At 35.5% G+C, this 144,179-nt stretch overlaps 1 pseudogene; it reads left to right on the top strand.

The window, feature by feature from the left end:
* The first annotated feature begins 61,455 nt into the window (after positions 1-61,455).
* On the top strand, positions 61,456-64,503 carry LOC141507025 (ELAV-like protein 2 pseudogene; annotated as a pseudogene).
* Positions 64,504-144,179: the final 79,676 nt, after the last annotated feature.

The following is a 144,179-nucleotide window of genomic DNA, read 5'->3' as shown; positions in this document are numbered from 1 at the left end:
TCGTTTTTAACCTGGAGATTTAAAATAGTGTTCTGAAGTTTTATGCCAATATTATAAACTTAGTCCTGGGGGAATAAAGTTTTTAGATTTAAATAAATATGTATTTAAATAAATTTAAATAAAAAGCAACATTGTTTGGACCAAAGGATCAAAACTTTAAAATTGAAAATCATCCAGAAAGGCACCTGTTACAACTTTCTTTTACTAATATTGGATCTAAGGTCTCCAGACTTGAAGTTACCTGCCAAAGTTCAGTTGATAGTGAGTAAAAATGGTGGGATTCAAAATCATGTCCTATTACAGTTGACTATGATGAATTCATTATTTTTCTTCTTTAAAAGTTTTCATTTTTTCCATTTAATTTTTATTTTTCCCAGTTACATAGAACTAATCTTTTATTTTTTTAATTTTTCATACAGAATTTTTCTCTTGCTCCTTCCTCCTTCAAAATATAAGTGATTTGATATAGATTATGCCTAGATAGTCATTCAAAACATTTTGATATTAATAATGTCACAAAAGAAAACTCAAACAACAAAGAAAGTGTAATAAAGAACCTAAAAAGTATGCTTCAACCTTCATTCAGATTGCATAGTTCCTTATCTGGAGGAGGATAGCATTTTCCATCATTAGTCCTTCTGAATTGTCTTGGACCATTGTATTGCTGAGGATAGTTAAACAGTTGTTCATCATACTATATTGCAATTGCTGTATATAATATTTTCCTGGTTCTGCTTACTCCACCTTATAGCCTTTCATGTAAGTTTTCTGTGTATTTTCTGAAAACCTACTGCTCATCATTTCTACTCATCATGCATACTGCACAATACTATTCTATTAAAATTACATGCTTTAACTCAGTCAGTTATTATCCAGCTGATAGGCATGTGCTCAGTTTCCAATAATCTGTCACAATAAAAGAAGGTGCTGTGAACAGGCAGTTTTCAGATATAGAAATTAAAGTTATTTATAGTCATATAAAATTGTACTAAACCATTATTGATTATAGGAAATAAAATTTAAAAATTGAGATACCACTTCATAACTATCAGACAGGCCTATGTGAGGAAAGAAAATCATCAGTGTTGGAGAAGATGTAGGAACATTGGGACACATACATTGCTGGTGGAGCTGTGAATTGATCCAACCCTTCTGGAGAGCAATTTATAGCCATGCCATAAATTCCATAAAACTGTGCATTTTCTTTGATCCAACAATGCCACTATTATCCCAAAGAGAAGACAAAAAAGAGGAAAAGACTGACATGTACAAAAATATTCATAGCAGCTCTTTTTGTAATGACAAAGAATTGGAAATTCAAGGGTTGCTCATAAATTGGAGAATACTTTAACAAATTGTGCTATGTGAATGTGACAGAGTATTATTATTCTGTATGAAATCATGAATAGACTGACACTCTCCTCAGCAGGACAATGATCAAAGACAATTCTAAAGAATTTGTCATGGAAAATATCATACACATCCAGAAAAAGAATTATCTGGTCTGAATGCAGACCAAAGCATACTATATTCCATTTTAAATTTTTTTTATGCTTTATATTTTTCAGTCTCATTTTCCTTTGGTTCTGATTCTTCTTTCACAGCATAACTAATATGGAAATATGTTTAATATAGATATACATATATAACCTATAGCAGATTACTAGCTGTAAAAGAAAGGGAGGGAGAGAGGAAAATGAAATTGGCTTTGCATGTAATTGGAAAGATATAAAGTTTCAACACCCTAAGTAAATCTGTAAGACTGTATTAGGGTCCTGACAGACATGTGTAAGTAGAAGCACTTTAATCACTTCAAGTGCTCTATATGAATGAAATTTCATCTAGATTTGTGTATGTACATTTTAAGTCTATTGGGTTTTTTTCATTTCCTTTTTTATGTTGAAACATTCTTAAATTGTTTGTATAAATCCAAAACAGCCACTCATGAATCATGTTAATACTATTAGATCCTCTTTATTAATATTTTTCTCTATATTTTTGCATAAATATATATCAATTATAATGGTTATTGTCATCTATTTTGTATTCCCTTGGTCAGGTAACTGAATTTCATTTATCTCAAAGAAGTTTGCTAAGTATTCCTCTTTTCATTTTCAAATACTTAAGTAGGGTTTGGTTTAATTACTCCTTAAAGGTTTGGTAGAATTTATTACTAAATCTAAATAGGAGCTTCCCCTTCCACTCCCATTTTTTGTGTTAATTTATTGCTTGTTCAGTTTCTCTTTCTGAGACTTTCTTTTTTGTTCTGCTGATCTGAGTTATTTATATATTATGTTTATTTGTTAATTTATAGTCTCTTTTACAGTTTAGTTTTGTTGGCATAAAATTAAGAATTTTCATTTCTTCTCCATTTATTGTGAATTTCTTTCTCCTAATTATTTAACAATCTGATTTATCTGTTTTGCTCTTTCTGTCATCCGCTGTTTCTTGCTGGAAGTATTCTATCTCTGTGTCTGTTTCAGTCTTTCTTCATCTCTCTCTCTCTCTCTCACACACACACACACACAACACACAACACACACACACACACACACACACACACACACACACACACACACACACACAGAAACACACATATTTTCTCCTAAAAATGGATTTTGTGCCCTATATAAAAATAAGGTCAAAATGGGTACAGGATTTAGATATAAAGAGCAATACCATAGATTACTTGATAGAAAGGGGATACATTTATGACTAAACAAGAATTAGAGCAGATTATAAACTGCAAAATGAATGGTTTTTGACTATTAAATTTAAAAGTTTTTGCACTAATAAACTCAATGCTGCCAAAATTAGAAGAAAAACAGAAAATTAGGAAACAATCTTCCCAACAAGGACTTCTGATAAAGGTTTCATTTCTAAAATATATAGAGAATTGCATCAAATTTATAAGGCCACAAGTCATTCCCCAATTGATAAATGGTCAACTGATATGAACAGACAATTTTCAAATGAAGAAATTAAAACTATATACAAGCATATGGAAAAAAACTCTAAATCACTACTGGTTAGAGAAATGCAAATGCAACAATGAGGCATCATCTCACACCTATTAGATTAGCCCAGATGAGAAAAAGGAAAGACAATTAATGTTGGAGAGGTTGTGGGTGGATTAGGACATTGATGCATTGCTGGTGGTGTTGTCAATAGATCCAACCTTTCTGGAGAGCAATATGAAACTGTGCTCAAAGAACATGAAACATGTTCATTCCCTTCAACCTAGCAATTCCAATTCTACGACTATATCCAGAAGAAATTGTAAAAAAATGAGAAAATTCCTACATGATTCAAAATAGTCATAGCAGCCCTTTTTCTAGTGGCAAAGAATTGGAAATTGAGGGGATACCCAGGGATGTCCATCAATTGGGGAATGGCTAAACAAGTTATGGTACATGAATATTATGAAATACTGTTGTTCAATAAGAAACAATACATGGTAAGACTCTAGAGAAGCATGGAATAACTTACGGGATCTGATGCTGAGCAAAGGGAGTAGAGCCAAGAAAAAAATTTACATATCAGCATTATGAGATGAACCACCTGGATGGAAGCAACGCCTCTCAGCAGTTCAGAGAAGTAGGACAACGGTATTTGACAGAATACGGACTATATTATCCCAATCCAGTGGAAGAAACACAAAACAAACCAAAACACAGAAGAAAATCACCCCTGACTGAATCTTATGAAAACTTTATAAAAATTATCTTATTTGTCTTAATCCTAATCCTTCAGACCAAAAATGACTAATTTGTAAATATGCTTAACAAAATATGTATGCAGAATACTAACAAGACTGTTCCCAACTGAGGGGAGAGGGAGGTGGGAATGGAAGATAGAGGGAAACTTTGTAACTTGGAAATATGCATGTACAAATGGATAAAAATGAATGAATGAATTAATGAATAAACAAATGAACAAACAAACAAATGAATGAATAAAAAAATAAATGGATTTTGTGAAAACCACTGAATTACCAGGGATGATTCACAATGTACCTACATCTGGGTTAAAATATGTCATTCTGACACCGATGCCTATGACTTTTCTTCTCTGACTGTTTCTCATTTCTCAAATGGAGACATTTACCGCAAAGTGATCCAGCTTCCCTTTTTAAATGGTTGGTTTATTCTTGTCCTTCTTTATTGAAGCTGACCAAAATAACATCACTACTTTTCAAACAAATTACAGTGTCCAACTGGGGCTCATGAGACCACAGCTCAGATGCTCTACCGCAGTTTGGGTACAATAGTCCAAGTGATTATTGCAGCCCCCTCTCTGATGAGGGCAAGTCAATCTGGGCAGTCCTGTGCCAGTGCTTCCCAAGCTGTACAATCAATTTTCAAGTTCTTCAATGAGGACTTCTGGGTGATCCAGTATCACTTATTCTGCCCCCCTTTTGAGCACTTGCCATGTGGGCGTTCTCTTTAGTCTTTTTGGCAAGCATATGTCTGGCACTCTAACAACGTATCCAGCCCAGAGTAGTTGCACTCTCTGGTAATGTTGGAATACTAGGCAGTTTAGCTTAAGAAAGTACCTCAGTGTCTGGGATCTTCTCCTGTCAGGTGGTCTTCAGAATCTTCCTAAGACAATTTAAATGGAAGCGATTCAGTTTCCTGACATGGCGCTGGTAGACATCCAGGTTTCACAGACATAGAGCAGTGAGGTCAGCACAATGAGTCTGTAGAGCTTCAGTTTGGTGGTAGTCTCTCTTCTCTCCAATACTTTCTTTTGTAGCATCCCAAATACTGATCTAGCTCTGACAATGCAAGTGTCAACTTCACTGACAATGTGTACTTTTGTTAGAAAGGACACTGCCAAGGTAAAAGAATTTGTCCATAGTGCTGTAATCAATGGTTTTCCATATAGATAGTATGGTTCTGGCTAATGGAGCACCTGGGTTTTCTTGGTGTTAATTGTTAGACCAAAATGATCACAAGAGAATTGAACCATACTTTGTTGCATCTCAACTTCAGAGACTGCATTGAGGGCACAGTCATCTGCAAACAGAATATCATGTATCAACACCCACCCCCCACTTTGGTTTTGGCTTATAGCCTTTTCAAATTGAAGGATTTGCCAACAGTGTAGTAACTGAACCTGGAGGTCAGATTCATCTTCACAGTAGATGTTTGATAACATGGATGAAAACATCATGCCAAAAACCAGGAGTAAGGACACATCTTTGTTTCACCTCATTTGTGACTAGGAAATCTAGAGAGCATCCTCTATTTATCCAGAACCCAGGCTGGCACACCATCATGACACTGATGTACAGTACTGATGAACTTCTCCAAATAACCAAAATTTTGACATAATTTTCCATAAACCTTCATGACTGACAGTATGAAAGACCTTGGTGAGATCTACATATGGTCTTTGTTCTGAACCTGGTATTTTTCCTGGAGTCGTTGGTCAGCAAATACCATATTGACTGTTTCTTGAACCTTTCTGAAATCACATTGGCTCTCGGAGAGGTCCTTCTAGGTTAAATATTAGCTTATGGAGAAGGACTTATCAGCAATGACCAAAGAAATACACCCCTGAGCAATGGACCCACCATTCTATAGTTCTTAGCTGGAATAGAATCAGTACCAGATGCTTTGCCACTTAGATAGACCTTATTGGCATTTGAAATCTCTTCAGTTAGAACTTCAGCTAATTTAAGATAAACAGTCAATGGCTTCTTCATTGATTGATGATAATCTGTTAAGAATTTCATGAAAGTATTCAACCCATCTCTCTAGGATCAAGTCAATCAATGTGACTATCAATCCTGAGTAGTTGAGGTGTACCAGAGTTCTTTGCTATATTAATAAGCTTCAGGGCATAATAAAAGCACTTTGAATTGTTACTATCTGTATACAACTGAATTTCACCTGACTTCTTAGGGAACCAAGAGTCCTGAATCTCTATAATCTTCCCTTGTACTTTATTTTGATGGAATTAAAGGTTCTCTTTGAAATAAATGAACTATCCTGCTGGTAAATCCTGTGGAGTTCTCTTTTTTCATTTAGAAGTTTCTGTATTCCCCCATCATTTTCATCAAACCACCAGATCTCTGAAATCTGTCCAGGTTTTTAATGTTCTAGTGTTGCCAACTATGTGTTTTCTCTGTTTTCCCTCCAAGTTACCAACAAATTGTTCCTGCTCAAACAGACAATCGCTCTTGACATTAATTCTTCTAGTAGTCATTTTGCCTTGGGGTCACCTCTTTACTTGAATATGAATATTTAGCTTGGAAAGGATAAATTGGTGATCAGTCCAGTACTCTGCACCACAGATTGACTTTATTACTCTCACATTCTGCCAGTCTCTTCTTACAGTCACATAGTCTTTTAGAATCGAATGTTCGCTATGATGGTGCATCCAGGAAGTTTTATTGCAATTAGGTAAATAGAAAACAGTGTCTGTGATGAGAAGGTAATGAGATGCATGAGTCTTTAGCAGTAAGTGACCATTGCTGCTGCTATTTCCAATTGCATTCCTCCCAAGGACTCCCTGCCAAGTCTGGTAAACTGAGCCTATTCTAACAGGAAAGTCAAACAGAATTTTAAGCTTAAACTCTTTTTGGCACATTGATGATAAGGGTCTCCACGTCTTGTTTTTGTTTTTGCAAGGCAATGGGGTTAAGTGACTTGCCCAAGGTCACGCAGCTAGGTAATTATTAAGTGTCTGAGGCCAACAGGTCTTCCTGACTCCAGGGCTGGTGCTCTATCCACTGCAGCATCTAGCTGCCCCAGTCTCCAGGTCTTGATAAAATTTTTCTTTGACTTTATTGTCATGATAGGAGCGTAGGCACTGATGATAGTGTCATGGCACTTTCCTGGAAGTGGAAATAGTATTGACATGAGCCTGTTGCTCATTCCTTTTGGTTGGCATTCAAAATTTTGATCAGAATTTTTTTTGATTGTGAAAGCTAGCCCAGCTTCATGGTATTCCCCTTCACTGAGACCATCTGCAAAAAATCCACATATCCAGATCCGACTTCAGTAAGCTGGCCACTGAGGACTGCTATTTTGCTGTGATAACTGCTAAGTTCTCTTGCAACAAGAGCTATTCATCTTTCAAATCTATTGGATCTTGCATTGTCTATGAGTGTGTGCATATTCTATTCTCCAGTGGTGAGCAGAATCTTTTCTGAAGAAGTTTTTGTAGATTTTTTGTTTTGTTTTGTGCCTCAATCAAACTTGGAATCCCTGACTTCCAAGGTAATCGGACCAGGGCTGAGGAAGCAGACAATTTTAGAGTTCCTTTTTTACTCACCTTCCTTGCACCAGGAGGTGAGTAGTGTGATACGTAAAAGGGGGCTGCTGAACCCCACTGCTTTTTCCAGTGCTGAAATGACCCAATGGTCTGGGCTGCCTGTGTACAGGGTTGTGACTACAGCTCCCAATTTATCTGTATTTGCTGCTTTGTAACTTTCCTGTTGCCACAAGATTTTAGGAATGGCAAGGTAGTATGTGGGAAATCTTTTGATTCTTGCATAAACTTGGATCTAAGTGAGCCAGAGTTCCATGAAGTTCTTGGAATCACCCTCTCATCTGAAGTCACCATTGTCCAGTGGCAAGACAGACAGGTGATGGCTGTAGTTTCAGTGGATAACTTTGATATCTTCAATGTCTAACCAAGCTCTAAGCATTCTATAGAACCAGCTTCAGTGGTTTTCATGACCAATGGAATGAAGTGAAATAGACAGTCCCTCCCCCAACTCACTGATGAGTTCTAGATTCCTGGTTACCTTCATCCTGGTTTAGACCATCTACTGAAATGGTTTACTGGGGTATGGTCACTGAACATGCTATAACTTCCTGGAGGCACAGGTGAGAGTCAGGTGGCTCTGGTAAATGATAGAGATGGAAAGCAGCTCTGAAAAGGGCATGACAGCTCTCACACCAGACGTTCTAGCCTTCCTTGTACACTTCTTATGCCTTCTTTTCAAATGAGACTCATTTGTGATTTGAACAGAGAATGAGCCAATTACTGCCAACATTGCCCTCCATTTAATTTTAGATTCTTTAAGATTTCTCAGCTCCCTAAATCTATGAATTCCTGTTTTCTGCAAAGGACTTTCAACTGATGTTTTGCCCAGAAGACTGAATAATTGGGCTCATTAGATACCAAATGGAAAATATTTGTAAATGTATCCTGGCAGAGCAGCACTAGTCCAGTGGATTTATGTCTTCCCATACTTTATGCATTGTTATTCCAATATTAGCCTATATCAGTGTTTTTTAATAGGTTGGCCTGTGCTACTCAATAATACCCACTTAGAAAAATAGAAAGGATTAAATATAATTGCTCTAACCAGAAATGTAATTAAAGTGAACACATATTAATCCAGAGGAGCTGAAGGAAAGGACAATGATTTATGAGCAATATTGCTGGCATTTTCAAAAGGCATGAAGCCATTAAAAATGAATATTTAAAAACTATTAGTTAGGAAGGCAGCCATAATTGGATAAGCAATCCACTTTTTTCTTTAGTTTTCCTGATCCTTGGAAAGTCTCATAGGAGCCTTCATGGAAAATAGATCTAAATAAATAACCATAAACATGTATGTATAAATATAGATGTAGGTATGCTGTATGTATACATACATGTATTCCTGAAATATTGGGCAAAATATGCTTTTATAAATAAAAATGAAAATTCATATACAATTTTTCTAGAATTTGAAAAAATGAACAGCTGATGGAAAAGATTTAAAGCTTTTGTCTTAATTCAAATTGCATTCATCAATTGATGGAAAAAATACTGCTGGCAAACAATTGCTCCTCTAGTTGCCCAATGCTTGTCCAGTAAAAGATAGTGAATTTGAACTCTGACTCACCTTTGCTTCATTCATTCATGCATAGATTCATTTATGCATTCATGTATTCATTCATTTATCCATTTATTTATTTATTTTTCCCCAGCAAAAGACCATTGCACCATCTGGAGATGAAAGGGACTTCAAAGGTCATGTCATCTAATTCTCAGATCAATACATAAGGAAATTCAGGCACAGGGAAAGCAATTTGACCAATGCAAAAAAAAAAAAGTAGTGTGTATCAAAGGGAAGATTGAAACTCAGTCCCTTTCTCCCTCTGTGCTTTTTCAATATCAACTAAAGCTTGATTTTATTGAATATTTTTTGGAAAATACATTTGTTCCAATTACTTGTAAAGATAACTTTCAATACTCATTTTAATAAGATTATGAATTCCAAGTTTTTCACCCCATTCCTTCCCTTCTCTCTTCACAAGACAGCAAGTAATCTGATATAGGTTATACATGTTTGATCACAGAAATATATTTCTACATTAGTCATATTATGAAAGGAGAAAGAAAAAAGGGAAAAGCAGAAAATAACATAAAAGGGAAAATATGTTTAGATCCTTATTTAAACTCCATAGAACTTTCTCTGGATGTAAATAGCATTTTCCTTTAGGAACCTTTTGGAACTGTCATGGATCATTGCATTGCTGAGTAGAACTAAGTCAGACTGCTGAGTGAGATGAGCAAAACCTTAGCAACAGCATGGGATGATGTTCAACCTTGATGGATTTTCTCACTCCATCAGTGCAAAGATCAGAAATAATTTTAGGGGATCTGTGATAGAGAATAGCATATGTATACAGAGTAAGAAGTATGAAGTTTAAAGGAAAATCAAAGTTCTCATCTTCAATTTTTAAAAAGTTGTTTATGTATTACATAATTTTGCTATCTCTAATACTTGCTTCCTTAAGTATATGGTTTTTTTTCCTTTCAACACATTCAGTGTTGATCTATGCACAATACAGAAAAAAATGTAAAGACTATGGCAGATTGCCTTCTGTTGGGGAAAGGTGGTAGGAAAGGGGAAAATTGTAAAATTCAAAACTTTGCAAAGTGATTGGTTGAAAAAAAACAACAAAAAAAAAACAAAAAAGATTGGTTGAAACTACTATTGTATATAATTGGAAAACAAATAAAATACTTTTATAATTTAAGTAAAATAAAAAAGAACAAAGTCAGTCATAGTTGATCATCATACAGTTCCTGTTACTATGTACAATTATCTCCTGGTTTTGCTCATTTCACTCATTATCAATTCATGAAAGTCTAGTTTGTTTTTTCTGAAATTCAGCACCTCATCATTGATAATAGCACAATAGTATTCCATTACTTTTCTATTCCATAACTTGTTTAGTCATTTTCCAAACTTTGCCACTTCAATAAAAGCTGCTAATGTAAATATTTATTTTTTTTATTTTTTCCTTAAATATTTTTGCCACTTGTACAGCAAAATATAAAAGAGAATTCATAATATAAGTCTATACATTTCCACATTTTCTTCAAAATTGTCCAACTTTTCTTCCTATAGGATTTTTCCTGTGTCTTTTTATCCCTTCCCCATGGCTACAGTTAAGCATGGATATTTATACACACATATTCCTATACACACACATACTCACAAACACAAACATTCACATATGGAGATATTTGTGTATGTTTAGATCTGACTTTATTTGATTTGTAATTGTGTTCATATGGTTTCTGGGTTTGTTTTGGGAGGTAGATTCCCAATATTTTGTATTTTTGACAGATTTAGTAAATGAAATTTCTTTTTCTATCTCTTGCTTGTGGAATTTATGCTCATATAGAGAAATGCTGATGCCTTTTGTGTGTTTATTTTATATCCTGCTACTTTGCTCAAATTTTTAATTTTTTCAGGTTAATTGTTTCAAATCAATTGTTTAATTTTCTAGAGTTCTCTAAATATAGCATCATATTGCTGTAAAGAGTGAAGGTTTTGTTTCCTTATTGCCTATTTTAATGCCTTCAATTTCTTTTTCTCCTCTTATTGCTAAAGCTAACATTCCTAATACAAAATTTAATAGTAATTGTCATCATTGTTTCACCTCTGATTTTATTGAAAATACTGCTAGTTTATTCTCATTATATATGGTGATATATATGTGTATGTATATATATATATATAATTCATCATTTATATGATGTTTGCTTATGTTTTTTGATAACCCTGATTATCATTTTAAGAAAAACTATTATTCATTTGTGCTCTAGCATTTTTAATAGAAATGGATGCTGTATTTTGTCAAAGGCTTTTTCAAAATTGAGAAAATCATGTAATTTCTGTTAATGTCATTATTTATATGGTCAATTATGCTGATTGTTTTCATAATGTTGACCCATCCCTGCCAACCTCATATAAATCTTATCTGACCATTGTTTATTATCCATGTCATAACTTGTTTTAATTTCTGCTAAAATTTTATTTAATATTTCTGCATAAATATATTTTAGGAATATTGATTTATAATTTTCTTTGTCTGTTTGGACTCTTCCTGGTTTAAGTATCAGCACCATTCTGGTGTTATAAAAACAATTCAGCAGAAATGCTTTGTCTATTTTTAAAATAGGTTTTCGAGAACTGAAATTAATCGCTCCTTAAATGTCTGATAGAATTCATTATAAATCCATCTGCCATTGGAGGATTTTTTCCCCCTTTAGTAATTTATTGATGATTTCTTCAAAAATTGATTTTGGAAATGGGGTTGAGTATTTTATTTCTTTTTAAGTTAACCTGGGTTCTTTATATTTTTTTTGTATATATTCACCCATTTCACCTAGATTGTCAAATTTGTTGGCAAACAATTGGACAAAATAACTCCAAATGGTTACTTTAATTTCCTCCTTATTGGTGGCAAGTTCACCATGTTGATGGTGAGTTTTGATATTTTTATCTTGATATTTGCATATTGGTATATTTGTATATTGGTAATTTGGTTTTCTTCCCTTTTTAAATTAGATTAAAGATTTATTTATTTTCATGCTTTTTTATAAAACCAATTCAGTTTTATGTATTAGTTTTGTCTTTATTTTACTTTCAATTTTATTAATTTCTCCTTTGATTTTCAGAATTTCAAATTGGGTATATATAATTAGGAATTTTTTCATTTGTTCTTTTATCTAGCTTTCTTAGTTGCATGTCCAATTCATTGATCTTTTCTTTCTCTATTTACTTATATAAACATTTAGAGATATAAAATTTCCTCTAAAAACACTGCTTTTACTATATCCCACAAGTTTTGGTATGTTGTCTTATTATCAACATTATCTTGGATATAAGTGTTAATTATTTCTATGATTTGTTGTTTGATTCTTTAAATCTTTCAAATTGATTATTTAGTTTCCAATTAAATTTTTAGGCTATCATTCCATGATCTTTAATTACCTGTGATTTTTATTTCATCATGATATGTAAAGGATAATTTTAATATTTCTGACTTTCTTTATTTGATTGAGAGGTTTGTTTTTATGTTCAAAAATATGATCAATTTTTGTAGAAGTGCCAAGTACTGCAGAGAAAAAGGTATATTCCTTCCTATCCTCATTTCAATTTTCTCCAGAGGTCTATCATATCTTTTTTTCCTAAAATTCTATTCATCTTAACTTCCTTCTTGTGGTTATATTTATCTAATTCTGGAAGAAGGAAGTTGAGGTTTCCCATTATTACACTTTTTCTGTCTGTATCTCCCTATAATTCATTTAGCTTCTCCTCTAAGAATTTGGATGCTATAACACATGGTGCAAATATGTTTAAAAATTATGTAATTTCATTGCATATAGTACCTTTAAGGAAGATGTAATTTCCTTCCTGATCACTTTTAATTAGATCTATTATTACTTTTGCTTTGTCTGAGATCAGTATAGCTACCTCTGCTTGTTTTTTTAACTTCTACTAAAGTATTCTATACCTGCTTCAGGCTTTCATCTTCATCCCGTGTGCATCTCAAGAGCATAAACATCATCAAATTATAATTAAATTTTACCACCCCTTTTCCCCAATACCTCTATAGAAATACATTCTTCTTGAGCTAAAGCAGGACTGTTCAAACTGTGGTCCATGAGCTGCATGTGACCTACAAGGATAATTTTATGCACCCGCCTGTGGGTTTACTAAATGCTTTAGTAATTGAAGACAAGCTACCACAGAGCTTTCACTAAAATGGCAAATCAAAATATATTGTATATTGTTTCAATTAAAAACTCTTAATAGTAAGGTTGAAGGACAGCAAGGTGGTACAGAAGATAGAACACTGATCCTGGAGACAGGAGAACCTGAGTTCAAGTGTGACCTCAGACACTTAATGATTATCTAGCTGTACGTTCTTGGGTAAGTCACTTAACTTAAAAAAGTAAAAACAAAAAATTAAGGTTGGATAGCCTTGAGCTAAAGTATCATATAAATCTAAATCACTTCATGATCCATTTACCATCCCACCAAATACACTCCTAATTGTAGATTACAGTACCAAGTAACGCAAGAGCCTTTCATGTTCTATTTATGTCCAGCCCTTCTAAGTAGACTCCCTTTCACTGGCCCAGTAGAAATACAACCTTCATATAAATCAAGATCATTTCCTGATTCACTTATTCCCTCACTCTCTTAAGTATACCCCCCTCCAATTATATTTCACCCTCATGGGCTAAGGTATCAATTAAGGCATCATCATTTTCATGGTGAATCTATATTCATATCTTCTCTATAAGTATAACTGTCCTAAGAGAAAAAAACAATTTTCAAGAATTTTAAGTATTTTCTTCCCATGTTGGGAAGTTTTATGTTATTAACATGTTCTCACTTTTCATTTACCTTTTTACAAATCTCTTGAGTCTTATATTTGAAGGTTGAATTTTCTGTTCAGTTCTGTTTTTTTCTAGAAAATTGCTTCTTTTTGGCACTTTGCAGTATTTTTTCCTTAGCTAAAAATTCTGTAATTTGGCTATAATATTCCTTGGAGTTTTTATTTTGGAATCTGTTTCTTGGAGGTGATTGATGGATTCTATCAAGGACTTTTTTTCTTCTTTTCCTAAGATATTAGGGCAGTTTTCCATGATAATTTCCAGAGAGATATTTCCCAGGTTCTTTTTTTGATCAAGGCTTTCACATGGATCAGTATTTCATAAATTTTATCTCCTGCATCTATATTCCAAAAGAGGTAATTTACATTTTCTTCAATTTTTTCAGTGTTTTAGTTTTGTGTGAAATTCTTGTTGTCTCATAGAACCATTAGTTTCAATTGTTCAATTCTAATTTCTAGAATTGAATTTTCATGTTAGATTTTGTATTTCCTTTTCCAGTTGGTTAATTTAACTTGAAATGAGTTGCTTTTCTTTTTCAGTTGGTTAATCATTTTGGGGGGAGTGATTTTCTGTTACAATCTATTTTTTCCAGTTAGATATTGTTACTTTAAAAGAAATTGCTTTCTTCAATTAATTTTTCATAATTCTCCTGCAGTGATCTAATTTCTTTTCTCCATTTTTATTCTTTACCTCTTCTTTGGTTTTTAAAATCTTTTTAGTGCTCTTCTAAAAAATATTTTTGGATTTGAGGTCAGTTCACAAACTTTTCTGGGGCTTCACATATACACATTTTGTTACTGCTTTCCTCTTCTGAGAGGTTATTTTTATTTCCTATCAGAGGAGTAGGCTTCTCTGGTTCTTTTTCTCATTTTGACAGTTGAGTTGTGCTCCCATGATACAGGATATGTAGTCCCAAGCATTTTATGATGTGATCCCTGCTCCTCTCACTTTCCAAGGGATTGTCTATGGAGAGGTTTGTTCCCTTCTTTATGTCAGGGTGTTGCCTATGCAATGGGTTGGTTCCCAATCCTTTCCCATCTGTTTCCTAGTGCTCCCAGTGTACCAATTTTACTTTGAATCAAAGGTTGGGACCATCACTGCTGACCTCCTTCCATACTAGCCTGCTTAACTTTGATCTGAGTTGGGTTCTTCCTCAGAGTCTTTCCTGCTATCTGACTCATGCTACTCTATATTTCCCTTTTATTCCAAAGAGAAAGACTTTTATTCAAGCTCTTCTATGATATGTTGAGTTGAGAACTTACTTGACCCTTTTTTGCTGAGATCTGTAGCTTTTATATCTGTGTAGAGACTTCATTTAAACCTATTTTTCAGAAATGTTCTGGGAGCTTCCAAACTTCTCACTGCCATCTTCACTCCAGTCTTTCCTAAGGTGCTACTTTATTTTGTTTATGGAGGGAATCTGAAGAACTTAGAATTTTCTGAACTACTCACCATCTTCCCAGAATCATCTACAATAAATACTTTTTTCCAGTAGCTCCTTTACCCATTTTCATAGTCACTTTGGGATACAGACCTAGTAATAGTATCACTATATATCAAAGGGTATTTACAACTTTATTACTTTTTGGTCATAGTTCCAAATGGCACTCCAGAATAGCTGATCAGTTCACAATTCTACCAACAATGCATTAGTGTTCCAATTTTCTCAGATCTCCAACATTTATCCTTTGCCTTTCCTATCATATTATTCAATGTGATAGGCATGATGTGGTACCTCAGAGTTGTTTTAATTAACATTTCCCTAATCAATAGCACTTTATAGTATTTTTCCTATGAGCATAGATAGTTTTAATATCTTCAATTGTGTCTTGGTTTATATCCTGGACATAAGATAATTTAGGGCTTTTCATGATTACTCTTTCACAGATTATGATTTAAAGCTAAAGTAGATCTTAAATATTATTCACATGAGTCCCGCTAGCCAGTTGACTGTTTCAACTTTTCCTTTGAAATGATATTATATTTTATTATGTTGTATCCATTCATTTTTATTCTCTTCATATATATGAAATATGTAAATGTATGTTCTTATTAATGCCTTTATTGGACTACAAAATCCCTGAGAGTAGAGATTGTTCCATTTATTATCTTTGTAAACCATCTAATATAGTAGTTGGCAAGTAAATTATTTTTTTGGCTAGGCAAAAGGGGTTAAGTGACTTGCCCAAGGTCACACAGCTAGGTAATTATTGTCTGAGGCCGGCCGGATTTGAACTCAGGTACTCCTGACTCCAGGGCCAGTCCTCTATCCACTACACCACCTAGCCACCTCCACCCTGCAAGTAAATTTTTAATAAATGCATTTTACTTGATTTGTTAATTTGAAAGTTTGGCCTGACATTCTCTCCTTTATCAAATGAAAAAAAAAAAGGTGGTATTTGAACCATGGTTCTCTAGAATGAAGGTAAAAAGGCAAAAAGTAAGAAGGTAAAAAAATCACTCTCTCTCTAGTAAAACAGATATTTTACCATATCATCTTTCATAGCCATAGGGAAACCAGTTACCCTCCATGTCATTCCAGAAAATAAGGCTTTTGTCTTGCATTTCTTCTGCTCTGACATGAAATATATTATTTAGCATTTGTGCAATCCTGATTACTATGACAGAGACAGCTGTAGGCTCACCTAGGGGACAGAAAACATAAATAAGACAGACATTTCAATATAAGCAAAAAGCCCAAGAGTTTCAAAATTAAAGCATCCAGTTACAGTTAAAGCATCCAGTTACAAAGCCTCCTCTGGTATATATTAATATATTAAGGACCCAAGAAAATAAAGTTGCCTTGTTGTCTATACTGCACTGGGATTGGTCTGTTAACTGTTAAGGAACTTTTGTAATTGAGTTGACTATTTCATTTTGTCCATGAAACGTTGCTATTATAGAATACATATTTATCTCCCTCCCTTATTCCCCATTTTCTCCTTTCTTTCCTTCTTCATTCCCTCCTTCCTTCCTGTTTTGTTCTTTGTTTTATTCTTCCCCACTTTTGTCCCTCGCTCCTTTAAGAGATCATTCAAAAGGATGAACATTAAATCAAGAGTCAGATAACTGCTAGGAACTTAAATTCTCCCTGACAACCACCACCACCACCACCACCACCACCACCACCACTACCATCACCAAACAACAAAAAGATGTTCACCTTTTGCCTTATACAAAACAATCATAACCATCAGTGTTCTAATAACCAGGCAAAGTCTAGCTTTTATGCTAATCACTTTATACTGACCCATAAGGAAGAGTTGAGGAACCAATACACTACCGATCAGTTGAGTCAATGAATCAAACAAGGTTTGATTAAATGCTAGCACTGTGAGAAGTACCAACAGTACAAAGAAAAGCTAAGAAAAAATTATACTTCTTCTAATCATGAAGCACACATTCTTAATGGGAAAGAAGACCTGCAATTGATTCAATATAGACTTGCAAATACCTTGTATATTCTTGTATGAATATATGCATAACCATATGAATACATATATAAAATATAGAAAACCTAAAAGCAGATAGTAGTTGCTGAAAGTGAGAGAAAGGTGAGAAAGATCTCTTGAAGATATTGTGATTTGTATGAAATAATGAAAGAAGTCAGCAAAATGAAGAGGTAGAGATGAGAGGTCAGAGGATACCAGTCATGGAGCCCAAAGAACCACAAAATCTTTTAATTACATGCTTTCCTGAAACTTGTTCTACCCATGAGAATTGGAGTTAGGAAAGTGGTATAAAGAAGGGGCTACTTTATGGATATCCAAACTTTCTGGGTCAGATCACCCAATAAAAAAGACAAATATAGAAATTAATATTTAATTATGACTATAATGCAACTCATATTACTAATGGATACTGGTATTAATGGGTACCAAGATCCATGAATGGACTTCATGTGCCCTGACAGTCATGGATTAGACACTCATGTAGAAGGATATGAAAGTTCTGCCAAATTAAGCTTGAAACATATCAAGGAAGATAAAAAAAATTGCTTGATGATAAATGCATTTAAAAATACTAAGAAAAGACTTGAGTGAATTCTGACATCTAGATTATAATCTGCATCATATAATAATGACAAGATTGAAAAGGACACCAAAGCATGACTATGTCTAAAAATACCATGAGCTTGAAATTTGGACATCTCGAGTCATCTAGCAGTATTTGGCACAAGAGCTCTTGGTTGGAGACAGACAAAATTTATGTAAGTTATGTGATTATAATTTCATAAACAAACAGATATACACACATGCATGCAGACATATACATATGTATGACTATGTCTGTATACACTTACGACACTAATGTGATACATGTTAGTTGTGCATATTCTAAAAAGGTCACTGAAAACAAAAAAGAATCCAAATCTTTAAAAATAGTTGCAGTAGTATTTTTGTGGTAGCAAAGAGCTGGAACAAAATAAACATCTATGTATTGAGAAATGGTTAAATAAATTGTGGTACATGAAATGTAGTAGAATTTTATTAAACCATATATATATATATATAAAATGACATGATGAATACAGAATCATGGAAAGACATTTGATTTGAAGGAAAATGAAATACTCAGCCAAGTAAGTAATTTGCACAAGAAAGTAATTTGCACAATTTAATTCTTTCATTTCTAAGATTATTTTTGATTATAAAAGGTCTTACAAGGTAAGAATACAAGATGAAAATTAGATCATGCAATTTCCATATTAATCATATTGTGAAAGAAGAATCAAAGCAAAAAGAAAAAAACAGAAAGAAAAATGAAACAAAATTTTTAAAGTAAAACTACTATGCTCTGTTCTCTATTCAGACTTCATAGTTTGCTTGTTTTTTCTCTACATGTGGATAGCTTTTTCCATCACAAGTGTTTTAGAATTGTCTTTGGTCTGGGCATTGAACTGCTGAAAGGAGCTCAGTCTATCATGGATGATCATTATGTGATCTTGCTGTTAATGTGTATAATGTTCTCCTGGTTCTGTTCAATTCCCTCATCATCAGTGCATGTAAATCTTTCTGGGATTTTCTGAAATGTATTGTACATGACTTCTTACAGAAAAATAACATTTCATCTCATTCATAGTTTGTTCAATCATTTCCCAATTGATGATCATTCCTTTCATTTTCAATTCTTTGTCACTATAAAAAGAGCTGCTATAGATATTTTTGGAAATGAGGATCTTTTTTTCCTTTTTATGATCTATTTGGGAAACAGATCTAGTAGTGGTATCAATTAATCCAAGGATATACAGTTTTCTAGCCCTTTAGGCATGGCTCTGAATTGTTCGCCAGATGGTTGCATGGGTTGACAAGTCCATCAGCAGTGGATTAGTGTCCCAGTTTTCCCACAATCCCCTCCAACATTATTTTCCTTGTTTTGTCATATTAGCTAATATCATAGGTGTGAGGTGGAACTTCGGAGTTGTTTTAATTTGCATTTCTCTGATCAATAAATACATTTTTTCATATGACTAGAGATAGATTTAATTTCTTCATCTGAAAATTGCCTATTCATATACTTTGACCATTTATCAACCAGGGAATGAATTGTATCCTTAAACATTTTGAGAAATGAGAACTGTTTTCAGACATGCTAGTGGTATAATTTTTTCCCAAAGTTCCTTCTAATTTGACTGCAGTGGTTTTATTTCTGCAAATTTTTTTGATTCAATGTAATTAAAATTATCCATTTTTCCATTTGTAATATTCTCTATCTTGTTTGGTTATAAACTTTTCCTATCTCCATAGATCATACAGAAAAAAAAAAAACCTTTTCCTTGTTCTACTGACTGGTTTATGTATCTCCCTTTCTGTCAAAACAAAGGACCCATTTCAACCTCACCTTGGAATATGGTGTATGCTGCCAGAAAAATATTTTTATCTTGACTTTTTCTTAGTTTTGATTATAATTGGTAATACAGAAAACTTACAAGATGTAATGTATTAGTTAATGCAGTGGATAAAGCACCATTTCTAGAGGGAGGAGAACCTGAGCTTAAATCTGACCTCAGACACTTAATATTACTTATTTGTGTGACCTTGGGCAAGTTACTTTAATCCCATTGCCATGCAAATATTAAAAAAAAGAAAAAAGAGATAGTAAACTCACATTTATGTTCAGTGAATTAGCATTATCAATAACATGAACCTTATTTGCATTATAAGTGTAAGTCTGGGATTTCATGGTAGTAAAACATGTCACTAAATTGCACTGTTATTGTTAATTATTATGTCAAAAATGAGAGGGGAAAGAAGAGAAAAGGATGCACAATAAATCCTTTACCTTCATATTATCTTTTCTCAGCTCATTTGTTTAAATGGAAAACAAGGCAGCAACACTAGTAGCAATCTATAATTCCATACCATCTAGAATTTTATATAGAAAAATTGTAATAGAAAATTTGAAATAGTTTTTTTTTCAATTTTATATATTTATCCCTGGAAATTATTTAACTTCAAAGCATTATATTTAATAAGTTTTGTACAAGAGTCAAGTTCAAAACACCTCGAGCATGTGGATACACAGACTTGATTGGAAAACTGCAAGCACAGGGAGTACTCAGGCTCTTGAATCACCCATTCTGCTATCAGATACTATTCATTTGTTTGCTTTTTTATATATCACCTCTTAATTTATTTCTTGATTTCTTTGAATCTTATACCAACTGCTCCTAATCCTTTTCTTTTGGCTAAGTAAAACAAGAGAGATAAAGTGGTGTAATTGGAAAGCATGATATTAGGAGATGGGGATGAGATTTAAGGGAAATCATCAGGTAAGTCGTCTGAACTGCGGTTGTACAATTCTTATTAGGAAAATAGAGGTATAGTACTAAATGAAATCTGAGTATCCTTCCAGTTATAAATCGATGATCCTAAGTTTAATATATTCTCTCTATTAGTGTTTCCTGGACCCAACTTACCTTTCCAGTTTTCTCTCTCCCTCTGTTGGACATTGAAGCATGCTTTTTGCATCCTTTATCTTTGAATATGGGTTGGACATTTCTTGGAATTCTCCCCAAACATCTACCAACCTTCCAACCTGTCAATTACCTTTTGATTCTCATTTCTATTTCAAGTTTTTTCTCATATGTACAAATACAAAGGGCAACAAGGTAGTGCAGTGGATAGAGTATTGGAGTCAGGAAGACAGGAATTCGAACCCAGCCTCAGACATTTATTTGCTACTTACTACCTGTGAGACACCTGGACAAGTCGCTTAACCCTGATTGTCTGGAATTCCGAATATCCCCAATTGTCTTGATTCATATCTGGCCAATGGACCCAGATGACTCACCCAATTCATTTGCTTGCCATGGTATCACCTCCCTGATATCATGGTCTTCTTTGGGAATGAAGGACAAACAGCATCACTAAGCTAAATATAGGATAAATAGGAAGCAAACAAGGATAGGTATTACAACTAAGAAGTGTTGAGAAAGGCCAAATGTCGATGGACTGAAGAGTATTGGGCAGGGAGTAAGACGTAAGCAGACTGGAAAGGTAGCATGGACTGCGGTTTTATAGGGGTTTAAATGCCAAACAAAACATTTTTCATTTGATTCTGGAGGGAATAGGGGGTCACTGGAGTTTATTAAAAGGGGGAAGCGAATGGCACAGTCAGACCTGTGTTTTAGGAACAGCATTTTGGTGGTTCAATGGAAGATGGACTGGAGTGGGGAGAGATTTGAAGCAACTATAACATTCCAGCAGTTATTGTCATAATTCATATGAGAGGGAATCAGTGCTGGCAACAGATTTGGGCATTGTCAGAGGCATTTGGAGCTGAAGACTCAATAATAACCAGGGCTTTTTTTTGTTTGTTTGTTCTTGGGTAGTTGTTTTTTAAATCAATTGTGGCCTCAGAAATAGCGAGAATCTATTTTACACACATCATTTTCCTCTCTGCAGTTGGAAAGATCAATGAGTCTCTCCTCTCTCTCTCTCTCTCTCTCTCTCTCTCTCTCTCTCTCTCTGTGTGTGTGTGTGTGTGTGTGTTGTGTGTGTGTGTGTGTGTGTGTGTGTGTGTGTGTGTGTGTTTTAAGTGTCAACCATTCTCAAAATGAAAATCAGGAAGGAAGGAGCAAAAGAAAAGTTGGTCCTCAGGCTTTTCCCTGTGATATTTGAGGTTGCCACACAGCCAATTAGACTGCTGTTTCATCTCAACCCTTGAGACTTAGGAAGAAGGCTCTAGACTGCCTTACCAATCTTTGGGTCAGCAATTAATGGAGGGAGCACAGGTAACCAAGAAGTCTGGAAAGTTCCTTTAGCTGGTCTTCACCTAAGCATACTGATTCCAACTTGTGTAAGATTGCAAGCGTCTACATACACATATCCCAAAGTCATGATTCCTAGAGGTTCTAAAGCAAGATACTTGTGCCTGCCTGGCTTGGTTGGTGCTGAGTTTCTAAGATATCCAAAGGGAAATCTGGATGCTGTCCCAGAATAAATGGCATTCCAAGCTTTCTCATTTGTGACTGGCAGAAAAACAAACTGACTTCAAGGAGACAATAAATGAACCAACACTGGGTGGTCAACCATGGTGTTTGCACAGTTTCTTTCAAAAGCTACCAAATGATGTTGGACAAACTCCAAACTACAGCAGAGGATTCTTTCTGATCACTTATCGTCCAGGAAATATATTTTCATGGTCTCTTGTCTTTCATTCTTGCCCCAGTCTTCCCCCATTCCATCCCCCACAGCTGACACATGGATGTCTTTGATCACATCAATCCCTTGCTAAGAAATTTTTAATGACTTCCTAGTGTCTCTGGAATCAAATATGAAACTCTCTATTTAGACATTCAGAGTCCTTCCCAATCTTGTTCTGAGCTTTCTCTCTAGGATGGTGGCATATTACCTAATAGTAACTCTGCATCTAATGCTTACTCTGGTCAAGCTGACCAGCTTGGAGTCCTATTAACTAGTCATTCCATCTTCTACTTGCATGCCTTTGGACTTGTGGCTGATAGCATAGCAGAAAAGATAAGAAAGGAGACTGAGGAAGAAATAGACTTACAAAAGACCTCAGACATTTAATAGCCGGATCTCCTCTCTCCCCTCTCTCCCCATGACTCTGATAGCCTTACTACTGAGCTGATTGCCATTTGCCTCTCAAGATCTATTTTCTGACTCGGAACCATTTCTCCAGCAGTCAGCCTTATGCTTGGAGTGCTCTCCTTCCTCATATCCTTCCCCAATGGGGTAGCTAAGTGGCATAGGGGATGGAGCACCAGCCAGGGATTCAGGAGGACTGAGTTCACATCGGGCCTCAGGCACTTAATAAATTGCTTAGTCATGTGACCTTGGGCAAATCACAACCCCATTGTTTTGCAGTGACCAAAAATTGAAGAAGCCTTTTCTAATCTCACTTAAAACAAGTGCCTGTCCTTTGTTAATCACCTCCGGCTTATCCTGTGTATATGTGTGTTTATAGTTGTTTACATGCTGTGTCCTAATTAGACTTTAAGTTTCTCAAGGGCCGAGACTTTTGCCTTTCTTTGTAAGTTCATCACATCACAGTGTCTATACATGGTGGACAATCAGAGTTAACTGTCACTGCTGGGAACACACCTCTTCCAAAAACACATAAGAACCTTGAATCCATAGCCATAATTAACTTTAATTTAAGAGAGAATAAATGACTACCCTTTAATTAAAATATTGGCATTATTAAACAAAATAATTAACTAACCCAGAAATTGTATCTCTCAAACATTTAAACTCCATAGGACTGGGTGACCTTGACTAAATTATATAACCACTCTGTGCCTCAGTTTCCTCATTTGTAAATAGCAGTATTAAAGTTGGTGATGTCTATGGTCCCTGCTGATTCAAGCTGTATTATCCTGTTTCCTCTTATTTGACCATGGTAACATCACATTAATGTTCTCAACTCTACTTCCCTGATTTGTAAAATGAGGAAAATAGCACCATTTAAAATAATGTTTCAGTGTTGTCAAGAAACATCTTCCACAACACCTACAAAGTGTTTCGCAATCTTTAAGGTACTATATGTTCTTATTTTTACCATTGGTTATTGCTGTAGTGATCCCAAGGAGGGAAGAGAAATGGCCTCTTTCAGTTGGGATAAACAAAACTTGATAAGTTCATAAATTCTAGGATGCGACAGTTAAACTGTATGTACTAGGCAAGGAGAGCTATTTGAAAAACAATTTAATTAGACACAAATTTATCAATTTTCTTCTTAGCCCTCTGTTGAACTCTTAGCATTCCCAGGTCTTATATTCACTGGTTGTGTAACCCCTGGCAAATCACTTAACCTAGGCAAGCCATTGAAGATATGAATTGAAAATGAGGTGCTGATCTGTCTTGGTGGAGGGAATTAATTTATCTAGGAGTTCCCTAAACCAGGGAAATCACAGATTCAATTGCTATGTACCATAAAGGTATCATATAGAAAAAGTAGTAACTATCAGATATGAGGAATATAGAATGTCAGACAATATTATAAATTCAAACATAGGACTCGAAGAAATAAAATAAATTAGAAAAGGCTGTAAGTTTGAGGGATGGGCAAGAATGTAATTTAAAGTGCATTTATTAAGCTCCTATTATGTTAAATTGGGTGGGCATCTATGTGGCGTAGAAAGCATCTTTCTGATACTTTCTTTTTTTGTTTGTTTTTTATATTTTTGCAAGGCAAATGGGGTTAAGGGGCTTGCCCAAGGCAACACAGCTAGGTCATTATTTAAGTGTCTGAGACCGGATTTGAATCCAGGTACTCCTGACTCCAAGGCCGGTGCTTTATCCACTAAGCCACCTAGCCGCCCCCTGATACTTTCTTGAGCTCAGATTTCAGATATCCAGTAGCTATGTGACCTTGAGCAAGTCACTTCACCTCAGTTTCCTCTCCTGCAAAACGAACTGGACAAGGAAATGGCAAACCATTCCAACTTCTTCATCTATGAAATGAATTGGAGAAGGAAATGATGAATTATTCCAGCATCTTTGCCAAAAAAACTCCAAACACATTCACCAAAAGTAAGAAATGACTGACAAATGCCAAAACACAGCAATGTTAAATGACAGTGCTAGTTACTGCAGGTATCAAGATAAAACTGAAAACAGTGATCTATCTTTAAGTATCTTGTTTTCAATTTGAGTTATTCATTGATAGAATTAAGTTATTTTGTTGGTTTTTTAATAATAAAAATAAATTAAATCAAAATTAGAAAGTGAGGTCTTTGTTTCCCAAATGTGGAGGTTCATAATGAATGAGTGTTAGTTGATTGACTAATAAAAAGAGAAATGATAGATACATGGACCAGTGTAAATCTCTTTAAAATTTGCAGTTAAGTTGCATTAGCTCATTTTAGCATTTCAACAAATGTTTAAAGAAGATACTACGTGTTATGTCCACTTTGCGAATGGCCCATGGGAAAAATATAAATATTGTTCTAAGGGAGAATCCATAGTTTCCATAAATATGGTGGTCTAACTTAGCCTTGAGGATTTTTAACCCTTGAGACTCCATCTAATAACAGTGTTCTAGATTTCTTTGATTGAGAATTAATTACATCACCATACAAGTCTAGAGAATTCCATCCACAAGTATCTGCACTTCAAAAAAACAGTAACTGAAGAGAATAGACATTAGTTTACTTACATACATAATAGAAAAAATGTTTCACAGAATAAAAATGACTTGCTTGAATTTCTGAATGCTATAAAATGCTATAAAAACCAATGAAAAATGTTTTCTTTCATGTGTTTAAAATAGACAGATGTACAAATATGAACCAAAGAAGAGGAACAAAATATTAAAAAATGTACTTGGAGCTTAAATAAGATTTATATTGAGTTTTAAAATATAGCTGGTGACAGGTAATATTAAATAATCTTCAAACTACAAGGATTTCACTGATTTGTAAATTTCTGGCATGATAATTGTCTTCAATGATGCAACTTTATAGCAAAAGAGCAGGTCTGACTATGTTACTTCATCCCCTCCCCCCACCTACACACACACACACACACACACACACACACACACACACACACACACACACACACACACACACACACACACACACACACACACACACAGACATAAACACAGACATTGTTAATTCTTCTGTCACCTCCAGGATCAATTATAAAAACTATGTAGTTATCATTAAAAGCCCTTCAAATCCTTCCCCCCACCCCCAATCCACTCCATTTCTAATCTTCTAACCTCTCCACAACTCTGTGATATAATGACACTGCTTCCTTGCTATTCCTCAAACAAGAAATTCCATTTCCCAATGTTGGGTCTTTTCCCTGACTCTCTGCCAAAGGTGGAATGTTCTCCTTCCTCATCCCCATCTCCTAGTTTATTCATCTTCCTTCAAAGCCCAGTTAAAATCCCATTTTCTAGAAAAGGAGATTTTCCTTTCCTAATCTCATTTATTTACAGGGTCCCCCCTTTGTTGGTTATTTCCACTGTATCCAGACTATAACTTGGTTATGCAATGTTGTTTGCATATTGTCTCCCTATCTTTTTTCTTTGGACGAGAATCTCCTTGAGAGTAAGAGACTGCCTTTTATTTTTCTTTGTATCCTCGGTACAGAATACCATACCTTACCCATGGTAACTATTTATTTATTTATTCATTCATTCATTTATTCATTCATTCATTCATTCATTTATCTATTTATTTGTTTGTTTGTTTGTTTGTTTACAACCATATGGTACATTATTTTTAATTAACTCTAATTGCTCAGTATACTGAAAAGCTAAGTGATCCCCCTGGCTTCAATGAGTAGTTGTAAGAACTGGAAATTAGCCCAGGCCTTATAGATTCATACACTTAGAGCTAGAAGAAACTTGAGAAGTGATTTAAAGTAACTTCCCCATTGCTTCATTTTATATAGATGAGAAAACTGAGGCCTACAATGTTAAATGATTTACCTAAAGTCCCACCAGAAGCAGGATTAGTCTGAGCTCTTTCTTTCCAGAGCAAGGGCTCTCTCCCCCTCTTCCATAGGGTATACTATTTAATAATCTTGATACTACAAGTATTTCCTTGTTTTGAGAACTCAGAAACTATTTCCTTCAACACAGGTTAGTCACTATTCTTCAGTTTTGAAAAAGGAATGCATGGTCTCCTGGATGTATAGAAGGTGACTCCAGCCTCCCTGGGTCCATGAATCTACACCATTAGGGAATTCAAAATTCATCATGCAAGGGGAAGAGGGACTCAATCATTGGCCACTTGTTTAGAGCAGATTCAAAGAATTAGACTTGTCTCACTCAGCAGTGATAGGAATGAAGGAATCATATGCCAACCAACACTGAGACGAACCAAGTCCAGATCAGTAGCAGGGAGAAGTACCCTATGTTGAGTTTAATACTTAGTGCTCTATGACCATTTCTGGATAGAAGGGTGGTATAGCTGAGTTATTGTTTCTAAGCTCCACAGCTGTTCATCTGGGCATTGTAAATGACATTATTTGTGTTAGATATAAATCATTGTCCTATCAGAAACACTAAGAGGTCACAGATTGATAGCAAAGGGAACATAATCATCTACTTCCTGGGATCATTTCACTTAAGAATAAATAAGCTAAGAGTTCAGAGTAGTCCTACACAGAAATACTGCACAAATGGTTCATGGAATAACTTCATGTCTCTCATGTTTCCAAGTAGCAGTTATCAAAACCTTTGGTTTCAGGACCCTTATATGCTCATACATAAATAAAGATCCTGTTTATCTTCTTAAAATTATTGAGGACACAGAAGAGCTTTTCTTATGTGAATTAAACTCCTTACAACTTACTGCATTAGACATGAAAGATGAAAACATTTTAAATATTAATTTATTTTAAAACATTTTAATGAGCCCATCATGTGCTAATAAAAATAACTCATTTTCATGCAAACTATTATATTTTATAAAACAAATGATGTGGAATGGAATTTGTTTGCATATCTTTTCTTGGACATCTCTATAATGTCTTAATAGAAGTCCTCTTGATTCTCATAGTTGCTTTTGTGTTTAGTTGATTGCAATGTTTTTTTGGTTGAAGTATATAAAGAAAATTTGACCATACATGAACAACTTATGAGGAAAAAAGAAGGGGATTTTAATGAGCAAATAACATTTTATTATAATCATTAACGTACTTTTGACATTATGAACCCATTGAAAGGCTCACAGGGAACCCCAGAGATCTAGAAAACAGTTGTGGAGTACAAAAAGTACTCTGAATCACTATTGATTGGAGAAATGCAAATTAAAACAACTCTGAGTTACCATTTCACACCTATCCAATTTATTAATATGACAGAAGAGGAAACTTATGAATGTGGGAAAATTGACTTCCCAAAGCACTATTGTTAGAGTTGTAAACTGTTCCAAACATTCTGTTTATTTTTTTTTTTTCTGTTTTGTTTTGGCAAGGCAATGAAGTGACTTGTCCAATATCATAGCTAGGTAAGTATTAATTGCTCAAGGTCAAATTTGAACTCAGATCTTCCTGACTCCAGGGCTGGTGCTTTATCTATTGCACCGCCGAGCTGACCCTTGATCCAAACATTCTGAAGGACAATTTATAACTAAGCTTAAAAGTCAATAAAACTGTGTATATTCCTTGACATTTATTAAAATTACTAGGTCTTCACCACAAAAAGATAAAAAAAGATGGGGCAGGATCTATAAATGCCAAATATTTATAGTAGCTCTTCTTTTGTGGTGGCAAAGAAATGGAAATAATTTGGTTATGGCTGAAAAAGTTGGAGTATGTGAATTTGTGATGGAATATTATTGGGCTTTAAGAAATGATGAACAGGTGAAATTCAGAAAAACCTGGAAACACATGAATTGATGCTGAGTAAAGTCAACAGAACCAAGAGAACATTGTACACAATAACAGTAACATTACATGATGAGCAATTATGACTGACTTAGTTCTTAACTCAAAAATTGTAATAGAAATAAAAAATACCAATCACATCTAATAAAAATATTATTCTTTTATAAGAAAATATGAATAGGGTACTTTCAGAAAAACCTGGACTTTCATGAATTGATGAAAAATGAAATGAACAGTCAAGAAAATGGTGTACAAATAGCAATACTGTGTGATGACCAATTATAAATGACTTAACTAATCTCAGGAATGCAATGACCCCAGGCAATGCCAAAGGATTTACTAGGAAAAATACTATCCATCACCAGAAAAAGAAGAACTGAAGGGGTTCAAATGTAGATGAAAGCATACTATGTCCCCCTTTTCCATTTCTTTTTGGTCTATTTTCTTCGATAACAGGACTAATATACAAAAATGTTTTGCATAAATGCATATGTATAATTCATGTCAAAATGGAGAAGCCATATTCTTGGACAGAGAAAAGATTTTTAAAATATTAAAGCTGTGAAATATATACAAATATATAAATATATGTGTATGGACATGCATATAATATTGATATGGAAAGAATGATACCATAGCTTCTGTCGTAGTGGTTAGTTTGTTTTCATAATTATAAGACCAAGAAGATGCTCCCAAAGTTAGCATCATAGTATTTTAGATATGGAAGTAGAGGTAGCGACCATCCAATGCAATTCATACCTTATAGAAATCCCTACAACTATATACCAGTCCCAGCTTGAATTCCTATAAATCCCATCATTTATTCCTCTTAAATATTTAATAATATTGGAAAGTTCCCCCTCCTTAAATATCAAGCCTATATTTTTCTTTCAACTTCCCTTCTCTGTTCCCTCCTCTGTTCTGGGGCCAAGCAGAACCATTTTAGTCCCTATTGGACATGACATGCCTTCAAATATTTGAACACATCTGTTATGTCTCCTCCCCAGTTCTGAATCATTTCTTCTTCAGGCCAAGTGCTGGTGTCAAGAGGTTTCAGATGGCATTAAACAGACACAAGCCAAACTCATTAGCTATGGCCCATCATTGTGAAAATATTATTGGGGAAGACACAGCAGGATTTCGTATGCTTAATGTATTTGAGCACAATCTCAAAGAGGTTAAAATGAAAAAAGAAGCAAAAAGGGATTGGATTGTTATTTTTAAATATGTCTCTTCCATATTTGCCTATTTGGGCAATATTTTAGTACATTTAAGAGCTCATAATTTTGAACAATGTAAACATCTTCCCAATGTAAACATCTTTTCAAGTGTTATTCTTGCTCATTCTCTAATGGTTTTCTGTATAATGTACTTTAGATTTCCTGACTTTAAAGAAAATACATTGCCCTCTGCTTTTCAAGCCTAAGGAACATGGAACTTTTCCATCTGATGTGTAGTTGAAAAGTTCCTTAATGCTTGTATCTCTGTTTAGAATGCAAACTCCTTGAAAACAGTGACAGTCTCGGTATCTCTTGTTGTATTTAGTATAATGTTTTCTATAGAATAAATATTTAATAATGTAATTCATTCATTCTGTGAATATTAATGGAACATGGCAACTGGGATGACCCATTGATCATTCCTTGAGCTCACTAAATAGCCAATCACTCTAATTACTTGGACATTAATTTCCTCCACCATTCCACCATTGAAACAACTGGAGATTCTGTTTGGGAAGACAACATGATGAACATATATCATACAGGATATTTATGTCATCACCAAGTCTATACAGAGGATCTGATAGTGCAATTCTTGTAACCCTAAGTCTAGGGAGAGAAGGGGCCCCAGATACCATCTGGTCTAACCTCTTCATTTTGATTGGTTGGTTTTATGAAGAAAACCAAAAAAGACATCATTAGGTTAGAAACAAGTTACAGAGTATCTGACTATAGTTGATCAATCCATTAGAATCTTGGAATATTCTACCAAAGGCCAGGCACAAATAATAACCTGGCATGGTTACTCTAAACATATGCATCTCATGGTTCCTTTGTGCTGCTTCAATATGGCCTTGCTCATGGAGCATAGCACCCTCTCTGATGAGAACATACCAGGCTTGGCAGGCCTGTGCCAGTTTCTCCCATACTGATCATTCAATTCCAAGGTTCTTAAGAGAGACTTTCAGAGGGTACCTCTATTCCTTCTTCTAATACCCCTATGAGCACTGGACCTGTGTGAGTTCTCCATAAAAGATTTTTTTGGTAAACATGTTTAGAATTCTAACAACATTTGCAAACCATCATATTTGTGTTCTCCGTAGTAACATTAACAAGCTTAGCAGTTTAGCTCAAGAAAAAACCTCAGGGTCTGGTATCTTCTTCTGCCAAATGATCTTCAGAATCTTCCTAAGACAATTGAAAGTGAAGTAATTCAGTTTCCTTGCAAGGTATTGGAAGATTGTCCATGTTTCTCAGATATCCAAAACTGAGTTCAGCACAATGGCTCTGTACACCTTCAATTTGAACTTTTCTCTCTCAAATGCTGAGCTAGTGTGTGTCAATAGCATTATCATTGTATATCTCCATGGAAAGTACAATGCCAAGGTCAGACAACATATCTACATTATTCAAAATTTCTCCCTTTGCTGTAATCAATGTTTCCACTTATGGATGGTGTGTGGCACTGGCTGATAGAGCACCTGGGTTTTCTTGGTGTTAATAGGCCAAAATCAGCACAAAAAAAGAAAATTGATCCAGATTCAGGGGCTGTAATGTTTACACAGTCATCTTTGAACAGAACATAATGTCCCAACCCTCCCTCCACTTTGGTCTTGGCTTGTAGTCTTTTCAAGTTGAAGAATTTCCCATCAGAGAGGTAGCTGACCTTGGGACCACATTCATCTCAGTGAAGACATTTGATAACATGGCTGAGAACAACATGCTAAAAGCAGTGGGAGCAAGGACACAGTCTTGTTTCACTCTATTAGTGACCAGGAAGCCAGACAAGCACATTGTCATGAAATTAAACAAGAATGATGAACTTCTCCAGGCAACCACATTTTGTTAGAATTTTCCATAAGCCCTCCCAAAGGATGGGATCAAAGGCCTTGATCAGATCCACATCTCATCATTTTACAAACAAGTGAACTGAGGCCTGGGAAGATTATACTTCATCTAAGTTTAAAAAACTGGCAAGCATCAGAGGCAAGAATCTAATCAAATTCCTCTCTCTTCAGAACAGGGCCTTTTTTCACTGTGCCTCATTTCCTCATTTGGAGGAAGGCCTATACAAATAAAATGGTCTTAGAGATCAGCTGTAAGAACAGCTGGAGCACTTTCAATTACAACTGAAGGAGCAGGCTTTTATCTGTTGGCTGAGCCATCAACCCACTCAAATCAATAAGAATCCAAGCTTTCAAGTTTTCACTTTGTTTTTTTTTTCCTCACTGTGAATCTAAGTATTTCTTCTGTTTCTCTTTCTGTTAAATTAAAAACAAAAAAGTGTTCTGAACGCGGAGTGAGATTTACAGGAGGGAAAGAAGAGGTCAGAGGAATCTATTGAAAGCTTCATTCTTGGACTTTTCTTGTTGCAACCAAAAGTGTCCTTGAGGGAACTGCAGGCATTATTTTCCTTCCCAACTGGGCAAAAGGCAGTGAGCCTACTGTAGGTACCCTGTGATCCAGTCATAGGCCTGGGGTTAGATAGAGCTCTATCCATGGCAAAGTGATTAACTTCGGGCAAGTCGTCTTTATCTCTTTGGACCTCAGTTTATTTCTGTAAAATCAAATGGGAGCGTTAATGAACTCTATGGCCCTTTCCTAATCTGCCTATATTTCCCTCAAAATGAACCACACTGCCCACATTTAGCCTTGAGCAAATGAAGCGGCATAATCACAAACTGGATTTTGAGAAAGAACAGTAGATAGGGCCTTTTCAATGGGAGCTGTCCTTCAAATTAATAATATTGGGAAAGAGCCTGAATTAACAGATTATAATGTCCATCAGAAAGAAGAATGATCTAAAATCATGGCCTTGACATTCCTCAAAAAGAACTCATGTCATTTTCTCGAAGAATCTCTCCTCTTCTGCATTTCTCCCTTACCATCTGGGTTAACATATTGTTTCCAGTTGTTCAGGTTCAGTACTTCACTATTATGTCCATTCTAAATCCATAGAATGCTTCTCATCCATGTCTTCTATCGACTCACAGAGCTCATATAGCTCTTACCTCTTTCCTGAGCTATCACATAGCACACAACTGATCTCTTTGCCTCAAGGACCATTCCAATGCAAACCATGCCTTGCTGTTCTTCATCCTTAATTTATGAAGAAGGCCAAAAGTGATGTCTTCATTTGTATGTGAGTTGGATTTCAGTGAAGAAGTCATCAGCCTCATTCTCTCTTCAAGAATCTTGAAGTTCAATGGAAAGATAAAAATCAACACACCTCTTAAGCAGATAAGCCTGGCACCTCCTATCTCTAACCAAGCTCTAAGAAGCTGCTTTAGTTGCCTTCTTGGTTGTTTGAAGAAATAATCAACCATACCTTCCTCCAGAAGTTCCCAAGCTTGGAATAGTCATCTCTGTAACTCATCAATTGGTTCGGGGTAGGTCAGTAGCCCTCCCCCTGTTTCAGGTCATCTGCTGATGTCAGATGTCAGATATCTCTGCTGAGACAGGTGGCCAAGTTGTGGTTGCTTTACATTGCACAATTATGTCAAGTTCCAGGTGAGAGTTGGGTAACAGACACCAAAGGTGATTGAGCAACCCATGAAAGAGCTTGGCAAGCCTTCTCACTGGAGGTGCTGTCTGTGGGCAATTTATCCTTTAGGCCAGAGATATCAGGCATGGCTCACATGAGATCTAGTTCTCTCAAGTGTGGTCCAAATAAGGTTAAAATGAAATGGAAAAATAGTAAAGAAAATCAATAAAAAGTGCCATAGAGATAATGAGATAAGGTTGCCTTGTTGCTTCCTAAATTGATATACTCCCAACAGGAATCCTTAGGCGAGAGTTAGTAGGCCACCACTATCTACAGAGCTACTAAGATGACATTCATAAAGTACATTTGCTCATATCATTTGTCTCCTTAGTAAGCTCTAATGGTGTTGGCATTATCCCGAGCACAAAATGCTACCATTGTAACCCCTCTGTTGAGGCTTCTATATTTTTATTGACTTTTCTATATGTATTACATATTATTGTCCATAATGGATGGAAACAACCATACTTTCATAATAATACTTTCAGATGCAATCAGCTTACAAACACAAGAAAATTTTGAATTTAACCTTCTTTAGATATGAATATAACCTAGTTACATGGTTTATATTATATCCCCACATGCATGTATACACACATTTACTTATGTGTATGGAAATACTTGTGCACATAGCTAAACATGCATAAACACCTTAACCACAATTAGTACAGTGTTTCCAAAGAGTAAGGAACCCAATTCAATTCACATGTATACATTGATTGCCTTCTTGAAGGCATGATATTAGGTTCTGGAGATACAAAGACCTTGCCTTTGGCAACTTGTATTCTTTTATATGGAGGGGCATATACACATATATACAAGTTTGTTTTAAAGTTCCATTATGTCCATCTTCCTGTGGTCCCATTCGGGGATTTCTTGGCAAAGATGTTGGAGTGGTTTTCAATTCCCTTCTTCCTGTTCATTTGACAGATGAGAAAACAGAGGCACACAGCATTCAATGACTTGCCCAGGCTCACATGGCTGCTCAAGTGTCTGAGTCTCCCTGTTTCCAGGTCTGAATCTTCCAGTCTTTATATAGCCTATCACCAAACTCTCCCCTTTTATAAAACAATGATAGGAGTATTTATAGAATACAAAATGTTTTACAAATATTATGCCTTTTTATCTTCATGTTACCTGTTTCTTGAGCCAGCAGTCCGTTTGTGTGTGTGTGTGTGTGTGTGTGTGATGCTAACTGCCAACCCTCCCTTAGCATTTGTATGATTGTGCCTTTGCATGAGCCAAAACTACTTACCTCTAGTCCCTGTTTGACTTCTGAAAGAAGGTAGTTGAATCCAACTGTCCAGGCAAGATTTTAGGCTGTTTGTAGAATTAACATTAAAGTGGAAAGTCAGTTGTTGCAGATTTTGTCATCGTTGTTGTTGCTAACAACATGTCAGAGTAAAAGTGATATTTAGACTCTCTTTCCTCTCTCTCATATGGCAATTACGAGCAAGGACATTTGTTGTCACTAGCCTTATTTAAGTGTTTAGAACCTCATGGAGGAGGGGAATTTAAGACACATTAGGTTTTTGAAGCTGCTTCAGGATTTATCTCTTTGGAGGAAAGACAACACTTCACATAATTGGTTCCCCTCACTCTATCTCAGAGCTCTGATTTTCTAATGCATCTTGTTTTAACAAAACTCTAAGACCAAAAAAAATGGACATTTTTTTTTGTCTGAGATATCTCTCCCTGAAATCTACGTTTTATGTTTTTGCAGTATGAATAAATAGAGTTCTGGTGATTGAACATGGTGTGGTATGGTGAGTGTGTATGTGTGTGTGTGTGTGTGTGTGCTTGTGGGGGGGTAGGTAAGAGTTAAAAAGGGGAAGACTTGTGGGAGAAAAGGAGAAAAGGATTGATCCACTGTATTTCAAAGATGGAAACTGCACACATGGAAAGATCAGTTCTTTGAGGCGATAGAATGGTCACAAAGCCAAATCTTGGAGTTTGAAGCGACCTGTGGGCAATCTGGTCTAAACTTGACTTGAAAGACAGCTACTCTATCAGTAGGATGCTATAATTATGCCCATTTCAAAGATGCGAAAACTGATGAATAGATGCTTTGTTTTAAATTGGGAATAGTTCCTACCAACTGTTTTGACTTCTGGGGAATAAGCCCAACTAAATCTAAGGTTTCCTGTCCTCTTTGTAGGCTTCTCACACCACCTAGAGGATGCAAAAGTAACCTCACAAACAAATGGGCAATTCTAATGTGCTCTAGTCATAACAATGATTAGTTATTTTTATATGAAGGCAGTTCTCCCTATCATACTCAAAGTAGTCGCCAGTACTCACTGATTCCAAAGACCCATTTCTAATGGAATCTCACTAGGATCAACAAGTGTACATGAAATCAATCAGTTTAAGCACCTACCATGTGGGAAACACTTTTCTGGGCCCCAAAGAAATGAGACAAAATGATATCTCTCCTGGTCTCAAGGAACTTCCATTTCTTCAGAAAACAATGGATAAGAGCTCATCTCTTTTACATCAGCTACATGGCACCAGAAGGCTCAGAGAAGTGGGCAAAATCCGAGTTTAAATCTGAGCTCAAGAACTTCCTAGTTCTGTGACCATGAGAAAGTCACTTAACTTCCATTTGCCTCAGTTTCCTCATTGACAATATGGAGATGATGTGACAACAACTTCCTCTAAAGGTTATTCTGAAGCTCAAAGGAGGAAATATTTGCAATGCACCCAACTTAACCAATAGAAGGCACTTCATACATATTATTTCCTTCCTTCCCACAGTATGAAATTGCATTAATTTTTGACTGCCATGTTGATGTCTAATACGTCTAATATTTTAGCTTCTAAATGGACATAAAGCAATGTTTGGCTTTTTTGTTCATTTCCTAAATGCTTCTGAATGTTTTTAATCACTTTTCCATTTGCATTCCTACACTAATCTACATCATCATCAGTTTATTGTTGGATTATTAAAATTGCTTCCTAACTGATGTTTCTATCTCTCCGCATTGAAATATAATCCTGTGTTTCTCCTGATAAATCATAGCTGCTTTTTGTATAGTTAGAGTAGACAATCATTTAAAAGGCAATTAGTCTAAAGGATTTGGGGGACCTCTTGGTTTTGCATGTGGTGATAGTTTTTTGGGTGATTTACCACAGGGACTGCAAGGCCTTTCTTCTTGGACTCACTTGTACTGTTTCTTTCAAGTAAATATTGCTTTGCACCACTCTTTCACCCCAGCTGAATTCTTTAGTAAATTCAGGCTTATTTTGGTAGAGAAATGGATTTCATTTTTGATTGTTAGTGCTGCAGCAGATTCCTTAAGACTCAGTATATGACATTTTGTTGGATTCAATTTAGCTGTCCTGTCCCTTTCACAATAATGTTCTTCCCCTCAGTAGCTAATAAAAGGCATAAAAGTATGAAGTCCTTTAGACACCAGAAAAGCAAAGAACATTATCTTAGGAGCCTTGGCAACAGAGTTTTCTCTCTACATTTTTTGTGAAAAATAATAATCAATACTAACTTTTCCTTACAACCAACGTTCAAACAGTCAGGGTAAGATCCATCTTCTTTTCAATGAATCTAATTCCCAAATTCATTGAAAGTAAGTTTAATAGTATCTCTGAACTTCAAGGGATTTTAGGAGTCATATAGTCCAATTTATTAACCTGGTCATGAATCTCCTTTCTGATATCATTGAGAAGTCATCTGACATAAATGTTTGGGAATCTCCAGTGAACTCACTATAGCAAAAGACTGACTACTCAATATATTTTGAAATGGCTCAGATAGATTAGCAACTTTTCCTTCTAGTCCTACCTTCCTCTAATTTCTACTCATTGATCTAAATTCTACAAATACATTAAATATTTCTGCTATTCCAATGAATAAATTATAAAAAGGTACATTTTTAGAGATGGTAGAAAATTCAGTAGCCATCTAGTGTTATCCAATTTGGAAAAGCAATGTATATTTCAATATATTTAACATATGTCCTTGTAGTCTTTACTCAAAGATGACCAAAGAGAAAAAAATCCTTCACTTCTGGAGGCATCACATTTTTCAGCAGATCTGATCTTTAAATGTTGTTTGTTCTGTTTTTGTTGTCTTTGTTTATAATGTTTTCTTTTCCTTCTTATATCAAGCTTAAATTTGATCCTTTGAACATCCCAATGATTACCAATAGGTTTGCCCATTAAGGTTCAATTGAAAAAGTCTAATTCGGGGCGGCTAGGTGGTGCAGTGAATAAAGCACAGGCCCTGGAGTCAAGAGTACCTGGGTTCAAATATGATTTCAGACACTTAATAATTACCTAGCTGTGTGGCCTTGGGCAAGCCACTTAACCCCATTTGCCTTGCAAAAAACCTTAAAAAATGTCTAATTCCTTGATCATGTGAAAATATTGAGAAACAGCCATCATATCTATGAACTAATTATCTCCCCTTCTGTCAACTGAAACTGATATGGCCTGGACCTATGGTCTTTCAAGGCACCTCTAATTCCTCCCTCTTTAACATAATTTCTTTCCAAATCTTTGAAGATTGCTTTAATATCTTTCTCCATTCTTCTTTTCTCCAGTTATTACAATAGCAATTTTAAATTACATGAATTTAGGGTATTAAAGTTTGTTCTTATCTTCACCATCTTATTTGACATTTGACAAACCCCAATATGAGTAGATACTCAACAGAAGCTTGGAACTCACATCTACATTCCACAACATAATTTCCCACCCCCAGCTGGGCTATCTAGGTATATTTATTTGTGACTATGACCTGATTTTTTGGAGATGGACTTGAAGGACTAAGTTTGTGGCCTTTGTGCTGATGAGCTCCATTTGAGCTTACGATGGTGAGCTCCCATTCTAGTATTGGTATCATATTTCGAGAATTTGCATTCTCCCTCCTATCATTATCTTTGCACATGCATGTGTGCTTGTATTTGCCTATGATTATGCTCAGGGTTTCTATTTATGCTTTTGGGTAGATTGTTTTTGTTCTGTCTATCCAACTCTGAAACCATAAGCTAGAACTCACAACCCTGGTGCTATCAATAAGACGAAGAAACTTGAAGAAGAAATCCAAAGTAAATGAAAAAAATTATAAAGGTCAAGTGGATCTCAAATCAAAAAAATACATGAGGAGACAACCTAGTCTATTCTTATGAGAAGGTGGAATGTCCACATGTGTTATGTACTGCACATGGGCTCAAAACTTTTCAATGTATTGATCAGTTGTGCTCACTTTACTTTCCTCTATTAAAAAAATATCATTTATCATTTGAGATGACTCTCATGGAAAGGAAGTGACTCATGAGAAACACTGATGATACAAAAATCAGAAAATATTAACAAAAACAGAAAAGAAACAAGAAATTGATAGGAGGCAAAGACACATTTTATATGTGGTGTTGCATTTTTAAAGGGTAAATTATTATGAATTCTATTTTGAATATGCTGACTTTCAAGCGCCAGAGGGACATCCAGATGGAAATGTTTAATGGACAGTTGGATCTCAGGAGAGGTATAAATTGAGAAAATATTTAAATGAGATTCATCTGCATAAAGATTATAGTCATAGAACAATGTGCTTATAGAATTAGAAAAGGGGCCTAGGAGGTCATCTATTCCAACCCCATTATTTTATTTAGGAGGGACTGGGGACCAAAGACAAGGAGTGATTTGACAAAGGGTGCATAACGGTTAAATCACAGAGGTAGTATGTTGAACCATGTCCTCTTTCTATAAATTCATGACACTTTCCCATAAAGCCATGTTTCCTCCCAATGTGAAGGAAGTTAATGAGGTCAGTGACAGAGAGAAAAGAAGAGATAGAGACATAGACAGAGAAAAAGAGACAAAGAGTGAAAGAGAAGAGAAGCCAATAGGAGACAGACAGACACACACATACACACACACAGAGAGAGAGAGAGAGAGAGAGAGAGAGAGAGAGAGAGAGAGAGAGAAAGAAGTAAATGGAAAAATTTTAGAAGCATTTAAATATAAAGTACAGAATGATCATGAGGGGAAAGTTCAAGTGGTAACAGGACCATGAGGATTATGAGTGATAACTAAAGAATGTGTGAGATGTAGTAGACTATCTCCCAACTAGAGGCATTTTCCTTGACTTTACTCCTTACCTTGGTACCCTCCTCCTCTTTATATCTGCCTCCTGGCTTCCTTCCTCCAACTATCAACTCAAGTATCAGCTTTGGTAAGAAGCCTTTGCTGGTTCTCCTTAACATTAATGTCTTCCCTCTGAGACTATTTCCAATTTATCTTATTTATCCCATGCATGCACATAATTGTTTCAATGTTGTTCTCTTCCATTAACTGTGAACTACTTGGGAACGGGGATTCTTTTTTTTTTCCCCTCCTTTCTTTGTAATCTCATAATATAGCATAGCCTTCTGATATATGGTACTCCTTTTATATATATTTGCTGACTTAACTTGACTTTGCTTTACCAAGTAATTTGAGAATCTCACAGCTGGAAGAGAATTCAAAGGTTAATCCCCTAAAGTTTGATGGATCTTGACCCTGTGGCTAATATATCTTCCTTTTCATTGTTCTCAATACAATTAATTTCCATTCTTAGGAAACTATTGCTTATCAAGCCAGTGAAATAAACTCTGAATTAATTTAGCTAAAATATACTGATGAATGCATAGAGATATGAAAAGCAAAGAAACATTTCTTGGATTTGAACAATTTCTTTTCACTTTTAAATTGTATATAACCTGAGTTTTTTTATTTTATCTCTTTTGGTTCTTGATCTGTTTATAGAATGATTTAAATCATACTTAAAATGACTGCTTGTTACCTTGGCAATCATGTTTCATTCAAGAAATGAATGTTTTTGTTGTCAACAGATAAGGTTATTTTTGGCTAATCATCTTGGATGCTAGTCAGTGGTGTGCTTCATCTTCCCAAACTTAATTTAATCCTATTTAAAATGGGGAAAATTTCCTTTAAAATTAAATGGAAACTACACACAGAATGCACAGTTATTAGGGTAATGGGTTTAGCAGTGATTATCACAATCATAATCTGTGAAGTACTGTTCTTTTTAGGATACTTGACAATGGTTCCATTTTCTATAATATCAATGAAATCAAAGAGATAACTGAACTTGTTGAGTGGGAGATTCCCATGAAAGTGACTTTATCTTTAAGGAAATTATTCATCTCAGATTACTTAGGGAGAATGGAATAGACTTCCATGGTCATTAGGCAAAACAAAACTATGAAACTAAAGATGATTTTTAACTTCTCTATTTTTAAAAACTTTTATTTTTGTTTGTCTGCTTTTAATTTAATTGGAAAAGAATGAGGGAAAAAAGAGGATCCTTCCAGTGTTAGACATGGGGAAAGCAAAGCATGATTGGGATTGGGAAAGGTCATGAGTATATTTATATAGAGAAGTTTTTGAAGGGACCATGAATATTTAGCCAGAAGATAGAAAGATTCAGTATAACAATGGGAGTGGCTTTTGGGGAAGAATGATAACTTTTTTCAAATACTTAAAAGACTTAATAGAATATTATTCATGGTCTTAGAGGTTGGGGCTATAAGCATGAATGGAAGTTGAAGAGACAAAACTTTAGTTTTAATTTCAGGAGATAAAAAATTATTTTTAGTGAATCCCAAAGTGGAAAGATTTGCCTCATCTGTGAAATGAGAACTGGCCTAGATGGATTAGAAAACTCTTTTCAGGACCACTAGGTGGCACAGGGGATAGAGCCCCAGACCTGGAGTCAGGAGTACCTGAGTTCAAATCCGACCTCAGCTGCTTAATAATTACCTAGCTGTGTGGCCTTGGGCAAGCCACTTAACCCCATTGCCTTGCAAAAAAAAAGCCCCTAAAAATTTTTTTTAAAAGAAAATTAAAAAAAAAAAACTCTTTTGTATTGCAGGCAAAGACCATAGGATCACTTGACTATTACTTTGTACAACATAATTTTAAATTTCTGTGATTCTTTTTTTTCGTAAATGGAGTGCCACAAAATTTTTACTATAAACATCTCCTCAAAATTCAATCTGTCCAATGTAGTATGAGTTGCCTCCAAAGTCTGTGACCTCCCTCCCCTTACACCTTCTTCAAGTAGAACATGAAAAAAAATGTGTCTGTTATAGTGGAAAACCCTTTAAAAATAGCCTATGAACTATAACTTAGGAGTTCTTAAACCTATGGTCTGTCAACCACCAAGGGGCCTGTGGGTATTATTCCAATGAGTACATGAAACTGGATGGCAAAAAATTATGTATTTATTTCCACATTCATTGGTTTCCTTGTAATTCTATTTATTTTATTCAATGTATTTAAAAACCATCAATCTGACAAAGATCAATAGGTTTCAACAGACAGTAAATGTCCATATCCATATATGTGTGTTTATACACACACATTTATACATGTTTTTAGATGATGAGTTTCTTTTTATTCTCAATTTTTTTGTTTCTGTTAAAAACCTCAAAGTTGTTCATTAATTGGCCCCCACAGGACTCTTGGTAGTTTTATGCTTAAGATACTGCGTTTGTGATTCCCTAAATTATCTCATTATCTTTCTCCGGTGGCCAGGTAGGGACAAGATTCTATTAAGTAATTTTTAAAAAGTTGAAATGTCAGTATCGAAAAGAAAAGAAAGAATGAACTAAAGACAAAATCCCTAAGAGAGCCAGACACAGTTTTCTCATTTTCTTTGCTGATCAGAGAATATTGGTACCTGGAAGTGGGCTGAAGTACAATGAAACTTCCAATTTGTTCAGTTCCATCCATGGTTGGTGGCAGTTATTGGATAAGCATGAGGTGTGTTGGCAGATCCTAGCCAAATGGTGGCTTAATCATTTCCTGGGGTTCAGGATATGGAGCCCCAGTTTTTACGGCCAATCATTTCAGCTCCATCAAGAGAGCCCTAACCTTCTTTCAAAACATACTTGGAAGAACAGCTGCCTCTTTAGCAGCTCCTGCAGCTGGGGTCCTACTTTCTTTGCTCATTCGGTAGGCTCTTTATTACTCCATTTGGGGGGGAATAATTATGTGAGACTCTACTTTCTCCTTCTAGTTTATCTTGTCTTTAACTCATTTTCCTTTTTTTTATTTCTGAGCAAATCAAATTCTTCATCAATGACCTCAAACCATACCACCCCAAGGGCTCCAAATGGCTGATTTGGAGTCCACAATTTTTTCTATTAGGAGGCAATAGGCATGGCTTTCCATAGATTTTGATGATTTATTGCCATGGAGATAAGTGTATCACCATGGCAACCAGTACCATGCCTGTGTGTGGCAAATATTGAGGGAAGGGGGAAGGAAGGTGGCAGTGAGATGCTATCTTTCCTTTTACATCAACCAGTAGACCAGATTCTTTAGAAGAAAGACTAAAGATCATTCGTTAACATGATGACAATTAATTCAATAAACAAATGAATAAAATCAGATTGCCCACAATGGCAAATCCCTAGCACATACAACACATGCCTCCCTGACTTACAGGGATGAAATGTCTCAGTTTTCAGAGACTTTTCTGTGGTTATGCTTTTGTCTCTATGAAATTATAATGATTCCTATCCCTTGTACTCACAGCAGAGCAATGCTTCCATTGTTGGAATTGGAGATGCACCTTTGGGGCAATCTGATTATATTAATTTGCCAATTGAACTAATCAGCAAAATGTTGATATACCAATTCATCTATGTGTGTATTATATTGAAAAAATTAGTGCCCTGGGGCAGCTAGGTGGCACAGCGGATAGAGCACTGGCCTTGGAGTCAGGAGGACCTGAGTTCAAATCCAATCTCAGACACTTAATAATTACCTAGCCGTGTGACCTTGGGCAAATCACTTAACCCCATTGCCTTGCAAAAAAAAAAATCATTGTCCTTTAAAGATTTATATACTTATATGCATGTTTGTTGTGTGTATATTTATATACACATATAACTATGTATATCTATGTACAGAGTTGTATTAATTTAATAAATGTAGCTATGCAGATCCATCACATTTATATATAGATATCTGTATAATTCCATAAAATAAATGGAGTACCTTCTACAAGTAGAGGCTGGAGTGCCTTACACTATATATCCCAGTTCAGAAATATTACTCACTTCCTATTTTCATAAATATTTTCAAATTTTCTATTGTCCAATATGGTAAGAAATATTAAAACTTGAACCTCTTAGAACCCTTTCTCCCTTGTGGTGTTAAGGCTAAAGCCAACTATTTAGTTAGGAATGATGACAAGGACCACAAAGGAAGTCATGCATTTCTCTCTCCTTGACCTTATTGTTAATTGGTTTTTTGGCCATTGTCTCAGCAACACTGGCAAGTTTAATGATGCGATATTGTGAATATTCAAAAACAAACAACTTTATTTTGCTTGCATGTCACTATTTTCTTGACCAATATAAGATATAAAAGAATGGTATTTTTTCTCTTCGTTAATAGTTGAGATAATTTAAAGCCTACATTTCTGAATTTTTTTTCTAAATTTTTATATTAAATGTACTAGAAAAAAATAAATGGTAACCACTGGTATACATACATTCCAGAAAAGAAACTCCCTTTTCATCAAGTCATTTTTGTTCCTGCCTTCTGCTACCTCTTCATCTTCCAAAAAGCATATTGAAAGACCATTCTTGGGAGGAACTAAGCCATTCCTTCTGGCACTCCCTGAGACCAGATATTCTTTCTTCATAGAGACAGTCAAATTGCTGTGATTCCCACCCAGCCCCATTTTCTGTCACTTTCTCTAAAAACTGGAATCAATGTACCTCTACCTTTACCTCTAGAAATGCCTGGTCAATAAACTATCCTATAGCACCAGGCTTCATTTCTATTTCCCAAATCATAACTCCATTTCCTTTAGTCTATGTGTTACCCCTCCCATTAGAATGAAAGTCCCTTAAGAAAAAAGACTCTTAAACTTATTCTCATTATATCCCTTGAGTAGGGTGTTGGGCACATTAAATAATGCTACTCACTCACTCACTCACTCACTCACTCACTCACTCACTCATTCATTCATTCATTCATTTGTTTTTTTTATACTAATAAAGAACAGAGCTTTCTCTGCATTTAGAGTTTTAAGGAGACATAAAGGGACTTGTTCAAAACCACATAAACAACCATATGGCAAAGACAAAATTTAAATCCAATTCTTCTGTCTACTAACCTGGCTCTCTAGCTATCTCACTGAGCTCACTCTGCTCAGGAATTATAGTTTAAAATAAACATAGAACACAGAGTCACTGCATCTCTTGTATAAAGGAAGGTCAACTTCATAAAAGAAAATTACAGTTTTTGAGGAGCTTACAATGTATTCCAGAAAGAGATAATGGGTTCTACAAATTGCCATCAATTTACATCCTATGTTCTTACTTCTACCTCCTATTTCCTACAAAACTCTGCTCATGAACTATGTTCCCCTTGAAATATGTCCTGATCTCCAGATGTTAGTTCCTCCTCCCACCTCCACTGAAATATTTTTTATTTATTTTCTACAAGCTAGGGCTCATAGTACTAAAGCTAAAGGAGCTGAGAGACCATTCTAGTATAACCCCCTCACTCATTTTACAGATAGTTTAATTCCAGACTTCCTATTGCCCTCATGATTAAATATAAAACCTTCTGCTTGGCTTTCCAGGTAGTTCATAACCTTCTCCCTGAGCCTTCCATATCCACTATACTTATTCCCTTCCATGCATGGTGGAGGGAGCGATTCAGTGATGCTATCTCCTTGATCTTGAAACCCATGCTCCATCCATCAGCTCTGAGCATTTTCAAAGGCTAGAAGCAATGTCTAGAAAGTTCTCCCTCCTTATCTTTACTTCACTTTCCTGACTTCCTTCAAGTTTCAACTAAAGTCACACTTTGTACAAGGTTTGTACCATCCTCCTTAATCTGAGGATCTTCCTTCTGAGAGTATTCACAATATCTTATTTGAGAATAACTGTTTTCAAGTTGCCTCCCTTATTAGATCATGAGATTGTTTAGAGAAGGGGCCAAATTTTGTCTTTCTTTATATCCCCCAGATGTAGTAAAATGCTTAGAACACAGTAGGACCTTAATAAATATTTGTCAATAAGTTCATTTGTTTATCCCCCCCCCCCAACATACAGGGTATAACCCCTTTGTGTTTCATTTTATTAATTATTGGGATATCCTCCATGGTACCCCCAGCTTTCCTAAAATTCATGTGACAGACATGAAGCTTATCAGCAGACCCATTAGATATAACCATCTCAGCAGAATTCATCCCATTTTCTTCTTTTCTTCTTTTTTTTCAAGGCAATAGGGTTAATTGTCTAAGGTCAAATTTGAACTCAAGTCCTCCTGACTCTAGGGTCAGCGCTCTATCCATCACCTAGCTGCCCCCAGGGTTCACCAAAGCTTAAATTGGTATAGACTTTTAACAGTCACTAATTGCTATTCACCCTTCATTTTGGGGGAGGACCAGTCACATCCCAGGGTGATTGTAAGTGAATTGGGATTAAATGAGATATTGTTGCTCACAGTCATCAGTCTCACTCTTTCAGACTAATTCAAGTCCAATGGCAAAATAAAAGTAAAGACAACTACTAAAGGCCCTCAATATGGTGGATGACCTTGATGTCTTCAATGTCAAACTCCAATCACTCCAGAGTGCCTGCTTTACCACTTTCCTGGCCATTGGAACAAATTGTCCAGTCCTCTGGGGAAGTCTTCACATTGCTGGGGTACATTCCTCTGACTCACTGGTAGCCTTTGGCCTGGTTTAACCCAGTGGCCGAGGAGGTTTATCTGTGTTTTGGCTACTGCCTACTCTACTTTTGGAACCGCATATGAGAATTATCTGCAGATTGATCCTGAAGATGGATGAGCCACCTTGAAAAGGTCTTGGCATACCTTCATTAGAGAGGAGCGTTAGTCTTTCATGAACAATCCATATAGCCCAACAGTCACTAGTTTGAAGCATCACAAAAATGGTTTTTGTCTTCATTATCTGGAATGGGTGATATTTCTCATCCCTTCTAGGTTATTAAGAGTTAGTTACTGTATTTTCCAGGTACTAGAAATAATAAAAAAAGAAATTATGCCCACCATTGAAGTGCTTACAGTCTTTTTAAAAAGATAATGTGTATTCAGATAACTATATACAAAATAAATATAAATGGGATGGGGTTTAGAGAGGTGGAAAAATATTAGCAGCTGATTGCTTGGAGAAAGACCTCAAGTAAACAGTAATCCTCAAACTGAACTTTGAAGAAAATTAAAGATTATACTAATGTAAATGTTGTATAAACCCAAAAGGACATCTGTTCAATTAAAGGGTTACCTGACTTAACATCCTAAAACGTTACATTCCTCATATCTCTCTCAGTGATTGACTCTGGAGTCAGGAGATTTGAGGTGAAATCTCATCTGTGTCAAACACCTGGGTAACTTTGAACAATGTATTCCCCGGGCTATAGATTCTTTATTTACAAAATGAAGGATTTGATCTGGTGACCTTTACCCTCTGGTCTCAAAGCAGCTAGGTGTTGACAGGACTGGAGTCAGAAAGATCTCAGTTCAAATCCAAGCTCAGGTGTGTGAACCTGCCATGTAAAATGACCTGGAGAAGGAAATGGCAAAACACTCCAATATCTTTGCCAAGAACACTCCAAATGAGGTCACAAAGAGTTCTACATGACTCTAAAGTTTAAATGATCTCATAAACCAATGTTTTGATTTAACATTTTACAAAGACTGGGAAGTCTAAGCTTCTTCTATTCCAGGGTGCATACCCTTTGTTCAAACCTCTCTCTCACCAACTCCCAACAAAAAACCACTCACAATCTCCTAAACAATTAATTATTGTATTTCCTCATCTCAGCAACTTCGTCAAGCTGTTCATAAATCCTATCCATCCTACACTTTCTCTTTAAATTCTCATAATATTTTCAGGTCCCTTTATCACTGCGGTGTAACTTGTCCGATATGATATGATCACCATAACAATAGTTCTTTTTATTAGTATATCTACTACCTTCCAAAGAAAGTTCGAGGAGGGCAGGGACATGGCCTGGATTTCTTTACATCCCTAAAGACTATCTTGGCATTTAGTAGATTCTCATTAAATATGAATTTATTTCTCTAAAAAGTTTTACTGCTTAGCAAATACTTAGACAGATTTAGATTTGAGGCTGAATTTCATGGTTCAGCATGTATTACCATCAGTGTGTTTTCCTTTGGGTTCTTCAGCAAGGACTGTGGCTTTTTGGATAAGACAATGACAAACAGGAATGTATCAGGAGGGTCAACCAGGAGGGGAAGGAGAGTGGAAAGCATGCCATTGTCATTTCATTGGACAAGCTTGGAGATGTTCAGCTGAAAAGACTTAGGGGCATTAGAATTCTACCACCTGAGGCCAAACAACAGAGGCCAACAACAGGTGCAATGGAGGGAGATGTAGAATGAGTCAGATTTCAATGAAACAAAAGTAAAAATTTCCAAACCTAAGACAGATGATTAAGATCACAGCCAGACTGAAGCCATAGGGATGTGGACTTATATCAACCCCAGGCTTTTTTCCTAATCATGGTTCAGCTCTGGGAATGGCTGTGCTATAATGGCCCTTCTTCACAACTAATTGGCTTACCCACTGCACTCTAAAAGTTTGGAGAAAGTTGGTAAGTTGATAAAAGTGATTGAAATGCAAGGGATTTCTCAGAAATGTTAAAAAAACATATATGATATAAAACACAGTTCCTTTGAGCCAAAGGCACTGATATGGCACTGTGGGAAGAAAACTGCGAGTTGGGGGAGTCTTTTCTTCATGAGTTCAAACTCAGCCCAGACACTTATTAGCTACGTGACCCTGTTTAAATCGCTGAAAACTGTTTGTCTCAGTGTCTTCATCTGTAAAATAAGCTGCAGAATGAAATAGCAAACTTCTCCAGTATTTGGGGGTCAAACACGACCGAAAACAAATGAACAACATACAAACACAATCATTCTGAGACAAGGTATTTATTTTTACTTGCCATCTACAAGCTATGTGACCTTGGGCAAGTCACTTACCTCTGATTTCCTCCCATCCAGGATCATCTCCAGTCATCCTGATTCATATCTAGCCACTGGATCCAGATGATTCTGGAGGAGAAGGTGAGGCTGGTGACTTAGCACAGCTCCACCCAGCCCCACCTCCACTCAAATCCAATTTCACATGCTTATCATGGCATCACCTCCCTTGATGTCATGATCTCCTTTGAGAATGAAGGACAAGACATCAACATCAATCAATTTATTTCTACAAAGAAATGGGTTTATAAGATAAATTTCCATTTAAAAAAGCAGAAAACTTAAAAATAATTAGGTACATTATATTTAGAAAAGAATTAAGAATAGCCTACTGATTATGCACTCTTTTGAAAGTCTGTTCCTTAATCCTCATCAAGACATGACACAGTTTGACATTTCTGCTAAAATTCACCTCTGCATTGGGCATTTTCCTGTAAACAAGCCAACTTTGACCTTTTGGGTGACTTCTCTCAGTGGTGGTGGTGGTTGAACATGCTGAAGGCAGAAAGGAAAAAGCATTTTATGGAACTTATACCCCAGACTTGTGCTAAACACATTTTATAATATTATCTCATCTGATCCTCACCCTAATCTTGAGAGGGAGGGGCAATTATCTTCATTTTACATTTGAAGAAACTGAGACAAACAGAGCTTAAATTATTTGCCTAGGGCCACACCTACTCAGATGTCTGTGCCTGGATTTGAGTGTCTTAGGTCTTTCCTGATTATAGACTCAGTGTGTTTCCCCTGAGTCACTAATTTCCTTAGGCAATAAGAGGGGTGCCACTGCCACAACTTCACTGATAGATATCTTTGATACTATTCCTTCTGTTCTTTTATAATTCACAAGATCAATGCTAAAGGAAAAAAAAAAACAGATGGAGGCAAAAGTAGCCAGGAACCAAAGTAAAAACTAGACCAATTGACCTACCTTCCCATCACCACCATGTGGGGAGTAGCAAACGGTCATCTTTGACCATTCACTGAGATTGTATCTGGTCTACTGAACGACAGCATCCAGAGCAGATGACTTTCCAGAAGCCCCTTCTTCTTCTACTAGTGATCCCTTTCCAGGTCAGTACAGTTAAGAGATTTTTAAGTAGAGACACATAGTTAGAAGACGATCTCCCAGATTCCCTTCAGATTGGCAGGGGTAGTGGCAGTACCTATTGAGGGGTAGGATTAGAGAAGAAAAGAATAAGAGCAGGAAACAATACAGTCTTAAAATTGTTTAAAAGTATACAGAACTGTATGGACTCTGGCCTTTGCCAAAAGACTTCTTCAGGAGGAAACTTGGATGCCCTGTTGTCAGGAATTTTTACTTTTTGTTTGGGAATAACCGAAAGGTCCTTAGAGTTTCTTCCTCCCTCCCTCCTTCCCTTCCTTCCTCCTTCCTTCCTTCCTTCCTTCCTTCCTTCCTTCCTTCCTTCCTTCCTTCCTTCCTCCCTCCCTCCATTCCTTCCTCCCTTCCTCCCTCCCTTCCTCCTTCCTCCCTCCCTTTCCTCCCTCCTTCCTTCCTCCCTTCCTTCCTCCCTCCCTTCCCTCCCTCCTCCCTCCCTTCCTTCTTTTCTTCCTTCTTTCCTTCCTTCCTTCTTCCCAGAACAAAATGCAAACATCAATCAGTCAGAAGGAAAAGTCAGTTTTCTCTATTGTGTTTTCCCCCAGAATGTAACTTCATATTAACGGATTACATATTAGCCTGCAGATAGCCAAAGCAGCACTATTCCTAGGCAAGTTTCAGCCCAGGGCTCCCTCAGGTAAATGTTGTGTTCCCCAAGAATTACTTTTATCTATTTTGTATATTCTGCATCTCCATATAGATATGTTACCTTCCCCTTCTAGAAAAGGAGTTTCTTGGATCCGAGATGCTTTCGTTTTTCTCTTTGTAGCTCCAGCACCTAACACAATGTTGGTAGGTATATATATATATAAATTATTTAATAAATAACTATTTCTGTGGATTTCTCAAGGGACTACTAGGTTTTTCCCCCCCTTTCTCCTTGAACAAGAGATAAGAACCCCAAAGAACTGGGGCATCTAGATGATATATTCAGAATAAGTGTTGGGTCTGGAGTCAGGAATATCCGAGTTCAAATTTGTCTCAAACACTAAGTAGCTTTGTGACCCTTGGAAAGTCACTTTACCTAAGTTTGACTCATCTTCCTCATAATAAAATGGTGATAATAACACTGTTCTTCCAGGGTTGTTGAGAGGATTAAGTGAGACCATTGCAAAATGTTCAGCACAGTGTCGGGCAAATAATAAACGCTCTGTAAATGTTATTTGTTTTCATTGTTAACTGTTAATTGAAAATGAGGAAGGCAGCATAATGGACAGGTATTTGATGCAGTTGAGTCCACCTTATGAATGAGGAATTATGGAACAAAGGATATTTCATCAAGGGGACAAATGAGTGTAAAAGAAGGAATCTTCCTTTGCAGAGGATGAAGGATGTGAGGAGAAACTGATGCCAGTTTTCATCTCTCTGAGGACAAACTCGTGGGACAATAGGGGCAAGAGTTTAATGGGCTAGTCAGGTGGAGGGAATGGCTTTTGGGTCTTTGGAGGGAATGTCCAAATTAAGGATTTACAGTCTTGAATCACCATAAGAAGACTTACAACCTGAACCGAATTAATACCAAAGGGGTCACGCTTCGTGTTGATTTGTAGAAGTTCCCCTCACTTGGACTTGGCGCTAGTTTTCTGACCATTCTTTTTCGCTTCTCTTCTGCTGGGATGGGTTGCTATTGAAAAGAAAAGTTGCTGCTCAATCTATTTTTATGTATGGTCTGCAAATCTTGAATGACATTTTAAAATATCAATAAGATGCAGGCTTGAGGCAAAATTAATTTTGAGCCACACTTCGGTAATGGTGGGTTTTTTTAAACATTAATCCATGACTTTTATTTTATTTTCTTTTAAATCGATATGAGAGAATAGCCATCAGCCAGCAAATATCAAATGGCACATTCACTAAGCCATCAGAAAGGTTTAGCTCTTTCGTTTTTAGTGGTTTACATTCCCCCCCCCTTAAACATGTTTTCTCCCTACATTTTTAAATATTTTAATGTCATAAAAAGAGTGTAGTCTTTTTTGTGTGTTTGTTTAACAAAATAGGAGACACAGAGACAATTTTCTATGTTCTGTCCCTATTTATGTCTCAGGACTTCTCAACTATGTAATTGTACAATCTTGCGATATCTATGATGGAGAATGCCATCTGTATCCTGAGAAAGAATTGTGGAGGTGGAACAAAGATGAAAGACTGTTACCTTTAATTGAAAAAAATGTTATCTTGTTATGTAAGTCTGCTATATCATATACTATGTGTTTCTTCCTTAAGGATATGATTTCTTTCTCATCACATTCAACGTAGATCAATCCATAGTATGGGAATGATGTAAAGACTAGCAAACTGCCTACTCTGGGGGATGGGGAGAGAGGGAAGCAAGATTAGGGGAAAAATGGTAAAACTCAGAATAAAACATTTCTAAAATTTAAAAAAAAGCATTTTAACATCTCCAAGAGAAAAAGTTCTATTTTATTATCCAATGAATTCATATATTTAAAATTTTTTTAATTTGCCCAAGAGTCAAGGATTATAAATGAAAAAATAACAGTCTTTGATTTTCAGAATTTTATGATATAATGAGGAGATAAACAGAGCACAAATGACAGAACCTAATTTGGAAGTGAGTATGTAATCAGAATAAAGCAAAGATCAAGGGATTAGACAAATATTTATTAAAAATGACTGTTTCAAGCACATTGATGATGATAGAGATAACCAGACTAAAGCAAAACATTCTTTCCCTGAAAGAGTTTGTATTCTATTGAATAGGAAATATTTGAATATATATAAAATATCAAAATATTTTATATTAAATATTAATATTTAAGTTAAATAGAAACATTGTATTTATATATTGATAAAATAAATATGAATAAATTTAAATATGAATATTAAAATATATAAAATTGTTTGTTTTAATATGCATATATAAATGTATACATGGACAAGAAGATATAAATATGTGCAAATGTTCTCATATTAATTGTAGTTCCATGTGAATATCTATACATTTCCATATATATATATATATATATATGCTTATACAGATGGATGTATGAACATTTCTCTTTGTGCTTATAAACTTTACACATCTAGATATACATCTATACTCATGCACACACACATACACAAACATACATGAAGATACATTCCTCTACAATTGTCTATTCTTTAAAGTTCCCTCAGGACTGGGTCCTTTTTAACTCTCCTATATGCAACTAGACGTGAGACCTTCAGTGGATAGAGCACTGGCCTTGACTTCAGGAGGATGGGAGTTTGAATCTGGCCTCAGAACCTTGCCACTTACTAGTTATGTGACCTTGGACAAGTCACTTAACCCTGAGTGCCTTGCATCCATCTCCAGTCATCCTGATTCAGATTTAGCCAGATGGATCTAGAGGAGGAAGTGAGACTGGTGACTTAGCACACCATCCTTCTCACGTAAATCCAATTTATGTATTTGTCATGGCATCACCTCCCTGATGTCCCAGTCTTCTTTGAAAACAAAGAACTAACATTATCATAGATTCCTCTCTAAGGCACATCCCATCCTGGGCATTGGAGGAGAGACTTTATGTTATGGAGAAACTCAGACCAGCATTCATTTTTGCCCCCCACCCTGGGCTTGATCTTGATTTTTGGCCTTAAAAACTATGTTTCTAACACTTTCTAATCCTCTTTGTATCTACCTCTTCTCTCCTCAAACATTACTACCACTCTGGAACCTCTTCATCTCTTTCCTAGATTATTGCATTAAGTTGATGATAAGTCTGCCTGCTCCAAGTATCTTCTTTTTTCAGGCCATCCTCCATTCAGCTGAAAAAATAATATTCCTAAATTACTGGTCTGACCATATGAGCCTCCCACTCCAGAAGCTAGATGGCAGAAAAATGGGATAATATGTTATTATTGTTGTGGTGGGCTTTTTTTCCCCACACACAAAACAATCATTCAGAATGCATGGTCCAGTGGGAATCTGACTTATTAAAATGGCAAATTGTCAACAAATAAATGTGAAAATGGAAGCATGAGAAAAAATGATCCTAATATGAATTTTTAAAAATCAATCACATTGATTTATTGTCATAACTCTTATATTTAACAATATATGGTTATTCAAAATTTGGAACAACATCACAGAAATGGTGAAATTATAGCTTCTTGATTCCCATTATAGCTTGGAAAAACACACAAGGAAAAGCATGACATGTCATGGAATCTTATCATCTCAGAGGTGGGAGGACCTTGGGGTACCTGTGACTTAAACAAGAATATTTTCCTGAAGCTACCTAAGAGAAAGTCTTTCAATTTTTGATGGTGGCCTCCACATCCCTCCAAGCATATATATGGTACCTTCTATCTGCTAAGCAGGAAGGCTGGAAAGACAAAATAAAGGTGGTGATATTTTCAAGTCTCTAATATTTAACAGACTGGACATTTCTATAAATGGGTAAAAACAATTTTTCAAGTCATTAGAAGAGGAGAAGCAAACACCTAAATTTAAAATGAAATTCTGGGTTAAGGGGCAATGAAGATAGACCTTGACTGGAAAGTGGCATGAGAGTTGATCCTTGAAGAACACTAAGGATTACAAGAGGGAAATTATTTCAGGGACTGGGGAATACACATGCAAAACCATAGAAGTGAAAGAAGGAATATCATCCAAAGTCATGGTACACTAAGCATTCATTGAGTTCCTATGATGTACTAGATATTAGACCAGATTCTGGGAATATGAAAGTAGAAATAAAGGGTTCCTCCCTCAAAGATGATTGCAATCTATGAGGAAAGTATGTGAAGGAGCAAGTAAACCACTATGGCTAAAAATTAGAGTATGTAAAGGAAAAGTATATGAAATATTTGAAAAGCTAGGTTAGAACCAGGTTGGAAAGGTTTTAGATGTCACTTCAATTTTAGTGTTCATCATGCAGGAAAAAGGGAGCTATAGAGATTTCCTGAACATAGGGTTCTAGGAGTTTGTGTTAGGATAATTAGTTTGAGAGGTTAGATCAGAAATATAACAGTTAAAAACCAAGGACATCAATGAGTCAACTTTTATAATAGTCCAAGAAAGAGATGATGAGGACCTGGATGATGACTGTGTCTATGTGGAGTGAAAGAAAACCATGGATGAGAAAAAGTTATGAGGTCAGAACCTCTGAGTTCTTAAGGAACCCTAAGGAGTAAGGGAGCTGAAGGTGATGTCCATGTTTGACATACATGTAGCACTGAAGTAAGTGTCATTTTGAATCCCATTTTATAGATGAAGAAACTGAAGTTAAGGGATTTTCCCAGGGTCACACAATTCATGAATGTCTGAAGAAGGCTTCAATTTTCTGTCTTTTGGACTGCATTCATCTATAGAGTTGCCTCTAAGCTTTCTTTTGAAGGCTGTAAATTTGGAAAGCATCAAGATGGTGATGCTCTCCACAGAACTCAAATTTAGGAGTTCAGTGGAAAGATGGTTTGGATTGGCCGGATTGCGTATGCATACAATTAATTGTCTCAAATTAGGTTATTTCCAAATTTCCACATCCTCATCTGTCTCTTAAGTCCCAGCTCATCAACTGCCTCTTGGGCCTCTCAACCTGGAAAACTCATAAGAATCCCATATTGATGTGATCATAGAGAGGTGGGGGAGAAGAGAGTCCAAGACAGAGCCTTGGGGAACACCCATACTGTGTGGGTGAGGGGTGATGATCTTGCCAAGTAAACAGAGAACAGTGTAGATAGGTAGGAAGGGAATTAGGAAAAAGTAATGTCAGAAATACCACACATCCTTTGGATAGCTTTAATTGCTAATGGATTTCCCTTATATCAGGACAAAATCTGAATCTCTGATCTTCCAACATTCTTCCTAGTAATTTGTTCATTATACAAATTCTTAAGCAGAGAAAGTTCTTGGTAAAAGCAAAGTATTCTCAGGTCAACTACTCTGTATCTCTCTTGAAAAGTCTTTTAAACCATGTGAGGTGTCTCATGAGGCAGAAGGAAGAATTCTGGAATTGGAGCCAGAGGCTTCAAAGTCCCAAACCAAACTTTATTCCATGACACTTCTGTGACTTTGAGTTAATCACTTCCCCAGAGCCACGAGTTCTCTAAAAACAAGGACACATGAAGGTAGAAGGTAAACTCAATAATCCATAAAGGCCCTCCAAGTGTATATTCCATGATCATACGATACGTTTTGGGAAACAGGCTGTTGCCTAAATGATTGACAGCATTTCTAATTAAATCTAAACAGAGCATTAGAGAGAGCAAAAAACAAGATCTGAAAGCCAGCTCAAATATGCTATCACTTCTTCATCATTGTCACCCTCATGGTACCAGTCACATCAGTATCACGGAGGCCATGGCTAGACATATCCCATAGACCATGCAATGGTTTTTGAGGTAGAAGACTGGCTTTGACTTCCTTCGAATCTAGTGCTTCCCACCAAAAGCATCATCTATGTATTGACATTTTATAATCTCTGCATATGCCTATCATGCTGTCTCTATAGATAGAATGTCAGGGTTTTAAGGACAAGGAAAGGTGACTTTGCAAGTGCATTTCTGGCTTAAGAGTCAGCACAGACTAGGAACTTATCTTTGGTTAATTGATTTACTGTAGTGTACTTACAATTGTATTTATTTGGGGTCCCCTTAGAATGAAATCTCTGAGATAAGTGGAAAAAAATATGTGTATATGCAGCTCTATTTGGACCTATCCATCTATCTGTATATGTTTAGACCAGCTGGCATATGGGTGGTGCTCATATATCTCCATCTTATCTAGAGTGTTCTATGTGTGTTGTATCTACATGCATGTGTAAATGTGTAATTGATGTCCTCTTAGTAAAAGGAAATCTCTTTGAGAACAGAGAAAAAATGATGTGTATATAGGCATTATGTATATGAAGATGTATTTCTGCCCATGCACGTGTGTGTTCATATATGTGCATATTTGTGTTGCATGCATATGAACATCATACTTGTATATGTGTGTCTTTTTATATATTTTTATTTTTTAGAAAGATTTTATTTATTTTGAGTTTTACAATTGTTACCCTGATCTTGCTTCCCTCCCCCACCCACCACAGAAGGCAGTCTGTTAGTTTTTATTTTGATTACATGGTATGCATTGATCTCAGTTGAATGTGATGAGAGAGAAATCATATCCTGAAGGAACAAAAATAAAATATAAGAGATTGCAAAATTACATAATAATGGCTTTTTTTCTAAATAGAAAATAATAATCTTTGTTCCTTGTTCAAACTCCACAATTCTTTCTCTGGATACAGATGGTCTTCTCCATTGCAGATACCCCAAAATTGTCCCTAGTTGTTGGACTGATGGAATGAGCAAGTCCATCAAGGTTGATCCTCACCCCCATGTTGCTTTTAGGGTAAATAATGTTTTTTCTGGTTTTGCTCATCTCAGTCAATATCAGTTCATGCAAATCCTCCCAGGCTGCCTTGAATTCCCATCCCTCCTGGTTTCTAATAGAACAATAGTATTCCATGACATACATAGATGACAATTTATTCAGCCATTCCCCAGTGGAAGGGCATTTACTTGATTTTCATTTCTTTGCCACCACAAACAGGAAAGCTATCAATATTTTTGTACCAGTGATGTTTTTACCCTTTTCAGCATCTCTTCAGGGTATAGACCCAGTAGTGGTATTGCTGGATCAAAGGGTATAAACATTTTTGTTGCACTTTGGGTGTAATTCCAAATTGCATCCCAGAAAGGTTGGATGAGTTCACAGCTCCACCCACAATGTATTAGTGTACCAGTTTTCCCACATTCCTTCCAACACTGATCTTTGTCCTTTCTTGTCATTGTATATATATATATATATATATATATATATATATATATAAAGAGAGAGAGAGAGAGAGAGTCTTTTTCTTTCCAGTATTAAGCACAGTAGATGGAAGGTGGTCACATATTTAATTAATTTTTATTCATCCAAGTGTTGACAATCAAAATGGTGTATGTCTGTGCCCAGGCAGTTATACATTTTAGATCATAACTATTATTTCAATGACTAGGGAAATTCCTAGTCTGGAAACTGCCTCTCCAAATGGACACAGTCACTAGCATCTTTTCAATATTGAGATTCATAAATTCAATAATATCTTTGATTCCTCATTCTTACTCATCCCACATACCCAATCGGCTATGAATTATTATTGTTTCTGGAAGGACTTTTCACCTCTCACCTGTACTAGTGTCATGGCCTCCTAATTGATCTTTCTGCTTTGATTCCCTTTGTATTTTAATCTAACCTCTGCACATTTGCCCAAAGTGATTTCCCTTAGCCACTTGGTGTCAGGGACAATTTTACTATTTTTCTCGAAGTCTCTGCAGCCACCACTGAGAGTAGGTCTCCATAAATGTTTGGTTATTGATTTATTGTTCTGCAATGATATTGTACTAGGAAAGTGCCCTTGTGGTAGAGAGAGACTGACCAGTTAGCTCTTGTGTGATCCCTAGGAGTAGATGTACTACGACTTAACTTTTATCCAGCCAGAGAAGAGCCTGCTTCCAGAAATTAATGAATGCATGATAAAAGGACTCTGATTCAGAAGCTATATAAGTATCCAGCCTCTTCTCACTACAGAGTGACAGAAAACCTTTTGAATTGGCTACTGATTTATAATTAAGTGTACATACAAAAAGCTCATACAGTCAAATCTGTGTTCTCTCCCTCATGGTACTTAAATGAAGAAAAAGAAGAAGAAATGTTATGACCATGTGGGTGTGAAACACCAAGCAGTATGAGCCAGGAGGTTAGCTATCTCATCTCTGCATCCTGTGACCTTGAATCTATAAGTGTCCCTTCTTTCTTGACTTGAACTCTCCTTGACTCTTTATTCAGACCTTGTTGTGATCATATTTTCCCAATTGAGGGAACTGAACATCAGAGATAAAATGCAACAGTTGATGATATGGAAGCTTCTAACCATGACAAAAGCCCACAAAAGCTCAACTACAGAACTCAATAGCAGTCAAGTCAAGGAGGAACCAGTCCTGAATAAGGGCTAATTATTATAGCAAGACTCAATCACATACCAAGTAACACACCAAAATGGTATTGCATCAGAGAGAAATTAAGGTACTTGCCTACAGAGGCACTCCCACCTTGTATCACAAGAACATCAATTTATGTATCTTTTATGAACATAAATGGGCAGCTAGGTGGTTCAGTGGATAGAGCACCAGTCCTGGAGTCAGGAGGATCTTACTCAAATCTGGTCTCAGACACTTAATAATTTCCTAGTTGCGTGACCTTGGGCAAGTCACTTAACCCTATTGCCATACAAAAGTAAAAAACAAATAAAAAAGAACATCATCACATGCTCTCTAAATGTTAGGATTTATTGATTATTTTAAGCCAATAGATCATTTTCCTCATTTGGTCTTTGTGCTCCTATACCCAGCTACCTCTTCCATTCTGCCTCTATTTCATTCATAATTCCTGATCCCTCCATAGACATTGTTCTCGGGTTAGGGAGGAAAATAAATTACCCATAAACTCCAAATATTTTATAATTATCTTGGGAAAAATTAGCTTGATCATGTCCAAATTATTACAACTTCTTCAAGGAACATCATCATCTTCTTCCTCCTCCTCATGATTGAATAACAACATGATAGAATGAGTAAAGTCAGAAAGTCATGGTTCAAACCTTCTCTGTGCCATTCAGAAACAATATGCCTTTGGACAAAAAATATGGCATGCCCAAGCCTATTTGGTAAAAATGACTGAGAAAGGGGGCATGATCTGCACTAGTAGGAGGTTTTCAACACTGAGGAACTCCCAGGTCCAAATGTGCCACTGTTTGATGTCACAGAAACAGACCTTAAAATTGTCAATGTACTTAACATATGTGGAACATCTATCTATAAGGATGAGTGGGATTCGAGGACACATTAAATGTCTCCTAGTCCTTTGTTTTCCCAAATTCTTGGAGAATCTAGAAGCCACTTCAAATACAAGGCAGTATTGACTGAGGAGAATGAACAATGTCTTCCTGGATATTATACAACTGTGGCCATTATTAATCAAATAAATGTTTGTGGGAAAAAATCCTTTCCTTTCAGAATAAATGTCTTAGAAGACTTATAGCAAAAGATGTGTCAGTAACAATATATTTCAGAGCCTTGGTTCTCAGTTTTTACTTTCAAAAAATATGAGAAGTAATTTGTGCTCTTTGATAAGTTGTATGTGTGTTCTTAATAGGATCTGTGCGACATTTTTAGTGGAGAGGTGGACAATATGGCCTTCTCATGCAACCCCTGATGATGTTGCCTTCTAGGCCAATTAGGAGATGGGGAGGGTCACAAAGGTTGATCCCATGATTCTATTTTTGTTCTTTTTCCTAAACCCACAGATCATTCAATCTATTATTATCCTTTCAAAGAAAAGCATTGTATAATTGAATGATGATAAATGCCCACAAATACATATGCAAAATCATGTACAAAAAGTGACTATGTCACATCCAACAATTTTAGTTGACTTAATAGTGAAAATGGAAAGCGATGACATGGTCAAGGATGAATGGGGAAGCAGTGGTGGTAGTGATGATGAGGATAGCGATGGTGATGATGATGATATGATGATGATGATGATGATGATAATGATGAAGATGACAGTTCATTCAAGAGTTAATAGCTTTTTAATGATCAGGTTTAAGGTTATGAAAGGATTAGGGTTAAGAATCATCTAGGTGGCATACTGTATAGAGTACTAGATTTAGAGTTTGGAAAACCTCTATAAACTTCAGTTTCCTCAATTGTACAATGGGGTTAATAGCATTTATTTGATAGGTCTATAAGCACAATATACATACTTTCACAAAGATATTTTATATGTATTCAAAAATGTACAAACAGGAGTGGCTGGGTGGTGCAGTGGATAGAGCACTGGCCCTGGAGTCAGGAGGACCTGAGTTGAAATCTGGCCTCAGACACTTAATAATTACCTAGTTGTGTGGCCTTTGGCAAGTCACTTAACCTCATTGCCTTGTGAAAACCTAAAAACATGTACAAGCAAACCTATGGAGACATAGTGTTCAAAAAGACTAACACCTCCAGCAGGAAGACTTGATGAACCTATTTCAGAGCTGTTCATCCACTTTTGCATCCACCTGCTATTCAGCTCTTACCTGAAGCTACACACAACAACCACAGTCTGGTAAATTGTCTTGGTAGATGAGCTAACCCAGGTTCAGGGTATGTAAAAGTGCACAAACCAATCAATGAGTTGAAGGGAATGAGAAGACTCCCCCCTCTCAGAATGAGTGGATGAGAGCAAATTTGTTCCATTGGTCATGGAGGTGGCTGAAGCAGGGCCTATGCAGTATTCAGTGCTTGGTGAAGCACTGAAGGCACCATAGTCATCCTCTGCATCCTGGGCCATCACCAGTCATCTTGACTTTTGTTCTGCCACTAGACTGTGATGATAATGGAAGAGTGAGGCTAATGACTCTGTGCAAGTCTGAAAACCAATTCATACATAAGTAAATATATCACCAATATTGTCATTCCTCCTTTTCAAAAACAAAGGCAGAAAACAACAAAATAAATACATCTATACACCTTTTATTGTGTTTGTTGTTCAGTTGTTTCAATCATGTACTATTTCATAACCTCATTTGAAATTTTCTTGGTGAAGAAAGCCTTTTTTCTTCAGTTCATTTTAAAGATGAGGAAACTAAGTAAAAGTTAAGTGACTTGTTCAGGATCTCACAGTTCATACATATCTGTGGCTAGATTTGAATTCATACTTTACTGACTTCAGGTCCAGCACTCTATCTAGTGCCACAATACATTTTTTTTAATATTGACAACACTAACTACTAGCTTTTATTATTACAGCATTCTTTTCTGGTCCCTTCTACACATAAGATTTAGAAAGCAGAAAAAGTCCATATCTGACATTCCTTTATCCTCTATAGCAATGGTGTCCAATTGAAGTAGAATAAGGACCACTAGGATTCCTGCAGGCATTATAATGACTTAAAATACTACCCATGTTAATATATTTCTTCTCTCATTAAAAAATCAACATATTAAAGTCTGAGGGCAATGCCATTTCATCTGGTTTATGCTTCACTCAGCAGCGTTATGACGACCATGCAGTTTGAGGATCTTACTCTTGATACCTGTTCTATGATGATGATCATTCTCAAAGACATCAAGAGGGAGGTAATGCCATGACAAGCACATGAATTACCTTTGATTGAAGGGGAGCTGTACTAAGCCTCACTTTCTCCTCCAGAGCCAACTGGATCCAGGGACCAGGTATCAATCAGGATGACTGGAGATTGTCCTGACTATGAGGCAGTCAGGGTTAAGTGACATGCCCATGGTCACACAGTGAACGTCAAATGTCCGAAACAGAATTTGAACTCGGTTCCTGCTGACTTCAGGGTCAGTGTTCTATCCACTTGCTATCTAAGTGCCTTGTTCTATATCTTCTGCACAGTGGCTACCATGTCTAAGTAAGTGTCAGGACAAAGGGTCAGCACTAGACCTGGACTCAGGACAACTCAACTTCAGACACATCCAAGATGTATTGCAGAATTCGTCTACTACTATCATGTACATCTGGGTGTAACTCCTACTTCCCATTCACTTTAGCTATGGAAGTGACGTGGCCTAAAGATGCAAATATGACTACTTGCCTCCTATCACAAGCTGAAACCATGGCAAGAGGTTGCACAGGGAAATGTGCCAGCCCTCTCACAACAAAGTTGTCGATCTGCCAGACAAGGGGCAACACACACACACATGTGCCTCGATTCCCCTTAGTAATTAGTCATCTCCCTAGATTTGGAACGTAATGTTGATATAATATAAATCCATGCCCCCTTTCTACTTTAAACTATCAGAATTAAATTTATGTTCAACAAGTTTGTCTTTCTACAGTTGAACTTAGCCTTATTTTGATTGCAAATACTTCTTATGTAATAATAAACTCATTTTGCTACATCTTTCCTCAGTCTGATTCTTTTAGAGTGAGGCCCTTATGAACAATTTTTAAAGTAACTGTGTGGCCTTGTACAATTTACTTCACCATTATGTGCCTCAGTTTCCTCATCTGGAATAATCGATTCCTAGTGAAAATAATAATAATGCCTCTCTTCCCGGATGCCGTGACAATAAAAAGGTCCAATATTTGCAAGGCACTACAGAAACCTTGAAACTCTACATACAAGACAGCCAGGCATCATTATATTCAGACTCAAGAAAGAAAGGACATTTTTATGCATCTATAGATTTAAAAACGTTATTCTGATGTCTGACATTTATGTGATACATAAAAACCAAAAACAATGGGAATGTTTAGCCTAGGGAACAGACATGGAGAGGCAGTTAATGGAATTCTTGAAGTAATTGAAGGACTCTCCTATGGTAGTGGAGTTAGATTTGTTCTGTTTTGCCCCAGAGAGAATAATAACACTAATGGGCACAAGTTGCAAAAAAGGAAAACTCAGGATAAATGTCAGCAAATCCGAATGTGGAAAGGGTTTTCTGGAAGTCAGACTTGGAAGATAATGCCTACTCTTCTATTTGTGACCTATGGCCTTCGAGAAGATGATGTCCATGTATTTGTTTTAATTTCTATAAAATGAAGGAATTGGACAAAACACCACTTGAGATCCTTTCCAAGTCTAATTTCTTAAAAAAAAAAACAATAAGGAATTCATTAATAGGTTACTATCAATCCATCAGCAAGCATTTATTAAATATGTTCTTTATGTCAGAAATTTGCCCAGGACCTGGGGGAAAGGATTCACTCCCTCTTCTGTAAAAAAGTAAAAGTCAGTTTTATTGAATTTAGAAGATTGTCTATTGTCATCTTTGTGACTAGGGTCTTCCAATCACTGATTTAGAGCTAGACCAGAAATGGGTTATCCATTCCAAAGCCTCCATTTGACAGAAAAGGACTCTAAGAAACACTGATATTAAGAGATGTGGTTTGAGCCTAGCTCCTGATTCCAAATGCAGTGTTCTTTCTACTGAAATATGGTTACAGATTGAAGATCTGAGGAGAAAGATCAGATCAAGGAGACAGAAAAATGGAATATTGTTCAGAAAAGTCAAACTTGGGGCAATATAGCAAAACAGAAAGTCCTGAAAAGGGGGGGAAGAGGTTTAGAGTCAGGTAATGATGATGTGAGATCCTACTTTTGATATTTATTCTCTATGTCATCCTAGAAAAGTTACTTAACATCTCTGTAAATTGAAGATTTGGAAACACAGAAGAAAGAAAGACTAGTTTAATAGTCAACTATTCTCCTCAGAACATAATGGATGAAAAGTTGAAAAGTTCCTATGGAGTATTGGAGAAATAGAGTCTTTTAAGTTCATAAGAATAGAAACAAAAACAGAGCAGTTCTTGGAGTGTCATTCTATGAAGCATATGGACCCTGAAGTTCCCAGAAAAAGCTTTCAACATGCTGAATAGCTTGAGACCTCAAACCAAAGCAATAAATGCTTCCTATATTTTCCTGACTTCGACTTTGATCAGAGATGTATGTATATTTATATGTTAGTGGACTTCCAAAAACAATGACCAAGAAACAATCAAAATAGTTTTCTTCTCAATATGGGAAAATTATTACTTCCCATATTCTAGTTCACCAAGTCATTGGAATATCAAAGGGTGGAGAGTTTATTTGATTTGATTATTGGATCAAGACAAAAGAAATGATCGAAGGTCAAAATGGCCAGAAACCCCCTAGTACCAAAAAAGTCAATCACTGTCATGTCTGCTAATAATTGAAGTCAAAAAACCAATTGGGTCATCCTCACTCAGCTGTATCCATCTCCCAAAGAAAGTATCCAGCACCACTAGCTCAGTAGGCTCAATATTTTAGTAGTTTTATAAAATGAATATAGATGGAATGATTAATTTGGCTGAAATTAGTATCTCAGGACATACAGGATTAGGGTGATGTTATATTGTGTTCAACTCGCCACTGTGTGCAGAGGAGAGCATCCCGTGGCATCTTGTCAGCCTCTTGGAGCTGTCATCAACATGAAGGTAATTCATAACTTTAACTTAGTAAATGCAAAGGTTTTGGATTTGTGACCATGACTAACTATAAGTCCATCAAAGTCATGGCTAGCCTAAATGGATACCAACTGAGAAACAGGGTATTGTAGACATCCCTTAAAACAAACAAAATATAAAAAACCTGATGAGTTGATTGTCCTCAGTCCAGTTATATATGAAAACTATACAACATAAGCAAGTTAAGAGAACTTTATATATTGGTAAATGTTTAAAACTATATCTGTTGTGCATTCTTGATTGAGGTGGGGGAAGAGGTATTACATTATAAATGCTTTTTGTAAGAATTCTACAGAACTTTTCATGAAGCAGTATCTTACCAAAGAGATGAATTTCTTTGATATGGTATTTTGAAAAGCATCTATTTTTATACAAAAATAAATGTTAAAGAAATTTTTGATGGTCCTAGAATAAATATTTTGACTTGAATGCTTTGAGAAATCTCTTCCTATAACACATAGTGAGTTTTTAAAACTTACCAGAATATTTACAATAGTTGGAAAATCTAGAAAGATTGATGAGGTAGAAAAATACTTCAGAGAGCTTTGCATTAAAGAAGTAGAATCAATAAGAATAGTTTTGCTTTAATTTTTGTAATCATCATTGGAAGATCCATTCATCCTGGTTATTATCTGACAAATTACTCAGTGACTTTTGATTTTGAAAAAAAATTTACAAAAAAGAATATATAAAAGCTGGCAAGAAATTTATATTATCAACAGATGGCATGGTGAAATATGTTCTTTCCTACAGAATTCCTTTCAGATACAGCTCACGGTGTTTATTAATGCATTTGCCGTATTGTCTGAAGAATTGTTTTGTCTTAAAAAGAAAAAATTCATTGCACATGATTTGTTCTTTGGTAAAACATCAGAAGTGATCTGGACTGGAGATCTTTGAAGGAGTTTTGAAAGTTATGCTCAAGGATAACACCTGAGCTTTGTGTAATGGAAATAAGACCTGGTCCTTATGAACCTTTCTGCTAATTTTTTGTGGTTATTTTCTTCCTTTGATGCTAAGTGAGGTTCAGGTTATGAATGTTTTATTTTAATCCTTTCCTTTCTTCTGTAAATAGCATCAACAAGAATTCTTGCTGATTAATTTCTATCATCCTGGGGTCTTCGAATTGTTGCTGGATTTTACCTGTCGAAAATCCAATATCGCTGTTTGTGGTAATGCTCCACTTTTGTTTATAAATATATTTGTGATTAAGAAAAAAGTATTACCATGGGTTTTGAACAAATTTCCTTACATTATTTTCATTCAAAATCATACTCATTCTATTGAATTTTAACTTTCTAAGATATTCAAGAAACTATATGAGGAAACAATAGAATAAGACTTTGCCACATGGAAGAAATGTTTAAAATACAAAATATTTTCGGATTAGCATCTTGTTTATAATAAGTGTTCAAAGAATCTAAGGGAAAATTGCCATGTCCAGGATGGACAAACAACTCTATAGTTATGTCTTACTTTCTATATAAACTGCGATGCTTCCCCTTAGAACAAGGAATGTGCTGGCTTATTTTTAACACAGTTGTACCTTAATGTGGTTGCACTGAGTTTTTATATTTTATTATTTAAATTATAGTAATACAATTTTCATTATGACACAGCAAATATATACTGTGAAGTATGGGCTCAAGTGAATAAGTAGCTTTTCGTGTGGATCCACTCAATGTTATTCAGAAATCAATTTCCTTAGCACTCTCAAATCCTGAGCTAAATGTGGGTGATCAAGGTAAACTTCTGCATTAAAAGGGAAAAAAAAACTTTTCAAAGTCACATGCATAGACTTAAAACAATAAGATTTCCCATATGGGAAAACAGTAGCTACATTCTTCTTTCCTAAACTATTGGAGCTAGCCAAGGTATAGATGAGAAAGAATGTAAATTGTTCATTCTACAGTGTTTCTCAGATCATTTAAAAAAATGTAACACTGGCATTGCTTTGAAGTAGGACCATAAGACTTAATTCACATCTACTGGAATAGAAAATATATTCTAGTGATATTTAAGAGTCTGTACGTGTTTTCTTTTGTGTTTGAATGCTTTGTACGTTTGGGGTTCAGTATATCAAAAACCAAAGTCGAAATTAAAAAGAAAAAAGAAAATATGGCCATTTTAGGAGAATTTTTTTTAAAAAGGGGAAATTGAGAAGGGGATAGAGAATATGTTTTGGTATTTAAAGATTTTCCCAAACTTAGAATCATGTGTGTCTGTGTGTGTTTCTCTGTGTGGGGGGATGGGGGGATGGAAGTGGGATAGCTAGATAGTACAGTGGATAGAGCTCAGTATAAATTTAGCCTCAGACACTTACTAGATCTGTGACCCTGGGCAAGTCATTTAACTCTTATTGCCTTGCATCCAAGGTCATCTCCAGCTGTCCTGATTCCTAGCTGGACACTGGACCCAAATGCCTCTGATGGAGAAGATAAGACTGATGATTTAGCACAGTCCCCCTCCTCACTCTAATCCAATTCATGTGCTTGTAATGGCATCACCGTCCTGATGTCACGGTCTTCTTCGGGAACAAATGAAAAACATCATATAAATATATTTCCTGATATTTGTGCAGACATCATATATGCATGTGTATGTGTGTATGAGGCATGTATACATGCCAATGAATATACGTGTGTGTGTGTGTGTGATGATAGTAGTGTGGTTCAGGTACTATATTAAAAGTTTTACCAATTATTATCACATTCAGTCCTAACAACAACCCTGGAAAGTCGATTCTATGGTTGTTATCATTTTACTGATGAAGAGATCAGGGCAAACAGAGGTTAATATCCGAAAGTAACACAGCTAGTAAATATCTGAACTCAAGTCTTCCTGCCTCCAGATACACCTGTTGTTCTTGCTGTTCAGGATTTCATTTGTGTCTGGCTACATTTCCCTCTGAAATTTTTCCATGGGATCATCTTGGTAAAGTAACTGGAATAGCTTGTCATTTCCTTCACCAGTGTGTACCCATTTTACAAAAGAGAAACTAAGGCAAAAAAGGTGTTAAGTGATTTGCCAGGGTCACAGTTAGTGTGTATCTGAGACCAGATTTAAACTAAGATCATCCTAACTCCAAGTCCAGTGCTCTATGTACTATATCATCAAATTTTTATATTAAAAGGTATAGATGCATTATTGGATATATTTGTATGTGGTCAGGGCAGCTATATAGCTCAGAGGATAGAACACTGGCTTTGGAGTCATGAGGACAGGAGTTCCAATCGAACCTCAGACATTTACTAGCTGTGTGACCTTGGGCAAGTCACTTAACCCTGATTGCTTCACATCCAGGGCCATCTCCAGTCATCCTGATTCAAATGTGTTCACTGGATCCAGATGGCTCTAGAGGAGAAAGTGAGGTTGGGGACTCAGCACAGCCGCCCCCTTAAATTCTATTCATGTGCTTGTCATGGCCTCATCTCCCTGATGGCATGGTCTTCTTCATGAATGAAGGACAAAAACATTGCCACATTACCTCAGTATGTGTCCACGATATCTCAGCTATAAGTCATTTGATTTCTCAGTTAATTAGACAATTTCCTAAAGCCAAAAGTCAAAGAACAGTGACTGATTGATATAGGTAGAGAGAGGCTTTTAATAGCATGAGCTCCTACTCCAGAGAAATCATGGGGGGAAAAAAGATAGGAAATGTGCTGAAAAATAGGAAAGCTCTGTCAACTATTGCTCTTGTGATTCTAATTTTAAGCCTTCTTGGCTTCAGTTTTATAAATTATCAAATGAAAGGATTAGATTAAATGTCCTTTCAGGTATTTTCCAGTTCTAGATCAATAATCCTACCAGCAGACCATAAGGTAACACAAAGTAGTAGTCAATATGCCTCCTAACTCTCTGCTCACATAGACATGGAACTTTTTGGTGTTGTTAGACCCTTCCTTTCTCACCATGTTCTCCACTCTACCTCACTGACAATTATTTTACTCGTGATCTAAATTAAAGAAAATTATGACTTCCAATGGGGGAATGAACAGGCATCAACTCAATCTCAAATTCACATCTCTCATGTGAGAACAGATATCAGAAGAACAACCACTCCTCTGCTGACTTCTTTTCATGTAACCTCTATTCTATGATCGATAATTTGAAGACATTAAATAATTAGCATCATATAGTTTGAATTTAAATCGAAACCATTTTGGAAAGTGTTTTATGCTTTACAGCTCATAGCTACATACATTATTTTTAATGCGGTCATTTTATTTGTGGCAAGGACAGAAAAAAGAATGTCGAGCCATTTCTAGGGACCTGAGAGATAACTTTCCCTTAGAGAGCAATGATGAGAATACCTGGTTGAAAACAATTCCAAAATAAATCCAAATTATTGAGCTAATTATGAATTCTAACATTGTGAATCCTTATTTGGACTTTTGAAAGACAATTAAGATAATATAAAGTGCTATTTGTGGATTATGTGACATGCATAAAAACTGTTGGTGGTAATAATGGGTAGAAAGGTGGATGTTTGTTTCAATTTCTTATCATAGGGTAACAAGGAATCAGTAAATAAAGGGAAATTGTTTTGAGGCAGAAAAGTCAGTCAGAGGTTGAATATAGTATACATGAGGAGAATAAAAGAGAAGTGCTTTATATCTCTAAGCATAGAGCAGGTTGTCTAAAGATTGTCCAAAGAGGAAACTTGATATTCTTGTCAGAAGCTGAGTCAAGATGGTAGAGTAGAGAAAGCACTCAATGAACACTCACAACATTCCCCTTTGAACAAATGCATAATGATGCCTCAAATCAACATCTGTAATGACAGATCCAACAAAAGGTCACAGTGATACATTCTGTCAGTACAAGACAATTTAGGAGTTTAGAAGGAGCTATATATCAAAGAAGAGTGGAGACTGTTCTTAATTCCACATGGATGAAATACAAGGACTGGAACTAGTGATAGAGTCATAAGTAGTAGTTTTGAGACCTCCCAAGTCAAAGGTAAAAAGGGGACCTGAAAACTGCACATAAAAAGATCATTGAGGACATCGGTGCATTACCAAAGGCTGTTTGGCAATTCCATCACCTTTACTCTCTATCAGGCCATACTTCAATGTCAAGAAGCAACACTAGCTATCTAAAGTAAGACAAAGCATTCTTCATTAATGGAGCCTTCTCCATTAAGACCAGAGGTGAAACAGAGTATTAACACCAAATTCATTCCAGGATTGTAAAGAAATTCTAGTGATAGCAATAAGACAAGGAAAAGATATTGAATTCAAGTTGGCAATGAAAGAATAAATTATCACTCTTTGAATATGATAAGTTGGTATTCTTAGAAAACCCTAAAGAATCAACTAAATTAATCGAAATTATTAAAAACTTCAAAAAAGTTGCAGGATATAAAATAAATTCACATAAATCATCAGAATTTCTAAATAATCCCTACAAAATCTGGTATAAATATATAGAAAGAGAAATTTCATATAAAATAACTTCAAATTAATGTAAAACAATTGAGAGTCTATGTGGCAAGGCAATCAAGGAATAAATTATCACAATTGCAAAACATTTCTCATTTGAAAAAATAGATATAAATAATTGGAAAAATATTAATGCTCATGGGGTAGACTGAACCAATCAATTATCACATGAAAAAATGCAGTAAATCACTCCTGATCACAGAAATGCAAATTTAAAATAGCTCTAAGACACCACCTGATTTCTATCAGATTGATTAACGTGATACAAGAGGAAAATGACAAAAGTTGGAGTGGGTGTGGAAAAATTGGACATTAATTCACTAATTCTGGAGAGCAATTTGGATCTATGTCCAAAGAGCTATAAAATCCCATACCCATTGAAATAGTAATACCACTATCAATTCTATGTCCCAAAGAAATGAATGGGGGGAAGACTTATTTTTACCAAAAATTATATAGCATCTCTTTTTTCTGGTGGCAGATAATTGGAAACAGACAATGCCTATCAGTTGGGAAAAAGGTTGAAATAAGTATGGTATATGATTGTGATCTAAGAGCTTCAGAATTCTTAGTATCTTTGTGTCCATGGCTATCTCAAGCTGATATATTTCCTCTCTTTGAAAGAAGTTTTCCAGAGACTTTCTTTTAAAAAGTAACTATAATAATGAAAATGAAAATAATGATTAAAAGCCATTGTTCTCTCTAAATTAGAAGAATCAGCGTTGGAAAGGAAAGGGAAAAAAGGAAAGGGGAAAAAAAGGAAAGAAAAAATATATTTTTGCTTTTTCTAATAGTGTTTAATTTTTTTCTCCAATTATATGTCAAGGCAATATTTAGCTTTCATTTATACAAGATTTTGAGTTCCAATTTTTTCTCCCTCCTCCCTCCCTCCTCTCTTTTTTCCAAAGTAATAGGTACTTTGATATTCATTATACATGTACTATCATATAAAGATATTTCCATATTAATTATAGCTGTAAAAGAAAAAACAGATCAAAAGACAAAAACATGAAAAAATAGAGTGAAAAATATGCTTTGATCTATACTAAGAGTCTATCAGTTCTTTATCTGGATATGGATAACATTTTTTCTTTTTTGAATACTATGTACTTGTCTTAGATTCTTAAGAAGAAGTAAGTCATTTATAGTCGATCATCACACAATGTTGCTAATTCTGTGTACAATGTTTCCCTGATTTCTTTTATTCCCTGAAATCTTTGCTTATTACACAATAGTATTTCAAATATATCCATATGCCACAGCTCATTCTGCCATTCCCCAATGGAATCCCCCTCAATTTACACTATTTTACCACCACAAAAATAACTGCTAGAAACATTTTTGCACCTGTAGGTCCTTTTCCTTTTATGATCATTTTGTGATGCAGACCTAGTTATGATATTCTTAAATCAAAGGGCATGCACAAAGATTTAACCTTTGGGCATAGTTCAAAATTGTTCTCCAGAATGGTTGCATCATTTCACAACTTCACCACCCATGCATTAAATGTCCATATACCCCCCCAAAATTTAACATTTTCATCTTTTCATATTAACCAATCTAATAGAGTTGCTTTAATTTATATGTCTCTACTTAATGACTTAGAACATTTCTTTTTGACTTGAGATACCTTTGATTGCTTCATCTGCAAACTGTCTGTTCATAGCATTTGGCCATCTATCAACTGAAGAATGGCTTGTATTTTTATTCTCTAAATACTTGAGAAATGAGCTCTCTCTCAGAAACATTTATAATAGATTTGTTTCTCAACTTTGCACTTTTGTTTAATCTTAGTTGTATTCGTTTTATTTTTGCAAAACCTTTTTATTTCAACATAATCAAAATTATTTATTTTACATTATATAATGTTTCTATCTCTTGTTTAGACATGTAACTCACTTAACTTTTTAATCTTATTTTTTTATTTGTTTTTCATCCATATGCACATGAATATTTTTAAGCTCAAAATTTCCTTCCAGCCTCCCTCCCCACCCCCCTCTATATAGTTGTGAACAGTCAGGATAGCATTGTACATAGATACTTTTAATAAACCTGTTTAGATTAGTTATTTTTGGTATAAGAAGTTAGGATTGAGGGAAAAATATATTGTTTATAAAGTGTTCATGAGATTCTGAAGGGTGGGTTTGTTTTGTTTGGTTTTTTTCTTCCTCTGGATGAGGCTAGCATTGACCATAGTCAGATACAGTTGTCCTAGCTTTCTGAAATACTTAGAGCAGGTGCTTCCAACAAGGCTGATCAGCTCGCAATGGTGTTACTAATGTGTGCGTTGTTCTCTTGGTTCTGCTCCCTTCACTAAGCATAGGATCCTGTAATTCCTTTGATGCTTCTCCAGAGTCAGACTATTTGTGTTTTTATAGAACATTAATATTCCATAGTATTCATGTATCACAATCTATTCAGCCATTCCCCAATTGATGGGAATCCCCTTAATTTCCAATTCTTTTCCACTATAAATAGAGCTACTATGAATATTTTGGGAACATATAGGACTTTTCCCAATTTTTTATGATTTCTTCTGGATATAGTCCTACAGTTGGAATTGCAAGGTCAAAGAGAATGAACATTGTTATTACTCTTTGGACATAGTTCCATATTGCTCTCCAGAAAGGGTGGATCCTTTTACAACTCCACCAGCAATGCATCAATGTCCCAATCTTTAAATAACCTCTCCAACATTGATCATCTTCTCTTTTTCTTGTGTGGAGTAATCTAATAGGTGTGAAGTGATACCTCATTATTGTTTTAATTTTCATTTCCCTAATCAATAATGATTTGAAGCATTTTTTCATATGATCATATATATATATATATATATATATATAATTTCATTTGAAAACTGTCTGTTCATACCCTTTGATCATTTGAAATTGGGAAATGGCTTGTGACTTTATAAATCTGATGCAATTCTCTCTCTCTCTCTCTCTCTCTCTCTCTCTATATATATATATATATATATATATATTAGAAATGAGACTTTTTATCATAATTCATAGTTGTAAAGACTTTTTTCCCAGTTTTCTCCTTTCCTTCTAATTTTGGCAGCATTGATTTTAGTAGTACAAAAACTTTTTAACTAAATATAGCAAAATTCATTCATTTTGCAGTTCTACAATGTACCCTAATTCTTGTTTGGTCATAAGTGTCCCCTTTCCATTGATCTGATAGAGTATTTCTTATTATATTATTTTATCTATGGTATCACTCTTTATGTCTAAATCCTGTACCCATTTTGACCTTATTTTGGTATAAGGTGTGAAATGTTGATCTATGCCTCTTTTTTCCATATTATTTTCCAGTTTTCTAAACAAGTTTTGTCAAATAATGAGTTCTTATCCCAGAAGCTGGTATCTTTGGGTCACTTAACTTCTTTAAGATTTTTGATGGTATGCTACTTGTGCATATATTTTTAGGGTTGGTATAATTTCTTGTCTTTTTAGCAAAGTGAAGTTTCCATTCTTATCTCTTTTATTTAGGTTATTTTTTTCTTCTGCTCTCTATGAGATCAGGATTGCTAATCCTGCTTTCTTTTTCTTTTTTGACTTCAGCTGAAGCATAATAGATTTTGTTATGAAACCATTAAATTTGGCCATTTTTGCTTTATTTCTTAAGTAGACTTAATCATTGAATGTGCATTCCTTTTTTAGACAAACTGAGACCTGGGAATGATCTTAGATTAAAATGATCGCCTTGCACTGCAACATAAGCCATTTCCAGCATCTTAATTGATATCTTGCCACTGGACCCAGATGACTCAGGAGAAGAGCATGAGGCTAGCGACTGCACAGTCCTGTGTCCCTTAAATCCAATTTTCCTGAGTAAGAGCTGAAGGACTCTGAGGAAGGAGGTTGCATGCCCTGTTATCTTGCCAGTTAGTTTTGGTTAACTGGTTTTTTGTTCTTGCATTTTCAAAAGGAGAGTTGATTGATAGAGGGGAAGGAGGAAATCTTGGACAAATAAACAAATCATCAATAAAAATGTTCATTGAAAGAAAGGGAGATAGTGATGTGGGAACTCATCTTCTATTTCTACATTGACTAACTTAGACGATCAATATAAAACCTCAACTCCACAGTCACATATCCCAAATATGTGAATAATCCACTTGCAGAAGAAAGAACAATGTGCAAATCAGTGGACATTACTCTCAAAAAACCCTAAAACTCAATGGATATTGATCACATAGAAAGTCTTATCTTGCTGATAATGACAGAGCAACACCTAAGTTCTCCTAAAAAAGGCAATTCAGGTTTAAATTCAAAGGTTGCCTAATTTCAGCTAAAAGGAAATGAATGAATGAATGAATGAATGAATGAATAAACAAATAATGAATGAATGAACAGTCCCCAGTTTCTTCCTGGATTTCTACTGTCCTTTCTATTTTACCTAAACAAAAAATAAAATAAAAATAGGCTGTATTTAAGTGGCACAGGGAATAGGGCATCAGATCAGGAATCAGGAAGACTTGAGTTGAAATTTAGTCTCAGACATTACTAAATATTTGATATTGGGCAAGTAGCTTAACCTTATATGCCTTAATTTTTTTTTTCTCTAAAATGATCTGGAGAAGAAAATGGGAAATCAGTAATTATGCCAATAAAACCACAAATGTGGTACCTAAGAGTCATGTAAAACTGAAATAACTGAACAAAAGTAACAACACTTGTGATGTCTAGCCTTTTCTTTCCTCTCATACTTTTTAAACTATTTGAAGTCCAGTTTTTAGCTTTCTATTTCCATTGCAACTCTCTCTTCAAAATTACTGCTAAATCTAATGATTTATTTTTCTCAAAACTAATTTGCCTTGACCTTTCTGCTGCATTTGACCTATGTATTTTTCTCTGTCAATCATCTCTTGGATTCTCTGAGTTTTATTATCTCCTGATTCTCCTGCTTGTTGGATAACCCATTCTGATCTTGATTAACATTTCAGCCGCATCATGCCCACTAATTTTTAGTTTCCTTAAGAATTTGTTATTTAACCCTCTTATCATTTTCCTCTTTGCTATTTCTAGGTGATTTTATTAGCTCTCCCAAATTGAATAGCATATCTCTATAGTAGATTTTCATATTATATATGTGGAAATATTCATATGTATATAGAAACATGCATGTATATATGTGTACATTTTATAGTCATATGTTTCTATATAAACATACATGTATATATGTCCAGTTTATATTCATACATTTCTATAGGCACACATAAAAATATTTATATGCATGCACATGTCCACAAATACATATATGGTCATGTATGCATGTGTGAATGTATGTGTCTATGTTGTGTGAATGCATAAATACATTCCTGCATGTGTGTATCTCCTGGCTTCCATCAGTCTCCCAAGATTAACTACCATTTGGACATTTCAAATTGAATGCCCTATTGGCATCTCAAACATATCCTATCCAAATGACAATGTATTATTTCTACTCTGTTCTTCTAGAATTCCGGAATCCTGTTGAGCACACTATCCAATCACCCTGATTCCAAGGTAACTTCCAACTCTCAATCCTATGGGATGGTGCTTCCAAGAGTCTCAGATTTATATTTTTCAGTCTATTAGGAAATGGAGCATTTTCTTAATATTTATTCCTGGCTTCTCTCTTCTCATTTTTGTGACCACCAATTTACTTTATATATATGTTTTCATTTATTTTTCATTTACTTCTCTGAAGACATTTTCCTTCTTATATAATCTATGCTTCTGTTTGCTCTAAGAGTTCTAAGGTTCTAAAGTCACTAAGCAATTCAGCAAGCATTTATTCAGTGCCTATTTGGTGTCAGTTATTTTGTAAGCATTGGAAATATGATTAAGAACAAAAGGCAGATACTTTATCATTGAGGACACCATCTAATGAGACTTCAAAAAATGAAAAAAAATCTAAAAATAAGCAACATGCAGAATAAATGGGAATAGTTAATAGAGGGAAGGAAGTGGAAATAAGGAGTGGGAAAACTTTTCTGAAGAAGGTAGCATTTTAGCTAGAACCTAAATGAAGCCAGGGAATCCATAGATAAGAGGAAGGAGAGAATTCTACATATGAGAAACAGGCAGAGAAAATGCTCAGTCAAGAAATGGAATGTCATGGTCAGGGAATAACTGTGATTGGATTAAAGAATATGTGGGGGAGTTAATGTGAAAGAAGACTGAGAGTGTTTAAGAAAGAGGTTCAGTTATGAAAGGCATTGAATACCTGAATATTTTGTGCTTGATCTCAAGTTGAGAGAGAGTGACTGGACTTATTTGGAGTTATTAGAGTATGGATATGTCAGGGTCAGACCAGTACTTTAGGAAATTAACTTTGGAGACTGAATGGAAGATGGACAAGAAAATGGAAAGAAATGAAGCAGGCAAAACCACCAGCAACTATTTAAAAAAATCTAAGAATCATTTAATTAGGAATTAGACTATGGTGATAGCCATTTCAGAAGAGAGAAGGAGGTATACATAAGAGATTGCTATGATGAAATTGATAGGCCTTGGCACCAGATTAGATAGGAGTAAGAGAAGTAAAGAGTCAAAATTGATTTATAGGGCACAAATCTTGGGGACTGGAAGGTTGGAAATACCCTTGAAAAAAGAAGTTAGAAGTGGAGAAGTTTAGGGAGAAAGATAATGAATCAGTTTTGGACATGTTGAATATAATGACTTTTTATTGATATCTTTGTCCTTCATTCTTAAAAAAGATGTGGCATCATGGAGGTGATCCATAACAAGAAAGGTTTAGAAAGGGGATGCTATGTTAAGTCACCAACTTCACTTTCTCCTCCAGAGTCATCTGAGTCCAGATATGAATCAGGACAACTGGAGATGGCCTGAATATGAGGCAATCAGGGTTAAGAGACTTGGCCAAGGTCACAAAGCTAGTAAATATCAAGGGTGTGAGGTTGTTTTTGAACTCTGATCCTCCTGACTCTAAGCTCAATGATCTTGCCCCTGAAACAGCTAGCTGTCTTATTAGTGAATATATGTCTATTGGATATGCAATTAGAGATATGTGAAAGATGGCTGGAAATAGATGCAGATCAGCAAAAACTTTAGGAATCAGTATGTAGATCTGAGAATCATTAGAAAAGAAATGATTATTAAATTCATGGAAGTTGAGGTCTAGGGAAGAAGTGCAAGAAGAAACAAGTCCAAGTTAGAACTTTAAGGAAGACCTATATTAAAGGGCGTAATCTGCTAAGGATCTATCAAAGAAAAGGAAGACAGTATGGTCTGATAAAGAAGGGGGAAAGGAGGAAAGTGGTTTCGTGAAAACCCAGGGAGAGGAAACTATCAAAGGAAAAAAGGGTGATCATCATTCATAGACTATAGGAAGGTCAAGAAGAATGGCAACTGAGCAACAACCATTGGATTTGACACTGAGGACATCATAGGTGTCCTTAGGAGAAAGCTTTTTAAGTTGAACTATGAGGTTGGAAGTTGGACTGCAGAAAATTAATAATAGAAGGCAAAGAGGAATTGGAGATACCTGTTATTGATTGTGTTCTCAAGGACTTAAGTTACAAATACAATAAAATAAGAAGTAAAAAAAGATTTTTGAGGATAGCAGAGCTGTGGGCATATTTGTAGGCACTATGGAAAGAATCAGCAGACCAGGAGAAATCAAAAATAAAGATATGAGTAGTTACTACAGATAGGACAATCTACTGGAAGAATTTGGATGTAATGATATCACTTGTGCCAGTAGAGGGTTTTTGCCTTGCCAATGAACACGCAGATCACTTTGCCTGAGACAGGGTTTATGGGGAGACTGAAATTCAACTTTGTGCTTTCCGTGGAGTAACTTCTCAATATTCCACTAAGATATACTTCTCCACTCGTTCCCAGAAGATTTAATGATTTCACAGTAAGAATCTGTGTATTGGTCCCCCCCAGAAGTGAAATATACTTAGGTCTGCCAACTGCATTTTATAGATTTCTTTTTCCATCTGTTTGATGCTGTTTTCTACAAAATTCAGGTTACCTAGAATATACAGCCCTCTATAGGTAATAGAATATGCCTCAAGGATCTTAAATCTGGAAATACTCAAAAAGAGCACCCCCAAGGCTAACTGCCGCCCCCCAAGTTCCACTTCTATTGCTAGAATTTTCAATGATAAAATGATTTGGTTTAGGAAAATTCCTCTTCTATAAATAGAACATTTCCTAGGATGCTTGACCTGTGGCTTCTAGAAAGAAAATCTCAGTCTCAAGTCAATTTATGGTAGATTAAGTCATCAAACACCTACTATGTGACACTAAGTAAGCACTAATTTTGTAAGGATGGCTAACATAATTTCTGCCCTAATGGATCTCAAAATTTGATAGAGAAGGCTACATGACAATGATTATGAACAAATAAAAGATCTACAGGACAACTTGAGAGGTCAGATGGGAAGAATAAGCATTAAGGTAGGAAAAAGCTGGGAGGTGGGATTTTAGCTGAAACTTGAAGAAAACCAAGAAAGCCATGAGGTAGAGATCAGGAGGGATAGAATCATAGATATGAGGGATCACCAATAAAAATGCACAATCACCACATTTTCAAGTGGCTCCATTTTCCTCAGGGTCCATATGTTTGGGGGATTGTACAATTTAGGCTTTACAACTGAAGTCTGGAAACAAAGTTTATCCAAGAAGCTGCCACATGTGTGAGTATATATGGTGTCTTTGTGACCCTGTCCAAAGGGCACTAGTAATAATCCTTCTCAGTGGTGGTAATTCTATGTTCTAAAGGACTCTGCACCAGGGGCAGCTTGGAGATGCAGTGAATAGAGTACCAGCCCTGGAGTCAGGAGTACCCGAGTTCAAATTTGACCTCAGACACTACCACTTAGCTATGTGACCTTGGGCAAGTCACTTAACCCTATTGTCTTGCAAACAAACAAATAAATAAATGAAATAAGAGCTCTGCTCCACAAAAAGAGACCTGTATAACTACATATGGCTTTTTCATTGGTCGTTAAAAGAAAGATTATTGAATTAATAATAAAAAGTTAGATTATGAAATTTTCCAGACAAAACTTTTGAGCCAACAAATTCATGTCCAGACAACTTCTTTCAATGGGTAATAAATCTAAATAAATCTAAATCCATAATGCCCTCAACAAAGGATCAAAGAAAATGGATATAGAAAATGGATATAGTCTTGAAAGACCCAAGCCACAGCTTTCCTCCCACTTGATTCATCAAGTTAATTGAGGTGATGTAGGCACTGACTTGAGTAATCTCTTCCAAAGGTATCCTTACTTCATATCAATTGCTTTTTGGTTTGTTTGGTTTTTTTTAATTCCCTGCATTATGAAATCTCTTGGAAGAGCCTAAACTTCTTACTTTTAGGACTTTTGCAAACCAACAAGAATCTAAAATAAGCCCATATTAAAATCGAGATTTCTCCATAGCAAGTGACAAATGTCAAACAGTATGAATGAGTCGATTTATCTTTAGGGATGTATGGACTTTTTATTCAGCAAGTATATATGCAAAAGTGACCCCAGTTCAATCAGAGCCCAGTCCTTGTAGAATTTCTGGTCTCAACATGTTAGATTAGATAATTCTGTTTCTAGAAAAGTTTAGATAACACAGAAAGTTTGAGTTCCCAATTTAGGGCATGTACAGGAGCTATTTTTTCTGGTCCCCATTGTCTTAATTCCAAAAGAAGAAAAACTTTTTGTTATATAAAAGGTAAATCAAGAGAAATTTCCCTTCAATCCTTTGTGACAAGAGTACTATTGTGAGTCTTTGGGACTTGATCACAGATTTTCCTGGGTAAAGATTCTCTTCTTTGCAACACTGCCTCTCTATTTGGTTATATATCAGCTTTGCTTTTCTGAAATTTATCCAACATTGTATGTGACAGCATGTACAGCTTATTATCTTTTTTCTTTCAAAGTCAGTTAAAGAACTTCAATGGTGGAAGCTTCCTTGAGGGCATAATTACTTATGACAAGAAAAACAATCAACCCACTTCTGTTGAGAACAATTTTTCTCTTGCCTCTCACCCATTTATTATAACCTCTAAATCCAGTTAATGGAAGGTATTAACATAATTCAGAATGATTTCATGAATTCTTTTTTTAATCACTCCTCTGATTTCATTAGTGTGTCATTTCCATGAGTTTAATTACCACTAATAAGTACTTCCTGATCTAAAATTTTATCATTATTATAACCAGATGATAATAATCTAGTGATTTTTTTAAATGTCTTTCTGAAGTATCTTGGTTTTGACGCCCTAAGCTTTTCCATTAATCTTCCTCATATAACTTTCCCTTAAACACACACTCACACAGTCATCTTCCTACAACCTAAAACTATCCAGGAAAGGGAACATTTCACAACTGATAGCCCAACACCTTTCTATATACTCTGAAAAAAGATTAATTATTTAGAAACAACAATGTTGGAAATTATATTTAATCCTAATCAATTCTTTTAGTAGCATGTTCATTTATATACCAGTAGGAATTGTGCATATTGTTTCTGGATCATGTTTTCTTTGTATCAGATCTTGCAGGGTTTTTTCATGCTTCTATGAATCTCTCATATTTGTTATTCTCTTTATGTAATGGAAACAATGAGATAATGTGGAGTCAGGAATACCTAGATGAAAACTCTGTCTCTCCTACAAATAACTTGGTAAACCTGACAAAGTCATTTAAATTCCACAGGAATCAAACAAATCACAGAAATAAAAGTGACACTAAAGGTCATTTAAGCTAATGTTATCATTTTACAGATGAACAAAGAGATTAAATGATTGATTCAGATCAAACAGAAAGTAACAGAAACTGGATTCGAATTCAGTTCACCTGACTCCAAAGCCACTGCTTTATTTGTTCTGACCAATCCCATTTTCATTGATGGTCAGAATTTTCTCACTAGGGTTTCCATATGGTTATTAAAACAAACATCTTACACATATTCACATATGATATTCAATGGGCTAAGTAACCTTCAGATGTGAATTCATGGGGAAATGGATGGTAACATCAATCACTTTGAGTCTTACTCTTACCACATAAGTGATACCAATGAGAAAACAATTGGTCAAAATTGCATCAGAGCAATAATCATTTGTAATTTTCATTTAAAGGGAGAAGAGGTTAATGATATGCCAGAAGCTGATGTGGTAAGTTTTATAGTATACATGTCTTTTTATGTCAGTTTTATTTTTTTGTTACTGACAAAGTGTTATCATTAATTTTATATTTATAAGATGTTTTATTTTATTTTCATTGTATATATATATATATATTTGGGATGTTGTATCAATTGAGAAAGTATGAATATGGTATTCATTTAACTCTTGTCCTATATGAAATATAAAAATGGTTCTAACTTATTATTTTGGATATTTTGATGAAGAAGAGATCCTTCAGGGTTGTTTTAATTCATATTGCTGAAAAATTGTGTACCATTAAAAAGGTAAGGACTCTCTTAGCTATGTGTTTTGGTCTTCTAAGTTCAAAAAATGAAGACTACTCATAGTCTACTCACAACATAGACACCATATACTGAATTGGGAGAGGAAACTATCTTTTGATAAATATACTTTTATGCAAGAAATGTACTTGGAAGTTTTAGTTTCTTTTATGTTTAATTTGTTCTCAGGTTTAAGAGACTTCCAGTGAAATCCATCAGACCCTGGACTTCGAATCATGACAATGTTGAAGCCAGTGGGTTTTTGCAGCCAGGGAAACAGGGAAAACCAAGGACAGGTTATGGGGACTTGAGTCTGAGGGAGATTCTGAATTTGGAACTAAGACTGTGTTGTATAGTGATTCTGAAGTATATATTCATTTGCATAAATTATCTTAACATGGAACTAGGGTATAATGAACCAACCCTTGATCTCAAGGGAATGCCCATTGATGAGAGCTTAAGCGATTGGCAGAGAAACTAGGTTACCCCTCATACTCCTTAGGAGTATCAAAGAACCTTAAGGAAAAGAGGTAAAAACTTGACTATCACACAGTAGGGGGCCAGGGAAAACAATGCTATATTGCTAATTCTGGGAAAGTTTGGTATAACACTGTGGTGTATATTGAGTTAGGCAAAATGAATATTTCTAATATATTTGGGAGTTTCAGGCATGGATGATGATCTAATTTCTTTTTTCCTATAAATAATTTTCTATAGTTGTATTGATCAAGGTTATATGTGTGTTCCTAGAATCACTGCCAAATACTCTACAAAATTCTTAGTTTTTGATAATGATAGATTTAGCAAGTAATATACCAAAAATACTAAATGAATTTATAGATATATAATCTTTCTTACTATTTACTGGTGTTATTAATCATCTTAATTTGATTTTTTTTTACTGATTCACTAGGGTTTTCAAATTAGTTGTCCATATTGTCTCCTGAAAACAATAAATTTGACTTTGATTTGCCAATATCTGTTCTTTGTTTTCTTTTCCAATAAATAAGCAAACAAATAGAAAAATGAATGGGTAAATGAATGCATAAATAAACAGTGAATAAAGATGACTTTTTTATATTACCCATGAATTTTCTGTGAAAGTTTTCATTGTTTCTCCTTTGAAACCAAGTCTAGTTCTTAGTTTTACATATAATCAACTCTGCTATGATATGACATGTATTCCTAAAATTCACTGGGCTAAGCAAAATTGAGTATCTAAGAACTATAACATTTATGGTTAAAATGAAGTTAGAGTTTATAACCATCAAAATTTTTAATTATATTACATTAAAACATTGAAACCTAAGTAGCTCAGTTTTACACATATTAAATGATGAAGAAATACATAAAGACTATAATAAATGATGTAAAGACTATAATAAATGATGATGTTTCCATAAACACAAGATGCTGCTTATCTCTGCACTGAGGTTCCCACAAGAGTGGTGTTGGCAGCATTAAGTCATTTGTAGTGGTATGGTGACTTTGTTAGACTGCAGTGTCAGTCTGAGAGGCATGGCAGAAAGTGGATGAGGAGGAATGGAACATCTTTGCCCTGTCCTTAATTCTTTCTGCAACCAGAAATTGATCCAAAGATCAAAATTTCTTGTGGGAAAAAATTTTTGGTATTATTCATTATGAAGAGGAGCAGTCTTCTATATAGTCAAAATTGAACAAAAGGAAACACAAAATTCTTGTTATGTTCATATCATACCCTAAAAAATGAAAGGTATCGATACAAATTTGAGTTTTTAAGACAACCATTGTAGCAGAACTAACAGTACATTCTTTTGATGACATTAAAGAGAATCTATTCTACGTCTGTGCGTTTTAAGATTTTTTATGTAAATGAGAACTTCAATTTGCAAAAAAAAATTTCCAAAAAAATTGGCATAATTGTGTTTCTTGTGTTTTGTTATTTATGCAAATAATTATGCAAATCTTTTCCCTAGTATTGATCCATTCTTCATCCATGAAGTAAAATCAGTTTGCTGATGGTGAATATTTTTTGTACATCTTATTTTATATTCTTTGGTAAATTGTACAAAACCTTTGTATCAACATTATTCAGTAATATTATTCAATACTACATGATTTTTTCCTAGGATTTCTGGACTATTTAAATAAAAACTTTGATAGCTCTTTTAACATCTTTGTCCTAGAAATGAGAATATTTGTAATCCTGTACATTTTATTTTAAAGATTTTTAAATATCATGTTAAAAAGGGGTTCATAGACCTCCTGGAACTGTCAAAGATTCTCTCTCTCTCTCTCTCTCTCTCTCTCTCTCTCTCTCTCTCTCTCACACACACACACACACACACACACACACAACACACACACACTTTTTGTCAAGTATGTGACAATGGGTGCTATTTAGAGAATGTTTGGACTTATATATAGACTTAGATGACTCAATTTGAAATTATGTGACTTTTATGAAAAAAATTAAAGTGAAAAATAAAATATTTTAAAAGAAGAAAATAAACAATAATTGTAATTCAAATTAATTCAAAATTAATACGTGATATACTTTTTGACAATTCATTTATTTCCCTTTTATTTATTATAAATTAATTGATTTCTTCATCTTTGAAATTTAATTGTCCTTTTTTGAAAGTTTGTTAATGCTTTATTAATTTTACATTATTAATATAATTACTTTTTACTTTTTACTTTATCTTTTTTGCCAATGAAATCACATTATTTCAAATTAAAAATTGTTTATTTGTCTATACTATCCTTTGTAATGGGTCAATCAGGCTTGTTTTGAGGACTTTCAGTGATAGGCACATACCACCTCTCAAAATAACCCATTAAAAAAATTAAACAAAAAAATAGCCCATTTCACTTGGAGATATTGCTAATTATTAAGAAATTCTCCCTCCCCCAACATTGAGCCTAAATGTATCTCTTCAGAATTTCCACCCATTGTTTCTGATTCTCATTTCTAAGACAATTTTTTTAAGTCTCACCCTTGAATTGGTGGAGCCAGGATTGCAGAGTAAAGTCAGGGACTCACCCAATCTCTACCCCAAATCATATCAAATGCCTTTAAATAATTATTCTAACTAAATTGGAATGACAGGACCTACATAAAGACTAACACAATTTTCCAACCCATGACAACTTGGAAGATCTGGTGGAAGGATTTGTTGCACTAGTGTGAGAAAGAGCAGTATGGGCCACACCAGAGAAAATCAGTCCTGTCATTCATGATTAGGACACCGGGCACCTTGGTCAGAGGCAGTGGTGTCAGTTTCTAGACCTCTTGGCTGAAGGATTGCCATAGACAACTTAGAAGGTCAGCAGGAAAACTGCCACCCCAGGGTGACATTGGAACACAGTTCAGCACAGACCTTAGCAGGGGAGATTCAATTCCAGAAGACCAGGAGATACTTTGGGAGTCATTGAATCATTATCATCATCATCAGCTGCTTCTTGAACTCTCAACCAACATATGATAAGAGAGTAGGAAGGAGATTAGAGGGGTTTGTTTGCTATCCCTCAGGGAGGCCACTGATGAATTGCCCATATTCAGATCTAGGTAAAGTCCTAGAGAACAGTCCCAGGACAAAGAGGAGAATTTACACAATAGAGTATATGACTTTAGCAGGGCCCACCCACAGTTTCAGGGCAGAATGGAGTGCTTGTGGTTATTCAAAGATGAGAGCACAGGTCAGAAATGCAGTTATAATCTCTCATAAGATGTTAGAAGAATTGAAAATTTATAGGTGCCTAGAAGTATTTCTGAAAAGAGCAGCAAAAATCCACAAAAGTTTGGGACAATGAAACCTCCACCCTGGAAGCATAGTACCACCTTAATAAAGAGTTAAAAGCAAGTCAGAGTCTGTGAAAATGAGGAAGCAATAATTACTATAGGCAGCTACCATGTTCATATTGAGGATCAAAATACATAGGAAAATGACAAAGTCAAAGATACTACATCAAAAATGTCCAAGAAAAACATGAATTAGACTGAGGCTACGGAAAAAGTTCACAAAAGAATTTTGAAAATCAAGTAAGGAACTTCCAGGGCAGAACCCAGATGGGTATGAGAAGTTGGCATGATCCCAGAACTTTTTTCCCTTCATGACATTAAATGAAACATCTACCCAGACAATAAAGCTACAGATACCAAAAAAAAAAAAAAAAAAAAACTGGAAACAAGTTTTCAATTGGCAACATCTTGGAGGATCATCAATAAAGCTTTATGTCTTTGGGGGAAAAGGGGAAATAAAACCCAACTCTGTTAGGTGAGCAGGAAAGCTAGTGGTAGACTTCTAGCCATAGTGCAACCCAGGTCCCAGAAGCTAGACAAAAGTCCGGGTCCCATCAGCTAGATGGCAGACCAGCAGAGATGGTCTCGACACCAGACAAAGTCTGAACCCTGAAAACACTGGAATAATAGACAGGACCGGATTAGGAACAAACCACTGCATAGGCAGAGCCTGAACACAAAAGAGGAAACAAATCTCTAAACAGCCATCACCTAGACTGAATTGGCAACATCTTGACAAATGATAAGCCAGGGATCAGACTCCAGTCCCAAGTGCACTCCATACACCAGGAGCAGAGCTCAAACAATCAAAATAAAGCAAAATTACTAAAAGAGTATTAACCATAGAAAGATATTCTACAGATAGAGATGATAAAAACACCACCTCCGAAGAAGAAAGTAGTGAAAAATTACCTACATGGGAAGTCTCAAAGGAGTTTATGAATTGACTTAAAAACAAAATCTGATAGAAGAGTTTAAAAAAAGATTTTAAAAACCAAAGAAGGGAGGAAGAAGAAAAATGCAAAAAAGAAATGAGAACCATTCAGGATAATTATGAAAAAAATTGACCAAAGAAATCATATCCTAACCAACTGGAAAAAGAATGTAACTCATGAAAAAATAAAATTGACCAACAGGAAAAGGAATGAAACTCATCTAAATTTCAAATTGGCCAAATGGAAAGGGAATGCAAATCACAAAAAAAAGTGAAATTAACTAATTGAAAAAGAAAACACAAAATCTAATTGAAAAAATAAAACCCTATGAATAAAATTGGACAACCAGATACTAAGGAATTTATGAGACAGCAAGATTTCAACAAGTCAAATCAAAAGACTGAAAAAAATTAAAGGAAATATAAACTATCTATTAGGAAAAACAAAGGACCTGGAAGGTAGATTCAAGATAAATAATTTACTAATTATAGGTTTACAGATAACCTAGTTAATAAAAAAGAACCTGAAGAATAGCTTTCAGGCAGTTATCAGGGGGAAAATCCTAACATACTAAATCAAAAAGACAAAATAGTTCTGAAAAAGAATATACAGAACAATTATGGAAAGAAATGCCATACCAGGATAAAAACCTGCAAGATTATCATAGCCAAATTTCATAATTATCAAATAAAGGAGAAAATGCTGAAAGCCAACAAAAAGAAGCTATTAAAATTCAAAGAAAACACAATCCTAATTACACAGGACTTGTCAGCTTCACCATTCAAGGATCAGGGGACCTGGAATATGATATTTTGGAGGGCAAAGGACTTTGGATTACAACCAAAAATTTACTACTCTGAAAAATTCAGTATTTTTTGTCAAAGAAAAAGATGGATATACAACAAAAAAGAGGACTTCCAAAATTTCCTGATAAAAAGACCAGAGCTGGACAGAAATTTTGATCCTCAAATGTAAGACTCAAGAGTTGCATGAAAGGTAAATGGAAAAGGAAAAATGCTAATCAAAAATATTGAATGGTATACATCCCAAAAAGGGAATATAATACTTGTAATCATTGATAATTTTATTTCTCTTAGTATAGATCATGCATGTTCATTTTTTTTTGTTGAAATAGACAATTGGAGCAGTTAGGTGGCGTAGTGGATAAAGCACTGGCCCTGGAGTCAGGAGTACCTAGGTTCAAATCTGGTCTCAGATACTTAATAATTACCTAACCATGTGGCGTTGAGCAAGCCACTTAACCACGTTTGCCTCGCAAAAAACCTAAAAAAAAATAATAGACAATATATTTTGATTTGCCATTTTAGTGGGAGCCCTCTGGCAACTCAACTTCATTTACTAAAGCATTTATTAAACTCACAGTTGGGTTGCAAATAAATCACCCTGGAGACCATAGCACATGGGCCACATTCTGGAGTGATTCTTGTCCCTTATTGATGAGAAAATAACAAATTATCACCATGTTTGAGACAAATTACAGTATGTCCATCTATGACTAATCAGACCAATAGGAGCTCAGAATGCTCAATCAAGCACAAATCATCCAGATGAACACCTTGGTTATGTAACCCAAATTTATGTATCTCACATTTCCTTTGAGCTACTTCATTTCTGCCTTGCTCATAGAGCTCAATACTTTCTCTGATGAAGACACCTAGCCTGGGTAGTCCTGTGCCAGTGTCTCCCATGCCTTACAATCAATTTTAAATTTCTTAAGAGAGACATTCATGGTGAATTAATACTTAAAATTACTAGAGGCTTTAAATTAAAAATTAAAGCAGAAGTGACCTTAATTTACTAGAAATCTTACTTAAGGAGGTTGTAGTAATAAGATCAAATACTTAGAAGGGTTGGACATAAATAAATTGGGAAGTGATCTTGACTTAATCCATACTTAGAGTTAACAAAGGATTTAGGACCATGGTTGGGATGCTAAAGGAACAGACTGAGAAAATGTACCAGATCCTTTGGTTGGGGAGGATTTTAGGACTATAATTATAGTACTAGAGAAAAGGACAGTATAATTAGAGGGACTGGACATGAAAACATCCTGAACAGATTTTGCTTTGCTTGACATTTTAACTATAAATGAAGGGAGTGTACTTCAGGGTGGGGTTTTAAATGATTCATGAAATGACTTGACTTTGCATGATTTAAGTAAAGTAAATCCTACTTAAGAGATTTGACCCAGAGAGGGAATAATATACATTTCCAATTGAGCTTTAAAATCTATCCTATCTAACAGTGAAGTGGGAGTGGGGAGGGAATGAAAGAGGAAGAAGGGACTGATAAAAAGGAAGGCAAAATATAAGTGAAAGTAAGCTGAAAGTTAAAATTTAAAGCAAAAGTTAAAGGGGAAAGGGAGAAAAACATTGGTAAGGGGAAATAAGAGGAAAGGAAATAAAAGTATAAATGAGGAAAGACATGGAGGAATATACAGAATTAGTCATCTTAACTGTAAATGTGATTGGGATGAACTCACCCATAAAATGGAAGTGAATAGCAGAAGGGATTAAAAACCAGAATCATATTGTTTACACTTACAAGAAGTGGAGAGATACACACAGGGAAAAGGGAAAAGACTGGAGCAAAATATGGCTTCAAAGAAAGTAAAAAAAAAAAACAAAAAACAAGGGAAGTGATATTAATCTAAGATGAAGAAAAAGGAAAAATAGATCTTATTAAAAGGAATGAGGGGCAGCTAGGTGGCACAGTGGATAGAGCACCAGCCCTGGAGTCAGGAATCCTTGAGTTCAAATCTGGCCTCAGACACTTAATAATGACCTAGTTGTGTGGACTTGTGCAAGCCACTCAACCTCATTGCCTTGCAAATTCTAAAAAAAAAAATTAATGAGAAAGAAAACCACATCTTCTTAAAGGCATCATAAGCAACAAAGTAATATCATAGTTAAATATATATAAACCAAACAGTATAGCATCCAAATTCTTGGAGCAGAAGCTAAACAAATTACAAGGAGATATAGATAGCAAAACTTTAACAATGGGGGTGGGGGACTCAACCTGCCCTTCTCAGAAGTAGATAAATGTAACCACAAAATAAACAAGAAGGAAGTTAATAAGGTGAATAAAATCTTAGAAAACTTAGATACAACAGACCTCTGGTGATACTGAATGGGATTAAAAAAGAATATACCTTTTCCTCTGCAGTACATGGCACCCATACCTAAACTGACCTTGTACTAGGGCATAAAAACCTTACAATCAAATGGAGAAAGTCAGACACAATAAATCTATGCTTTTCAGATCATGATAGAATAAAAATTATAAAATCAAACATTAATTGGAAACTAAATAACATAATTTTAAAGAATCCATAGATCAAACAGCATATCACAGAAAGACTCAACAATTTCATCCAAAATAATGGCAATTATGAGATATCATAGCAAAATTTATGGAATAAGGTAAACATACTTTTAGGGGCAATTTTTATATTTCTAAATGCTATATGAATAAAAGAGAAAAACTGACATAATAGAATTGAATATGCAACTAAAACAGTTTAAAACGAACAAATTATAGATCCTCAATTAAATACCAAATTAGAAATTCTGAAAATCAAAGGAAACACCAATAAAATTGAAAGCAAGAAAAGCATTGATCTAATAAATAAAACTAAGATTTGGTTTTATTAATACAAACAATAAAATAGAGAAAATTTTGGTTAATCTGATTGAAAAAGGAAAGAAGAATACCAAATTACCAGTATCAAAAATGAAAAGGATGAACTGACCACCAGTGAAGAGGAATTTAAAGAGATAATGCAGTTATTTTTCCCAACTGTATGCCAATAAATTTGAAAACCTGAAAATTATTCATGAATATTCACAAAAATACAAACTACTCAGATTAACAGAAGAAGAAATAACATACTTAAATTACCTCATTTCAGGAAAAGAAATTGAAGAAATGATCAATAAACTCCCTAAGAAATCATCTCCAGGTCTAAATGCAGTAACAAGTGAATTCTATCAAACATTTGAGGAACAATTAATTCCAATTCTACATGAACTCTTTTTAAAAATAGAAGAAGGAGTTCTGCCAAATTCCTTTTATGACACCAATATGATGCTGATATGTAAACCATGAAGAATCAAAATAGTCAAAGAAAATTATGGATCAATCTCCTAGTGAACATTCATGCAAAAATCTTAAATAAAATTTTAACAAAGAGATTACAGCAAATAATAATTAGGATCAAGTAGAACTTATTCTAGATAGATAAGAATGGGTCAATATTAGGAAAACACTCAACATAATTGAATATATCAATAAAAACCCTAACAGAAATTATATGCTTATCTCAATAGATGCTGAAAAAGCCCTTGAGAAAATATAGCACCCCTTTCTATTACATTGGAGAGTCTAGGAATAATTAGAGATTTTCATAAAATAACAAACAGCATCTATCTAAAACCATCAACAAATATCATATGTAATGAGAATAAACCAGGAGTATTTCCAATGAAATCAAGGGTGAACAAGGATGTCCATTATCACCATTATTCATCAATACAGTTTTAGAAAAGTGAGTTTTAGCACTAAGAGAAGAAAAATCATTTGAAGAGAGTAGAAGAGACAACGAGGGAGTAAAACTTTCACTCTTTGTTGATGATATGATGGCATATTTAGAGATGCCTAGAAAATCATCTAAAAAAAAACTACTTGAAAAATTAACAATTTCAGCTAAGTAGCAGGGTATAAAATAAACCGACATAAATCATCAGCATTTCTACATATGAACAATAAAGCCCATGATCAAGAGATAGAAAGAGAAATTCCATTTAAAGTAACTACAGACACAATAAAACACTAAGAATATGAACACAGTTACAAAACATTTTTTTCACAAAAGGAAATTCACATCTAAGCAATTGGAAAAACATCAATTGCTCATGACTAGGTCAAGCTAACATAATAAAAATGCCAATTGTATCCAAATTTAATAACCTATTCAGTGCCAGACCATAAACTTCCAAATTACTATTTTACAAAGCCAGAAAAAAAGGTTACAAAATATCAAGAATATCAAGGGAATGAAGAAAATAAAACCTCTATAAGGTAGCAGTCATCAAAACTGCGTGATATTGCTTAAGAAGTAGAATAATGGAACAGGATTAGGATAGATGCAAAAGAACTATAGAAAGTTATTACAATAGTCTCTTGCTTGACAAACCCAAAGGCATTAGCTTCTGGGATAAGAGCTATTTGAAAAAAAAACTGCTGGAAAAATTGAAAATTAGTATGGCAAAAACTAAGCACAGACCCACATTTCACACCCTATATCAAAATAAGGCCAAAATAGGTACAGGAATTAGACACAAAGGGGGATATCATAGATAACTTAATAGATCAAGAAATATTCTATTGTCAGATATATAGAGGGAAGAAAATTATGATCAAATAAGAAATAGAGTTAATTATCATTTGCAACAAAGATTATTTTGACTATGTTAAATTGATTTTTGCTCTAATAAAAATCAATGCTCCCTTGATTAGAAGGAGAACAGAAAACTAGGAAACAATTTTCAGGGCTAGGGGTTCTGGTAAAGGTCTCAGTTCTAAAACAAGTAAAGAACTTAATGAAATTTATAAGGTTAAAAATCATTCCCCAATTGCTAAATGGTCAAAGATATGGACAGGCAGGTTTCAAATGTAAAAATTGAAGCTCTATATAATCACAAGAAAAAAATGTTTCAAACATTATTGATTAGAGAAATTCAAATTAAAACTACTATAAAGTATGACCTCACACCCGTCAGATTGGATAAGATGATAAAAAACACAAATTATCAATGTTGGAGAGGTTTTAGGAGGATTCAAACTTTACTATATTTTGGTGGAGTTGGGAATTAATCCAACTATTCTGGAGAGCAATATGGAACTATGCCCAAAGAGCAATAGACCTTATAATACCCTTTGATTCAGCAATGTCTTTTCTTTGGATTTTCATTTTTCTAGATCATTTCTGATCAAGTGGTTGGGTTCTACCATTGTGAGTTTTTTAAGTGAATTACAGAAAATAATAAGAAAAGTTCTTTGTCTAGGGATGTTGGTCATGAATGAACATTTTTTTCTTCTAATGTATCTAATGTATGCCATTTAATAGATATAATGATGATAATGCAGTTATTTCATTATTTCATTAGTACAGTCATTTCATTATTACCATAGATACTATAATGCAGTGATGTCATTATTTCCATAGATAGATGCACATATATGCACACACACACACAGATAGATAGATAGATAGATAGATAGATAGATAGATAGATAGGCAGTAGTTAATGCAGGGGGGAGAACATGAGATCTGGAATCAGGAAGACTTATCTTCCTAAGGTTGGATCACCTTCAAAACATTATAACTTATTGACTGCGTAAGTCCAAACATGCACAGCTTTATTTGCCTTACATCAACTGAACATTAAACTGAAGAAAGAAATGGCAAACCAATATGTATCTGCTAAAATAATTCCTCAAATGGCATCACAGTCAGATGCCACCAAAGACATATATATGTAGGCATAATGCATTGATCAGTGTGCTTTTCATATAGACACATGTAAAAATACACATGTGGTCTGGTGGTATACATGCAGATTTGTGTATATATATGCACATATATATGTTTATGAATAGAGCACATTCATATGTGTGCATTTATAAGTGTGTGTATAAACACACACGAAGGTGACATGATTTCTTAAATCAGCAAATACCACGTAAAATGCCAAAGGTGCTGGATGCATCAGCTCATATTCTAATTCTCTGGTTAGGATGCAAAACCAAGTTCTGTGATAAATCTTTTATCTATGGTATATTCTGAAAAGATGGTGCACGGTAGGGGAGAAAATTCTAGGCTTTCCATATTTCCTCTGCTATAAGAAAAAAATTGCTATGAAATGAAAACAAACAAACAAATAAATGAATGAATGAATAGATAAATAATTGAATAAACAAACAAACAGGCAAACAAATAAATAAATAAATGGAACAATTGTCCCCTTAAGACAAATTGAAAGAACCTCAAAGAAAAGTTCAGGGACTGAGGTCTGGTCTGACTCCACTAAATTAACAAACAGTAGCCTCTGAGGAAGCTCAAGTAGGGACTCAAGAAGTAGGGACTCCAGAAATTTCAGCCCTAGAATTTTGACTACATGAACTTTTTATTTCACAGACAGATGGACTGGACACCCATTGTTTCAGGAAGCCAGATGTAGCAGACTAGGTGTGATGCTTGGCTGTGGTTATGAGAAAGAAGTGAGCACAAATCCAGCGTGTATGACATCACAGAGAGCAAGAACATATTTTGAACATGTTGTGGCTCAGGAAGAGGAATTGTGAAGTCTCTGTGTTGAGGTGCCTCCAGATAGAATTCAGAAAACATGAGACCTAGAACAGCATCATCCTACCACCAATCTTTTAATTCACACTGTCTTGAAATCTTGGAATCTTCTATTTTTTTCCCACCTTTTGCATAAAATAAAGTTCCAGACCCAGTCTAGAAGCTCCCATTCTACAGCTCTCTTCTTTTTTTTACTGATAAATTTCTTGAGGAAAAAGAAAATATATTTTCCATTTTCTAACTTTTCATTCCACCTGCTGACTTCTAATTTCATAATTTACTTGGAATTATTCTCTCTAAAATAAACACTGGATATATTCATTGATGAATTCAAAAGCCTGTTCTCGTGTTGTCTTTCTTGACTTCTCTGCTATATATGCTATATATCTTACTATCAGTAAATTGCTGCCCTTGGATATTCTCAGTCCTTGGGTTTGCAGGAAATTCTAATCCTTGAAACATACCTTTACTTGCTAACTGTCTAGAATTGGCCCTAAGGCTGTGTAAGAGGCTTCATTTTTTTCCTCTTCCACAATTTATTTTCATAATTTCCAATGGATTAAATTAAAATCCCTAAGTAACTATATATATATATATATATATATATATATATATATATATATATATATATACTTGTATATCACATATACATATATAGACACACATATCTTCACATATTTATGTTTAATATCTCTTCTGAGCTGCAGTTATATATTAACCACTTTATGTTGGGCATCTCCAACTACATGCCTTATAGTTAATTCAAAATCAACATATGCAAGAACTAATTACCTTGCTAATATCAAATCTCAAAACATCCTTCTTTCCTTTCTTTTATCACCAATAAACAATCAGTTTCCAGGTATTGCTGATTCAACCTCCAAAATGCATCTAACATCTGTTGAACTCATTTCACTCACATGGCCACCAATGAGATTCAAAGAAGTTTGTATCACCTTTGAATCACTGAAATACTCCGAACTGATCTGGTCAGTCTTCCTTTCTCCAATCCATCCTCTTCAGAGCTTTTTCCCCCTAATGCAAAAGACTGATCATTTTATTTCCTTTATTTGATAAATTTCCTTTATTTGATAAAATGTCAAATCCTCAACATAATTTTTAAACTCCTACATATCTGAATCCAACCTAGCTGTCTAAGATGTCTGAAATTTCCTTTCATTTGCCCTATTTTCCAATCAAAAAGACTTACTAAATATTGCCCAACTTTGCCATTCTCCTTACTCTGTTGTCTTTTCCCAGGCTATCTATTATAGATATATCTGTCTCTAATCATTCTCTACTTCCCTCAAGTTTCTTATCATATGCCATGTCCATTGGTTCTCCATTATCTATAATTCTATGATCCTTTCCAAAAATTGTATTTGGCGTTCACAATTTTTTTCTAGTTATCACTTTTCACAGGAGAAACAATTGTTTTAAAGTTGAAGTAGCTTTCCCAAGGTCACACAATTATAATGACACAATGTTGAATCTTGGCTAAAACCTCCTAAAGCACATTTACTTTCCAAGCTCAATGAACTTTCAGCTAAACCTCTAGTTTGTGAAAGTATCTTAGACATTTTGCTTCTGGGGACATATTTTACTAAAAATACCTCTGCTTGTCAGAGGCATTATATGTTGTGGAAATAGAGTGATAAAATGATACCAGTTATTTGAAAATAAAGTTCTCCCAGTATTCACAATCCAAGGTAATTGGAAAATCCATAATGGAAATGACTTGTCACGTCAAGTATATCTTTTTTATACTATGTGCTTACAAAGTTGAAAACTGGACTATAGAATGTGCATCTTGTTTATGCTGCCCATTCAATTATATTCAAATTAGATTTTTTGCTTTATGACATTCTATACTTAATCGATTTTTCTGAAAGTAAAATTGTATCCATAGATAAAGACCCAGAAAGGATCTCTAAAAGTATATATTTTTCAGGTCTTTGAAAAGCAATAGAAGGCAACTTGATATTTCTAATTCCCTTCAGAAGATAAAATCCAAAGTAATAGCTTCAACTATTGGTATCAGGCATAAAAATTGATATAATGCGTGTCGTAAACCACCTATTGGTTATTATTGTAAATGATTGATTTTTTCCCCTACCAATTTAGATAGTACTTACTGTAAAAACAACTCATGAAAAGTCAACATGTTTTACAAGGAAATAATTTACCACAGCTATCTGAGATATAGAATAATATTTCACATTAAGTGACATTAATTAAGGCCAGAAAAATTCCAACAGAAAGGAATGAGGAGATGACAAAATTTCAAAAGAATATATCTCTTCTCTCCTGTCTGAGTGAGAATGAGAAACAGTGAGTCACTCCACAATTGGATTCATGGCAGTGCTTTCCATCAAGAAAGTAACACTTTAATTAATACATGACTCTTCAGATAGAATTGGCTAAAAGGAGGGAGATAGAAAATGCTAAAATATGTTTTAGCCCCTTTAGAAGCAGCCTGGCATGGTTGGAGGAGTATGGAGCTCATATTTAGAACAGGTCTTTTTGGAACCCCAGATCCATCATTGCCTCACAGTATGAACTCTGGAATTCACATCCTTTACCTGGGCCTCAATATTCGTTTTCTTTTACAAATTTAAATTGTATTTTGTCATATTCTATATATCATAAAATCAAAATCACCTAGAATTTCACCACCTAAGATGACTTCACTTCAGATGAGGTAATTGAGTCTGATAAAGACCAAGTGATGCCACCAAAGTCACACAGCTAGCTATCCGAGGGATAATTTATCCAACATTATGTCTGTACTCTATTCATGGAAGCACCTAACTATCTTCAAGAATGGAAAAGGCTGTCATGTGGAAGAGTGAACCAATGGGTTCTATTTGGTCCCAGAAAGTAGACTGAGAAGGAAAGAAAGAATGGAAGTTGCAAAGAGAAAAATTTAGTCTTGAAAGTATTCTGACAATGAGAGATAAACAAAAAGTGAATTGACCTGCTTTGGAAATGAATGGGGTATCAGTTATTGAAGGTCTTGAAACAAAGATCAGAAGGTACTTTGTTGGCTGTCATAGAGTTATTCTTTTGAAAACAGATTGTACTGAATGTCTGCTGGGATCCTTTCTAATTTTTAAGGTAGAAAAAGTTATTCTTTGACTTCAAATTATGTGGAGATCCTTATTCCATCTTTCTCCTACTAATTCATCCACTACATCATTATGCTTGCAATGCTTTTTCCATGTCCATTCTTGACACCATTGTTCACCATATTCACATTTCAGTACCTACTAGTCTCGTAATCATCATGGTGCTCCTTCCCCCTAACCCTTATCTTCAGTGATATTCACCTTAGGAATCTCCTTCTCTAAGCAATATCAATATCAATTTTTTCAATCTTTATCATGAATGATGAAAGTCATTGGAACAAGTCACACAAGTAAGTTGACTTCCCTCATTCCAAATTCATCAAACAGCACCTAAATGGAATTCTCTCTGTCACTTGACATCCACATGTCAAGAATTTTTGACATGAACAATATCAGTTAGAAGGACCTTCAGTAGTTAAAATGAATTCAAATTATCCAGACTGGATGCCTCCATTTCCTCTCTGTTCTCTTCTTAGCACTCTTAAATCTGTTTCACAGCTTCACTCAATTGAAATTAGCCCCTTCTAAATCCTCATTTTCTTGGTCCCCCTAAAGCAGTTACCTATGTTAACCAGATGCCATACATGAATAGTCTCCTCTCTTTATATTTGCATGACATTATTTTCTCCTGAGTTCCCTCTTCCCTTCACTACTCCTTTTTTCTCTGAACTTCTTTGAGGGATCAACATTCATTTCATTCACCCTGACTGTATTACTAGCATTGTGGCTTGCTTCCTCTTCTATATTTTCTTAACATTCTATGACTTGGACACTTCAGTAGAATCCATGAATTAAATTCGCCTCTCAATTAAGATAATTCTCAGATATCTATATCAGTAGAATCCATGAATTAAATTCGCCTCTCAATTAAGATAATTCTCAGATATCTATATCAAGTCTCATGTCTCTCTAGAGCTCTAATAGTAAATCAACAATTGGAGAGAGGATATTTGAATCTGTTGAACTGGATGTCCAACAAGCATTTGAACATTGACAGTCCCGACTATCACAAACTTCTGGCTTCTTCCAAACCTCCTAATTAATTGTTGAAAGCACTACAAGACTTTCAATCACCCAAACTAAGAAGTTCAGTCATGTTTATTCTCTAACTTCCATGTGTTGTATTAATTTTGAATCAGTTGTCAAATTGTTTGTATCCAATCTCTACAACATCCTTCAAATACTCATCCTTCTTTCTATCCACATGGTTTTCTGTCTATCTCAGACCCTTATTACCACTCATCTGCAATAAGCTGTTACTTGTCTCCATTTCCTCACATCTCCTAAATCCATTCTACCCTTCAGAGTGGTGCTAAAGTGAATTTTTCCCCCAAAATATTAAACCATGTCACTTCCCTGTTCAAATAGAGGCTGTAACTCACTATTACCTCCAGAATGTAAAACAAACTCCAATATTTGTGTAGTCCGCTCTGACTTGTTCATTTTATCTTTTAAGTTCATCACAGAGGGCTTCCCCAATATTCTGAATGACTCCCTTCCTTTCTACTTATTCCCCAAATACACTACTTTCTTTGGGAGTAGTTTTGCAAAACAATGGGGTTAAATGACTTTCCCAAAGTCACACAGTGAGTATCCAGTGACTGGACTCAGGTCCTCCTAGGTGGTGTAGTGGATAGTAAACTGGCCTTGTAGACAGGAGATTGAGAGTTACATTTGGCCCCAGACATTTGGCTCTTACTAACTGTGTGACCTTGTGCAAGTCATTTAATTCTGATTACACCATGTCCAAGGTTATCTCCAGTTGTCCTGATTCATGTCTGCTCACTGGACTCAGATGACTCTGGAGAAGAAAGAGGTTGGCATCTTAGCACAGCATCCCATCACTGAAATCCAATTCATGTGATTGTCATGGATACAAACCACTGTCATACAAACCTGATCTTTTAGTCTCCTTTGTAAATGGACAAATATAATGAAAATATATTGATATAGTACTCTGACAGTCCCCTTTTGATGCCAGCATCCCTGGGTGTATGTTTGCAGCAATGTGAGAAATAATATGGCCAGGCAGAGAGTCATAGATGCGTTTTTTTTAGCAATCAGGGGTCCAGGATATTTATATCATACAGCAGTAAACAAGTTTCTACTCCACTTGATTCTTACAATACTTGTTATTCTTATCAATAGATCATATTATTCCATAATGTCAGGTATCCACACTTTGTCATCTCTCATTTGTTTTATGACTAGGTTTTCTCCTTCCTATGCAACATTTTCAAAATCTTTCATGTTTTCTCAAAGGCTATAATAATGGACTTCTAATGTCAACAGATTCTCAAATGCTTGAAAGGTTATTAATATGACCCTGACAGTAGACAAAATGTGTTTTCTCTGGATTAGTCTTTGAGTTTAGGACAAAGAAAGACACTTATCAATAGTAATTTGATGACTAGGGATGAATGGTTTCAGCCATAGCAATAACCTATAAGACAAAAGAGAAAACTAAGGGAGAAAAGCATTCTAAAAATAATATTTTACTTGCTTTGGGAGAAACATTATTTTTAATAGTGTTCAAAGCATATAAATAAAAACAGTTTTCAAAAGAAGAATTACAGACTGCAAGCAGCAACAAAAAAGATATTCCAATTCCCTAATGACAAGAAAAATACAAATTAAAGTAAACAAGATCCCCCTTCACATCTAGAAAATTGTTACATTTAACAAAAGAGTTAAATAGTCAGTGTTGAAGATAGTAAAAAGATAGGTAGACTGATGTTTTACTCACAGACCTGTGATTGGGTTCAATCATTCTGAAAAATAATTTAGAATTGTGCCTGTACAATGTGTCCTATAAACCTTGACCCAGAGAGTCTACTATCAGGAAGACTGATTGGATAGATAGAGAGAGAGAGAGATAGATAGATAGATAGATAGATAGATAGATAGATAGATAGATAGATAGATAGAAAGATAGATAGGTGGGTAGATGGATAGGTAGATCAAGATATAGCCTAAAGAAATGATAGATCAAAATAAAAAAGTTGCATATACACCAAAATAATCAGAATAAGAATGTTTTTGTTGCTGATCAATTCTTTATAATCCTGTGGACCATACTGTCAAGGATACTGAAGTGGTTCCCCATTTATTTCTCCAGTGGTTAAAAGCCAACAGAAGTTATGGTCACATAGCTAGTAGTTGTCTAAGATTGGATTTGAAGTCAGGTCTGCCAGTGCTCTATCCACTGAACCACCCAAGAATAATTGTGATAGTATTTGTATAGCACCTACTATGTGCGAGGTACTGTGCTAAGCCCATTATACATATATGTTTATAGCAGCACATTTTGTAGTAACATGAACCAAAAAGTTGCCCATTGACTGTGAATTGACTAAGCAAGTTGTAGAATATCAGTTTAATCTTTTATCACTGTTCTGAAAGAAATTATGAATTTTATGAAAATAGAAAACAAGAATAGACTAATAGGAACTAATACAAAGTCAACAAAGCAGAATACATAATACAACATGTAGAACAAACAATATAAATGAAGATAATTAGAACTACATTCTATGTTGTTATACTGACTAAACTTGGTGGCTAAAAAGAAATATGAGAAACTTTCCAAACTTCTTTCTAGAGATGAGAAATTATTAGTCTGAAATGCTAGACATAGCTTTCAAAATTTTTATCATGTTAATTATTTTGGATTTTACTTTTTCTCTCTTTGTAGGATTTGTTAAAAGGTATAGCAGGTGGAGAGAGAGAAATCCATTGAGAAATGAAGTTAGCATAAAAAAGAGATTTCAAGGAAAAATTATTTAACAAACAAAAAGAAATATTGGCTTCAAGTATCTCAAAACTCAATTCAAATTATTTGGAAGAGAAATCAATTTTCTTTTTGCTCAAAAGTAATGTAAAATTTAGCTTTTTAAATGACATATTTTGTTATATTTTATATTTAATTTTCTCATTCATGAGAAAGTTTGGAATGATAAAAGTATAGACTGAGAAGTAGAAAAAGAATCACAATTCAGTTTCTCTATTTGAATGATCTTGGACAAATTACTTAACTCCTCTAGTCGCCATTTACTCCTTTATAATATAAGGGTGGTTGTGGTATATCACCTCTAAGAGCCCTCTCAATCTTAAATCCATGCACCTGTAATGCAACTTACATTGCCCCTATTTTATCACTAAATGTTTCTGAACAATACTTCTAAACATGTTGCAATAACAACTTCCATGGTAGTCAAGATGAGTTTCTCTAGATAATGGTTTTATTGTAGTGGATTACACCACCAGTAATCCAAAGAGCATCTCCTGGAAAGAGACCAGGATGGAAGCAAAGAATCATAATATCATAGACTTGGACCTAGAAAAGAAATTAGGGGCCAATGAGTTCAATCTATAATTTTGTAGAGAAATGAGAGGAACAAAGAAGTAAATTTCTAAGGGTTCCACAGCTATTCAGAGGTAGAATTCAAATCCAGACATTTTTGATTCCAAAACTATAATCTAGTTATCATGCCATATTGTCTTTTTTATTTGAAACTCTGATGAGATGATATGATATATATATATATGTGTGTGTATATACATATATATAATTATTTGAAAGGAAAAATAATTTCATTTTTGCTCAAAATGAGTTTAATTTTTTTTTGAAAATTACATACTTTGTTATATTTTATATGTTTTCTCATTCATGAGAAAATCTGGTATGAGGAAAGTATAGACTGAGAAGTATAACTGGAATCATAGTTCAGTTCATATGAATTATAGTTCATATATATATACATATATATGTATATATATATATATATATATATATATATATATATATATATAGAGAGAGAGAGAGAGAGAGAGAGAGAGAGAGAGAGAGAACAGTAATGTTAAGGGAAGGGGTGGGAGGAAAGAGACATAGAATGGCACAAAGATGACAATAATATATATCCATACTACTAAGCAGATTAAAATGTTCATGTCTCAGGAGGCAGATAATGTAAGAATTAACACACATATTTTACAACTGAAGAAACTGAGGGTCAGAGAATATAGGGAGCTTGTACAAGGTTATATAGAGATAAGAGAAGAAGGCATGATGAAAGTCGATCTTGTATAACTCCTTCATAAATGCATGAACAATTTGAAGGCCAGATTTTATTGCAAAATAAACCGCTTACAGGACAGCTACATTTTGGATTTTCTGAATAATAATTCAGTCAATCAAGAAATGTTATTGGGTGTCAGCTATCTGTAATACATTTATTAGTCCCTTTGGAGGATATAAGAGAAAGCTATCACAGTTCTGTCTTTATATATCTGAAAATGTAGTTCAGAAGAAGTTACAGAAACTTAGGTTTTATTTCTGTTCCAATAAAATGATGTTTTGACTTGATAATTGAATGACTTTAACTCAAATTTCCCACTTAACAGTGTCCCCTATTCTAAATTCATTGATCTTGAAAAACATTTTAATATTATATAGCAGTGGAAGTTACAGCTTTTTGCTTGACAATATTTTAGCATGATAAGATTATTAATTTAGCATCCAAAGGGATGTGAAAGGTCAGATAATCCAATTCCCTCATTTACATACCAAGTAAAGAAGTTGAATCCTAAGAAACGAAGAGACCTCTCTCATATGCAATTGTTCTTGCATGTCATGAATTATCTAATTGTCAGAGTGATCTTTTCTCAATACGTATCCTTGCTGATTTGTTGACAGTATTTTTCCTACTTACTCCATCCTGACTAGTCTCAGATTTCTGCTTTTGATCACATTACTACATCTTCATTCTCCTACTTACCTTTCTCATCAGTCCTCCATAGCCTTTGCAGATTCATCATACATGTACACACTGTGTAAATACCTGAGAGTATTTTTTTGTCCTGACTCCTTTCTCACCTCTCTCTCTCCCCTCCCCTCCCCTCCCTTCTGCTCCCCTCTCCTCTCCTCTCCTCCTCTCTCCTCTCCTCTTCTCTCCTCTCCCTTCCTTGCTCCCTCCCTTCAGGCGTGGTGTAATAAATAGAATTCTGGACCTGGAATCAAGATATCTACTAGAAGTGTGACTCTAGGAATGTTTCTGTTTACCCTTATTTCTTCTCCTGAAAAAATATTATCTTCTAATGAAAAGAATAACAAAATTAACTTTCCAGGATTGTTGTGAGGCTAAAATCAAATAATATAGTATTTATTAGCACTTGGTACATTGCCTGCCATTGAGAAGGTGGACAATAAGTATCTCCTTCCTTCTGTTAGCCTTCATCATCTTCCATTGGTTCAATCATCCTCTCTTCACTAATGACTTCCAAACGTTTATGTTGCACATCTGTAGATCCAGACTTAGACTCTCTTTTACCACCCCTCAGTTTAAACTTTCTATTTGATATTTCAAACTGAATGATCTTTAGAAAATTCAGACCCAACAGGTCTCAAATAGAACTCATTTTTCCTCAAATCTTTCTCTTTCTTCCTTATAACCTTGCTTCTAATGCAGACATAACCATACTTATTATCACCTAAGTTGATAACATAGGAGTCATCTTCAATGGTTCATTCATATTGTGTTTCCTAGCACCATCAGTTTTGTCTCTACAAATGCAGCTTAGCAATGTCCCAAGAGTGATATGGGTAATAGAAAGATCTGTGTTATCTGGCTATCTCATTCCAGCCTTCACCTCCAAAAACAATAGGATAAGGCCCTGAAGATCATTGCCTACACTTAGTTTCACTACAGACTAGTTCACTAAGTCCCAACAAAATATCTTCTATTCTTCTTCTGCTCATACCACTGTCAATATATTCACCCCCTTCTCACTACTCTCAATGAAAAATGGACACTTCTAGTTTTGTTGCTACTAAAAAATTTTGACTTCCATTCACAGAAAGGACATGATAATCACTTGTGACATAGCAGACCAAAATCTCCTTCTTTGTCTACCATTACCATATACATGTATGCATTTATATAGATAGATAGACATACATAAACATTTGCATCTATACATGTCTACATGGGGTATGCATATGTGTGTTTCTCTGTGTATGAATAGTCTCCCCTATGACAATACAAGCTCCTGAGGACAGAGTTTTTCTTGTTTCTTATGTTTGTATCTTGTTGCTTAATACAGTGCCTGGCTTATAGTAATCATTTTATAAATGCTTTTTGCATCCTTTCACATATAAGAAACTGGGAAAGAGAACCTAGAAAATGACCTCAAAATAGCATCAAAGAAATATTTTAGTGAAGAAAATATACAATTCTTCTGAATAGCTTGATGTTTTTTATCTGTGTGATATCAGAAGATAGTGAGGAAAATATGTAGAGATTGACATGATTGGAAAAGAGAGAACAGTATGGATGGGATGCTTTGACATGAATTTGCTTCTTTTACTTGAGATTTGGGGGACAGTTAAAGAGTTTCAATGTGGGACTTTTAGGATTTAGAATCTCTGAGAAAATGGAATAGCTATGACAATAAGTATTTGGAATGGCCATGGGGCATACAACTAAATGGTACAATGATAGAAAAGGTTCCTGAGGGTAAATCTTACTTCAGACAATAAATAGTCACATGTCCCTGGATAAGTCACCTAGTCCCATTTTCCCCAGTTTTCTCATCCATAAAATGAGCTAGAAAGGAAAATGGCAACTCACTGCTGTATCTTTACCAAGAAAATTCCAAATGGAATCACAAAAAGTCAAACATAACTGAAGAAACGATTGAACAAAAAGAACAATGTTAGAGAATGAGACCACAACATGGATTTTCCAATCCTGAGAAAGAGTGCAGTGCCAAGTGGAGAGACAATGGATGTGACCAGATTACTGCAAGGTAGAACAGAACCAGAAGCTGGAAAATAGCACAACTTCCATTGGGTAATATGATTCTAATCCATATCATAATACTTCCACTTCCGAGTTTGCTTACTTGTTCAACCTCTTGCTAACTCCAATGCCTTGGGAAGAGAAAGAAGTTCTACTGCCCCTCTTGGTGACTATAGCACAGATTCTTGGATGTTTTATGGGGAAGTTTGGCAACAATCCCTATGCTAATAAAACAAAGATTGTAGTATGGTAGTACAAAGTCCTCAAAAGAGGAAGATCCGAGTTCCACTCCTCCTTTTGTTCAATACTGAATATGTGACTCTGTGCAAATTATGGAACTGTTCCATCCCAGAAGCTACTGCAAGTTATAGAAAATGCACTGTCCAGATTAGTAATGGGAGTTTCCTTACATGAGAGTTTCCAACATCAGTAAAGTAACAGTCCTCTTTCTTTTTCTGATCTCTATTCATACCATGAAAAATGGTTAAGCTACTTTTACTACTACTTGGATATAATTTAAGATGAGTCAGTGACAAGTCTGAAATAGAAGGAAATTTATATATTCTTTCTGGACACATCCTTTTGCCAGAAATACATATTTGTAAAAGTAAAAAGTATTCCTTATATTAAAAATTTCATTGGGCTAACTGTTACGAGATTCAACTGATCATAAAGACATTAAAAACAGTGACAATTGTGTAGTGTTGATACTGATGATGACGACATTGTGGATAGGAGAACAAACTTGGAATCTGAAAGACCTGTGTCCAGTTACGAACTATACCAGAGTTTGACTGTGTGACAGTGGATAAGTCGTTTAATGTCTTACCACCCACCAAGTTAGAAAAATGTTCCAAATGTCCATCTGTAGAGGGAATCTATTCCAGGAATTTCCTCCACTGATATAATCAGAAGTCAAGTTTCCCCCTTCTCCCCCATCATGTTGTCCTTCCCCACCATGATCTCACTATTATTAACTTTCTTACTTCAAATTCAGAATGTTTACTACTATTCCATTTTGCAACTAGATAAATAGAAATAAAGGCCTTTAAATACATTTGTTACAAATATTTTGTTTTTGTTAAATGTGGACAGGAAGCAGAGGGAGGAAAATGATTTTTGTTCATTAAAAATAAATTTTTAAATAATAAGGGTAGGGGTTTTACTTAAAGAACATGCATAGAAAAAACACAGTTCCATGACTTCAAATACAAATGCTCAATTTCCAATGGAGGGCATTGGAATGAAAGAAGAAAAGGAAAAGAGGCAAAGAAGGAAGGGAGGGAGGAAGGAAGGAGGAAGGGAAGGAGGGAGGGAGGAGGAAGGAGGAAGGAAGGAGGGAGGGAAGGAGGGAGGGAGGAGGAAGGAAGGAAGGAGGGAGGGAAGGAAGGAAGGAAGGAAGGAAGGAAGGAAGGAAGGAAGGAAGGAGGGAGGGAGGGAGGAAGGGAGGAGGAAGGAAGGAAGGAGGGATGGAAGGAAGGAAGGAGGGAGGGAGGGAGGGAGGAAGGAAGGGAGGAAGGAAGAGAGGGGGATGGAGGGAGGAAGGGAGGAAGGGAGGAAGGGAGGAAGGGAGGAAGGGAGGAAGAAGAGAGGGGGAAGGAGGGAGGAAGGAAGGGAGGAAGGGAGGAAGGAAGGAAGGAAGGAAGGAAGGAGGAAAGGAGGAAGGAAGAGAGGGGAAAGGAGGAAGGAAGGAAGGAAGGAAAGAAGGAAGGAAGGAAGGAAGGAAGGAAGGAAGGAAGGAAGGAAGGAAGGAAGGAAGGAAGGAAGGAAGAGAGGGGGATGGGGGAGGAAGGAAGGGAGGGAGGGAGGGAGGGAGGAAGGAAGGGAGGGAGGATGGGAGTAAGGAAGGAAAAGAAGAGAAGACAAAAGAGAAAAGAAATAAAAAGAAAAGGAAAAGAAATCAAGAGATAGTATAACTGGGAAGGCAATACTAGAGCTAGGAAATCAATCCTAGCTCATTGAGTAAATTTAAGTTCTTTAAGTATTCCTCCCATAAAAATTAGAAGTTCAATGAAAAGAAAAATACAGATAATTAGAAACCCCTGTGGAGCTGCCTTAGGTAACAATACAATGACCCTCATTGGAGGTATCAAGACAAATACGGATGAATTTATTTGGTATTTTATAGTAGTAATTCTTTTGGGACTTATACTTTAGACTACATAGCCAATGAAGTACCTTCCAAATCAGAAATTCTTTGATTCTTTTCAATTTACAATAACCCACTTCATCCACCTACTTTTCAAGGCAGATCAGAGGCAAGTAGACAAAATCAGGTCACCTGTGCCAGACTTCCATGACTCATTCATTGCCTTCTCTAGAAGAGACATCAACTAGTAAGAAGTGTTCTCTTATTTGTAACAAGAGCTTTTCCTGATGCTACATATCACCATTTGTGATCTCCCCTTCTCAATGCAGTAAATAATTCCTAATGATCATGACTGTGCATAGGATCATGGTTTATGTCCCCCAAGTACATTTCTGCTTGATAAGTTTCAACTTTAGGCCCAATATGGGGTGGGGGGGGACATGCCATTACATATCAGCTTTTTTTACATCAGATGGAAATCAGAATCCCAAGAGACATCATTTTTGTTGTTCTTTTTCAAAAATATCAAGAATGATTGATGGACGATAATGTTCCAGGGAAAACGTTTTTCTGTTAGTCAGGTACAGAAAGCAATAGGGCTAACTCTACAAAGGGAAAGAAGCAATATTGCTGACATATATAGCCCCAAGGAGCATAAGCATCTCACCTATATTAGAGCTACAGCCGCTACAACATAACGTTAGGGAAAGACAGGGCTCCCCCTGCTGGTGGTTAAGAATGAGTCTTCCTACCATGGACAGAGCCCGATGATTGTTGGAGAAGAAAAGAGAAAAGGAGAAAAGATAGATGTAACATCATTGTCAAGAAGTAATATGACAGGTTTTCCAAAATGCTTTTCTTTTTGTGCTTGTAAATGTCAGGTGAATGCTCCCTTTTGTGTTTGGAGCACTTCTCCATTGTACCCATGATGCTGCGTTTGCCAAGGCAATCCAGCATATAGAACAACATGCATTTTTGTTGATTATTATGACAGCACTCACTTTTAGAAGTGCTTTTTGTCATGCAAAAGAACATCCTATGCTTAGGCATTTTAGGATTTGTGAGAGAAATCACTGTATTTTCTCAAAAGCTTTCCCCACATCAATTTAAATGATTTTTAGAAAGATGCATATTGCAATGCAATATTAGCCAAATAAACAGAAAAGGTTGATAGATTTAATATTTACCAAAGTTAGAAAAGTAATATACTTTTAGGATGAGAAAAATGAACAAATAAACTAATATTATCAAAATATCAATATTGCAATTAGAGGAAAATAGATAAAATGAAAACCTAAAAACACTATAGAAATGATTTTAAAAAGTAAAATAGGTTCACTAATAACATTGAGAAAATATTATCCAATCATATTTTTTTTAGATTTTTGCAAGGCAGATGGGGTTAAGTGGCTTGCCCAAGGCCACACAGCTGGGTAATTATTAAGTGTCTGAGACGAGATTTGAACTCAGGGACTCCGGCTTTATTCACTGCACCACCTAGCCGCCCCAGTTTATCCAATCATATTAAAAAGAAGATGAGAATTTTAACCACAAAGTTAGTAAATGGGAAAGATCAGAACAAAATCAGACAAAATAAAAAATAATAAGGACACAATATGCACGTAATATGCTCATAATATGCACATAAATGCTGACAAAAAGGAGACTCCAAAGGCTTAGGGGAATAACTTCAAAATATAAAATATCCAACTGAGAATTTTATGGAGATAATAAATAATCCAATCATTGAAGAGGAAAGGCAACAGTTTTAAAGAAACTACCAAAGGTACCAGGAGGATATAGGTTTTCTGTTCTATTAGCATTTTATGTGCATTTTGCAGTTATCTTTCTCTAATTTATCTTTTGCTGGCATCAGGGCTGTATTTGTCTCACAAAATGATTTTGAGAGAATTTTTTTGTTTATTTTCATGGGAAGTTTCTATATTGAATGCATTGATTACAATTTAATGATTGATAAAATGTGATTGGAAATCCATCCAGTAAAATTTATTTCTCCCTTTAGTCATTCATTTATGATTTTCTCAATTAGTTTTTTTTTCTGAGTTTTGGTTGCTTGGAATCTCCATTTTTTGTTTTTATGTTTGCATTTTAAAATTTTATAGAAATCCATCTACTTCATTTGAATATACACTTATGTATTAGAGTTTGATAATTCTCTTTATTTCCTCTTTTGGTTTTGAATTAATTTTATTAGCTTTGTTGTAAATTTGAAGGAAATTTTTCTTCAGAATTTTAGCTCACAGTTTAACCATTTTGATAGCTTCATAGAAATATAAAATAGCTAATTTCATTTATCTGCTTTATGCTCTTTTCATTTTTACCATGCTCTGTTCATTAATTTTCTGGGTATCCTCTTTTGTATTTGTTTTAGCTATTTAATTTGTTTATTTCTTAGTAAGTTTTATCTACTACACAACTTTGGTTGTCTGTTCTGAGCCCTCTTCTTTTTCTCCTCTAAATGAAGCTTGGTGGAACAGTGGATAAAGCAGAAGACTTGGAATAAGAAGAATTGAGTTCACAATACTGTGTAACCTTGGAAAGTTACCCACCCTCTCTGTATTTCAGTTTCCTCATTTATAAAATAGAGATCATAGTGCCTGTTTCTCAAGATTGTTGTAAGGGTCAAATTAATCATAAATGAAACACATGAAATATATTATAAACCTTAAATTACTATATACATGTTAGGCAGTGATAATAATAACTTATTATATCTATCTTATGATTTTTTTATTTATCTTGACAATCTCTTCAGTTCTCATTATCCCAGGTGTCCTGTCCATGCAGTTGATTCCCAGATCTTAATATTCAATAGTATTATTTCTTCTGAATTCCAATCACATGATTTCAACTATCACTTTCTTTTCCAGGCCACACTTCAGACATTCTTGGAGTTCCAATTATCCCTGTCCTCTTTGCCCCTTATTTTTAAGCTTCCATTTATGTTTTCCCTTTATTAGAATCCAAACTCCTTAAGGACAAATGGACTTTTTCTTTCCATTTGTATTTAGATTTAAAACAATTCTATCAGTTATCTGGCATAAGATGGATGCTTTGGAAATTCTTGCTGACTTGATTTGGGATCATTTCAAACTATATGTTTTAGGTTCATACCAATAAGATATAAGGATGACCAAGTCCTCAGAGTCTTTCAGGACCATGAACTCAACATTATCCACAATTCCTTACTCACACTCAGCTCACATCTGCAATTTGCTGCAATATCTTCTACTTTTATAATATTTCTTTCTTTCCTCTTTATCTTCATTCAAATACCTATCATTCTAAGTTATCATTCTCTTGTACTATTGAATTAGTCATTTAATTGACTTACCCTCCAGTATTATGTTTCAGTATGAAAATGGATATTTAGTATGCCATCCTTCTATAATTTGTTCATCATTCTTTTATGATTATGCATTTGATTATTTTTAAGAGAATGACGGGAAACCAAACACTGTGTGAGTATTCGTTAATATTCTCAAAGAGAAATTACAATAGTCAATCAAATGAAAATTTTCAAAAACTTTGTTCAGCCTTCTGTTCCCTATTTCTATCTTTTTATCTTATAGAGCACTGAAAGAGAAAGGTTAAAAACCTCTATATTGTAGTTCCTATTTTAAAAAAATCCATTTACAATTTTCCCATCTTCTTACTTTAGATGCCCTGACATTTGGGGCAATGCACATGTCAATTTTAGAAGAATTTCCAAAGTGGTTTTGCTCCAATAGTCTCTCTGATAATCATTTGGAAAGAGATTTCATTTTTCTTGAACATTATTTCCTCACTTTGGATAAATTCACTTACAAAAAACCATTCTATCCCTTAGTTAATGGCATTTCTAAAATATTATGATTCTCAAAAAACTGACCTAGTCATCACTTGCTGCCTTTTTAGGTTGAAAGTGCAACTCTATCTAGTGCAACTATGATGAGCTGGGCACTTTGCTAGAATGCCAGAAGTATTATTGCCAAAAAAAACTTTATTATGGGGAACTTACACCGGGCAAGTGTTCACAAGGGAGTCAGAAGAAGCAATATTTGGGCACCCTGAAGGCCTGTCTGAAGAACTTTAGAGAATTGATTGTACAATATGGGAGACACTGGCACAAAATCACCCAGCATGGCATGTCCTCATCAGTGAGGGGATTGTGCTCTATGAGCAAGGCACACTTGAAGCAACTAAAAGGAGAGGAGAGATTTATAAATTTACAGTAAGTATTCAAGGTGATCCCACAAACTATTTGTGCCTGACCTGTGGTAGACCACCCCAAGATTGTATTGATCTGATCAGCCACAGTTAGATACACTGTAATTTGTCACAAACAGAGTGATGTCATTTTGGTCTTCTTCAATAATGAAGGACAAGAACCAACCAACCAAGTTGAGACAGGGTCTTTGGACTTCAGTCACAGAGTCCATCACTAGCCCCAAAATCAAAAAATTGCTAGCTTATGTGGAAGACAGATTGGATTGTTTTGCTTTATTTTTTTCTTGATGCTAAAGCAAAGAAGAAGATGTAAGCAATGAAAAATGAAACATATTAAATATACGTGTGAAAATTTGGAAAAATCTTTTCTAACAATTAGCGCTGTCCCAAGGTAAAGTCCTGATTTCCCCTGTTTTTGGAGATCTCCACACCAAGATTGAATGACAATTACTCAGGCACATCATAAATTGAATTCCTGCTTCAGTGCTGATTTAGTAGATGTTCTCAGGGGTACCTTCTAGTGTCAAGGATCCATGATTCTGTGATTCTATAATTCTAACTCTCAGTGATTATCATTTTTATTCCATTCTGCCAACAATTATACAGTGAGGTCATGTTACCTTGGTTCTTTCTGGCTTTCAGAATAAAATGTGAGTACAAAGTTTCTAGATCATCATGCCAGGCCATGAAATGGTGGCTTAATTACATGATAAGTTCCACTGATAAATTAAATGAATTTCCATTTTCTCTGGCTACTTGATTTATATTATGAATTGTGATTTAGGTTATCACCCGAGAATACAAAACCTTTGAACTCTCATTTCCATTTGCTATAAATGGAAATTTTCATTTCAATGCATGCCATTTGTTTTGTATTATATATGTGTGTATGTATGTGTTTTGGATGTAAAGGATCAAGATTTAATTTGTTTTTAATGAGGTCAGTTCTTCCAGAATAAAGCTGTGGAAATTGGGAGGAAAAAAAAGTAAAATATTATGTGTCCTTAGAGATCAAAAAAACCATAATATTTTATTCCATTTTACAATTTAAAAAATACTAATTCACCAATCATATAAAATTTTATTAACTAGTCCTTGTGTACACCTTATCTATTATCTCTTCTATAATATGATGGTCACTAATATAACAATACATACTCACCCATGAATACATTTAAGAAATTTGACTGGCAGGGATAAAACTTGAATTTGAAGCCAAAAACCCTTATTCAGAAAATCTTGAAACCTATTTCCTATGTGAACTCAACCAAGTTACTTGACCTCTCTTTCCCATAGTTTCCATGTCTGAAAGTAGTAAGAATTAAACTAGATGGTTTCTATAAACCTCTCTGCTTTGAAATATGATATGGTATGATCTTAAGAATCTAGAACTAGAATCATATAGGAATCTTAATTACAAGCATTTATATAGTTCTTTTCAGTGTTTTCCATTTTGCACAGCAGAAGTAGTTTATTTATTCTTCACAACAACATTGGGAGGTTTAAGTGCCATTATGATTTCCATTTTACAAATGGGGAATCTGATGTTGAGAAATTTTAAATGACTTTCTGATCATATCACAGCTAGTAAATTGTTTGATGCTCATGACAATTCTGTCATGTACTAGTAAATGTATGAGGTAGGATTTGAATTCAAATCTTTTTGATTCTTGGTCCAGAATTCTCCCAACCCTTGCCCAATCAAACTCTGTATTCCCTTTACTCCTTTATAATTCCAATTCAAATCTATTCTCTACTGACTTCTTGAATTTTCTGGTTCTGCTGAACCGCAGCGTTAGATTACCCTTAGGAGTCTCCCACAGTAGTATATACAGCCCTAGTCCTGAAGTCAAAAACCCAAGTTCAAATCCAGTCTCAGACATTTTGAAGATGGGTGACCTTGAGTATGGCACCTCTGTTTGCTTCAGTTTTTGTCTTCAGAATAGGAGAAAAATAGCACCTACCTCCCAAGATTGTTGTGAGGAATAAATGAGATGATATTTATGAAGTATCTTGTGTATTGTGCTTAATTAATACCATTTCTTTCCTTCTCTGAATTCCAAAGATGGAAATGTATGGGGGATCATTTAACTGTTCAATCATGCTTCAACCATCACTCCATTCTTTCCACTCCAATTGGAGTGCCAAAGATTGTAAAACTCAAAGCTCTTCCTTTCCTACCCACTAGAGTAGGCAAAGCTGTCAGTTCAATTCTATTCCTTGCTCAGTCTCTGTATACATTATCCTGTAATCCACCTGGTCTTTGATCATGAACCAATTTCTCAGTGAAGCTCCCCACCCTCCACTACCTTGCATTTAATTTCTATTTATTCTGTATTTATTTAGACAAGTACATGTTGCTCCTCTCAATTGAATGCAAACTCCTCCCCCAAATCTCACTCAGACCAGGAGATAGAATTTCATGAAGATGGCTAGTACTTCTTCCATCTGGGGCATCTTGGGGGAAAACGTTAAGAAACTCGGCAGAGTTTTTGAGTGATGTACCTTACAAGCCCTACCCTTGTATTTCACAATATCATTTGACCAGTTAACATTGTTCCAATATCAATAATCCAATTACTATCAAGTAGTTTTTATTTAGGGATATTTACTCTCATTCACTTCTTTAAATATTTACAGATATTTTACAGAGCAAAAGTAAAACAAAAAATAAAGTCTCCCCAAATTGGGAGACCCATTTTCCCCTCTAGTAATCAATCCAGTCCCTGAGAAAAAGTGGGCTTAAATGGAAAGGCATTGCTGTCAAATGTTTCCAAACTAGCGGGAGAAGGGCTACTTGGTCACCATGAAGTCATGCTCTTCTATCTCAAGGTCCCCCTAGGAGTTTATTTCTTCTTGTGCTTTTGTCCAAGGAGGAGTCACTTATTGGGCTGGTTACTTGCTGAACTGGGTTAAGTCTGGTGCTTGGTGCATCATACTTGCCAAATCAGCCACTGGTCCCAGCCCTTCCAAGTTGTCAGTGAGAGTTCAGACGGCTTTGATGAATTTCCCAGTATCACTAGGCAACAGTGGTCCCTTTGATTTCATTTGAAAGTTCCCTATACCAGGGGCAGCTAGGTGGCACAATGGACAGAGCACCGGCCCTGGAGTCAGGAGGACCGGAGTTCAAATTTGGCCTCAGACACTTACTAATTACCTAGCTGTGTGGCCTTGGGCAAGTCACTTAACCCCATTGCCTTGCAAAAAGAGAAAACTTACAATAAAAAAAAGAAAGGTCTCTATACCAATGAAATGACATTTCTAACCCTTTCACTATTTTATTGCTATTATTGCTTTATAATGAAAATGTTGTTTTCTAAGTCTCCAACTCCTTTTTATTTTTATTTTTGTTTTTGCAAGGCAATGGGGTTAAGTGACTTGCCCAAGGCCACACAGCTAGGTTATTAGTAAGTGTCTGAGGTCACATTTGAACTCAGGTCCCCCTGACTCCAGGGCCGGTGCTCTATCCACTGCGCCACTTAGCTGCCCCGTAAGTCTCCAATTCTTATTTCCTATACTAATTCCAACATTTCCATTATCCTATGATTCCATTGCTAATTTCTAATGATGCAGAGGGGAAGATAAAGAAATATGCATGCAATCAACTGTATTTAGATAAAATATATTAATCTATGTACCCAGATTTGTATATACAACTATAAATATTATGTGCATTTTTGAGGACATCACCATGTTTCCAGTTACATAGAATCAGTTTCATCCATGGCTTCTAATTGATATTCATTTCAAACCTCTAATCTGTTGCCAAGTTTTATCTTTTCTTGATAATGTCTCATATATGCCGATTCTCCTCTGAACTATCATCCTGCTGATACAAATCACAGTGCTAAACACTGTTTAATCAATGATTGCTTGTAGGTGTTTAATCAATGATTATTTACTGTTTGTAAATTCAAGATATTTCTAATAAAGAATTCAGATATTAATACATTATATATATACATGTTCCTATACATTAGTACATTTTATAGGTGCAAACCCCAATATAAATTTACACAACTGTCCACACATGAATAGATATGCCAAACAAGAAAAAAAAAGAAAATCAAATAAAAAAATGTTCAGTTTTTTAAGTGTAATGCAGCTGTATAGAAGAGAGGATGGGCAGAGGTCCAGTGAGATAATCTAGGTAAAATGCTTTGCACATTTGATAGGGCTTTCTCTATGCAAGCCATTGCAGGGTTTGTTGTTCATGTTCCTTGCTTTTAGCCGTAGGAAGCCATCATTGCTTGTGGTCATAGCTGCATGTCAAGAAGGAGATATGAAGGAAATAAGAAAGGATGGATGCTTTCTGGTCTGTACTATTTCCTATACTATCCTATATTACACTATATACAAGCCATTACAGGATGTTAATGACCATGGCAATCTGTCTGATCCTGTAAGGGAGAAGTGTAGAGTGTTAAAGATGAAAGGGGTCACAGGGATGATCTCTTTCATTATATTTGTATCGGCAAGGATCACTGGTGGGCAGAGAAGTAACATCGAATAGAAGCAACATTCTGCTACAGACCTGAGGTCACCATCTAGGGGATTAGTCTTTGTGGAGAAGAAAGCAGTCATCACTACAAAATATGAAACACTCAGACAGACAGACAGAGACAGAGATAGTGACAGACAGAGACAGAGAGACAAAGATGGGGAGCATCAAACATAGGGTATGCAAATCATACCAGATTCACAAAACAATCACAAGCACTATGGCCAGCTGCAAAGAACTTCCTAAGCAGGACACCTTTCTTCCCAAGGCATGGTTCCAGCAGGTTCCCTTGTAACTATGGGGATATTCCTAACTTAAGAAATAACCCCAGGTCTCTCCAGGTGAGTACTCATGTGAAATGGAATGTTTTGGATGGCTTTGACTCAAATTAAATCCATTCAAAATCATCTGGGGTTTGGCATTTCCTTAATGAGTTAGAAAAAAATTGTAAGTAAATTTATATGGAGAATTAAAAAGTCAAGAATATCTAGGGATTCAATGAAAAAATGTACAAAAGAAGGTGGCTTAGCCCTACCATAGTTAAAATCAAATTACAAAGCATCAGTCATCGAAACTGTCTGGTATTGGTTAAGAAATAGAGTGATGGATCAAGGGAATAGACTAGGGGCTTTAGCAGGAAACGATTGTAGTAATCTGTTGTTTGATAAACCCAAAGAGTCCAGCTATTGGGATAAAAACTCTCTCTTCCATAAAAACTGTTGGGAAAATTGCAAGATAGCATGGAAGAAACTTAGATTAGATCAAACCCTCACACCCTTTACCAAGAAAAGATCCAAATGGATACAGGACATAGACATAAAAAACAATACTATAAGCAAACTAGAAGATCAAGGACTAGTTTACCTGTCAGATCTATCAGAAGGGAAGCAGTTTATGACCAAGGAAGAGATGGAGAACATCACTAAAAACAAACTAGACTATTTTGATTATATTAAATTAAAAATCTTTTGCACAGATGAATCCACTGTAACCAAGATCAAAAGAAATGTAGTAAATGAGGAAACAATTTTTGCAACTAGTATTTCTGAAAAAAGGATTCATTTCTAAAATATACAGAGAACTGAGTCAAATTTTCAAAAAAAAAATGAGCCAATCCCCAATTGACAAATGGTCAGAAATATGAAAAGGCAATTTACACATGAGGAGGTCAAAGCAATCCATAGTCATATGAAAAATTGCTCCAAATCATTACTTATTAGAGAAATGCAAATTAAAGCATCTTTGAGGTACCACCTCACACCTCTCAGACTGGCCAATATGACCAGAAAGGACAATGATCAATGTTGGAAGGGTTGTGGGGAATCTGGGACACTAATACCTTGTTGGTGGAGCTGTGAACTCATCCAGCCTTTCTGGAGAGCAATGTGGAATTATGCCCAAAGAGCAACAAAAATGTGTATACCATTTGATCCAGCAATGCCACTACTGGGTCTGTACCCTGAAGAGATGATGAAAAAGGGCAAAATCATCACTTATACAAAACTCTTCATAGAAGCCCTGTTTGTAGTGGCAAAGAATTGGAAATCAAGTAGATGCCCTTCAGTTGGGGAATGGCTTAGTAAACTGTGGTATATGTATATGATGGAACACTTTTGTTCTATTAAAAACCAGGAGGGATGGAAATTCAGGGAAGCCTGGAGGGATTTGCATGAACTGATGCTGAGCGAGATGAGCAGAACCAGAAAAACATTGTACACCCTAACAGCAACATGGGGGTGATGGACCTTGATGGACTTCCTCATTCCATCAGTGCAACAATCAGGGACAATTTGGGGGTATCTGTGATGGAGAATGCCATCTGTATCCAGAGAAAGAATTGTGGAGTTTGAACAAAGACCAAAGATTATTACCTTCGATTTAGGGGGGGGAAAATGTTATCTTATTATGTAATTTTGCTATCTCATACTTTATTTGCCATCTCATATTTCCTTAAAGATATGATTTCTCTCTCATCACATTCAAGTGAGATCAATGCATGCTATGGAAACAATGTAAAGACTAACAGACTGCCTTCTGTGGGGGGTGGGGGGTGGGGAGGGAAGCAAGATTGGGGGGGAAATTGCAAAACTCAAAATAAATAAAATCTTCCTAAACCAAAAGAAATGGAGTGTTCTAGATGGCTTTGACTCAAATTAAATCCACTACATTCAAAACCATCTGGGGTCTGGCATTCCCTTGTCACTCTAAAGAATCTAAGAACAGATGGGATTAAAAGTTGATAAGCAAAGATAAGCAGATTCTGAGATCCCTGAGGGAAATCTGGTATAAAAGCAAATTTTTAAAGGAAAAGGATTTGCCCTCCTCCTGGGACTATATCTGGGATAAATAGGTATTAACTGGATAGACTATTAACCTTTGAGTCAGGAGGACAGGAGTTCAAATCCAGTCTCAGAAACTTGACTCTTACTAGCTGTATGACCTTGGGCAAGTCACATAACCCTGATTGCCTCTCATCCAAGGCCATGTCCAGATATTCTGAATTATATGGCCACTGGATCCACTTGGCTCTAGAGGCAAAAGTAAGGGTGGTGACTTAGTACAGCCTCCCCCACACACACGCACACACACACATGCTCAAATCCAAATCATGTTCTTGTCATGGCATCACCTCCCTCATGCTGTGTTCTTCTTTGAAAATGAAGGACAAACAAAAAGTAAGTCCTTTTAGTCATTGATGCAAATTTGTGTCCATTGGCACTAAGCAAGAGCATAGCTTCCCCTTCCCCACTATTCTTGAAACTTGGGTTCCAAATATTTGGATTAAATCATTCTCCGGCTTCCTAGAGCTTCTGCACTGCTAGCTCCAGTCATCTGTAACTGAAACTCTCTTCTTAAGTGTATGACCCCGGAAGTCATTTTCAAAGAAAATGCAAACATTGGTGCCATTGCCTGGTAGGAGGACTTGTAAGTTATTGTTTTTCGTTTGCCAAAAGAAAGAACAGGCTAATGGCAAGCGCCAACTTAGGGGTCTAAAGGACAGCTGGGAGTGACTAGAAAAATTGTCACCTGTTTCAGGGAAGAATTAGTCGAATATTATATGAGAAAACCTGTCATGCCAACTAAAATCTTCAATCAGTCGATCATTGTGCATACAGAAAGAGACAAAAATCTATTGCCAAAGAGATTACAACCATGCATGAATGCGTATGTATGGATGTAAATATTTATACATGTAGATATGTTTACATATCCATTTATCTGCATCTATATGCATGTATATAAACATATGTCATGACCATGCATACACATATACAAATATACATATAATTATAATTGTACAAGCAAGTTATATAAAGTATAAATAGAAAATAATTGAAATATGAAAGCACTGTAATTAAGAGGGGTAAGAAAGACCACTAGGAAGAACATTGATAGAGAACTAAAAACCTAGTCAGGTTGACATGAATTCAAATCCAGCCAGGAACACTTCCAGACTGGGTCCGGACAAATCACTTACCCTCTACTTGCCTTCATCAGCTGAAGAAAGGAAAGGCAGAACTCCTCCAGTATCTTTGACAAGAAAACCCTACAGACTTTATTGGAATGTTATGGTCTAGGTAGTTTAAAAAACACAATTGAAGAAATGAACAACACAGAAAATTTCCTATAGAAGATAAGATTTTAGATGGGACTAAAAGTCAGGGAGATCAGTTGGAAAAGAATGGGAAAGCATTCCAATATTGAGGAAATAGGAATCTAGGGACAGTATGTCTTCTTCATGGGCAACCTAGGAGACCAATGTCTATAAAGAATATTTGCTCGGGTGGTCAGTTGTAAGATTATTGGAAAAGAAGGAGGCTCTAATATTGAGCACCATTTTGTTTTTGCTCTGGAGGTGATGGGAAGTGAGTGGAGTGACTCAATCATTTACTGGGTAGTGGGTGATAGGATCAGATCTGTATTTTAAGAAAATCATTTTAATGGCTAAATGGAGCATGGATTGAACTGGAGAGAGATTTGATGGAAGCAGAACCGCACAACCTCCCCACTCTACCCACCCCCCCACCGCTGGCAAACTGGTACAACATTGAAAACATGAAGATTTTCAGTTATCTAAACAGTTGAAAGAGATGTAAGTTATCAGAAGAGGAAGGAAAATGAATGAATGTATGAATGAATGAATGAATGAATGAATGAATGAATGAATGAAATGACCTCAGGAAGCTCACAGTCTAATGGAAGCCACAAAATGTACAGGCTATTTTAATTACAAATTAGTTGGTAAAACTGTGCTTCTTAGGATAGAGCAGCAGCAACAAAGCAGGTGGAAATACATTTTATTCAATGTTATATCCATTGTCTAAATCACATCCATTGTTCTTTAATTTTATTTAAGGCAATGGGGTTAAGTGACTTGCCTAAGGACACTTAGTTAAACAATTATTAAGCGTCTGATTTGAACTCAGGTCCTCCTGACTCCTTCATTTCTGATGCAGTATAAGACATTTTCATCGCAAGACCTTTCCTTTAGGAGTTTTCCATAGCTGTGTCAGAAGAAGCATTTGGAAGACAGAAATATAATAAACATTATTAATTGCTTACTGATACTGTGCTAAGCATTGGGAATAGAAATAACAGCCAAAAGAAACCCAATCCCAGCTCTCAGAGACCTCACATTCTACTAGAATAAGACAACATAATAGAGACCGCTAAAAGGGGCAAGGGAGAGATGAGGGAGGAATTCCAGGTCAAATCTTCACAAGAATTGCTCCCCTGGATGATAAATGCAGAGTCCACCTTGTAAGAACAAATAGTGTTCTGGGAGGCACAAACCAATTCAGTTTGTCCACTGGCGGCAATTGGTTGACATATGGTATCAATGATACCTGTGGTGATTGGCCCCTTCCTTACAAGAGTTGATAACTTGAATAATAGCTAAAGAGGCAAGACCAAAACTTTGGGCATCAAGGTCCTGGCTATCTTCAACAAGGAGAGTATTTATTTGTTTGTGTGTTTGTTTGTTTATTTATTGATATTTATTGTAGTGCTTTGAACAACCTAAGACCTATCAGCTCCTGTCTCTTGCTCAGAATGCATGGTGACTTCAGTTGGACTGTTTGCCTGCCCCATTAGTAGCTATGAAATAAAGAGGAAAAGATAGACACAGAAGCAGAAAGTTTAGAGGAAAAGAAACAGTGAAAAGGGGTGGGGGAGAAAGAGAAGGGGAGTGGGAGCAACACACAGAGTGGAGAAATAGGCAGAGAAAAAGTCACAGACACGGAAAGAAGCAAAAGAATATCAGAAAGGCCGAAAATCTAGAATAACAAAGAAATTTATGTACAGAAAAGCAGAAAAATGAGATTTAACATTTTCTTTAAACTCACCTTTCAAAAGCACAATGTTATGAAATTAATAAAATATTTAAAAGGAAAGCAGGTTGCCCCCCTCATTGTAACACCCTGTGCTGTCACTTTTTAATTAATATATCAAGCAACCAGATGGTGTATACTCATTTTTAGACCAACTCTCCTTCCCTAATAAGAACAGTTCTTTTACAATCGCAAAGGTTTGCAATGCACTTTATACACATTATATAATTTGATCTTCATCACAGCCCCATGAGCAATATTATTATCTCTTTCCCAAATTAGTAAAATAAAGATCTCTCAACGAGGGTTATTGAGAAAGGATAGAGAAGCAAATGAATTACAAGATTTATAATCAGAAAATATTCAAATTTTTACACTTCTTCCTTTGTGACTCTGAGAATTCTAGTCACTTAATGTCTCTTGGCCTCAGTTTCCTCATTTGTAAAATCACGTGGTTGTGTTTATTGATGAAGATATGTTTTTATGCTTTCTGCATTTCTGGCCCAAGATGCAAGAAACATTTTTAATTTAATCCAATATGCAAGCATTTATATGTGTATTTATTTGTTTGTTTGTTCATTTAATTATTTACTTGGTTGGTTGTTTTGTTTTTTCCAGCTACATGTAATGGTAGTTTTCAACCATCTTTTTTTTTTTAACAATTTTCCTTCTCTGCCTTCCCTTGCCCATCATCTTGACAGAAAGCAATGTAATATAGGCTCTATATCTACAGCCATGCTAAAAATAGATCCAAATACATCATGCTGAGAAAGATGAGTCTCACCCAAACAAAAAACAATAGAGGGGAAAATGACATATTCTTAAGACAGCTTTTTTAAAAAAATGTGATGATAGTAAACTTTGATCTGCCTTTAAACTCTACAGTTCGTTCTCTGAATATGGATGGAATTCACATCACAAGATTTTTAGTGTTGTCTTTGGTTATCGTACTGCAGATTTGATCAAGTCCATCATAGCTGATCACCCCATGTTGATATTAATGTGTCTAAAGTTCTTCTGCTTCTGGTCACATAACTCAGTGTCACTTCAGACAAGTCTTTCAAGACTTTTCTAAAATCCTGCCCCTCAGGATTTCTGATAGAACAGTATTCCCTCATATACAATATACTACAATTTTTTGAATGGACATGGATGGGCATCCCATGGGCTTCCAATTCTTTGCTACTATGAAAAGAGCTGCTATCGATATTTTTGTACATGTGGGATTTTTACCTTTTTTTCATAATCTCTTTGGGATACAGACTTAGTAGTAGTTTTGTCCAATCAAGTGGTATGCACATTTTATTCCCTATGGCAAGTTATGCAAACATTGTTGATTGAAAAGATGCCCAAACTGACAAAGATTTATCATACCTTCAGGCCTGACTCCATACTAAAGGAAAATGTGAGGCAACATTTATAGGAATCCTGAAACAATAACAACACATGATAAAATATGACATATCAAAATGGATTTGCGGATTAACATCCCATCATATTCTGGTCCTTCCTGGGGATTAACATCCCAAAAGCATAGTCACTACTCAGTCCCTTCCTTGGTTACTCCCATTGTATTTTCCTGGGGTGACCAAAAGCCTCCTCTCTTGGATTCATAGCTTCATCTTTCCTCCAGGATAAGGAAAAGTCATCAACCACAGGGCATCACAGGATGGACAAACTAATAGCATAGGAAAACAATGATCTAAACACTACCGGAATTAATTTGATTATCAATTATATTACATTTGAATCTTATAGTAAGGCTATAACTAGCATTAATCAAGAACATAAAAGTAAGAAAAGTCCCACATATTCCAAGATATTCAAAGCAGTTCTGTTTTGTACTGCAAAAGGGTTGGAAATTGAGGCTATGCCCATCAATTGGGGAATGGCTAAACAAGTTCTGATCCAGTAATAGCACAGAATATTATCATTCTAGAAGAAACAATAACTGCTCCGACTCTAGAGAAGCATGGAAGGAGTTACAGAATCTGATGCTGAGCAAAGGGAGCAGAAACAAGAGAACAACGTACACATTAACGACAATACTGTGAGATGAACAACCATGATGGAAGCAGCTCCTCTCAGCAGTTCAGAGAGCGAGGACAAACCTATTAGACCGACTATGGGCAATATCATTCCCATCCAGAGCAAGAAAAAACCGACAAAACAAAACAAAATAACCCTCAGTATCTGATGAACACTTAATAAAAATAATCTCTTATTTATCTCTTTCCCTTTATCTTAATTCTTCATACTGAAAATGACTAATCTGTAGCCATATTTAACAAATATATATATATATATATATATATATATATATATATATATATATTATATTTACAAAGCTAACCTGTCTGTTGTCTGTTCACCACTGAGGGGAGGGAGTATGGGGGGGAGGGTGGAAGGAAATTGTGTAACTTAAAAATAAACATATGCCTAGTCTATTGTGGCAGGCTATCATCCAAGAAGAGAGTCCCTTTGGGAGTTTGAAAGACAGGTTCAAGTAATGTGTTTCATGTATATTGGTTATGAGACCCTGAAGAAGTCACCTAATCATTCACTGTCCAGACATTTTTCTAGGACAATAATTTTCTATTGAGTTGTTGACCTGCATCAGAGAAGGCTGTTTCACATCTGAGATCCATTAATGGAAATAATACTTCAAGATTCCTAAAGAACATAAATTTAGAGCTGGGATGGAATAGCAGAGTTTATTGAGTACAATAAATGTTTTCTTTTAAAAATGATGAAACCGAAATCCAAAGAGATGAAATCATTTGTCCATATGTTCAAGATGACAGGTGGCAATTAGCAGAGTCCATATTTGAAATCATGACTTGTGATTACAAGTGTAGCTCTTTCCATTGCAGTAATAAAGTCATAGTCCTGGACGAAATCAATAAAAGAAATGTGATATAATATATAACCAGGTAAAGCATTTAAAAAATTAGTATTACAAATTAATGTGTCTACCTTGAGATGTTAAGGAAAAAACCTTTTCTAAAAAATTAAAAGGGAAAGGGAAGGCTGAGAAAGTCATCTGGCACATCTCATATACAACTTTCAGAGCACACTTGCAATGTATGGTATAGACTCTTAAACCTTTCATTTACTTAAGCTGCATTTCCCTTTGACAAAGCTATTCTTGCCTAAGAAATTCAGAAGAAGAAGAAAAATAAATCACTCTGTGATAATTATGACTTAAACTACTCCATTCAAAGGACTGACAGGTCCAATTGACATTCCCCGTCTGGACATGTGGTCCCAGAGGCGTGATATAGAGAAAGAGAGGGTGGGAGGATAAGATAACAAATGCATAAGAACATTGTACTCTGAAATGACTCAGGGGAGAGCCAGCCAGGCTGGAGATCTTACATCTTTCTGAAATGAAGGTATTGCCAATCAGAAAGGGAAGATAATAGCAACCAACATTCACAAATCACTTTAAGGTTTGCATAAAACTTAACATAGCATCCCATTTGATCTTCACTATATCTCTGTGAGATAGCTACTCTTATAACTCCCATTTTTCATATGAAAAAACTGAAAAGGAAAGAGGACAAATGACAGGCCTGGGGTCACATCACTAGTAAGTGTCCTGGAAGGGTTTCAACTGAGCTTTTCCTAACTCTTAAGTTCCTTGGTATATTCAATAAGGCATTTTGCTCAATGTAAAACAAGGTCCTTCTATAATAGACATGAAAGGTGACCATTTATTCTCTCACAAAGATTCCGGTGAGGATAACGCAGCCAACTTTACTTTTAGAGAAATAATTGATAAGAAGTTATTCCTGATATCAAGTCTCTTTGAAGCTCCCACCTACCATCTTCCAGATTTTTTTTTCCAAATGACACTCCTTTAAATATTTCATTTCCATCCCTCCTTTACCCTACTCCCCAACTCCTGTCCCACTGTTTTTTCTCCTCTCCTGGCTGAAAATCCTCATTTCCTTCAAGCAATTCCAGTATGATTCTTATATGATCAAACAGGTTGCCCTCTTTTGCAGGGTATCAATGCCCTTTTCAAACTCCTATTCCCAGAATTGAAAACACTCCTCAAAGTTGGGTCTGAACAGAAAATAGTACAAAGGAACTCTCAGTTTCAAAAGTAGTAGCTCAGTAGATGGTAGATGGGTTAGAAAATGGAATAATAACTGATAATATTGACCAACATGTACATAGGGCTTACTCCCTGTCAGATGACCATGCTGAGGACTTAACAATGTTTATTTGATTTGATTTTCAAGGTAGTTAGGTGCTATTTTTAGCCCAATTTTAGAGATGAGGATAAAAAGACAAAATTTAAATGACTTATCCAGGGTTACATATCTAGTATTTGGTGTCGGATTTGAACACAGGTCTTCCTGACATCAGATTCAGCTTTTTTCCACTACACCACCCCATTTCCCATTGATAACAGTACACAATGATAATGAAAGAATTTCAACACTGATTCATGGTCATCTCTCTAGGGAAAATGGGAGTAAGAGTGGTGTTTGATCAAACTTAGAGCAGCACCTCCGGGACGAGGGAGGGAATGATCCCATTTTCCTCTGACTTGGGCACACATCTAAAAGATTGTTTGGTTCTGGACATCACCATTAGGAAGGACATTGAAGAGTGTGCAGGGGATGGGATCAATAGTAGCAAGTAGTATGTTTGTTCCTCTGTCTTCGTTATCTTAGGATAGCATTTTGTCCAGAGTAATTACTAATTAAGCATTTGTTAATTCAATTTACTCTTTCCTGTATTACATCTCCGTGAGCATGGCAGTCAAGCATCCATTAGTTAAGCACCGACTGTGACAGAAGGATTGAAACCAAAGGATTTCCTTGCTGTCAAAACTCTTAGGTTCTGTTGTCCACATGAACAATATTGAGAATGGACCAACCTTGGCGGATGCAGCTTCTCTCAGAAGTTCAAAGCACTAGAACAACCCTAGACACCTATTGTAGAAAAAGCTATCCACATCCAGAAAAGAAAAACAAGACAAACAAATTAATCAGCATGAACATTATGTTTCCCTTTTTAAATTTTCTCTTCTGTTTTTCTCTCCTCTCTCATGGCTTTCTTTCTTTTCCCTTAGTCCTGAATCTTCATACAGAAAATGACTAATCTATAAGTATGTTAAGCACAAATGTATATGTTTAACTAAACATACTGTTTAATACTAGGGAAGGAGGGTAAGAAAGGAGGGGGAAGGAAATAATGTAACTTATAAATATGTTTTTGTATGTGGATGACTCTTGAAAATCTTTCATAACATGTCATTGGAAAAATATAATATCAATTGGAAAAAATAGGTTCTACTGGGGTATATAATGCTTTATAGGTAAATAAACACAGGGTGTGTGACTAATGACAGATGGGAAAGTTTCCGTTTTTATTTTTCAGATCCACTCATTTTCAATCATGTCTCAATCTTTCTGGGTTTTTCTTAGAAAAGATACTGAAGTAACTTGTCTTTTCATTCTCCAATGATGGAAACTGAGGCAAACAGACTTAAGTAATTTTCCCAGCGTCACACAACTAGTGTGTATCTAAGACAAGATTTGAATTGAGGAAGATGAGACTTTTTGACTCCAGACCCAGGCTCTATCTACAGTGCCACTTAGCAACACTCCTGCATAAAATTGGGATTGGCATTTCATTTTAAATGCTGCCACATCACATTATTCCGTTTTCCTGCTCATCTTTCCAAGTAAAGTGACTTACTTGATGTTTCCCTGCTAAACACCCCATTCCCTCCCTCCAAGGTGTCATAGTTTGTCTTCTAAGCCTTCCTCACCTTTCCCTCCCAGACTCATCAGGTCCCTCTATGACTGGGTCCAAGTGACAGAGTCCATTCAATGTGTAATATCTGGAACCTTCCAATTATTCAGAACTGCTCCTCCCTTACAATTATTTTCTGTCTGTTTTCTGTTGGCTTTTCTCTACTTCTGCCTAGCAGGATATATATGCTCTTGGAGAACAGGGAATATTTCTCTACATTTGCAGAATTAAATGAAATTCATACATTCTCGCAGCTTGTTAAGTATCTCTGCATCTTCTGGTCCTGAATGAGACTGTGCATGTTTAAAAATAAATAAGTATGTTTTCTATACAGTTATTCCTGTTTGTCTTTCCCTTGCTTTCCACCTGAGATAAAACAGAAACTTTTGCCAATATTTTCCATTCCCTGAGGCTGCTTTGGGAGTACAGTATCTAGCTGAAAGATTACATGTAATTTATGAGCAAGCAGGGGCAAGATGAACAGAGCCTGGCTCAGCATTCATGGCCCCCCTGGGACCTACACAGTATATAATAGCTATAGAATTGGGGAGATGAGTTTTATGTATTGTAATAAACATATTACCCCCTTTTAAATTACTTTAACATCTCTGGGATGTCATATTGCTTTCCTATCACTTGTGTTCTGAAGTAGAAAAGAAAATAGGCCCTATCATAGCCTTCTTATTTATTTATGATCATGAGTTAGGGAACGTACCTCAGCATCATTATCGGCCACGCTGCCTGCAAGGAAGACGATGCCATTGCATATTCCCAACCTTCCAGCAATTCTTCAATTATCATGTAGCACAAAGGATTTTCACTGCTTTTCTTGGGTTTATGCTTTATAAAAGCTGTCAGAAAGGGTAGGATGACATAAGGTGAAAATATTCCAAATCAACATACACTTTCACTTTTTTGCATCAAGAAACATTTCTCCCCTGCTTGGGTTTCTGAAAGATTGGTATAGTGTTGGGTCACATTCAAGAGAATGGAAGCTTCTTGAAGACAGGGCCTTTTATTTGTCCTCTCTCCTCATTCCCTATTACAGTGCCTGGCCTATAAGAAATATTAAATCACTTATCTTTGATGGATTTATTGAAAAAAAGTTAAAAAGATTCTATTCTTTACATTTATTTAATGATTTAGGGTTTCCAAATCACTCTACATGGAATGCATCATTTAATCTTTAAAATGTTCCTATGAAATGGATAGAAATACTATAGATGGATGCAGTGAGGTTTAGAAATGTGAAGTGGTCTGCTTTTTTTTAAATCTGGGGGAACTGAGGCTCAGAGAGGTAAAGCGGATTGCCCTGAGTGATGAACTAGAATATAAGCTGAGGTGTGCTTTGAACCCAGTTATCTTATTTCCAAGTCTTGTATTCTATTTAGTTTGTCAGGTCATCTATGAAAATGTATATAATATTATCATTAGAAAAGTTCTGAAAGATCATTTGTCCCAACGTCGTTATTTTAAGAGTGAGGAAACAGATGCAAGTGTGTTAAGTGATTTTGCCAACGTCAGAAAATGTTATTATCAAATAACCAAACAAGTCTATACTGAACAGCTAATTTGTTTATTTTAACATTCACTGCAAGGCAGTTGCTAGGACATGTACTCAAGAGTGATGGTAATAGAATGTCGGAGTAGCAAAGAAACTCAAAAGCTGCCTCATCCAACTCATACTTGAAAAATAATCCCTATTATGGCATATTGGGGTAGTTAGATGGCACAATGCATAGAACCCTCACCTTGGAAGCAGAAAGATTCATCTTCCTGAGTTCAAATCTAGTTGTTGTGTGACCCTGAGCAAGTCCCATAAAAATGTGTGTGTCTCAGCTTCTTCATCTATAAAATAGGATGGAGAAATAGCAAACCACTCCATTATTTTTTCCCAGAAAACCCAAATGGGGTCATGAGTCAGCCATGACTATAATGATTCAACAATATCATTACAACAAATATAACAAGCAGTCATCCATCCTTTGCTTAGAGACTTCAAATAATGAGGAAGTCACAAACTCCTAAGAAAGTCTGTTACAATTTTGGACATATCTATTTGTTAAAAAATTTCTGGACATCAGAAAAAAATTTACCTCATTTACCATTTCTCCCCATTGTCCCTAGTTTTAATCCCTGGACCTAAACCTAGAGAGTCTAACACCTCTTTCCCTGGTCAGTCATTCAAATATGACGCTTTAAAGAATTTGGAAGTACAATTAAGACTCAATTGCAAATGAATTTAAACTGTGCTGACCTCTAAGTCCACGAGGATTCATTCTGTCTTAGTCAAAATATTTACCTTTCTAAGGCAAAGCATGGCTCTCTGAAATTAGTAGATCCTTAATAAATATTTGTGATGCTGTATGGTAGCAATACATAGAACTTCACTTTTTACTTAGAGAATGGACTGCACAGTAGCAGAGCCTTCTCTTCTGAATTGTCCTCGTATCTCTTCTTAGTAGTCATCTTACCTTTCATTAGTGTCTAAGCTTATACAGACAGCCAATAAAGTGATGATATATACCTGGGAATATAGGCTCTTACCTTTTTCCATTGCATTGAATGGAATTAACCCTTAGAACTCCTCATTAGGGTTTTATTTTTGCATGTTTGTTTTTATGATTCTGTTGTTTTCCTTCACACCAATGATTTGGATTTCACAATAAATATTTGTAGAAATGGCTTCAGGGAGAAAGCTGGAAGGTGAAAACAATCTCCAAATTAAGAATCATGAGCATATTCATCTAGCAATGGATGTGATGATCTCTGAGGATATCTAGTCCAATCCCAACATTTTCCAGATGAAGGAACTGGGTCCAAGAAAGTGAAGTGATTTCTTCAAACTAATTCATGTAGTTAAGTAGCAGAGCCTAGGATTCCAGCCAAGCTCTATGACTGCAAAGGCATGGCATTCCCTGGTGTATCAGTCTTACTGCCCTTTTCTAAAGGGTACTGGGAAAACATAGAAACAAAGATAGTCCCTAAAGAATCCCATTTCATTTCATGCATTGGCAAAGAAATCTCCCTGGTCAACAGATGAAATTATATTCAGTAGCAGGAACACACCCTGGCCATAAAATTCTAGTATTTATAGTCCATCAGGAAAAATATCTCAAGTTCCACCAGAGAGATAAAAATAGAGAAGTCTATAGTGACTGGTAATTTTCATATTTATGTGAAGAATTTTTAATAGTAGAATAATATCTTGACAGGCTAGTGTGGTGACCTAGGTAGGATCTAGCTTCAGTTCTAGGCTTTGTCATTTACATAAGACCTAATAATTCACTTGGCCACTCTAAATCGATATTTCTTCTGCTATAAAATGGACTTTATGATCACTAAAACCCCTTCAAACTGTGAATTTCATCTACACTTTTTAATCACTTGAACCAGGATGGGAGAGGCATATTAATTTAATGTATAAGATTTGGAATTGGGGCAGCTAGTTGGAAGAAGGAAAAGAAAAAGGAGCAGGAGGAGGAGGAGGAGGAGGAGGAGGAAAAAGTAGGTCTGTAATTTGGAGAAAGCTTAAAGTTCATCTATTCCAGCCCTCTCAATTAACATCAGTGTCACTATGGAATCCTTTGATTATAATGGTGATCAAGCACAGTCCTGATATCATCTCTTACATGAGACCTTTCTTCATCAGATAAATTATTAGCAGTTTTTTTGTAAATGAAATGAAATGACTTTGACTACTCTTGCCTCTTCTTTATGTGTCTGCTTTTTACCCTCTTAGTTGGATAGAGGTGCCATCATGGCCTTTTTGTCTTTGTGTCTTGACTTTTAGCACAGTGAATGCTATATAGTTAGTGCCCAATAAATGACTGTTGAATATAATTGTTGGTTTTTTTTTTCTTAAGATTTTACACATGCAAAGAACTTTAAAGAGATTCCAGGAACATTGTGTAATTTAAGTGTTGATGCACCTCTGACATCTAGTATTTGCAAATGCTGAATGTTCCTAATTTTATACATGAGGAAATTGAATCACAGAATGTTTGACTTTAGAAAGGTCATAAAGTCAAATGCAGAACCAGGATCAAAATATAGCCTCCAGACGTGAAGATGAGCAATCTTGCACTTATTCCATGACAAGGCATCTCTAGTGATGCATTGGGTCATAAACAGAAGTAGAAAGGATCAAAATTTAAAGTTTAGTATTCTAGTTTCCTAGTTTTACAGATTAGGATGCTGAGGCCGTTATCTTTAAACCTTTTTAGATATAGTATTACTGTAGCCTAAGACATTCAGGTTTTCCTTCAAAATCGGAAAATGTTATTGTTAGCAGTCCTTCTCACCATAATTATTTGTTCTATTTCTCCTTTGTGAGTCAAATCAGAGGAAGGTAGCAATTTAGTACTGCTAGAGAAAAAAAAAAGTTGATTCAAGCACATGACTACAGAGTTTAATACAAACTTGAATTTTTAAAATTTCAAAAGATTAGTCACTGGACTTGAGATTCTTATTTTCTGGTAGAGAATTTCAAGATGAAATAACTCCCCCTATCAGTACAGTTTACCATCATTTCTGCAATTTAGAATATTTGACCTTTGTTTACATCCTTGACAGTAAGAGTGATGTGCCCCAGCTCAGCCAACCACATCTAGAGAAGAAATGGGTTCTTAGATCAGTCCTTCCTGATTCCAAGCCCATGTCTTATTCCAATATACCACAGTATGAATAGTATGACTGTTTCCAACAATTGCCTGTCAGATCAATATTATTCTATATTCGAGGTAATTATCTTGAATACACTGACAATTCTTTTTCATAAGTAAAGCAGTATAAAGGACCGAGTCTCTTTATTGATATTCATCATCCAGCATGACAATCTATTCTATAACTGGGGCATTATATTCCCTGTGAATGGCCCTCTTTATATTACCCACTTTCATTCTGGACATTCCTTTGAGAAGCACAAGATGGACGCCATGAACGGGGTTATAATTTTCAAATCACTCTTTTGACAGTTGAAAGCCAAATTGGGAGCTATTTCCTATCCCAATCTACTTACTTAAAAGGCATCCTAAGCCCAAAGGCAGAAGTCTATCCAGGAGATGTTCAGGGAAGTTGGAACTGTCTGAGACAGCTCTCTTTAAAAAAATGAAGTTATTTACTTTTGTACCATGAGAAAATGTTAGAGTGCCTTTTGAAACCTGTCATTGACAAATTGCCTACATCAAGTTGACATATTAAAATATATCCCCTGATTTTTGGTTATTGTACTCTGTCTTCCGTAAGTATAAAACAAAGTTTGAATTTTCTTCAAATCAAAGCGTAATTAAAAGTTGCATCATGAGCTTCCTTTGAGACTTTTCTTAAGCTTCCATTAAACAGATCTCATAAGTCATACAGCATTTTTCATATAGGTCAAGTTTGTATTTGAATAGAACTAAGAAGCAATATGTAATAACTATAATCAGTGTTTACCACAGGTCTGTAAAGATTCATCCATTGTCATCCCAACAATTTTCCCTTCAAAGAACCCTGTCTACAAATATGGTTCTGACACTTAATGACGCAATATGCTATAGTGGGAATGGATCTGGAACCAGAACATTGACTTGCTCTTGAGGTCATGACCTTAAGTCTATCTGAGCACTTAACATCTCTGCCACCTTGAACAAGTCATTTTTTCCCCTGAACCTTCCATTTTGTCTGCTTGAAAAGGGAGGGGGTTAAAATAAGAAATATGTGGCCTTTCTTAACTTAGGAAAAACAAATGTCCAAACCTCTCATTCTATCCTAATGGAAACAATGGGGAGAGGTGGCTGTACATTACATGGATTTAAGTCTGATTAGATGACAGGAATATAGGTGGACTTGTGAACAGTTTAATATCCAATTCTAAAGGGACTCGAGTGAAATGCCCCTCAAGGGACCAATGACTCATTGACCCTCTGCTCATCACCTATTTTTTAATCATCAAAATGAAGTGACATTATTTTACATATTTTCAATACCAAAAACTGAATGAAAAGTGTTAATATTGCATCAAAGAAACACAATCCAAAAATATATGAACAGGAAAAAAATGTATTCAGCTGAATTTATTGGAATAAAATTTAATAAAGATAAGTGCAATGTCCTAAAATTTTCTTCAAAGAGAATGTTTATATTTAGAACGATGCTATGAAGAAGATTCTCTGAAATACAAAATTTAAGTATTTGAAAGGACTTCAGGGGTCAAATAGTCTAATTGATGCATGAAAGAAATAATCACTATAACATACCTAAAGAAGTAGTTAAATAATTTCTGTTTGGAGAACTTTAAGGAGAAGAAAATACTTCCTTTAGCAGCTTTTAATTGCCCCACAGATGATTTTTATTTGAATTAGGAGAAATTCTATCTCTTCTCAATTTCCATTCATTGTTCCTGGTTCTGTCCTCTAATGAAACTAGACTCCTTCCTGATAATCTTTTAAGAATCTGAAGAGAATCTGAAGAGAATCATCATGCTCCTCCCAAGTGTTCTTTTCCCCAGACTTCAATTATTGTTCAGTCATTTTTTAAAAGTCATTCTGACTCTTAGGGATTCCATTTGGCACTTTTTTAGCAAAAATACTAAAGTGGTTTGCCTTTACCTTTTTCAGCTCATTTTCTAGATGTGGAAGTGAAGCAAACAGGGTTAAGTGACTTACCCAGGGTCACATAAATAATAAGTATCTGAGATCAGAAGATGAGTCTTCACAATTCTAATCATTGTACCATGGAGTTTCCCCAGACCAAATCTCCCTAATTCCTCATCTGTTTCTGATTTGAAATAGAAACATGACTCTTCACCATTCTGTTTATCCTCCTCATGGTCCATTCCAGTTAATTAATGTTCTTCATAAAATGTGACAACCAAAAGTGAATGCAATATTCTAAATCAATAATTCTCAATGTATGATTCTATAATTCCTAATATTTGTAAGATTAGAAATATTTTATAATAATATTAAAATGATTTAATTGCTAAATGATAGAGATTCATCAAGATAGCACACATAAACATTAGTTTATCAAGGACGTGGTTCTCAAGAATTTTTAAGGTAACAAAGAATTCCTGAATTCAAAAGTTTGAGAACTGGTTGCCCAAGATGAAGACATGATGGAATAAATTAACCTAGAACCAATCAGCATTATTTTCCTGAAAGTTTTGCATCATTAAATGTAAGTCAATAGGATATTAACTTCTTCTTTCCTCTCTCTCTATCAAATCATACTTCTCATTTGCAATTTGAAGCCCATTAAAACCTCCAAATACTTTTTGTTGGAACTCTGGCCAGATTTACCTATATTGGCCAAATCTTACTTGAGGAGTTGTCATAGTTCTCTTATACTTAAGAAGTTGGGTTTTCTTGTCCTTGACTTAAAACTGATCCAAACTGAATTTCATCATATTAGATTCAGCCCAATCTTCCTTTAGATCCTTTAGAACCCTAATTCCATTATACAGATCATTAACAGCTCCTCCTAGCATCAACCAACATAAAAAACAAATCAGTCATATTTTCATCCAAGATTTTGATTATAAAATTTTAAACCAAAAAAATTTCCCGATCTTTCCATCAGTGCTATCACCCTGTATTTCTTCTGTCCTTTGTGGTGTAACTATTTGAAATGCCATCTATAACAGATGCCTCCACCTCTCCTCCCATTCTCTTGATACATTACTACCTAGCTTGTGACCTCATCATTTCAATGAAACTGCTTTTTTCAGAGTTCTTAATAATCTCTTAGCTTCCAAATTCATTTTTTTTCCAATACTCATTCTACTTGACCTCTTTAGAGCTTCAGATTCTTGCTCATTCACTTTCTTTATAATCTCTTGTCTCTAAATTTTTGGAACCCCACTTTCTCCTGGTTCTTTTCCTACCTCTCTTTTTTCCTCTGTCTCATACATCTAACACCGTTAATCACAGGTATTCCTCGGGACTCTTAGTGTTGACCTCTTCCCCTTTTAGATAGCAATGTGTGATGATCTCATCAGTTGCCATGGATTTAAATTATCTCTAAACTGATGATTCTCAAATTTACTTATCCCAATCTAAGTTCTCTCCTGATGTCTAATCTTGCATGTCCAATTGCCTTTTAGACATCTCAAACTGGATGTTCAGTACATCTTAAACTCAAAATCTCCAAAACTGAACTCATTCTTTTATCCCTAAAAAACCCATTACTTTCCCTTTCGCTATCAAAGATACTATCATCTTCCCAATCCCCTAGGCTTCCATCTTCAACTTTTTACTATCTTTCATATTGCCTCTCCATATTCAAGCTGTCCCCAAGACCTCTCAAATTTACTTTTGGAATGACTCTCAAATATGCCCCCTCTATCTAATGATACAGCCATCAATCTGGTACAAGAACTAATCACCAGGGAGTGGATAGGTGGCACAGTGAATAGAGCACTGGAATTGGCATCAGGAGTACCTGGGTTCAAGTACGACCTCAGACATTTAATAATCACCTAGCCTTGTGGCCTTGGGCAAGCCACTTAACCCCATTGCCTTGAATTTTTTTTTTTAAAAAGAACTAATCACCTATGTAGGTTATCGCAATCGTGACTGGTGGGTCTGCTTACGGCAAGTCTCTCCCCACTCCTCTCTATCCTTTATCCAACTGACAAAGTGCTTTTCCTAAGTTGCATATCAGACCACATCCCACAGACACACACACACACACACACACACACACACACACACACACACACATACTGAAACACCCCACCATTGACTTTCTATTACCTCAAGAATAAAATATAAAATCTCTATTTGTTTAACAAATCCCATTGTAATACATCATTTTAATTTTCAAATTGAGTCCATATCATGTCCTTATCGATCCAACAACATCTATTGCACTAACAAGTTTGTTGTCTCAAGTTTTTTTTTCCATTTCTCTGGCTAGCCATCACACCTGGAATACTTATTCTTCTCATTCGTCACTTAGCACCAAAGTAAGAATTGAATAAATATTGTTTGACTGATCTCCATCTCATGCTTCAAAGCCCATCTAAAATTCTATGATCTGTAGGAAATCCCTTTTAATTTTGTTACCTTAGTTTTTAAGCAATAATTTATTTTGGTTGTGCAAATTTATTTGCTTGTCATATTTGCTCTTAGATCATGAGCTCCTTTTGGACAGGAGCTATCTTTTTCTTCCTTATCATCCCCAGGCATTTTCTACCATAACTTTTGCACTTAATAAATGTTTATTGACTAATGATATATCCCTGGATAAAGCACAGGTGTATAAAGTACCCTATTGAAGAGTTTTTGCCTTATAGACATTGAATAATCAACAGTGACTTGTTGAGCACAGGCATCAACCTATTTTTTAAATGCACAAATCTTATTGGATCTTTATATGAAGGCAGCTTTAGGCTGTTTATGATTTTTGAATCTTGGAGAGAAAATGTCTCTCTGGCTTCTCATCAGGTCTTCCTGGCTCCCTTCAGTTCTAGATTCTTAGGGTTTTGTATTTATGAACTTAAAAGTAAATGTTTCCATAGATGGTTAAGAATGAAAATCATACTAACAGAGATCTTGAGATAGAAGGAACCATCCAAGACATCTAGTTCAAAGTTCATATGACAGTCAATTTGACAGTTAATAAATGTTTATTAATATTAACTACCTCCTGTGTGCTAGCCACTCTATTAAACTGACCAGGCCATAGACTTGTTTCTCCACTAAAAGCAGCAGTGGAATTCAGCAGTGACTGAAAAGCCATTTTAAGAATCACACTGTTCACCTTCTGATGGGAGGAAGGGGCTAGAAAAAGTGCCCTAAAAATTGCCTGCTTACCCAAACATAGTTTGATTACTGAGGCAGGCAGGAAATCCCACAGTACAGTTGAAAAACAAAAAAAAAAATCTACAAAATCTTCTTCAAAGGAGATTTCACTCACCATCAGTGCATAAATTTTGCACACACTTTATAGACAACACAAGATCCAAAAGACCTGAAAGACAAATAACTCTTGCTGCAAGAGATCTCCACAAGTATGGTATCCAAATAGCAGCCCTGAGTGAAACAAGGTTGGCAAATGAAGTTCAGAGCTGGATACACATTTTTTTTTCCTGCAGTAGTCACAGTGAAATGGAATTCCATGGGGGCGGCTAGGTGGCACAGTAGATAAAGCACAGGCCCTTGGAGTCAGGAATAGTTGGTTTCAAATCTGGTCTCAGACACTTAATAATTACCTATCTGTGTGGCCTTGGGAAAGTCACTTAACCCCATTACCTTGCAAAAACCTTTAAAAAAATCAATTATAGTCAACATTCTTGAATGTCTACCAAAAGAAGTGAAGGACAGGCTCATGACAATGAGATTACCCCTTCCAGGGAAATGCCATGCCACCATCATTAGTGCCTATGTTACCACCATGAAGAATATTGGTGATGTTAAAGAAAAATTTTATGAAGACATGGAGACCATTATCATTAATTTTGGTACAAGCTTATAATCGTGGATGATTTTAATACTAGAGTAGGCCCAGATTACAAGACTTGGGAGGAATGGAGTTGGAAAAAGCAACAGCAAGTCACCTTCTACTGAAGACTTGTGGATCTCATGGCATCATCACAGGGTCTCCAGTTTATTTAAATGCAATAGCAAACATTGGCATCTAATAGACTATATTATTATAGGGAGAAAAGACAGACAGGATGTGAGTGTGACTAAGGAAATGTATGGTGCAGAGTGCTGGACTGATCGCAGACTCATCCTCAATATTCATATTCAACCAAAGCAGTGATCCCAAGGCAAAATGAATACTAGAAAAATTAATTTCAAGATATTAGAGTGTCTCTCTGAGTAGGAACAGTTAGTTGATAATTTGGAGGGAAAACTGAGCCAGCATATAGTTGGCAACAGTGAAGCAGGAAAAAGAGTGGACATGTTTCAGAGATCTGGTGTGAAGCACTGCATTTTTACATCTGAAACAGAATACTCACAAACACTAAGACTAATTTGATGAAAATGATGGGGAAATGGAAAAGCTGCTAAATGGAAAAATAAGAGCATCACAGGGTTAACCAACAGAATAGTTCATCCATTTCTAAGAAAGTAGCATTTAATTCCATCAAAAGTCAAGTGCAAGCAGGACTCTTGACTCAGTAAGAAGGCAGATGAAATTCAGTTTTTTGCACATAGTAACAATACAAAGTGCTTTTATGAAACAATTGAGGCTATTTATGGGCCAAAGATATATGGTGCCTCTCAACTACTCGGTGCTGATGAATCCACATTGATTAACCATAGGGACATGTTTAATCAATGTGGAACAAAGGAAAGAAGGAAGGAAGGAAAGAAGGAAGGAAGGAAGGAAGGAAGGAAGGAAGGAGGGAAGGAAGGGAAGGAGGAAGCAAAGGAGCAAGGGAAGGAAGGGAGGGAAGGAAGGAGAAAGTTCAAATTCAGTAAGTGAAAGAATTTGTTTTGGTCTTTGACTGGATGTTCTATAAGGTATAAGGGGCAGCTACATGGCACAGTGGATAGAGCACCGACCTTGAAGTCAGGAGGATGTGGTTTCAAATCTGACCTCAGACACCTGACTCATACTAGCTGTGTGACCTTGGGCAAGTCACTTAACTCTGATTCCATCACATCCAGGGCCATCTCCAGTGGTCCTGATTCATATCTGGCCCCTGGGACCCAAATAGCTCTGGAGGAGATAAAGAGTCTGATGACTTGGCACTCACATCCAATTCATGTGCTACTCAGGGCATCACCTCCTATGATGCTGTGGTCTTCTTCAAAAATGAAGAACAAACATAATATAATATAGTCACAAATAGAGAATTAAAAAGAATGTACCAATAACAGGTGTAGTAACCCCTCCTGAATTTGAACTTGGGAGACCCTGTCCCTCAGAGCCCAGGACAAGGTAGAGACTGGAAACAGCTATTCAGAGATGGCTGCATCTCAGAAATTCCCTCTGCTTTATTTCTCACAGCTTGAGCATATGTATAAATTAACCCAAGTCCTGAGACTTCCCTTCAAGTGCCTTGGTAAGCACAGCTTTCGGACCTCTAATGCCACTGTACCCCCCCACCACCAAAGCCTTGGATCTGACTCAATTATCACATCTCTCTGGATGCAGAGACTCCCACAGAGTTTCTCCAGTGTGTTTCCAGAAAAGTCCTACTTTGAAGCAATCTCCAAATTTCAAGATTCAGGGAAACTAGTTTACATAGTCTAAATATTGATCAAGCCTAGTGGCAAACAGTCATTTTGTTAAGAAATGAAGCAATAATCCTACTTGTGATGTTTGCTTTTCCTTTCACAGTCTTCCCCCTACCAACCTTTTCTCATATAGTATACATAATCTCTATTTATTCACACTTTAGATATCAGATTGACCTTCATGATATTCTTCACAAATGACTTTCCATCTTTCGCTTCCATCATCTATGCTCCACAGTGCAGATTTACCTCTACTCCTTCCTGACGTCTTCCCCTCAGAATCACTAGTTTTCCTTCAGTCACCTCAAACTCTTGTTTCTACATGAATTTGCCTCTGGTCCTCCCATGCATTCTTGCCTAGGGTAACTTTGATGATTTGTAAAAAGGTTTCAAACCAAAATATTTTAAATAATCTAAAGAGAGTAACAACAAGAACTGGTCCCAAAGTGAGGAAGCCGGAGTTCAAATCCTGCTTAGTCATTTTCCAGCTGTATATCTTTGGCCAAGGTAAGAGTTTCAGAAGGCATGAAATTCCAGGACCCAGGCCTTTCCCGTTGCATGAGTATTCCTAATTATGAGTGAGTTGTTTCTCCCAATAGTATGGAAGCTCCCTGAGGCAAGGACAAGTTTATATTTGTTTCCATAAGCCCAGCAACTCTACCATTCTTGTCCCAGAAAATAGGCTAAAGAGTAATTACTGATTAACAAATTGATCAATTTACATTTTTCAAACCTTTTCTTAATTGATTCTTAAAAAACCAAGGGATGCATCTGAATTATTCCAGTGAGGATTTACTGAATGCAGCTCTGATGCAAGGATTCTGTTTTCAGTGAAGACAATAATAATAACTGCTCGAGGCCTTATAGAGAATTCAGCTTTCATAAGGCGCCTCACCCGCAGCATCTCGGCGGAGTCTTGCGGTATCCTGGAAAAGTCAGAGCTGTTATTTTTCTCAGTTTAGAGGTTCAGAGAGGGAACATAACTTGTCTAGAATCACAGCAGAATTTGATCCTAGGGCTTCCTGAAGCTAAGTTGAGTCCTCTATTCACTGGCCTTTGACCTCCCAATGGTACATGGATCTAAAATGAAGCTTTAAGATTTAATCAGTCACCAAGAGAGGCATTTATAGAGGATTTGCAAGTCTGCAAAGCAAGTCTGCATTTAAACAGTAAATTAGCATTTATGTGATCTTTGAGCCCCAAAACATAAAATCTGACACGACTTCCATTTCTTCTCCCTCTAATTGCCAGGAAGTGATGGAACGAGTTGCCAAGATCTTCATTTGTTTTGTTTTGTTTTTTGGTAGAAATTCGCATTGGCTTTTACACTCTCTTTTCTCCACCTTCATTGCAAGTCTACCACTAAGGAGGTGAATATTCCACTATACTCTCTCTGAGTCACCTGGGCAATATTGGGTTGAATTCTTCACATCATCTGTTTTTTGCAAGGCAAATGGGGTTAAGTGACTTGCCCAAGGCCACACAGCTAGGTCATTGCTAAGTGTCTGAGTTCAGATTTGAACTCAGGTCCTCCTGACTCCAGGGCCGGTGCTCTATCCACTGTACCACCTAGCTGTCCCCTATATCATCCTTTAAGACATCTCAGTTCCATATGTAGGTACTACAGTATTTATAACTCCTTCAAGCATATAGGGTTAGATTGGTATACAGATCACTTAAGATAGAGTCAGGAGGACCTGAGTTACAATCCAGCCTCAGACTGGTTATATGACTGGTAAATCTCTTTATTTGTGTCTGACTTAGTTTCTTCCACTTTAAAATTTGAATGATAATAGTCCCACAATTGGAGAGGATCAAATGAGATAATATTTGTGCAAAAGAATTTAACATATTGCATGGCTAATAGTGTGCAGTAAATGACTATTTGCTTCCCTTCTCTTAATTAATTGGACCATTTCAGGGAGAAAAACCACATAAGTAAGAACCTTGAGTCCATTTCATTTGCAGATTGGTTGAAAGAACTCATCGTGGGGTTTTTTTCTCCTAGAAAAGAAAAGATTCCATGGAGTCATGGTAGCTACCTTCCAGCATTTGATGGTCTGTTTATGTGGTGGGGGAAAACAGACAAACATAAAAAATTTGGTCTTCTGAGTCCCCCCCCCCCCTAAAAAAAAGACAAAAGCAGGAACAAATAAACAAAGAAAAACTAAAAACAACTGATTTCTCCTCTGTGTGTATGTGTTTTTTGTTGTTTGTTATCATTACCACTTTTCTGACAAAGGTAAGTAGAGATCTCTGAAATGTTTTAATTCATGTTAATTTTCTTGGTGAATTGAACAATCTGTCAACTGAAATAACCTTTGATGGTTATTTGAAGACCTAATTGTACATGTTCTTTCAATGTTTATCTATTGGTTGATTATAATAACTCTCTCCTTCAGATTCCAGTAATTGACTGTGCATGTCTTGTATGTATCTAGGTATATATAGCTGGTACTATTGAACTTCCCTCCCTAAACTCTTCAATTTCACATAAGTAATTTGCAGAGTCAAATTTAGGCTGAATTGCAATGAAAATGAGTGCAAATAAAAATTAAGCTACCAAACCCTTTCCTCTCATTGTTGCTCCTGATCATCTTCTGTTATGTGCTCATAGTTGATGTCAGTAAAGGAAAGTGGGTCAAAATAAAGTTTTGGGGGGGTGGCTAGGTAGCACAGTGGATAAAGCACTAGCCCTGGATTCAGGAGTACCTGAGTTCAAATCCGGTCTCAGACAATTAATAATGACCTAGCTGTGTGGCCTTGGGCAAGCCACTTAACTCCATTTGCCTTGCAAAAACCTAAAAAAAATATAAATAAAGTTTTGGTTTGGGGGTTTGAAGGTTTTTTTACATTTTTGTGGCAACCTACTCTTTGAGAATCAAACATGGTCTCAAATCAATAGATGGAGGAGAAAGGTGGTGGAAAGTCTTCTTAATCCTTTCCCGTCGATCCTTCTGCTTCCACCCCAACATTCAGTGACAGATAATAATAATCTTGATGATGTCTCCTGCATTTTCTTTTCCCTATTGCTATGGCTGTCCCAGAGAAACCCCCCCCCACACACACACACACACATCTTGTGGAGGTAAGGCTCCTTGATTCATTCATTGAGTCAACCTTGAGTCATTCATTTTTCGCCACCCTTGCCATGAATAGTTCAAATTTCGACAACCCCCTCTTTTATATCTACTGGTCCTTAAGGGCATCAGAGATTGAATCCATGCTACTTATATCATTAGCAAAACATGTTCTGGCTTGGGCCCAATGGGAAACTAATCTCCCTAATAAAATGCTCAATATACTGATCTCTTCAAGTACTATTTATTTTGCATCATCTTGATATATGGGGAGACTAGGGTCAATTTCCTTTGTTTGGTGACTCTCTACTCCCTTCTTCTAACACCACAGTTCCTACATGGTTAATATCTCGTCCTATCATAGCTGCTTCTAATGAACATCATTAATAAAAATTAGAAATTATCTTCTAGATGGCTTATCAAAAGTAGTTGTTATTCCAGGGGTTCAGTTTCAGGTTTTCTACGGGCTTGTTTCCAAATTATGAAGAATTGGTTATAGCATATGATCTATCAGAAAAAAAGCAAAATTCCTACAAAAAAGAGTTAAATGACCTTCCTAAAAGAGCAATGGATTTCCTCTCTTTGGAGGTTTTCAAACTGAGGCTAAAAGACCACTTTTATGCCAGATGTAGAACAGATTCTTTTGAAAGTTTTCCTTGATCTTGATCTCAATTGTGATTGAAATGTCTTCCAATCCAACATTCTGCGATTCCTGGTTTCTTCTGACAAACTACCATCCCCTGGCAAAAAGTCCAATGAATATCTTAAGCCCTCCCATATATACAAATATATATATTTTACCATTTTTTGCAGTTATTTGTGGCATTGATCATATACCTAATTTATTTTGATAGAGGTGACACTTGAAACAAAAGTCTAAGGCCCATGATTGAGCAGCAGATGATTACTTATACACTCAGTGATGGGGGGAACGTGCTTAACAGTAGAATTCCCTGGATTCGTCTTTTCTTAAAATAAGCGTTTCAGAATTCTGTCTATGCTTTTTCAACCACACAATCTCAACTTTTTCATCCTTACTGAAGGCAACTGGAGATACTGAATCATCATAAAGGAAGAACAGATACTTTAACTCCGCTATTTGCATCTCATTATGCTAATAAGACACTGGCTAATATTGGTGGAGATGCTTTCATTTACATCATTGCCAACAGCTTTCTTTATCACATAGAAAGAACACTGGAGAAAGTGTCAAAGGACTGCACTTCTCATTCTGACTCTGACTCTGACCCTGAATTAACTCTGTGACCTTGGGAAATTCACCTAAGATCTCTGTACACTAAGATATCTTATTTATAGACGTTGTTAATTGAATTAGAGAACTGAGAAACATCGAATGTTCAATCTAGATATAACATACACAATGACCACTTCCAACTCTTGTCCCTTTATTTAAGGGGGGTGAGGAAATAATGCAACCAGAGAATTAATCGACTTTTCCAAAGATCTATAGATAACATGAAGCAAATCCAAGATATAGGGATTATAGGAGCATAGACCATGATTTGGGAGGGATATTAGAAGTCATCTAGTTCAACTGCCTCATTTTACAAAGGAAGACACATAGGCAAACATAGCATAAGTGACTTGCCCAGGATCACACTGGTATTATATGGCAAATCAGCATTCTAAATCAAATAATCCATCTCCAAACTGTTTTAATGCTTTTGCATTATATAGCCTTACAAATTAAAGCCTCCATTCAAAATCACCTCAACCAAATTACACTGTATTCTCCTTACAATAATATCACCAATTTTCCTCTTCACCCCCTCCCTTTCTGTTCTCTTTCCTTCCAAACAAATCATTCACTTTGACAAAAGAAAAGAAAAGTTGAACAAAACTAACTTGGATTTAGTATTAATCCAATAGTGTATCTGGCATGCCATATTCATTGTTCTCCTCACCTCTGCTAAAACAATGGGAAATAAATTTCATTATCTTATTTCTCTGGGGAAATTTTGCCATTAAAGTCAATAACTTCATTTTTATTATTCACTTATGTATTTGTTGCTTTTAATTTTATTTGTTTTATTATAGTTATAATAATTGTTCATATTACTCTCCTGCCTCTCTTTATTTTAATGCATATCACTTCATGCAATCCTTCCCTTATTATCCAGATTAGTGTCTTCTTTCTTGTGATTAAAATAATTATATCACTTTTATTTATTGTAATGTTTCTAGCAGTTCAGAAACTGATGAGCAACTGGTTCTTCAAAACAAAAGTACTATGAATAGTTTGATATTTTCTAGACCGCCATTGGTTTTTTTTAATCCCTTTGGAGTATGTCATAAAAAATTGAGCAGTGGTTCCAATAGTATAGGCAAATTAGTCACATTTATTTAGTAATACCATATTGATGTTTAGAACAGATGAAATATTTTACAAATCTGACAAAAATGTATTAACATCCCTGTGCCTTCATTGTCCCTTCAAAACTGATTAGTCTTATTTGGAGTCATGCAATAAAATTGTGAACACCCTTTGATCCAGCAAAACCACTATTAGATCTATATCCCAAAGAGATTTTTTAAAGGGCAAAAAACAAACAAATATAAAAAAAGTATTTATAGTAGGTCTTTTCCTGGTGGCAAAAAAACTGGAAATTATGGGAATTCCCATCAGTTGGGGAGTGGTAGAACACATG

The sequence above is a fragment of the Macrotis lagotis genome, chromosome 1 (genome assembly GCF_037893015.1).
Source record: "Macrotis lagotis isolate mMagLag1 chromosome 1, bilby.v1.9.chrom.fasta, whole genome shotgun sequence".
NCBI lineage: Eukaryota > Metazoa > Chordata > Mammalia > Peramelemorphia > Peramelidae > Macrotis > Macrotis lagotis.
The sequence above is the reverse complement of the archived record's forward strand: the minus strand, read 5'-3'. Positions and strand labels throughout refer to the sequence as shown.